The 121,896-nt window shown below is 38.2% G+C and overlaps 2 protein-coding genes and 1 long non-coding RNA gene across 4 annotated transcripts; 1 reads left to right on the forward strand and 2 right to left on the reverse strand.

Moving 5' to 3' along the window:
* Positions 1–58,266: 58,266 nt before the first annotated feature.
* Positions 58,267–76,578, reverse strand: LOC139314690 (carbonic anhydrase 2-like). The gene is made up of 7 exons (XM_070940467.1): positions 76,418–76,578; positions 74,067–74,264; positions 65,266–65,384; positions 62,526–62,618; positions 61,441–61,503; positions 60,845–61,000; positions 58,267–59,225 (listed from the first exon to the last, which is right to left on the reverse strand). The coding sequence occupies exons 1-7, from the start codon at positions 76,443–76,445 to the stop codon at positions 59,106–59,108; spliced, it is 777 nt and encodes a 258-aa protein (XP_070796568.1). The 5' UTR covers positions 76,446–76,578; the 3' UTR covers positions 58,267–59,105.
* An 81-nt stretch (positions 76,579–76,659) lies between these two features.
* LOC139314691 (uncharacterized) lies at positions 76,660–80,514 on the forward strand. The gene is made up of 2 exons (XR_011600207.1): positions 76,660–77,361; positions 77,684–80,514. It is a non-coding gene; the product is annotated as an uncharacterized lncRNA (long non-coding RNA).
* A 15,202-nt stretch (positions 80,515–95,716) lies between these two features.
* LOC139315726 (carbonic anhydrase 3-like) lies at positions 95,717–120,636 on the reverse strand. Of its 2 annotated transcripts, XM_070942153.1 has the most exons (7): positions 120,486–120,636; positions 116,759–116,956; positions 106,521–106,639; positions 105,504–105,596; positions 102,273–102,338; positions 101,211–101,366; positions 95,717–97,553 (listed from the first exon to the last, which is right to left on the reverse strand). In XM_070942153.1, the coding sequence occupies exons 1-7, from the start codon at positions 120,538–120,540 to the stop codon at positions 97,434–97,436; spliced, it is 807 nt and encodes a 268-aa protein (XP_070798254.1). In that variant the 5' UTR covers positions 120,541–120,636; the 3' UTR covers positions 95,717–97,433. The 2 variants fall into 2 exon arrangements, with proteins under 2 accessions (XP_070798254.1, XP_070798255.1); XM_070942154.1 differs by lacking the exon at positions 102,273–102,338.
* Between the last annotated feature and the right edge of the window lie 1,260 nt (positions 120,637–121,896).

The raw sequence follows: 121,896 nt of genomic DNA on the forward strand, positions 1-121,896 counted from the left end.
AAATGTTTGTGGCAAATATAAAATTGCTTGCATCCTGTTTTGTACATAACTTCTCAACAGAGAAAATGGTTAAGCCAACAGGAAAGTTTATTTCCTCCTTGAAAGTGATCCATGTTTCACTTTTAATTTCAATGATTTTACTTTTAAAAGCTTTGCTTAATTCAAAGAAAGAGAATACTGCCAAAATTTGAAGCAATCAAAGATTAGCGGAAACTAAAATTTATCTGTCTGTATTTATGTAATGATTGTAAACTAAAATTTGACAACACAGCTTTCTGTAAGGTTAGATTCAGACCTCAACGCATTTGCAAGCAATTCAGGACGTGCTGGGATTTACAGGATGCAAGTTTAGTTGAATTTCTTGATATGTTGGGAGAGCACCTCCTATATTGCATTTTTATTTTGTGTGTGTGTGTGTGACAGCAGTTTGTCTGTTGAGCTATCTTTTGGTGCAGGTTTAATGCTGAGGTGTGCTAGACCCATTTCTAGAAGTAGCCTGGCAGTCATAGGAGTGGGAGATTGCATACCTGTGACTTATTCCAGTGGCCAAACTTTCCATCTCAAGCACCAGCTGCTCTTGCCCAACCCTCACCCACATTAGGGAGGGTTTGTTTTTCTGCCAACATGAAACGTTGCATGGAAAAAGAAATTAAGCTGGGGAATTCCACCAATCACTTTCTCAAACTGTAAGCACAGCCCATTTGCTAATCCCTTGATTGAGATAGAAGAGGGTTTGGTGATAGGTACAGTGCAAAGCACTATTTTTTTAAATGGCTCCTAGCCTGGAAGAAATCAGTCTGATTTGTCTTTAGAAATCTATGGGCAGCTATAGTCAACAAGAACAAAAAAAGGTTGGTTTTTTTTCAGCTAAGCAGCAAGGCTGGTGTTTGCAAGCTGGCAAATCAAAAGTTTTTTTTTTTTATAGCTTGCTGATTAGAACAAATTGTCGCGCACTAAAATTTATAAACCAAAACTTTAAAAGGACTTATTAAAGCTTAATAAGCTTAATGGGGCTTATTTCTCTTCATGATTCTTCCCAGAGATCTGCTATGTTCATGGAAGGTGTGAAATACTTCTGAATCATTGCTGAAGCACTCACAGCCCTATTTTGGCCCTTGTTGCACATCTAGGGAATCAGCAAATCACAATTTGAAATTGCTAATCCTCAGCTGTTGCCTGACCACTTGAAAGCATTAAGATTGTACAACTGCTACAGATGCATCTTATTCATAGCATTAAACAGAATTCTATGGTTTCTCATTAACCTTCATGCTCTATAATTATCTGTCTTTTCTCAAGCTCAGGCTGTGGGAAACCTGCAAGCAGCCAATCAGCATTCATTTTGTGGCCCTGGGGTGAGCAGGGTGAAAGTATTACAGCCGTTTGAGGAGACTGAGGAGAATTCTACAGTGCAGTCTTATGACCATTTCAGAAATTGTACTGGGTTGGTAATGGGGCTAGGTTGATCTTCATTCTGGCCACTGCAAGACCTCACTAGTTATTCCCCAGCTTCTTATTCTTTCCATTTATGCAGAGAATGCAAGCCTCTTCAGTTGGCTCCTGTGTGGTCCAATTTACCAATGCTGGCCTTTTCCTCCTGGGATGTTGTTCTCCTCACCAATTTCCATGCCGTTACTTTGCTTTCCCATATTTACTCATGGATGCCTTCCAGCTCCCCCTCTTCCCATATTATCTCCTCTGACACTAATACAGACCCTTTTTCTCCTCTCTCTTAGGACACCAGTGTGACTCTAAAGCTAAAATAAGAGAAAAAGTTATTCTTTTGAACCTACATTCTTGTGAACTTTGAAGCAAAGAACTGATAGTTCAGCTTTCTGACATTGTAAGGAAAGGGAAACTTTGCAATATCATGGAAAAAGAGTGGGAAAGCACCCTTTCTCAATCAGGTTGGGCAAAATGCATGTATGGATGGGCACTTGCAATCTGCAGATCCACTGTTAGGAGAAGGGCACAATTTGGCTCAATAACAACTTGGAATCATTTTTGAGAGCCAGTACTAGCCGGTTAAGGCTAGAAACCAGGAGATTGGGAATTCTTCTCTCACTTTAGGCATGAAAGCTAACTGGCTGACTTTGGGCTAGTAGTGCTCTCTCAGCCCAACCCTCCTCACAAGTTTGTTCTTGTGGGGGAAATAGGATGAGGAAAGAGTTTTGGGGATGTTTGCCACTCTGAGTTATTTATACAAATAATAAAGGCAATATAAAAAATATCAAATAAAACCAGAAGGGTACCCATTGGAAGATGTCAGAGTTGAATGGACCATGAGCTTCTGGAGCTAAGGATAGTCATTGTATCAATCCATTTCCTGTTGATCTTTTTCTAGTCTAAATAAATTTATTATTAGGATCTGCCATAATCCATCAGACAGATGAAAAAAGCAAACATGTAACCCCCTCATGGCTTCTGTCTCATTTTGCCAGAGTTTTCCCATGCATAAAATTGCAATAATAATGTGAGTACTTGTGCCCTGTGTAAGGAATGCAGGAAGGATTAACATTATTGAGAGGATTATTTAAAACATTATTTGGAGCATTTGCTGGTGCTGTTACCTTGTTACTGTCAATATTATTTTTTTAAATAAACTCTGAAAATGAAAGGTTCCTCCAATCTTTCCTTATGCGCTACATTCTCAAAACTGTTTCTTCCAAAATGTCTCTGACTTGTTACTTCCTTGAAAAATTGAGGCACTGTTCACATTGTGGGTAAATGCTTTGGCTGGATTCAGAGGTTGTGCCCAGTCATATTCTGATTAACTGTAATTGTTGACACTTCCACAGTTGGCTGGATTCACATTTGCAAAGACTTTCACTACTTGGTTCAACAAGCAGCATACAAATATTGGGAATTAATAAATGGTGCTGAGCTTGTTGATCAGAAGGTTGACAGTTCAGTGGTTCGAATCCGTAGTGCCGCATAACGGAGTGAGCTCCCATTACTTGTCCCAGCGTCTGCCAACCTAGCAGTTCAAAAGCACATAAAAATGCAAGTAGAAAAATAGGGACCCACTTTGGTGGGAAGGTAATGGCACTCGGTGCACCTTCAACATTTAGTCATGCCAGCCACATGACCACGGAGATGTCTTCGGACAGCGCTGGCTCTTTGGCTTAGAAACGGAGATGAGCACTGCCCCTAGAGCCGGAAATGACTAGCACACATGTGCGGGGGAACCTTTACCATTTATACACTGGAATAAACAATAAATTGTGTTAAGCTATAAACTGGAGTAAATAAGATGTTGCTGTGTCTTAGCTCCTAGCATTTTTCATCTAACTCATTTCAACATCTAAATCAGGGGTGTCAAACTCGATTTTATTGAGGGCTGTATCAGGATTGTGTTTGACTTTGGGGTTCAGGGTGGGCGTAGCCAGCTTGACATCACTCATGTCAGGAGTGCCTGTGGCAGCCTGAGCGTTCTGCCAGTGAAAAGAGACTCCTGATCTCTGTTTCAAGTTGGGACAGCCTCCTACAATCCTCTCCCAGCAAAAACAGAGCTCGGGAGGGCCGTATCTCTGTTTTCACTGGCAGAGGGTTGCAGGAGGCCATCCCATCCAAAAACAGATATCGGGAGCCCATTTTCACTGGCAGAGGCACCACGGGCTGGTCCTTTGCTGTTTCCAAAGCGGCCCTATGGGCCAGATCTAAGCACCCCAGGGCCGGATCTAGCCTTGAGTTTGAAACCCCTGATCTAGACTAATCCAGGGACTGGACATGATTTAGAAAGCAAAAGGCTAAAATCTGTATGACTTGGTAAGGGTAAATAGCTAGTTTATGTGTCTTGGTTCTGGGGGGGGGAGAAATTGTCCCCCTCAGAATGGGCTCGCAATTTGTGTGTCCTCCTAGACTCACAGCTAAGATTAGAGCAACATCTGTCAGCTGTGGCTAGGGGGACCTTTGCACAGGTTTGCCTGGTGCACCAATTGCAACCCTACTTGGATCAGGAGGCTCTCCTCACAGTCACTCATGCCCTTGTCACCTCATGATTAGATTATTGCAACATGCTCTACATGGGGCCACCCTTGAAAAGTGTTCGGAGACTACAGTTGGTCCAGAACGCAGCCGCGCGAGCTGTCGTGGGTGCACCTAGGTACACCCAAATTACACCAATTCTCCACGAGCTGCACTGGCTCCCTATTGGTCTCCGGTCACAATTCAAGGTGTTGGTTATTACCTTTAAAGCCCTACATGGCTCAGGGCCAGGCTATCTTCAAGACCGCCTTCTACCACATAGCTCCCAGCGACCGATAAGATCCCACAGAGTTGGTCTCCTCCAGGTCCCGTCAGCTAAACAATGCCGGCTGGTGGTCCTGCGGGGGAGGGCCTTCTCTGTGGCTGCCCCAGTTCTCTGGAACCATTTACCTCCTGAGATCCGGACCATCCCCACCCTATTGGCCTTTCGAAAAGCAGTGAAGACCTGGCTTTTCCGGCAGTCCTGGGGCCGTTGATCTCGCTGTTGCGATCTGGCGAGATCTGGCCATGAATGGTGTGAATGGGTTTTAATTGTTTTTAATGTTTTAATTTTTAATGTTTTTATATAATGTTTTTAAATGCATTGTAAGCCGCCTTGAGTCTTTGGAGAAAGGCGGCATACAAGTTGAACAAACAAATAAATAAATAAATATATGCTTAGTTAGATTAGATTAGATTAGATTTATTAAATTTGTATACCGCCCTTCTCCCGAAGGACTCAGGGCGGTGAACAGCCAAGATTAAAATACATACAATATAAAAAATAAAATAAATTAAAACAGAATTAGATCAGTTTGGCTTCCCCAAGTTTTAAAACCCTTTACCCATAAAATAACTCATTACAATTTTAAGCCAGCCCGGCTTGCTGAAATAAGAAGGTCTTCAAAGCTCGGCGGAAAGTACGGAGGTCCGGGATCAGTCGTATTCCTGGGGGTAGCTCGTTCCAGAGGGCGGGTGCCCCCACAGAGAAGGCTCTCCTCCTGGGAGTTGTCAGTCGACATTGCTTGACCAACGGCACCCTGAGGAGACCCTCTCTGTGGGAGCGGATTGGCCAGTGGGATGTTATCGGTGGCAGAAGGTGGTCTCGTAAATACCTGGGCCCTAAGCCATGGAGCGCTTTAAAGATGAGAACCAATACCTTGAAGTGCAATTAAGTTGGCTTAATTTCTTCATATTTCTTTATCTACTTCATAAAAGTGAATGGCTTATATATTAATTTAATTACATAACCATACAAATATATTTGTAAGGCTTTCTGCTTAATGTACAAGGGGTATATATTTGCAGGAGCTTTTTATCTTGGATTTTTGTATTTCATATAAAAATAATACAATTCAAAACAGACATGGAATTGGCCAGGAAAATTGTACACTTTGCCATAACTTAGTTTACTCTTTCAACTTTCTCACTGGGTCTTTCAAAAGGCTGGTTCTACATTATAATCTTTTACCATCACAGAAAAACTCTTCTGAATGGTTCCTCATAGTTGTGACAGAGCAAAGAAAAACATTTCTATAATTATTTTTCTAGTCCTGACAGGTTTATAAATGGACTTGGACAACTAGGTCACATTTCAGAAATAACACTAAATGCTGGCTACATAGTCACTTGACATTTCTTCCTTTCGCATTAATAGAATATACTTCACACAAGATGCTATTTGCAGGTGAAGAGGACAATTTTCCTCAGAAAAGAATTGCTTACAGAATAAAGGTTAGGCAGCAGCTATACAGATTAAAATAGAGCTATAAAGGCCAGCTTTAACACAAATAAGTGAATTGAGGAAGGAAATAACCTTGTGGACTTTGATCAGGAAGAGACATAATATATGCTTAAATTCAACATTTCATGTTTACTATCTATGACAGGAATCTATGCAAACTGAGAATACTTGCTTTAAATAATAAGTGCTGTAAAAGGTAAACTTGATATTAAATCATAAAAAGGAGATTTATAGGAAGTGGCCAACAGGACTATATTATATTGGTGGGATTTGTGATGGCATTTAACAAATAAAATGTCAGTTTAACTGTACAGAATTAAAGGGACCCATTGACATTCTGATCAAGGACACAGATTTTACTGCACCCTTCATCATCTCTGAAAACTCATATAGCTAAAAAAATTTCCCAGATGCTTGCCTAGAGAAGGCTCTGGTAAAAGCAGGAACAGAAAAAAGAAGAATGTTGGGAAGAGAGCAATAGACAAAGATCCACATGCCACAAATAAAAACATGTGAACAAAAGATAACTCTTTTTTAGAATCCCTTTAATTTATGAGCCTTGCAGTATTCCAACAATAAGATGCACATACAAATGAAAATGGCTTCAGCTGGGTGGTTGTAGATGCTGTTTTGCCTTTCTTCCACTACTTATCTGATGGATGGGTTTTTGAGAGACTGTCACAAAGAAGTGGATGTCAATCTATTTTCCAAGGCAAGATAAGAAACAATGGATGGAAACTAATCAAAGAGCACTAAGGAGAATTTTTCTGACAGAGAGAACATTCCACCAGTGGAACAGTTTGCTTCAGAAGTTGTGGGTGCTCCATCACTGGATGCTTTTAAGAAGAGCGAGTTATTTTTTTAATCCAACCTACCTCCACTGAGTTGTGTGGGACATGAAAGAACATGGGGGAACCCATGTATATGAGCTCTCAGAATACAGAGTCAAAAGGAAATAAAATACATAAGAAGATAAGAATGACCCTGGTTATCACCATACATTATGAGAGGACTGTTGCTGATGCTAGAACAAAACATATGTATGTGTTTTACTGTAGTCAGTAAAATTCTGCTCCAAAGGGAAAAAAAATTGCAGTTCTGATTTACTCGTTTTAGGAATAATGGGCCCAAAATTGCATCTAATACTTTACAGGTAGTCTTTGTCCTACAACAATTCATTTAGTGACCGTTTGAAGTTACAGCAGAACTGAAAAAAAGTAATTTAGGACCATTTTTTTATACTTATGATGGCTGCAGCATCCCTATGGTCATGTTAGAAGAAATATCCTTCTGGGTTCAGCTCCAAGTGGGGAAAAACTGGAGTCTCCACTGGAAACATGGAGACTGCTTGGAAAGATGGTTTAATGGTGGACAGGATCACATGGTTTGAGTTCCTGAACAGAAAAAGGGTCGAGATGCTGCGAGTCCCTGGGTTTTTATGCCCTGTCTGGGTTTTGAACTTCCTGGGGCACAGGAAGAGTATCCTGATTGGTTGTCAGACTCCTAGGGGGTCTTAGCTAGCCTTGTTAGCTAATGTAATCTTCCCAGGTGCCATGTGGTGAGTTTCTGTTACTAGATGGGTCCTGTGGTGTTAGTTTCTGTTGCTAGATGGGTCCTATTGTGTTGCAGATGATGGTCCATTGACAAAGATGGGAGAGAATTGAGTTTCTGCCTCTGGCCCATTGACAAAGGGTGGGGAAGGCAAGAAGGTGGGAGCTGCTTCGTCTTTAAAACATGCTTCTCCATTTCTCATCCAGGGAAACATAATATTCTGCCTTTTTAATATTTCCTAAAATATTTCATTCTTCTAGGAAAGGGGTGGGTGCTAACTTCCTACAGTCACATGCTCAAAATTCAAATGCCTGGCAACTGACTCATATTTACAACAGCTAGTGTCCAGGTGTCATGTGATAAACTTTTAGTGATCTTCTGACAAGCAAAGTTAATGGGAAGTCAGATTCATTTAATAATTGCGTTACTAACTTAAAAATTGTAGTGATTCATTTAACAACTGTGGCAAGAAAGATCATTACATGGGGCAAAATTCACTTAACTTTCTCACAAAGCAACAGAAATTTCAGGCTCAGTTGTGATCATAAGTCAAGGGCTATATTTTTATAATGTATCATATCGTATTGTAAGTGGTTGGTGCAGAATGAATACTAGAACAGGATGTTATGCTGGAGGACTTTAAACTTTATAGCTTTGCAGCAGATAATTGTAGTAATAAATAGCACTGATGAAATGATAGACAGATTTTGGGGAAAAGCACTAACTAGACCATGGGTGTCCAGCTTTTGGGCTTGCCTGGGTCATATTGAGTGAAGATGAATTATCTTCCGCTACATATAAAATATGTAATATAGTTAATGTATATAAAAATCACAATCACATTCAAAATTTCCAATCTTGTGGGGCCACATTATTAGCTGTCCAAGGCTGCATAGATTCTTACACCTCTCCTTATCAGGGAGCAAACAGAAATAATCCAAATCATTTTATGGCTTGGGGTGCTGCCAGTATAATCTATCCATCTATCCATCTATCCATCTATCCATCTTTCTATCTTTCTTTCTTTCTTTCTTTCTTTCTTTCTTTCTTTCTTTCTTTCTTTCTTTTCTTTTCTTTTCTTTTCTTCCTCCCTCCCTCCCTCCTTCCTTCCTTCCTTCCTTCCTTCCTTCCTTCCTTCCTTCCTTCCTTCCTTCCCAGCCTTCTGATATCTGTGACTAGGCATCAAATGACTTGGAAATAGTATACTTATTTGTGTTGAGGAAGTAACATATTTGAAAAAAAAAAAAAAAACACCGCAGTATGATGTAGTTGTTTTTAAGAAACTAGAGAAGGTTTCTTTTATAAGGGACAATTACTATTAGAAAGAATCAAGTCTTTAGTTACAGAAAGTGATTTGTTGTAAAATTATGTAGGAAGTTAGCACCCACCCCTTTCCTGGAAGAGTGAAATATTTTAGGAAATATGAAAAAGGCAGAATATTATATTTCCCTGGATGAGAAATATGAGAAGCACATTTTACAGACAAAGCAGCTCCCACCTTCCTGCCCCCACCCTTTGTCAATGGGCCATTAAGGCCTGGGCCAGTCTATTCTACATAACAAAGATCTGCCTCCTTCAGGCAGAGCCATAGTAGGAATTGCCAAAGATGGGATTAGCCCTCTACACAATAGCAGCAGAAGCTCACCACATGTGACCTGGGAAGCACATGTGACCATCAGCCAGCAAGGCCCCCACCCCCTGGGAGTCTGACAACCAATCAGGATACTCTTTCGGGGCCCCAAGAAATGCAGAGCCAGAGAGAGCATAAAAACCCGAGGATTTACTGTATCTGCCCCTTTTCTGTTCAGGAACTCAAGCCATGTGATCCTGTCCATCATTAAACCATCTTTCCAAGCAGTCTCCATGTTTCCAGTGTCTGTTTTCCCCACTTGGAGCAGAACCTAGAAGGATGTTTCTTCCAACAATTATATACAAAGTATACTTGATATTTAAATATTAAGGCATGATTTCTTATCTAGGTTGTTTTTAAACATTTTTCCTTTTGTATTTCTAAGGTTTTGTTCCTTTTTCTATGTAATTTTTTTTTTAGTCAGGGTTTGGTTTTTAATTTTGGCATTTTCTCTGTGCTCAATAACTTTTTTTTTTTTTTTGCACTTCTACATATGGTAACTCTTCATCTTTCCTATTCACACGTTTTCTCGATTATATATCTCTTTTAATACCTAACTCCTTTATTACTTTACAGCTTATCTGTTACATGTTTATTGCTTTTACTATCTCTCTTCTCTTCCTTTCTCTTTCCCAAGTTTTGCTTCTTCCCAGTCTTTCCTTCTGGGTCTGAGGTCAGTTGCTCACATCAGGAGAGCGGTTAAACCTATTCTGTTGACACAATGTCATTCCTCTCTCGCAGCCTTCACCCATCTGCCACTGGCCTCTGTGGGAATTTTCCTCTAATCGAGATGAACCCAGGAATCTCTTTTGTCAGCATCAAAATGATAAACTGCTGGATAAGGAAAGGGGACCATTGTCCTGAAGACTGGTTAGGCACAGAAATCCTGTATGAAAAAGCCAATGTCCACACAGGATCAAGGACATTAAAAAAAAACACCCTCTTTTAGTTCTGTGTAGAAACAGAAGAGGATGCTTCTGGGTTTTTACCCAAGGAGCACACAAAAAATGAGGCAAGGTCATTTCTATACAAATTAATACAGAAAACAAAAGAAAGAGAATCACTAATTGGTTATAAAGTTATACAACAGTCACAATGTGCACAAAGCTAACCCATCCCATAATACTACATTAATTATTTAATTCCACTTCATTATCATACAAGTTGGTTACCTCTGGGTGTGTTTTTTACTATGATAAAATTTGCTTACCCCCAGACCCTGGTCCAGACACCTCTAACCACAGCTTAAGCCAGGGGTGGGTTCTACTTACCCTGGTCCAGACACCTCTAACCACAGCTTAAGCCAGGGGTGGGTTCTACTTACCTTTACTACCAGTTTGTAATGGGAGCGCGCACATGCGCAGATCGCCAAATATGATGTCAGGATGGGTGGGCGGAGCCTCCCTCCGCTTTTACTACCGGTTTTCAAGAACCGGACAGAACCAGGAGCAATCTACCACTGGCTTAAGCTACACATCCCATAACCTTCCTTGATTTGAATAATGGGTTCACTTGCAAGGAATTTGAGCTGAATGTCAAAGTCACAACCTGACAATTAGTCTATATAAGACACCTTATATAGATATTTTACTAGAAGAGTACTCAAATCCTCTGCTCGAAATAAAATTCCCTATACCACTAGGCTTGAAATTTTAGGCCTGGATAGCCTTGAACTATGCTGTCTACATTCCGACCTAAGCTTAGTACACAAGATTATTTACAATAACGTCCTACTTGTTAATGAGTACTTTAACTTCAACCGTAATAACACAAGGGCTATCAGTAGATTCAAACTCAATGTAATTCGCTCAAATCTTGATTGTAGGAAATATGACTTCTGCAATAGAGTAGTAAATGTCTGGAACACTCTACCTAATCCTGTTGTTAGTCTCTCTAACCCCCATACCTTTTACCTTAAACTGTCTACCGTGGACCTTTCACGTTTCTTAAGAGGTCCCTAAGGGGGCAGGCATAAGCGCACCAGCGTGCCTACCGTCTCTGTCCTACTGTTCCCATTTATCTGTACTTATTTTATGTGTTTATGGCTATGTTTTGCTTATTTATTTCCTTTTATTTGTGCCAACTTTTTTTCATGTGTCCATGTCTATTTCTACTGTTACTTTTTTCCTTGTACTTATTGACAAATAATAAATAAATAAATAAATAAATAAATAAATAAATAAATAAATAAATAAATAATAAATAAATAAATAAATAAATAAACCTTTGTTGTCATCCCAGGGAGTGTTTGGGATGGATTCTTCTAGATCTTACCAAATTGTTAGAGAAGTTGTTCCTTCTGGTAGACAAAGACACAAATAGGCTAATAGGTCTGGATAAAGTCAATTCACATATTACAAACTGTCTAATTACTTATTAATAAGATAATAAATTACCAGGCCCTCAAGTAGGAGGTGTGTCACAGTTATAAGTAAGAACCAGGCAACCACTTATCCTTCAGGACAACCAGAATAAAAGGAGAAGTCACGAAGCCCAAAGAGCAGCAGGAAAGAAAATAAGAGAAAATGCTATTGATCTTGTGAAATTTCTAGTACTTACTATATCTCTAGACCAGGGGTAGGTTCTACTTACCTTTACTATCGGTTCACGATGGGGCTGCGCGCTCCTCTGCACATGCACAGAAGCATTCTGATGACGTTGGGGTCGGTGGGCGGAGCCCCCCACCAGTTTTACTACCAGTTCTATAGAATCGGGGGCAACCCACTACTGCTCTAGACATAGAGTTTAAAAATCAGAATTCATGGAGCATTCAGAATATAATCATAACAGTTTCCAATTCTCTTTTGTACACAACCTAGGGTAAACATCTATTTGCACTAACAAAATCTGTCTAAAGAAAATTGTACTAAAGCCATCTTGGGGCTTCAGTGTTGCCACTTGGTCTACTTCCTATAGTGCAGGGGTCCCCAAATCCTGGTCCATGGACTGGCACCGGGGCACGGCATCCCAGCATCCGGGCCAAGTGAAACCCCATCCATGGGATGCAGGCAGCATGCGAAACCATACCTCCTCTGGTCCACGGAAAAACTTCTCTCCGCAGAACCAGTCCCTGATGCCTGAAAGGCTGGCAGCCACTGCTGTAGTGGATGAAATTGCTTTCCCTAACAATAATTAAGTATAGGAAGAATTTTTGAAAAAATTACAACTTATAATCATACTATCTATAGTTATTGAAGGCAAGCAATTTGATGAAATTCTGTTGCTAACATTAATTTAATTAAAATACAATTAAAAAGATAAAAATATCAAGAAATATATAAGAAAATAAAAGAATAATAAATAGAAAAAGAAAACTATAATAAAAAGAAAAGAAATATATAAAGAAATGATTTTCCCCTTCATTATAGGTAAAGGTAAAGGTTTCCCTCACACATATGTGCTAGTCGTTCCTGACTCTAGGGGGCGGTGCTTATATCCATTTCAAAACCAAAGAGCCAGCGCTGTCCAAAGACATCTCCAGGGTCATGTGGCTGGCATGACTAAACACCAAAGCTGCACGGAATGCTGTTACCTTCCCACCAAAGGTGGTCCCTATTTTTGTTCTTGCATTTTTTACCTGCTTTCAAACTGCTAGGTTAGCAGAAGCTGGGACAATTAACAGGAGCTCACCCCATTATGCGGCACTAGGGATTCGAACCGCTGAACAGCCAACCTTTCGATCGACAAGCTCAGCGTCTTAGCCACTGAGCCACTGCATCCCTTCCTTCATCATAAATATAAACAATTTTAGAAATGTATCACTTTCTCTTAAAATAAAACAAATTATCTCTTCTTCCCATATATCATCTCTTCTTTATAAACAAATCTTTAAAGCCAAGCAAAAGTCTATTAAAGGTTACCAAAGTCAACAACGTATCTATTTTAATCTTGATCAAACCAACCAACCTCATATTCCTTCCTTTTAAGAAACTTAATCTTTAGTCCCTCCAGCTTGGTTTCGTTACATTTTTTTCTTTGTCCTTCTCATCATATTCTTTAAAGCTTTAACAAGCCTCTTTTTTAAATTCAATATGAGAAAATTATCGAGGTCGCCCACTTGGTTTCTTATTTGTAGATCTCTTTTAATAATTAAGATGTCAGCTAACTTCCTTTAAATGTCTAATGAAGCAAATTTTTCTGTATCATTCTTGTGGCCTATTATAACGCATTTTCAGTTCAGTCTCAGTCTTGTCAAATATGACTTGTTCCTCTTTCATAACATCTTTTGCACACAGTCTATCTATAAAGACAGATGCTCTTGAAATTAATTTCTGAATCCATTGTTCAAAAATATCCTTCAATATGTCCAGTGTTAAAATAAAGATGTGATGAATTTCTTTATTTAATGAGGCCAGAGAAATCCTGTATCTTCTGCAGAGATCTCGAATCATTTTCACGTGGAACTGAATAAAAAAAAATTGGAATCTTTGAAAATGCTGTTATTTCATTATCTGAAGCCATGTTCATCATATTGATTTGTTACACACACACACTTCACCCATTCTATTACATTATACTCAGTGTAAAATAATATTTTGACCCAATGAAAAAACAAGCAAGACATCATGTATATAGCACCATTCCATATTGTAAAATGCTTTTCATCTGCATTTTGGCATGGGGTCTATTATCCCCCTCATTTCTTTGAATTATAATAGATGTGGTGTTAATGATAGAAAACAAAATGGTGATAAAGAAAAAGTAGCAATGCAGTAATTAAATGTTGCAAAAATTAGCAAGGTGATAAAAAGACAAAAAGTGAATACATTCTGTAATGTTTTCATAGGTATAGATACTGTCTTTAAAGTGCATAATATTTCCTGGTCTTTTTTATATGATAAAAAAATTTCAGAGACTTAGTCTCAGCTGCTATTAGAAATGAAAGGAAAAGATTACATTGCAATAATTGCAATTAAATATTTATGATGCTATATTTCTGCCCTTCATTTAAGAGAATTCCTTCCCTACTATGAAATAAGATTAAGGTGAGAAGAAGTGACTGCATTCACGCATAAAACAAGGCCAGAAAAATGTTTACCTATGATTTGCTGAATAAACCAGTAATAGAATGCACTCTTACAATGTATGGGTTGGCTTATACATGATAATTGAAAACCCAAGATATTGTGATATAATATTATATTATAATTATAATATTATAATATTAATGCTAGTAATAAAGTCAAGCCACTGAGTTGTTGACAACAATTTAGGCTGAAATTCTGCACTTACTTCCACAAGAGTCGTTCTATAGAAACTAATATTGCTTACTTCTGAGTAGATATGCATATGATGGCAGCAAATATTAGCTTAAAATTATTAATGATAATACTAATTTATTATTCCATTATAAAGAATACTAAAATCAGAAAATTATCCATAACAGTATTGTGTTGTGTTGCACTGCACCTCACTTCTTTTCATTCCTGTTCACAAAATATAGAAAGGTGTATTTGAAAACTTCCTACTTTTTAACAAAAACGGAGGTTGTGGTTCAATGCTGACAGACATCTAGAACAGTTCTTTCCAATTGACCAAGAAACAGTTTTATTTTTGTAAAACTAAAATAAAGGTGAAATGTGGAGCATTAGAAACTCTAGTAGCTAGTATGCATTATAAACCTGTCTTTTCTGGTTTTAAATGTATGCCACAATCATCTATTGCTTATATCTAAGTACTGAAGGGTGCAATTATACGGGGACAGTTTAGCACACAGACTCTTATATTAAAGACAAGGCATAAGTTTTGAAATGAACCACAATCCATCAATCAGTAACTTGTTGAGGGCAAAAGAGATAGTGATACATATCTAGAACTCTCATACACTACAGGTTTCTATTAATTCCATTGGAGAAAACACCTTACCCTGTTTTTCAATGTTGCTACAGTCTAATATTACAGCAAAAGTCAGTGAAATGATTGCGGAATTTATTTTTGCTAGATCATTTTGTTTGACCAGTTAAGGCGTTTCAGTTTAAGAGAGAAGATCTTGCAAAACATACAATTATGATGAAGAGCAGGACTCAGCTAATTATTCTGAGCCAGACTAATGGATGGTTCTTTTTGAAAAAGAATACAATTACCTATCCAATGAAAGAGGAGAAGTGAAGATCTTAATAATACACTCCTACACACTCGCAATTATGAAACATGCCGGTCTTTGAAAAGATTGCTCCGAAATCATCTTTGCAAACCTTTTGATTTCACTTTTACATTTAGTGTTTCAAAGGGGAAGAAGAAGGACTGGCATGATACACAACTCAGTTGAAGGAGGTCATAGGTTCACATCACAAAGGGATGTATTTCAGTGTTCAGTGGCTAAAGAGAATGAAGTGCACATTTCCTCAGCCATTTCATCTCAAGGGTTTTAAATGGGTCCTTCTTTTCTTTCATTACTTTTGATAGATGTTTTAATTGCAATAAACATATTGGTCTATTTCTCTTTTTGTTGCTGTTTTTAATGCACCTTATCAAAGGATGTGGCTCCATATTTAGCAGCTCATGTATTTTGCATATAAATGGATTGGGGAGGGGATTTCCATATTTTCTATCAATTTTTCTTTCACATTTTTCTTTCACATTTCCATCCATTTGTATATGTGTCTATTATCTGTTACTCACTGGAGAAGAGCCTAATGCTGGGAAAGATTGAGGGCAAAAGAAGAATGGGACGACAGAGAATGAGGTGGCTGAATGGAGTCACTGAAGCAGTAGGAGTGAGCTTAAATGGACTCCAGAGGATGGTAGAGGACAGGAAGGCCTGGAGGAAAATTGTCCATGGGGTTGCGATGGGTCGGACACGACTTCGCAACTAACAACAACAACTATTATCAGTTAAAGGCTACATTTCAGAAGATACTAAAAAAAGCTGTGATAAGGTTAGTGATATGCCTGTGCCTTTTTCTTCCTATAAATTAACTTGAAGTCCTGTGGAACCACACAATTACCTTTCACTGTGTTTCTGACGCAATACACAAGAAAATGTATCATGCTGCTTTCAATTTATTTGCTGGGTTTGCGTAACTGTGGCAGAGATAATAAGTGAAACAGTTTGCAGAATATTCAAGATACTGGTTTTGTTATATGATTATACCAATCTAAGTATGGGGCAATGGACAAGAGGTAATGTTCAACACTTGGAATACAGAAGCTTTTATTGATGTTATTATAATCATTACCTGATCATTCTGAGCTGTTGGAATCTTTGAGATAATATAATGCGCTGGTTTCTTTTGAACTCTGAGTTGTTATAGAATAATGAGACCATCTATTTCCATTTTTTCTTATCTTCAAAATCTTAATATAAATCTGAGCACACAATAAAACAGTTGCATATTACCTATTTCACGTGATCAACTAAGTTACAGAATTCTGTGAGAGAAATCTCCTGGTGTTCTAATCACCATTAAAGGAAGTCTCTACACCAGTGTTTCTCAACCTTGGAAGCTTGAAGATGGGTGGACTTCAGAATCCTCCAGTGCTGGCTTCAAGCTTCCAAGGTTGAGAAACACTGCTCTACACATTCAATTTTGACTTACATTTTCCATATTTGATTTGTCTGTTCATACTACAAAGTAATCAGTCCTCTTGCCATTTCCTTTGAGCATTTTATAATCCTCTGAGTTGGTTTTTAAAAGATATGACCATCTGGGTTTTTTGCTTGCAAAATTCTTATTGTCTGTAGCTAAAAAATATAACAAAAGTATTGAAGTACTTCTGAGATGACTCAAACATTGATATTTAAAGTCCATATGGAAAGGAACTGAGACAAGTGAATTTAACTTTTTATCAGATGTTTCGAGCAGCATCTGAAAGTACTGTAGTTTGATTTATTTATTAAACAATAAGATAATTTGTTTACAATATAGATAAAAATAATGCCCTATACAATTCCATGTATATAATTTCATAATTGTTTTACCTTATAAGGATGAAACTCAGATACTAATGTAAGTTTCAGAACAGAGGTTCCTAATATTTTTATTATAATAGCAAAGATGGATATTTTTGACTCTGATGATAAATATATAATCCCTCCCAGCTTTCACAAGAAAGATCAAAAGTAAATAAACAGAACTTGTTCAAACAACAGATCAGCTACCACAAAAAATATGAGGTCCAAAGACCAAATTAAATAATAAATTTGGATATACATTTTAGATGGAACTGTGGCAAGCATTCATTTTTTATTCTGAAGTACAGAGAAAATTGTCCCGGAAACTGATGCAGACAGACAGACAGACAGACAGACAGAATATGGAAGTTTTCATTAATATCATCAGAATATGCCTCTTAGGATTCATTTTCACTGAATCATAGCTTGGGGAAGAATTACATTTTCTGCACTGTTACTACATTCAAAACTGCATTGCAGTAACATTCTTTCTTGTTTCTTCTTGTTCTTTTGCTGCTTATTAGAAGGATTTGTTTGATACAGTGATTTAATTTAATTTGACCTCTAGAGGTGAGTCATCTTTTCATTTGTGTGCATATACAAATGCCTGCCTACTCAAGAAACCTAGCAAAAAGATGCAGATCTTTACCAAGTCTTTCCTAAGCTTAGAGTTGTAATTATTTATCTCCTTTTTTATTATTTATAAACTGAGGACAAACTAATGCAGAAGATTAAACCTCAAAGATCTGTTGTTGTTTTTTGATATTTTAATTAAAAATAAGAGCAATCCTTTCATACAATAGACTACCTAATCTTCAGAGCTAGTGTTCTAGCAGGAGGAACCAGAAATTACCTTCATTTTATGTCATTTATAAATTTCTGTAGGTCGATTTCTTTTTCTAGAAGCACATGTGTAGGTAATGGTGTTTTTTAAAAACTCTGGGATATTATGGCTTGATCTGGACATTGAGGATGTCCTTATAATTCTAATTTTGCCTGAAACCTATTAAGATAAGACATGACTCATTTCTGTCATTGAAATTCTTTTCTACCATCTGAAAATACACTCTGCAGCTGCCAGCTGTCTTAAACTGAAATTTCCTAGCAGAACCAAAAGATTTAAAGGCAAATAAGGAACTAAACTGTATAACATCAGGCAGGCTAGACACCCAGTTTGATCTAATGGTTAAGGGCTAAAAATGGGACATCTGAGTTCCAGTTTTCTTATGCATGATGAAGTCCAGCTGGGTGATCTTGGCCAATCATTTTCTCTTAGCCCTAGGAAGAAGACAATGAGAAACCACTTATGAAAATCATCATCTCCCTTTAATGTCCCCATAAACCCTTGCGGGGTGGAGTCTGGGCAACTGAATGGAGCTCATATGTTTACTGGCCGGATGCTCTTCCTGTCGCCAATGTGGAGTTATATTCAGCAGATATATTGTCATCATGCCCAGAGAGAGAAACATCTGCCTCTTCCTAGGTTCAAACTCACAGCCTCCTGATTTTGAGGTGAGAGCTCCACCTCTAGGCCATGGCACCATTCTATGAAAGTGGTGCTAAGAAAATGATATGGACTTGTCCATATAAACATCAGGGATCAAGACTGATTCACAGGCAGTGTGGAAGCAAGGTAGGTAAGAGTAGCAATTCCAATACAAAATTAAGCCAAATTGAGGATAATCCTAAATAGATATAATAGTAAATGCAAAGGATCCTGAGAGACAGAGGAAGGGCCTCAGCCAAGAGAATGGTAGGATAAGAAACAGCTTCGGTCACATAAGGAATGGGGGCATGTTAAATGTCTCAGAAGGAACACTTTCTATTGCTGTAAAGGCAATGGGGAAGAAATGTATTTTCAGACTTGCAAGTTTCTGTTAACGTATTTTACAATAAAGTAGAATTAGTTCATCTAGGCATGCTTCCTATCTGGACTACCTCATAACGCTGACAGTAAGTTCCAACATATTGAATCCTATTGGCTACTCTCAAAAATCTAAAGATAGAAAAGATCAGATGTGGTTAGTAGTTGGCTGGGAGTGTATCAAAAAATTCTAACTACATAAACCAGAATGAGAGAGGGAGGGAGGGAGGGAGAGAGGGGGGGGGAGGGAGGGAGAGGGGGAGAGATTGATTTATACTCTCTGTTGGGCTTTGAATTTGAGCTTGCATTCTGATTGGTTCTCAGACTCCCATGGGGCCATGCAGAGGTAACTTTGTAGGTTGTCTTTTGAGTCCCAGGCTTGGTTGAGTCTTGCTGGGTGATGTAATCTCCCCAGGTGCCATGTGGTGAGTCCTGTTGCTAGATGGGTAGAGGGCTAATCCTATCTTTATTGGAATTTGGGTGAGGGCATTTGCTTATGAATAGACCTAGCTATCTCTTTATCTCTTAAGTGCTGACATCTGCTGTGGGCTATTGAGAGTGTGGGGTCTATTTAGAGTAAGTCTTCTTCCTGTCTAAAAAACATGTTTCTCCATTTCTCATCCAAGGAGGCATAATATTCTGCCTTTTTAATATTTCCTAGAATATTTCATTCTTCTAGGAGAGGGGAGGGTGCTAACTTCCTACAAGGCAATGGCAGATTATGGATCCCACAAAAACAGGGATAGCAGGAGCTGAACTTCCAGGAAACTTTCATCAATCTCACTCATTTTTCTTCTGAGCTTTGGATTCAGTAAGATTCAGCTAATTCAGCCAGGCCTTTCATTACTTAGAATGGGTTTATGTATCTGTACAGTTCATACAGTTCTCAGCTGAGCTGTTTGAACAAAAGACTAAATTAGCTCTGTTTTGGGTGTGCATAATGCAGTTCAAGCACAATGGTTTCAGCATGACCCACAGCACTAAGTTACATGAGTCAGGAACATGTTCATTGTAAATGCCAGGATATTAATATCATTTATGACACAAATTACCATTAATGGCAAGAATTCTATGGAAATGCCATAAGATCAGCTGTAACTGTCCACCTCCAATATTCTGACTTCCTCGCTAGTTTTGCTGCTAATTTTCCCTTTCATATCTACATAGCACTTTTTCTATTATTTATTTATTTATTTATTAGTTTGATTTATATGCTGCCCTTCTCCGGAGACTCAGGGCGGCTTACAATGCTTTTAAGCAATAGCCTTCATACTTTTGTATATACCTGCTTAGTAGGGCTTTTTGGGCCCCTCTAAGTGGTGTTCTATTTTATACAAAGTAAGCTTATTGCCCCCACAAACCGGGTCCTCATTTTACCTACCTCGGAAGGATGGAAGGCTGAGTCAACCTTGAGCCTGGTGAGAATTGAACTCACGGTAATTGCAGGCATCTGGCAGCTAAATACTACTTTAGCAGTAGTTTAGTCCACTGCACCACCAGGCTCTTAGAAAACCATTGCCTTGGAACAATCTTTTGAACAAAGTTGTGAGCAGGTAAAAGTATCTTGAGGTCATTCAGTCATATTACAATACAATACTTATGTAATATGCAAGAGCCGTGGTTAGAATGCAGTAGTGCAGACTACTTCTGCTGACTGCTGGCTGCCAGCCAGCTCAGCAGTTCTAGTCTCACCGGCTCAAGGTTGGCTCAGCCTTCCATCCTTCTGAGGTTGGTAAAATGAGGACCCAGATTATTGGGGGCAACATGCTGACACTTTAAACCGCTTAGAGAGGGCTGTAAAGCACTGAGAAATGGTATATAAATCTAAGAGCTATTGCTATTATTTAAACTATACAAAATATTGACTGGATCTCAAAAGATTATTGATCATTACTAGGATCTCAACAGATAAGCTTAGAAACAAACTTTTCTTTTCCATCAGTTTTCAAAGTTCACATAAGTGTCCAGAACAAGCCCAGGTGACATTGCATATCTCACACCAATCACTCAAACTACAAGATTGCATTATGAAATTATATCACTTATACCCATAGGCACTCATGAATACTTATGAAGTTTGGAAATTCCACTTAAACTCATTTCCAGTTTTAACTTAAGTCACTGGTGGTTTTCTAAGCAAAATACCTTTGATATTAATCCCTTATAACATTCTTCTCCAAGATGTGCATTGCAAACATTATTAGGACTGTAATTCCAGAATTCCTGGCCAGTTGGATGCCATGCCTTCACAATTATGGGAGTTGCTTGCAGCAATTAGAAATCTAGAAGGTCTCAGAGGGAAAAGATCTTTCTTTTTCAGTTCCTTCACACAAGTTATATTTGGGAGACTTTATTTCTCCACAAGAGACCTTGCACAGATTATGTTGTATGTGTGTGTATATGCCACATGTTATGTTATATATATTATTGATACATTATACCAATTGTGCAACAAATTGCTGAGACTAGATAGCGCTTTCTGCTAGCTGGTTGGCATTTACAAGGCATGCATCTTAGTGTACAGTCTGTACTTCAAGTGCTGGCTTTCGAACAGCTCTTATTGCCTAGCAACTGCTTGACCATAAAGCACCTTAATAAAATGATAGTATCTTATATTACAGTGTTCCTAATTAATACTTGTTTTAAGAGGCTTTGGGGCATATTAATCCACTAGTTCCATCTTAACTATGGAATTTGATACTTATAGTTGCTAACGCTTGAATTTTTAGCAAGCCAGCAATATGGGACATCTGTTATGCATTCATTGAAGATTATGGCCAGGATGTATTTCACAGGATTGAAGGCAAAATCTGCAGGTGACAAATGCAAAGTGTCACCTTTCTTCTAAAACTGAATATATATATATATATATATATATATATATATATATATATATATATATATATATATATATATTCCTTTTTCGTAGGCTTTTATGTGCATATTCTTTCTAGCCAGGTTTTACCTACGTAAACTTAGTTGTTCTACAGCCCTAGGTTCTGTGAAATCTCATTCACAAGTTTCTGGGCCTTTTTTTCTGCTGACAAACTGCAACTCTGTGTTGCTCTCTGGGAGTTTTCCAGATAGGAAGTAGTCCCAGATGAACTACTTCTGCTTTATTGTATGGTTACATTATCAGAATCTTGCAAATCAGAAAGTACATTTCTCCCCTTTGCCTTTACATCCCAAGAAACTAGGGAGGGTTCCTTCTGAGATGTTTGCCACAGTTATGTTCTTTCTGTAAACTAAGCCCCTCTTATCTAACCATCTCCTGACTGTGGCTCTTCCTGCTGACTCTCAAGGTCATTCCCACAAACCACTACAACTTCTTACCCCTTCTCATCATGCCCACTTTATCTTTGCTTTCCCTTTTTAAAGTTTTCCTAGACTCTAAGCTTAAGAACAAGAATAAATTACCTACCCATCCATCCTAAGGTCCATTTGTCTAGAATTCAGGATTTTGAAATGTAGAATAGAACAGAACAGAACAGAACAGAACAGAACAGAACAGAACAGAACAGAATAGAATAGAATTCTTTATTGGCCAAGTGTGATTGGACACACAAGGAATTTGTCTTGGTGCATACACTCTCAGTGTACATAAAAGAAAAGATACATTCATCAAGAATCATAAGGTACAACACTTAATGATAGTCATAGGGTACAAATAAGCAATCCAGAAACAATATCAATATAAATCGTAAGGATACAAGTAACAAAATTACAGTTATACAGTCGTAAGTGAAAGGAGATGGGTGGTGGGAATGATGAGAAGATTAATAGTAGTGCAGACTTAGTAAATAGTTTGACAGTGTTGAGGGAATTATTTGTTTAGCAGAGTGATGGCATTTGGGAAAAAACTGATATTGTGTCTAGTTGTTCTGGTATGCAGAACAACGCAGAACAACAAACAGAACAGTGCTCTATAGCATCGTTTTGAGGGTAGGAGTTGAAACAGTTTATGTCCAGGATGTGAGGGATCTATAAATATTTTCACAGCTTTCTTTAAATGAACAATACCATGTCCTTTTACTCCTCTTCTTATATTAACTGCCTTCTTTCACATTTTAATCCTGGTTTGGCATTAGCAATTTACAGTACATGGGTCCTTTCTGGAGATGGGTTTTAGAGATTAATAAGACCCCATTTGAATTTGAGATGAAAAGGTGGCATTCCATTCCACATTTAAAATTTGAGAATCAGTGGCAATAAAATTTGGTTTAATAGACTACTTGCTGCAATCACTTCCAATTCAGATATATTAAAAAAATTTTGGAATGTTTTAGCATAGAGTTTCACCAGTTTTATCACAGACTCATGTTTTGAACTTCATCTCTTCTAAGAAAGAGACAGCAAAGATAAAGAACAAGACAGTAACTCAGCAGCAGGGTGGATAAAAATCAATGATTTTTTTAAAAAAATCAAAAAAATCAGATTTTTTTTTATTTAAATCGGATTTTTTTTATTTTTATCGCATTTATTTTAATAAAAAACTTTTGGGGTAAAAATCTATCGTAAGATAGTTTTCTATTTAAGATACATAAATAATTTAGTTTATTCAGCATGAAATGGAGCTTAGTTATGTAGCATGAGGCTGTATATTCTGCAACACTGGGACTATCGGTGAGTCAACAGTGGGTCAAAGGAGTAGCAGAAATAACAGTTGCTCTTTAAAAATTATGATTTAAATCGAGTTGCTTTAAATCAAGCCTTTTTACTAGTGATTTAAATTTGTTTTTTGAGCCCAAATTATTTAATTTATTTTTAATAGTTTTTAACTTTTACATGTCCTTTGTATTTTTATCTTGGATGTTCACCGTCCTGAGTCCTCCGGGAGTAGGGCGGTATACAAATATGATAAAATAAAATAAATAAAATTTAAATCATGATTTAAATTGTGATTTAAATCAACTCAATTTAAATCAATTCCACCCTGCTCAGCAGCAAGCCATTTGAGAAGATAGGCCAAGACAATGCATAAAATATCCTAATTCAGCTTTTTAAAGAATATATGCATTTTAAATGTCCAAAGAATCTCACCCACTGACCCACTTGCTTTTCTGGGCTAAGAAAGTAAAGTAAGTTTCTTCTGCAAAAAAAAAAAACAAAAAAACAAAAAAAAAACATTTATGTGCTGCTTATGCAGGAGTTCTTTTTTAAGCCTCAAAGGTATGTTAACACTATTGCATGTAATATACTGAGGTATAAAAAACAGGGTGTGGTGTATTTAATAATCTAATGATAAAACATATATAATTTAGACCTACTGATATAGTGAAGACTCACACCCACAGCATGAGACAAGTGACAACAAAAAAAAAAATTAAAGTATTTGTGGAAATGATAAGAATGAAGGAGAAAACTGAACAAACTGAAGAACTGAAGAACTGCATACAAGGCCCATAAGAACTGTGTTACAAGTGAGACAGTGAAACTGTGAGTTAAGAAAAAAATACGCACAAGAAGGCACAGATTTGGGAGAAAATACAGAATCACCCCAGGAAAACCAAACTAAATTTAAAGCAGGAAAATAATCTCTCTTGTGTTCAGTCTCTTCCTCTTAGTTGTCTAAATAAATTCTGGTATAAGTATGGGAAACAAAAAAAAACCAAACAGCACTCCCCTCAAACTTTGAAAGACGTTAATATCATACCAGCAACAGAGACTATCAACACATCAATCAATGAACATGCCACCACACAATCAACTTCGTCTATGTACAGAAGGAAAGCTGCAACTATGGATTCATTCTCAGGTCTGTAACAAATACTTTCCCCTGGTTTTGAGTTGGGAAAAAAATATACTGACATAAAATGCCTTACCCCACAATCTGTCTTGTTCATCTCTTGTAATGGGGCCAGTCAGTATTGCTACCTGCCCACAGTGGTATTTTCAGAACAGGATTTCATGACTGTGTTTTGGCAGCTGCTGACTAGTTTACCATGGTTTTCCACTTTCAGCAACTCACCCTGTAGTCATTCAACTCCTCCATCACCTCATGTAGACTCCTACCCAATCCTGAAAGATAGGGCCACAGCTGCTCCCATCTCTCCAAACTTCTGGTCTTCACTTCCTCATTATAAATCAGGACTTATACTTATTTGAAGAGGGGAATTCCCATGTAAGTCTTTAGCATTTTTGGATACCAAAAGGAATATACACTTCCACAAGGTCTGAATTCCCATGTCTGAACAATAAAAATTTAGAAGCTGGTGAGATAATGGTGCACAGAAATTAGAAACCAAATAGGAGAGGGAATCTTGCAGTGAACCATTCATATTCTAAAATATTGTCAAACTCTGAGGTACTTTCTCCAGAAAGTCTGCATGATCTTTTCCATGAGATCGGAAATAATATTTTTAATGTAGAACACCTTTAGCCTGCTGCTGCATCCTGCCTCAGGAATGGGCTAACTACAAGATGGAGGCTCTGTTATAAGGATGTGTCCCCAGCAAACATTTAACTCCAACTGGTCCAGAATGCAGCAGCGCGGGTAGTGACGGGAGCAGCATGGCACTCCCATGTAACACCGCTCCTGCACAAGCTGCACTGGCTCCCAGTGGTCTTCCGGGTGCGCTTCGAGGTGCTGGTTATCACCTTTAAAGCGCTCCATGGCATCGGGCCTAGCTATCTTCGAGACCGCCTGCTGCTACCAACGACCTCCCAGTGACCCGTGCACTCCCACAGAGAGGGCCTCCTCAGGGTGCCATCAGCCAAACAATGTAGGCTGGTGACCCCCAGGGGGAGGGCCTTCTCTGTGGGGGCACCTACCCTCTGGAATCAGTTGCCCCCAGAGATAAGGAGAATCCAAGACCTTAGTGCCTTCCGCCGTGCCCTTAAAACCCACTTTTTCCAGCAAGCCGGGCTGGCTTAAGAAGAAATTTTAAATGTTTTAATTGGTTTGTGTTTTTAATTTTGGGCCAAATTTATATATATTTTAATTGTTTTTTAATATTTGTATTTTATGTTTTTTAATTCTGGCTGTACACCGCCCTGAGTCCTCAGGGAGAAGGGCAGTATATAAATTTTAAATAAATAAATAAATAAATAAATAAATAAATAAATAAATAAATAAATAAATAAATAAATAAATAAATAAATAATAGAATGTCTTCATGCTGTGAAGTTTTTAGTTTTTAATGGTTATTAATTGTTTAGTTTTAATTTGTTAATGGGTTTTAATTCGCACTGTTTTAATTCGGGCCAAAGTATATAATTCTTTTAATTAATTTTAAATTTTGTATTGTTATGTATTTTAGTTTTGGCTGTGCACTGCCCTGAGTCCACTAGGAGAAGGGCGGTATATAAATTGAATAAATAAATAAATAAATAAATGATGTAGATGAGCTCAAAGTGTGAGATTCTGCAAACTGTCCAATGTCTTAATTACCTTTCATCTTTCCGGAAAGCCTCAAAGCTATCTGGATTCAGTCCAAAACTCAAATCAATATGAATATTCAAGCTGACTAAACAATTTGGTTAAATATTATTTGAAAGGAATCATTCCCTTTGAAGCTTCATACTCCTATGTTTTTCCTCATAAATTGTAGACCATCTTCCATTTATTTATTTATTTGATCCTTTATTTGATTTATCAGCAATCATTTTCTAACATCTACCTTCCTTTAAGATATATGGAGTCTGTTAAATAGATGTTCTGGCAAGATAAATATCATAATGATTTTGCACAATATTATTTCACAACCTTGTGTTGAGATTTTTGTCGATTCTGCTTTCTGTTCGGCATGGCTTCATTTGTCACTGGAAGGTAAATGTGCATAATTTTTTTAAAAAGAAGATAATTTGAATTTGTCAAATTAAAGCCTGATCAAGCTAGTTCAACTATTTTAGGTTTAGCCTGGAAGAACAGTGTATGATGTGATAAGCAAACTAAAACAAAAAAGCAAGAAAGGTTCCTAAAGTAGATTCATACGGAGTCATTCTTTGGCCTTTTTTAAAAATGTCTGGACACAAAGCTTTTTAAGATGGAAGACCTTAAAACACTCTGAGTTACATACAGGAGAACTGGTCACAAACGCTTCTGACCACGACCAAATCGGGTTCTGACCAAAAAATTCACAATTTTTTTTCCCCGCAGCCAATTTCCCGTTCCGTGCCATTTTTTTTTTTTTTTTTTTGTAAGCGCCAGATTTCCAAAATTAGGTTCGGGTCATGACCAAATTGGTTTGCAACCAAAGTTATAGAATGAATTATGATTGTGACCAGAGCTTCTACTATAGCCCAGAAACTAAATTGGAGCACTAACAGTTTCCTCTGTCTGTCTTATCAGTTGCTGCAAACAGGGAGAAGCACCCAGTTGGTTAAGCTGATAAGAGGCCTATTTTGAGGGGCCTGAAATATGAAATGACTTGAGTTTTTCTACACCTATCAGAAAGTTACTATTTTTCCTCACTATATAATTTTTATTCATTAAAATGTGTGCCTGTTCTTTAAGAAAACCTACAAAAAAATTAAAGTTGATAAAAAATGAAAAACTCTGGGAGTTCTATGGGAGGTAGATTCTCCCATACAAAATCTTTTCTGGACTGTATTCCTGGCAATAATGGGTTAACTGTTTTATTAATTTTTTACAAATTTACAAATGGCTTGGGGCCATTAACGTAGGCAGAGAAGTCAACCAACCAAAGAACTAGCTAGATTGTGTTGGTTTTGAAATGACCCAGCTAAAGGGAAGGTCAATTAAGGACAGATTTCACATGAAAACATGCTGTGGCAACTGTCCTTGCAGACTTCAGACAGAGAAGTGTATTTCTCTGAAGTGTATATTGATGTGTTATTTCTTTCTCATTGCATTCTGGCCTTTCCAAAGGTGTCATAATTCCAATACACCTATGGAAATGCCATCCCAGTAAACTGAATGCAGGCAGTATATCAACAGGACTAGGTAGCAGGCATGGGAATCTGAAATTCCAGGGCCACAAACAGTCCCCACACCCCAGGGGTGAAATGCTTCTGGTTTGGACCAGTTTGGCCAAACCGGTAGCGATGGCAGCAGGTGGTTTGGAGAACCAGTAGCAGCGGCAGTGCGTTGCTCTGCCCACCTGCCTGGTTGTCATTACTTCCTGGTTTTATCAAGGAAGTAACCTGTTTTTTAACCTCTGCGCATGCTCAGAGGGTCCACGTGCACATGTAATGCCTGTGCGCATGCAAGCAGTGTGAGAAAGCATGCGCGGTGCGTGCACTTCCGAACCGGTAGGGAAGGTACCGGTAAGTAGATTTCACCCCTGCCACACCCCCTCCAACAATAATTGCTCTGAATTAACATCCTACTGATGCAGAAAATATGCAAAATTGTAACCTATATCTCCAAAATAGGGTGAACAGTGCAAAATTAACAAGGCAAAACCAACCACCACCATATTCCAAGCCCAATTTATCTCAAAAGCCCAGGGGGAAAAACAACAGCAAGAAGATTTTTTTTTAAAAAAAATAAGTTTCAAGTCCAGATGCTAAATTGCCTTGCCTGCTTTGTGCCACCACATTTCCCCTTTCCAAAAGTTCATCCTGCAATTAGGAAAGTTTACCATCTCTGTGATATAAGTAAAAAGTCATTCAGGTCAAGCTCAACTCCCAATGACTGTAGGAGCACATCTGTGTAATTTTCCTGGGAGAAATGTGGGAGCTGTTTTACACTATCTTCTTCCCGCGTGAGTTTTTTTTTACTTCCTAGTCTATCTGATATTTCCTGATGCTATCACATCCAAGTACTTACAATCGTTGACACACATTTTTAATTAACGGGGGGGGATAGTCTGCTTAAAAAGGAGAAGCTCTTACTTGCTTTTCTTGTTTGCTAAGCGTGAACCACAAACTAACAAGCTCCTTAGCCTGACCCCATTAGGCAATAACTTCCCCCTTTTGCATTAACCACAATTTAGCCACTGGTTCATCTCTGCTAATATGTAACCTTCCCATGCTGAGCCCTAAATTGTGCAACTCTTTTCTGACTTACTTTTAAGAAATTCCAGAGGGGAATTGGGTAGAAAAAGGAAGCAACAAGGGCTATAAAATCTGCCCAACAGAAGCAAATCAACTGGCAAAACTCTGGTTGCTGTTTATGCTCATTGCAGATAGCAATAGCACTTAGATTTATATATCGCTTCACAGTGTTTTTACAGCCCTCTCTAAAAGTAGTTTACAGAGTCAGCATGTTGCCCCCAACAATCTGGGTCCTCATTTTACCAACCTCAGAAGGATGGAAGGCTGAATCAGTCTTGAGCCTGGTGAGATTTGATCTGCCAAATTGCAGGTAGCCGGCAGGCAGCAGAAGTAGCCTGCTACACTCTAACCACTGCACCACCGCGGGTCTGGTTGAGGGCGATTTCTCTGACATTGTTAAGAATTGGGACTTAAATCAAATTTGACCTTAATTTATTTTAACCATCCTTTGGATACCAAAGAATGCACATATGATTGGTGTGTGTGTTTCTGCATGTATACACATCATTAATCTAAAAAATAAAATAAAAGTACAAACTAAAAACACAAATTAAGAAAGAGAAAAATCTATCTTATATTTTTTACTTCTCAACAGTCACTGGTTTACCCAGGGGTGAAATGCTCCTGGTTCGGACCGGATTGCCTGATCCGGTAGCGATGGCGGCGGGTGGTTCGGAGAACCGGTAGCAAAAATCCCTGTGCCCCCCGCCATGCCCAGCTGAGCCACATGATCATCAGAGGCTGTTTTTTTTACTTTTAAAAGCATTTTTTCTACAACCTCTTCAGCCGAAAAAATGCTTTTAAAAGTAAAAAAAACAGCCTCTGATGATCGCGCAGCTCAGCTGGGATCGTCAGAGGCTTTTCAAAGAATTTTTTCCTGCAATTCCTTTGGCCAAAGAGGTTGTAGAAAAAAAAAAGCCTTTAAAACCTCTGGTGATCCCAGCTGACTTGCCTGATCGTCAGAAGCTTCTAAAAGCATTTTTTCTGCAACCTCTTCAGCCGAAGAGGCTGTAGGAAAAAAAATGCCTATAAAAGCCTCTGGCGATCCCAGCTGACTTGCCTGATCGTCAAAAGCTTCTAAAAGCATTTTTTTTCTGCAACCTCTTAAGGTTGTAGAAAAAGTGCTTTTATAAGTAAAAAAAAAAAAGTTGGCCATGCCCACCCAGTCACATTACCCCCCCCCAAGCCACGCCCACAGAACCGGTAGTAACAAATTTTAGATTTCATCCCTGGGTTTACCAATGAATTCATTACTATAACATGACCACTGCATGATATTATTGTAAGAGATCACAGAATCTCTGCCATAGTAATATTTATTGCTGCATTCTTTGATTAGTAGAAAATGTGGCATTCCCAAAACAGATAGATCACACATTTCTGACAAATGTTCCTTGACATCGGCATAATGTCACTTTTCCAATTTCTAAATATAATTCTTTTTGTCATCCCCTGGACTCAATACAATCACAATTTCTGAAAACAGTCAGATTCCAAAGCTATGGTACTTTAGTCAACATTACACAAACATCTTTAACATTTAAGATTTCATATTCATGAATCTGCTTATGTACATTAATATACAATCTTCAAAGGATACTAAATGGTCATATAACCGTGTCATATGGATCAGTGAGTGAATCCTCAAATTTCCTATATCTCCAGCTTAAAAAAATCTGATGTCCATTTTTTCCAACACATTCAGTGCAGAAAACAATATATCAAAGTCAAATAGTGGCTGCCAAGCAGAGGGTTTTCTATAATCTAGGCATTTTCCCCCATCTTCTTAGAGCCTATATCCCTGCCAACCTATTTGCCTTATTGGGATGATTTTGCTCAAATACAAATATATGGAGAAATGTTTTAAAATTTCCATAATATTCATATCATTTCCTATTTGTTTTTTTTTTTTGTTTTTTGCTTTGCAAAGAGCTATTGGAAGGTAGAAGACTGAGAATGACTAATTGTGATACATCTGGTACTAATGGAAAGGAAAAGCAAAAATTGGATTGTTCTTATAAAAAGAACTGTAACAAATCCCAACTCTGCAACATGATCTTGAAGGAATTAAAAAAGTGTCATACTTGAAGTTATTTTTCAATATGGTTTATACAATTTTTAGATTGTGCTTAAAATTATATTTTCATTTTTTTTCATTTTGAAACATTTTATTAGATCATAGAATAAAATACAAAACTACAAAAGCTAATAGTAGGACACAGTGGGGAGGAGAAGGGGAAAGAAAAGTGAGGAGGGGAGAGAGAAAAGAAAAAAAGTGTTGAGTCAAAATTATATTTTCAAAATTATATTTTCTAAATTTCTGCTTTCAGAAATAGCAATAGCAATAGCATTTAGGCTTATATACCGCTTCACAGTGCTTTACAGCTCTTTCTAAGTGGTTTACAGAGTCAGCATATTGCCCCCAACAATCTGGGTCCTCATTTTACCGACCTCGGAAGGATGGAAGGCTGAGTCAACCTTGAGCCTGGTGAGATTTGAACTGCCAAATTGCAGGCAGCTGGCAGTCAGCAGAAGCAGCCTGCAATACTGCACTCTAACCACTGCACCACCGAGGCTCTTGAAATGTTGAATTACGTGTGCCTCCATCTCCATCTAGGCTTCACTTAGGATACTAGTCTTCTGATTGAATTACAAATTTCCATCCTTCCAGCAAGAGGATGTGAAATCCTGAGTGGGAGCTCAATCCTAGCAAGATGGGGTTGCTGTGAGTTTTAAGATCTCCAGGTTCCAAGGACTTTCCATCTTTAATTCTGCATGAAGGCAGACTGCCACAATCAGAGTTGGCACACAGGGGGCTTCCTGGACTCTGGGCTCCTGCTTGAAGAGAAGATGGCAGCCTTGGCCAGTGGGGAGGAGGGTTGCATCAGTTTGTCTTATATACCAACTGCCTCCATTTCCAAACCAGGAGAGGCCTCCGACTTGAATTAATGAATCGTAATGTACATAGGGCTGCTCTTGAAGAACACTTGGTCCAGAATGCAGTGTCATGGGCATTTTATTATGCCCTTGTAGCATTGCAGCCTCGCAAGCTGCACTAGGGGCCAGTAGGCTTCTAGATACAATTCAGAGTGCTGGTGATTACTTATAAAACCCTTCATAGCATAGGCCAGGTTACTTGTGAGACTGCCTCTCTCCTTTGCTTTTGCCCAACTCATCAGTTCTTATAGAGAAGACATGCTTCAGGTTTCCGCCATTAAACGATGGCATCTTATTGGATTCTGAAGTCATGCCTTCTCAGTGGCAACAGCTGCTCTACGGACAAGCTCCAACTCTGTTAGCCTTTCACACAGCATTGCAGGCATGGCTACTCTTCCAGGCATTTGAGTTGGGAGTGGATAAGATCTACTATTGTTGATGGTGAATAAGGTCAATGGATTCCTTGGACACCAGGAGCTGTTTTTGTGGAGTTGTTTGATTTAATTCTATAAGCCACCCAGAATCAATTGTGTGTGATGTGGCTCAGGTCTACCCGACACTTAGTGCTTTCTGTGTCATCTATATTTGATGACACTAGTGCAAAGTATGACAAAGTGTTATATCTTTATCAACCAAGAGACTTTACATCCCTGCATTCCAAATCAGAATGCAATTAGAGCCTAACCTAATCTTTGAATGCAAATTGATGGCCTTGTCATCAACCCATATTGGTATCTCTAATATATATAACATAGATGAAAAATTTGAAATCCAATCCTACCATCTCTGTCCTAATGTTTTCTTTTATTCGTATCCTTTTCATGTATTTATAATTATGTTTACACTTGTATCTGTCATAAAATACATGCTTGACGAAAAATAAAATAAATAAAAAAATAAAAATAAATTTTCTTTGAATTGTTTTTTGGATTGCTCATAATAGCTGTTCTGAACCAATGTGACACTTTCTGACAGTTCTAGTTACATAAATCGCATATGTTGCTCTAATATTGATTTCTCTCTGTTTCCAAGCCTATGAATCCTTGAGCCCAGATTAGTACTTCCAAAAACCGCAGTGAATCGACCATTCAATGTCATATTTTCATGAGTGAAATTACTTGAAGATAACTGCTGTTTCAAAGGATATGTCCTAAATGCTTTTCCTTTGAAGATACTGTTGTCTAAATTAGGAAGGGTCAGATAATGAACATAGAATTTTAAGTCTCAACAAGAACACAATATTATTTTAATCAAAAATAAAATTGTGTGGCCAAAAAAAGGGGGAATCAACATTGTTAAAAGTTCTCACTGGAGTTTTTTACATGTAATATTTTATCTCTAAAATCTACTGAGTTTGTTCCAAATATAGTATTCATTTGGCAATATTATAAAAGTCAGACTTCTGATTATGCCTACATGTCAGATTATATTTTAAAGGAAGTCCCACTGAACATGGTGAAACTGCTTTCTGATTAATTAAACTTTATATCCTGTTCTGCTTTATTGAGAAGCTAGTGTTGACTCTTTTCATCAGTTCAGAGTTAGATCCTAATTCAGTTGAAAATTGCAATGAAAGTTTAGGAAGAAGATAATGAAAAGCAGAAACCAAAGCTACTATTTGCTTGATCAAATGCATAAATAAAATTTAGGTTCCACTGATGGAACATGGACTGTATTGAGAAATGCCCTCTATCTCAGCTTCTCACCAGTGACAATCCACATTGTAACTTCTAGTGATATCTCTAATTTCGTTTATCTATCTTTTCCATTATTTTCTTTTTTCTATTTTTCTCAACTTTGGCAAGCATAAGTTTGATCCTGGATAATCATGTAGTCATATCAATTGCCTAAAGTATGTAAATTTCTGCTTACTATTAACCTCAGGGAAACAATCAAGTCATTGTTTCATTTAAGACTGATTGATCAATTTTTCTTGCATTCTAGGATATAACTTCTAAATCCATGATTCCATGGAATCTTTTTTCTCTTTATCAATGCTTGTCACAGTCTTCCTTATTATTGGAAACATTTGTTTTAACTCTTCTAATTTTTATTGGCATATGGCTATCCCTATTCCTTGTAGTTGTACATCCTTTTTTGCAAATATTTTTATCATTCTATAATCCATTTGTAAAGGATTTTTGTATAGTTTTATTTTCATTTGCCTCTATTGTATCTTCTCTTTGATTATTCTTAAATAATCATACCTTGGTGCTCAATCTTCCTGTGATTTACCTCATCTCCTTAAAAGCATCTCCATTTTCTTGTTATTTTCCTCCTTTTGTTGACACTCTTGGCTGAGGTAATTTCTGTGTCCTGTATTGCTTGATGCTGAAAGTCGGCATTCATCATTGTGCATCCATGTTGCTCAAAGCTTTCATCCTGTCTCTCCTGTCTATCATTATGGATAATTCTAAAAGCCACTTGGTCTCCTTTGAAACTTTTGTATGTTTTTTCCAGTTAGACTTTTGCAATGTCTCTTATCTCTTTTTGTAACTTTAATATTTTATTTTTCATAACTCAAGTGTACTGAATCTGTTCCATATGATGATTTTACATTCTGACCACCATTTCCTCAAAAATCTTGCTGCCTACTCTCTTTAAGTTTTTATATTAATTCACATATTTTATTTCAATAATTTATCATCTGTTCTGTCTTCACCTAGAAGCATCCTGATTGACTGTATCTCATATCTCTCTCCTAGGGCAAATCTGATTTAATTCCAATGTTCAATTCAGGTGTTGAGTTTCCATATGTTGTTTGAAGGAAGTATCACCAGTGTGCAAAGATTTCTCTTTACAAAATTCTAATTAATCTATCTCTGTCTTGTGCCTTTATTCATACAAATCTTCTTAAATTCCTCTATTTTTCTATTCCTCTAACTTTGGTTTTCCAATCATGCAGTAGTACTATTATATCATTTATTAGGTTATACTGTATATTTAGAAAAAAAAATTGAGTATATCTACTATTCTATTCCCTTAGGGCCTTGTGAACTTAATAATGTGTCACACAGTTGTCAGACATAAAGTAGTCCATTCTAATCCACCTAATTTCATTTATTCCTAAAATGGCATAATTTAGCACACTTTCTTTCACATTCAGAACTGTTTAGTCATATTCAGTGTTCTCTGAAGAGGTTTTTCCAAACTGTCTTACTAGCTATAATGATTTGTGGGAATGATCTTGGGACACTTTCTTTTACACCCCAGTTGTCCAGTCTGTGACTCTCCCTTTGGTCTGCCAAGGTCATTCCCACATACTATTACACTAATAGCCCCTAAACCTCTCTAAACACTATAACTATATCTGTTTAGTTTTCTTAGTAATAATAAAAAAATTGGTTTTGATTTTATATTTTCAAGGTTTTATTTTAGGGTACTTTATTCTATTTTAGTTACTCTTCTCACATCAGCAAAATCCATCAATGCTCACATCTGTTACTCTTCTCTTTGGTAAGGTCAAAGAGAAGTTTTCTCTTTGACCTTACCAACAAAATTTAATCTAGCAGGAGTTGACACTCCTACCAACATTAGATATAGTGAGCTCTGGACATTATTGGAAGGGTAATTAAAACTCGTTCTTAATAAACCATGCAATGGTGATGATTCCTACTTTAGTATTGCTCTTTAAAAGCCTGTGAATTCCAAATAAATTACTAGCAGATTCACTAACCTGTTATTATACTGTCTTAATCCAAGTTAACATCAGCAACATTTCTGTGTTTACTTAGCAAACTGTGTTCAAAGAAACAAACCTTAACAAGACTTAATGTTGACCTGATTCACACAACAGAATACAAAAATTGCTTGATTCCTACAGTAAACTAAACCACAAAATAATCCCATTTTAATCTTTATGTTTTGTTAAAAGAAGCCATAAGTGACCTAATCCAAAGGAGTTGAATTATTGATTCTTTTGCTGCGTGAAGAGAAGAAAGCACCGATTTGAGAAAGGTGAATTTATAAAGACAGATCTAAAAATAAATTACCTGCAGTGCTTCATTCAATTACTAGATCCCATCTCCTGCTGTTCGGGTTGAGAGATTTTTTCATATCTTCAGATCCATTTGAGTACTTTCTCATCCTTTTTCTACATATAATTTAATAAATCAATTTTTAATGTATCAATGGGGTAATTATTTGAGTTAAACATGCTTTGTTTTCTGCAATATATGGAAACTTCTTTGCTGTTTATGGCGATGACTGGCTTGCATACAGCTCTCTTCAGTTGTGTAAATTGCTACATAGCCAGATGGATTCTCATCAGTAGCACATCATAGTTTATACATATGTCTTGTTTATAATGTCAAGTGTTTGGAGACACATTGAACTATCTTCCTGGTTTAAAATACCCACTAGTTAGTCTTTTGGAGATATTACTGGTATAAAATTTAAGCTGCACATGAATTAATAGAACAAATCTCATATATTGTAGAAGCACCTTGAGATTAACAAGAAATATAGTGGGGGAACTTAATTACCTGATCAAAACAATACATATTTAATACCTTTGTCCAGTTTCATTACTCTTCACCTTCCAGATTAAATTTTATGCACTTCTGTTTGTCATAGCCATGAGGCCCAAAAAGGACTCTTTGGCCGCATCTAGTCGTTGTCACCCATTTAGCACTGTCCAGGGACTACATGTAGCTTAGGGAATGCTATGGACGTGTCTGATTCCATAGAAGATCTGCACAAACCAATTCCAGAGGCAATCGCCTGGATAGCTGAATAGGTCATCCAGTTATAAGGCTACCGCCATACCCCATAGAAGTTTTGTATATAATTATGTGTGGATTGTGTGTTTATGTTTACTTCGCTTCTGTCATGTTATCATATGACATGGCTTAGGGCCAGGGTATTTACGAGACCGCCTTCTGCTACCGATAACCTCCCACCGGCCAATACGCTCTCACAGAGAGGGCCTCCTCAGTGTGCCGTCAGTCAAGCAATGTCGGCTGGTGGCCCCCAGGGGGAAAGCCTTCTCTGTGGGAGCACCCGCCCTCAGGAACGAGCTACCTCCCTGAATACGGCTGATTCCAGATCTCCACAATTTCCGTAAGGCCCTGAAGACGTTTTTATTTCAGCAAGCCGGCCTGGCCTGAATAAGTTTTATGGGTTAGTTTTTTTAATTGTATTGCTAGGAGTTTTAAATTGGGGCGGCCGTTTAATTTAATTTATTTTTAATTATTTTAACTTTTATATTGTATGTTATTTTAATTCTCGGCTGTTCACCGCCCTGAGTCCCTTTGGGGAGAAGGGCGGGATATAAATTTAAAAAATAAATAAATAAATAAATAAATAAATAAATAAATAAATAAATAAATAAGCTAAATAAATAATAACCTTCCAGATTTTTCTAACCAAACTCAGAGGGTGTCTCAATCTAATTTAATTATCAATGTTATTTAGCAAATTAATTTATGCTGTTCAGAAAAACAATATACAATTGAAATGAATTAATTATTATCAGTTGTTATTTAATATGGCCGAAACAAATACTCCAAACTTACCTGAATAGCTTCTCCTCCTCCTCCTTAGAGTTTTGGAATACCAGATTAACATCACTCTTTTGCTGAAAAATACACTACCTATGTAGCATGATAATGTTTGAAATCCTACCATTCTTACATTTCAATGCTATATGCATTGGGAATAAATTGCATGGAAAACAGTGAGATTTATTCCTAATTGGCATGTGCAGGATTGTATTTTAATGTACTGAAGAACTAGCGTTGTTTGGCTTTGTGGTAATTAGATGAGGGCAATAGTCTAATATTTTATTGGACTATTCTCCCCAGTATATTTTACATTCATATTTAATTCAATGACCAGCAGAGATAGTCTTCTATTTATCTCCTTAATCTCTCCCCACTCATTGGTACAGGAGCCAGTTGCAGAAAATTTCTGGGCATGAGAATTTCATGGCAATGAGGTCTGCTGAAATTTTATCTACATAGCAATTAAGAGCAAGATGCACCAGCATGGTATAATGGTTAAGGAGTTGGTTTAAGGGACTATGGGAAAAAGCCAAGGAATGAGTTTTTTGGCTTTGGGGAGAAGAGAGACTTCAGCTATGGGGGTCTATGGGAAGGAATGCTTTAAAGGGATTCTACCTTAATTGTAATAGGGACGTGGTGGCTCAGTGGCTAAGATGCTGAACTTGTCGATCGAAAGGTTGGCAGTTCAGCAGTTCGAATCTCTAGTGCCGCGTAACGGGGTGAGCTCCCATTACTTGTCCCAGCTTCTGCCAATCTAGTAGTTCAAAAGCACGTAAAAAATGCAAGTAGAAAAATAGGGACCACCTTTGGTGGGAAGGTAACAGCATTCCGTGCACCTTTGGCGTTTAGTCATGCCGGCCACATGACCACGGAGACATCTTTGGACAGTGTTGGCTCTTCTGCTTTGAAACAGAGATGAGCACTGCCCCTAGAGTCAGGAACGACTAGCACATATGTGCGAGGGGAACCTTTACCTTTACCTTAATTTGCTTGCTATATATTTCTACCTAGGGGTTTACTTGTGCAGTTTTCAATATTAGTTTTTTAGCCTTGATTAACATTAAATATGACTTGCTGAAAGGCATATGGATTTCATTTCTTTGGTTTGCCAGCTATATGGCAATTGGACCCAGGTTAAAGTCTACTCTCAGACATAGAAGTGTGCTAGGTGACTTTGTCTCCATCCCCCCCCCACTTTTTTTTTTTTTTTTTAGGATTAGGGATCTGTATCTAAACAATAAGCAAACTATAAAACCAGAAGATGATTGTGTTAGCACTCTTTAGATAACTATATACAATATTTTACAGAATTATTACTTGTATTTCTTCCATTTGTATTATAATTATATGACCTATATGTAGTGAAGTTGTATTTTATAAGTTGATGTTTATAGTAGTGATAGTGTTGGATTAATAATGGGGAAGGGGCAAATTTACTCCATCCCTAGTCCTAGACATTTCTTGGGTGACTTTGGGCCTGCCATTCTCTTTTAATCCAACCTACCTCTCAGTGTTGGTATTATGATGCCAAGAAGGACAAGGCAGGTACATATTCACTGCTCCTGAAAGAAAGGCAAGATATACATCTAATGTTAGTGATGATAGATAGATGACAGATGGACAGATAGACAGACAGACAGACAGACAGACAGACAGACACAAACATCTTATGACTCTAGGCAGTGCATTCAATTAAAAACACAAACCATCCAAGCAATTAAAACAAAAACATTAAAATACAGTTAAAACAGTTAAAACAGTTAAAACAATAATAACCAAAAAACATGACAGTGCATTCTGAACTTACACACAATATAGCAGACTCTATATTTCCATTAGATCCTCAGGTCTGATGACAAAACCTAGTTTTGAGGACCTTCCAGAATGCCAATCTTAGCAATGGAAAAGAATTAGCTACGATGGTGGGATAATGTATTTCAATAACCAAAGCACTGTGTCTAACATTGAACGGTGAAAAGAATGACTCAATATGCAGGTAAGTCATTTTCCTTGCCCAATCTATTGCTGAAAATATTGTAGAACTTCTACTGTAATTGTACATTATAGACAAAAACCACACTGTCACTGTATCCTTTGTGGTCTGCAGCCTGCAAGTCCCTAGGGAGATCTAATTGCTCCAATTTTAGCTCAAAAATGTTTTCTGAGAGAGACACTCATAAATTCTAATATTTTATCTGTATAAATGCTTTTTTCAGCTTTTGGGGACATATTGTATGGACATATTGAACTACTAGCTTGCTTATTTATTTGTTTCTGCATTCAAGTCAGTTTTTCACTGCCTGGACAAGACCCTGTACGTTACTTGGCAAGGTTTTCCAAAAGAGATTGGCTCTTTCACAGAGCTGAGAGAGTGACTGGCTCAAGGTCATCCAGCTAACCTCATACCTAAAATGCGATTAGAACTCACAGCCTCTAGTCCAGAGCCTTATCTCAACTGGCTCTCTTTCAAACTGTATTGACCTTGAATTCTGTAGTGATGTGTTTGTGTTTTAGAGGCTACTGATGCTTATCCTCTTCCTGCTTGGCCCTTTCCACACTTCATTACTTGCACTTGTCTGTTGGGTGGTTCCTATATTGACTGTAGTAGGGTGATTTCTCCCATGCTTCAGTTCTGCATAAGTGAGAGAAAGCTGTAAAAATTTCCTAACTATGGAAGCAATCATCATAAATTATTACGAGAACAGAAAGGTAATTCTTGCACAGGAAGAGTTTGTTTACATTTAACAAATATTTTCATCCTAAACAAAAGAAAGGTTAATGATCAACTAAAGTCACAGTTCTTAGGGCTGTCTTTGAATGGAGGACACCTATTAAAAAGTAAAAGGGTGCTGCCTACGTGATACATCAGGTGATTATTATGGAAGCCTCGATTCATAGGTAACTAATATATGTGGTTAAGATAAGTAACCGCTGTATCCAGATAAGCCTTTTTATCTGCTTTTCTAATTGGGACTGCCTGTTTGCAGTTCTAACAAGGGAAAGATCAAATATAGGACTTTTGTAATCAAAGGTGAGTCGCTGTGATAAATTTTAGGTTGCTTTGCCAATACAAAAGTCACATAGCATCAAGCAGAAATTGCACACCTGTTGAACTTTTACCTGCCAAATGCTTTAGTCAAGGAAAGCTTGAGAAAGCATTAGGGAAATACATCAAGCATGTATTCCTCAAGAACAAATCTAACAAGGATTGGGGAAATAAAACTGCTAAATATATTTTTGGATGCATCTCTGCGCAACCCAAAATTGAGCTGAATGATTAAGGCAAATTAGAAGTACACGAACTTTTGTAAAAGCCTTATAGCATTTGAGATGAAACAAAATATTTATATATATAACATGCATTATTTCAGGCAAAATAATCCAGTTTCCCATGCTTTGGAAACATAAATGGAAAGTGGAAACATCTTCTAAAGTTGCTTTAAATCGAAGGCTTTTTAAAATTATGGATTAATCATACCTTAGTATTTTGGAAACACCAATAAGAGGAATATATCAGACATCTTGGCAGTTACGGAATTATATGTGAAATTTATTATAAAAGTTTATCAAATATAATAAAACATAATAGTACCTACTTAACAGAAAAATTGAAAACTGTTTTCAATTTGAATTGAAATATAAACAAGTGGCAAATGCATATTCAAAACTAATGTAAATAATAATGGCAAATACAAAAAATGTGGGTATATTTTTGCCCAAAAGCAGTATTTGTGATAGAAAAAAACATTCTATTCAAATATGCTTCATTTAGAATAAATCCAATTAAACAGAATCCTTGTCTCTAAATAGTATGCTTATATAATGATCAGTTCTTGAAACTGATTGTAAAAAAGGCTGCTCTGGATATGGAACGTGTTTGTGTCCTCCAGCAGCTTTTCTTCCATTTGTACATATATTCAAAAGCATTGAAGCAAATACAAATACCCTATAATCCTGCCTGTAGCATCTTCAACAGCCCTAAGGGAAGAGGCGTAATAAAGCATTAACATTCTTTCTATTCTCTGTATTCTCTGAGTTAGCACATAAATCTGCTGATCTGTGGATACTAGTGCAAAAGAAAGCCTACTGAATTATTTGGGATCTGTTTCTGTGTAAACATGAATAGAATGACTTGTGTATTAGTATTCTGAAGGTTTAATAAGGTTGAACATTGCATTTAGTGTAGTTTCCTCCTAGGTTCAGTGACCTATAATAGTATAGCCCAGGGCTGTCTAACTCCCAGCCCACAGGCCGGATGTGTCACACACTGGCCATGCCCACACCCAGTTTAGGGAAGGGGGAAAAACTCCCAATAAGTCACATGACCCCACCATGATGACGTAAATTTGACACCACTGGTATAGCCCAATGACCTGTTTCTAGTTAAGAATATTTGGAATAACTTCAGATATTGTAATATACATTGGTACACCAAATCCTTTTCTTAGTAATGTAATTATTGTTGATAAGGTAACAGATGATTATGTTCCACATAAAATAGAATAGTGTTTCTACTTCACTCAACCCAATGACCAACAGTGTGCCAGAGAAAACAGGAATAGATATCTCTATTCAAACTTCTTTTACATACTTTTGATATATTGAGGACATGGAAAATGATAACCCATTTTGAAAATGTGATTTTCATTCTTTGCTTAGTTAAATAGATTTATCAATTTTACATACCCATTCATTATCAATCTTTCTGGAAAGATTTACTCAGGTGTTCAGCCAAGTACAGTATTTGAAAAGTTGATGATAACTAAGTACAAAAAATCAAGTTTGCACCCAGTTCATTTTTTTAAAACACAAAGAATCATGGTATTGATTCTTGTGTAAAATATGTGCAATTTCTGAAGATAATTTTCTAAAGTAGGCCCATTAATTTCAGAACAAATTTCCATTGTGTTAGAACTAAGGTTGCTATAACTACAAGTAAGAATGAATCATCTATTTTGCACTATAAAGGAAGCCAGTACATGTAAAAAATCAGTAACAATGACCAGTCATGCATGGGTTCACAGAGAGTGCTTCTAGATATTTTTTCTTTCATAACTGATTTTTTTAACCTAAAATAGGGTAGACGGAAGAGTGATGATGTACAGAATGGATAGAAATGAAAGATTCCAGTAGAAGAGAATATCTATACCCCAGGGCTGAATTGGTGCTGCCATTAATGATGTTGCTACCTAATTGGGTAATGAAATTTCTACAAGCAAGCAATCTCAGAGATCACCAAGGACTCCACAAGTGAAAGATTGTTTGTATTTTCTGAAAAAAATCCTGCATGAGACAATGTAGTCCAATGAAAACTTGCTCAAAAATGAAAAAAAAACTCAATGAAAACATAACATGGAAGGTTTTATAACAATATGTTCATTTGCATTAGGGTATGGTCCAGTAAGACCAAAGCAGCTGAATTATTTCATCTTGTTTCTTTTAGATCCCCAGAAAATATCCCACTGAAAATGTACTGGTTATCTCTATATAACCACTATGGAGTACACCAGAGTTCCCAGTGGAAAACAGCCAAATGAGAATCCTCTAGAGAAGTCAAATATGTAAATCTATGTCTCCAGTGGGGATTATACAATGTATAATATACATAGGAGTACAGTTGTTTTATGTACTCATAGGTTTTTAAAATAAGGTTTATAATCATGCAGTAAGGCCTATACTGTGTATTATTGTCTTAGTATAATCGTGTCTCTACATTTTATCCCTATGATTTTCTCTATCTCTAAGCATAATACTCAGTAAAACACTGAACTAAAATCTGTTGTTTGAAATGGGAACATCACAAAAATCTGAAAAAAATCCTCTATGAATTATTCAAAATAAAATATAGAAACAAATCACAAAAAGTAAAATCTAATAATAAGGTAATATTTAACTTCAACATAAACAAACCATTTTCTTTAAGAAGGATGAGGACGAGGAGGATATATTTGTCTAGAGAGATGTTGAAGTTAAATAATGTTGCGTCCATCTTGTTACATTATCAGAATATAGCGTAAGAGAAACACAGCAGATTCTAGCTTAGATGTTATTTGTGGAATGCTTTGTAGAACAGACGATGTCATCAAGATGTTGATTGTATCTGATTTCTGGGGATTCTATGTGTATTTTCTGTCACATCATCATCATTGCACATTCATATTGAAGGGCAGCAGAACTGTTTGGGACACACTGACATGTTGTGTATTATGTGCAGATTCTTTATGCAAGGAGAGGGAAAGGGGGAGCTTCACCCACTCCAATATTTTATTTATTTGTTTGTTTGTTTTATCAAACATGTATAAGATAACAGACATAAGTATAAACATAATTATGAATACAGGAAATGGATATGAACAAATGGGGACAGTAGGACAGGGACGGAAGGTACGTTGGTGCGCTTATGCACACCCCTTACAAACCTCTTAGGAATGGGGTGAGGTCAACAGTAGACAGTCTAATGTTAAAGTTATGGGCGTTTGGGGATGAAACCACAGAGTCTGGTAGTGCATTCCAGGCATTGACCACCCTGTTGCTGAAGTTGTATGTTCTGCAACCAAGTTTGGAATGGTTTACCTTGAGTTTGTATCTATTGTGTGTTCCTGTATTGTTGCGGTTGAAGCTGAAGTAGTCATTGACAGGTAGGACATTGTAGCAGATAATTTTGTGTGCTAGGCTTAGGTCAGACTGAAGGCGGCGTAGTTCTAAATTGTCTAGGCCCAAAATTTCAAGCCTGGTGGCATAAGGTATTCTGTTGCAAGCAGAGGAGTGGAGCACTCTTCTCATGAAATATCTCTGGACTCGCTCAATTGTATTAATGTCCGATATACAGTGCGGATTCTAGGCAGATGAGCTATATTCGATGAACTATGTAACAACTTTTGAGAGATTATGGTCAATTAAAATAATTATTTTCTCCTTCAAATTGAATGTAATTCAGGTAGTCCTCAATTTACAAGCACAATTAAGCCCCAAATGTAAGTGAGAAATTTGTTAAATCAGTTTTGGCTCATTTCATGATTTTTCTTGTGACATTTGTTAAGTGAATCACTGCAGTTGTTAAATTAGTAATACGGTTGTTAAGTGAATCTGGTTTCCCTACTGACTTTTCTTGTCAGAAGATCACAAAAGGTGATCACATGACCCCGGGATACTGCAACTGCCATAAATGTGAGTCAGCTGTCAAGCATCCGAATGTAATCACATGATGCTGCAATGGTCATAAGTGTGAAAAATGGTCATAAATTACTTTTTTCAGTGCCATTGTAACTTCAAGAGTCACTAAGTGAACTGTTGTAAGTTGAGGACTACCTGTAATTTGTTTGTTTGTTTGTTTGTTTGTTTGTTTGTTTGTTTGTTTGTTTGTCAAACATGTACAGATAACAAGTAGAGGTATGAACATAAACATAAACAAAGGAAGTAAATACAAATAAATGGGGACAGTAAGACAGGGATGGTAGGCACGCTGGTGCGCTTATGCACGCCCCCTTTACGGACCTCTTAAGAAGGGAGTGAGGTCCATGGTAAACAGTTTAAAGTTGAAACTGTGAGGGTTTGAGGCTGTAACAATGGAGTCGGGTAGAGCCAGGGGTGAAATCCAGCAGGTTCTAACATGTTCTGGAGAACGGGTAGCGGAAATTTTGAGCACTTTGGAGAACCGGTAGTGGAAATTTTGAGTAGTTCTGAGAACCAGCAAATACCATCTCTGGCTGCTCCCAGAGTGGGGTGGGAATGGAGATTTTGCAATATCCTTCCCCCAGGAGTGGGGAAGGAATGGGAATTTTGCAGTATCCTTCCTCTGGAATGGGGTGGGAATGGAGATTTTGCAATATCCTTCCCCCAGGAGTGGGGAAGGAATGGGAATTTTGCAGTATCCTTCCCCTGGAATGGGGTGGGAATGGAGATTTTGCAGAATCCTTCCCCTGCCATGCCCACCAAGACACACCACACCCACCAAGACACACCATACCCACCAAGCCATGCCCACAGAACCGGTAGTAAAATAATTTGGATTTCACCACTGGGTAGAGCATTCCAGGCATTGACCACTCTGTTGGTGAAATCATATTTCCTGCAATCGAGTTTAGAGTGGTTTACTTTGAGTTTGTGTCGATTGTTTGCTCATGTACTATTGTGGTTAAAACTGAAGAAGTCGTTGATAGGCAAGACATTGTAGCAGACAATTTAATGTCTGCTTTTTATTTTATTCCTTCTCAAATGGTGCCAGTTAAGCCACCATGCTAGAAGCCAAGAGGCTGTCAGTTCTAGTCCCTCCTTAGGCATGAAAGCTATCTGGGTGACTTTGAACCAATCACTCTGTATCAACCCATGACATCAGCTTGGTTAGACAAGCTGGTTAGTCAATTCCTATTGCAACCAATGGATCAACTAAGTGTTGAAAAAAGCAAACCCTGCACTTGTGGAAAAACGCTAGGAAGAAAATATACAGTATATATATATATATATATATAGTGGTTACTATTACTTTGGTACATTTATTTTCATTTTGGCTCCAATGATGATTCCTAGTATACAAATTTAAATTGCATTTTTAAAGTTATAAATACCGCACAGAATAGATAATCAGTTGCTTTAGTTTTCATGAGGGCTTCTGTCCTGCATCTTATCTGCTCCTTTTTCATTCACTCATATATCTTGCTTTCTCCTTTTGACCCTTTCCTATATGAAATGTTGCCCTTGAACAGCACTGCTTGTTAACTGTTCCACCATCTCTTCCTTGACACTTTTACACATTTCAGTACATAGTCAAGGTCAGACTCTCATTTAAGAGCGACATTATGTACTGCTGAATCAGTGACAAAATAAAGCGTGGCAGCTTTGAATGAGCCTGCTACTTGTTTGCAAAAATTGGAGGCCTTTTCTTTGTTTCCTATGCATGTAGGGCACTTGAGAAAAAGCCTACCAACATCAAACAAATGTATTCCTGCCCTGAATCTAATCAGCATCTTAGTGTGTAATGTAATTACACACATTATTTTCTACTTTAGGTAATTTCTGGCTTACTATTGGAAATAGTAATTCATCTGGGAAAGAGATTCATGTCTAAAGAAACATTACTTTTGAGAAAGGGTATTTAACAAAGTGAGACATGTGTTTCCAAAAATCACTTTGTAATTTAAAAAGTGCATGGATGAGAATCAAACTGTATGTGAATGAGGATAAGATTGTGTATGCATGACACAACAAAGTACCATATTAATTATTGGCTTTATGAGAGCTGTTCCTTGGATGTTCTTGGAATGGAGAAGGCATTTGGGGATGCATAAGGGGTCAGTCAATGTCATTCAAAGCAACTACCAACATCTATCCTTCTGAAACACTGGATAGAACTGCATTAGTTCCAGAGTAATGCAGTGGCAGAGACTAGCTATCAATCCTGATTGCCAAAGTAATCTGATACAGAAGAAAAGAAATGCACTAAACCGAACTAACAACTTATTGTGCACAGTGGACAAGAGCTAGCATGCCTCAACACCTCTTATTTCCTATATGGAAACTGACTTGGAAATTAGTATTTTAACTCTAGTAACAACAATGGATCCTCCACTGAAACTTAGTACAGCAGCCTAATTTGAATGGTTCAAGACAAGAATAATAGGTATTGTCCTCTAATCCTTTTCTCCTGCTACTCCTGTTCCTTTACTTTACCTTATGCATATGCAAGACCTATAGGATGGCCTAGAAATAGCTCATAGTGCCAGCTTTGCCACGTGCCATATAACCTACCCTGTACGTATAAGTTTTCTCAATAAAAGCTGCCTAGGCACATTTTAAGGGAAAGTCAAAGATAGCTCCTTTGGCTGATTTAACTGGCAAAAATTTTCTTGTTCTGCAGCAGTTATGTGCCAGATTAGGATAGCATTTACTGGTGTCATTGATAGTTTTGCTCATCAATATCTGCATCAAGGTCATCCCAGTAAATAAAGAAATGGGCAGAAAATATCAAACACATATCAGGGCTATGTACGGATTACATGATGTTCATCTGGAAATCCCCGTGAGAAAAGGCAAAATAAGCCTTCTTGTTCATGATTACATTGTTAAATGGCTCTATTAAACACATTGAATTGGTCCTTTCAAGAATAAATAGTGTTTTTAACTGGCAATCACTTTTGTTTTATTGCAATAGTTAGCAATCTAATGAAAGAAGAGAGTATTTATATCTCAGGGTTGCACTGAGCCAAAATGGGACAACTCGCCATGGCTAACTTGCAGTAACCAACTCACTACTGCCAATTCACCATGGCCAAATCACTGTAGTCAGCTCATCACAGCTGACTTGCCAGGGGACAACTCACCGAGGCCAATATGCCTTAGGACAGTTCACCACGGGACAATTCAACAATTTTATTTAATTATTCATTTACATTAAATGTCATTCACATTTCATTTTGTTCCTCCTTTTGCATCCTTTCTTTAATGATTCTGTTCCACCATTTCTTCAATATATTATGTAACTTTTCTCCTGCAGCAAGTTGTCCGGTGGTGAGTTGGCTGCAGCGAGTTGTCCTAGACCTAGACCCAAACTGAGCTTGGTCCTTGGTGCTTTCTGAGCATGATGGTTTCTTGCAGATGTTTCATTATCAAAATAGATAACATCATCAGCCCTGTTCTGTCCCCGTCTCACACATGCACACAAACAGATATCCAGGGGTTAAATAAAACTGGCAGACAACAAATTCTTTCGATAAGAGGATTGGCAGCAACCCAGTAGCTGCTTGCCAAGAACTTTACCCATAAAGGGAGGGGTTGTTCCTCCGACAGATAAAGCCAAACAAGATACACACAGTTTAAGAATTGTCAAGTCCAGTCCGTATTAAATCCAAGGCAGATATCGTTGTTGCAAAGATACAATGTGACTCGCTAGTAATTAGTTTTGTCCGTCACAGAGTCTGAACGCCCACCTCACCCCCTTATATCCCCTGTGGGGTGTGGTCCAGTGACTCAGCTTAATCTCTGGCACGCCTCCTTTAGTGCTGCATGCGCTTGTCTCTCCGACGCTGGCGTGGATCCAGCCAAGACTTATCTCCGTCACTGTCCGACTGTGAGGAGATACCTGGCTCCTGGCCAATCTCTTCTCTCTCGGGAGACACCTGAGGCATTGCCAGAGAGGAGGGTCCTGGAGAGGGAGGCCTGGCCAACTCCTCTCCTTCATGTTCGGAGCCTTCTCCCTCCGATAAGTCGGCCTCGGGGGTTGGAGTCACAACAAGCCCTAGCATTGAGGATATTACCTAGTTTAGTTATGAAACATCTGCAAGAAAACCAATAAGCTCAGACAGCAACAAGGACCCCACAACTTAACTTACATTCGATGCCTATTCTAAAAGTACAGATGTTACTTTCCAACATGGTGACTCATAAATAGGAACAAAGAGAAGGGGCTAGATGGTAAAGGAAGAAGTCATCAATAGCATATCTCAGGGATGGCTAACCTTTTAGCCATCGTGTGCCAGGAGTAGGGGGGTCGCACGCATGCATGCCCACACCCATAATTTTATGCCCCCACGCATGCCTGCGAAACCCCCTTCCCCCACTCCCCACTCCAGCTCCTGGCATGTGATGGCACGGTGGGCCTGGTAGGCCCGTTTTTCTCTCTCCCCAGGCTCCAGAGCCTATCTAGGAGTTTGGGCAGGGCAAAAACAGCCTCCCCCCCCCCCAGGAGGCCCTCCAAAGGTCGGAAATAGCCATTTGCCAACTTCCGGTGGACCGGAAGGCCTGTTTTATGCTCTTCCCCAGGTTCCAGGGCCTTTCTAGGAGCCCGTGGAGGGCGAAAATGGCCTTCCCCACCCCCGGAGGCCCTCTGGAGGCCGGAAATGGCATGTTTCCCTACTTCTGGTGGGTCCAGAAGGCCCGAAAATTAGCTGGCCAGCACGCATGTGTGCCAAAGCTGAGCTCACATGCCCACCGATATGGCTACATGTGCCATCTGTGGGCTGTTTCCTGCCTCCAGAGGGCCTCCGGGGGGGTGAGGAAGGCCGTTTTTGCCCTCCCCAAGCTCCTAGAAAGGCTCTGGAGCCTGGGAAGAGAGAAAAACAGGCCTTCTCCACCACCACCCGAGGCCCTCTGGAGGCAGGAAACGACCTGTTTCCCTACTTCAGGTGGGCCCAAAAGGCCCAAAAATCAACTGGCTGGCATGCATGCGCACCAGAGCTGAGCTCACGTGCTCACCAATATGGCTACATGTGCCACCTGTGGCATGCATGCGCACCAGAGCTGAGCTCACGTGCTCACCAATATGACTACATGTGCCACCTGTGGCACGCGTGCCATAGGTTCGCCATCACGGGCATATGTCAAAGCCTTCAGCAACTAGATTACCATCTTCATATGATGAGGTGGCACTAACAACCTTGTAGATGAAACCAGAAAAAGAGATTTAGAAAGCTCTAGAACAGTATTTTCAAACTGGACAAGCTTAGGACTTAAGTGTGGATTTCAGCTGCCAGAATTCCTCAGTCAGCATGCTCCCAGAATTCTAGAGGTTCTCAATATCTCAAACTTGCCAAGTTTGAAAAACACTATCCTGGAATCTATTCCAGCTAGGGTCATCTTCTTGTAGAAATCACTATCAGGTTTGGGAGTCTGATGTATAATGGGCCATAGCCATACATAACATAAAGGCAACATTTTTAATGATGATTTGTTGAAGAAGCCATAATTATCATATATTAGTAGCTGTGCTAGCATTTCTTGCTAAATCAAAACCAAACCATATCAGATTTATTACTATATTTTTATTTTACTTGTTAAGCCACAATCTAGAACATGTGTGTCAAACATTGCGGTGTCACATTGCTGTCACATGATGTATCATGATGTTTTTCCCCTTTGTGGAGCTGGAGTAGGTGTGGCCTGTGCGTGATCCATCTGGTCTGTGGACTGCCAGTTCGACACCCCTGATCTAGAAGGACATGAATGTTTAAATAATTCATGAAATAATTATAATAGACTCTTTACTCATATTCCTATGTGCATTACAAACAATTGCTTCCTTGGGGGGCTAGCCATATGATCTCTTCCATAGTCTGCCCATTTAAGAGCTAAGCATGTATAAATCCCATTTATTTTATTGGAAATCAGTATGTTTATTTGATGAAAAATATCATTTGACTCTTCCTTGTCAAACCGCTTCTGCACATTGTTAATACCTCCATATATGTTGGAATTGCTGTGTATCTGAGCAGCAGAGAGGTATGCTTGTCTTACCTTGATTGTGAATTTGTTTTAAACTAATTGCAATTATTATTGTGACAGTCATGCAATAGAGACCTTTGAGCAATGAATTCTGTGTGTGACACTGCCCTCGAAAAGCCTCTGGAAGTTTTAGCATTGTCATCCAGAATGCTAACTTAGAAGTGTCTCAGGAACTGGCAGAATTGAGCAAATCTCTTCAGAGTAGTTTTTCCCCAATTATCATTGTTTGTTTGCTCCTGGGAACAATTCAAAAGCCGTAAAAAGCAGAGTGCTGCATGTTTTATCTACTCCATTTCTTCATATCCCAATCAATTTCACAGATCCCAGTTTCCTTGCTGTCTAAAGGCATATACAGATACAAAAGGCTGGCCCTTTTCTCAACTGTAGTATAAAATGTATTACTCTAAAAAAATGCTTTAAATATTTTCATTTTAATGACAAAGGAGGAGGTAGCTTTTCTGAGATCTCATTTATCTTATCTTTCTGCTTCTGTATCTTGTCTTTTTATGTTCACTGAGAGCATATGCACCAAAGACAAATTCTTTGTGTGTCCAATCACACTTGGCCAATAAAGAATTCTATTCTATTCTATTCTATTCTATTCTATTCTATTCTATTCTATTCTATTCTATTCTATTCTATTCTATTCTATTCTATTGACCCCTTTCTAATGACCTGGAGTTTTAGGGCCAACCAAAAGCAGGTGCCAGCACAAAGAAGGCACATCTCCTGGGTCCACAAAGGTGACATTGTTTCCAGAAGGTGGACCCAGATTGTGCCCTTCTTAGAGCATGTGACATGAGTAGATACCACTGGGAAAAATGATCCTGCCATAATTGTCAAGTTGTCAGCTGTTTTGGGTTGTAATCTGGAATATCAAGCAGTATCAGATTTGTGATATCAGGCAATATACATTTTTTCCCCTTTTAATTCTGCATTTCCTTTGAGATATGACAAAAATTGCCGACTGTTCCTGTCCAAGAGTCTCCCCAATGCTCCAAAGAACTTAATAAAAAATAGATGGCAACATGCAGTGTTGGCAACTGTCCCTGTTGTTTAATAGTGGGTGCTTAAAGCAACAAATTAAATATTTTGTTACCATCAGCATTTCCATTTCATCTTCTGTCCTATAAATTGTATTGCCAGTTCAGAAAGAGCAGCTCAATAAAATCCCTTTTATTTTCAGAATGGTTTTCAAATTTCTGGACAATTGCCATTTTGACCTGGTGTCTATATAGTCATTTACCTCCAAAATGCATCTCCAATTGGCCCACCATTGGCTTCTAGTGTTCTATCAAGATCATTTTTTTACAGCAAAGAATTTCCTTCCAAACTGTCACTTGTGCTTCCTCAACTACTTTATTTTGATTCTTTGGTTGTCATGAGTGTATATCAAAGTTTATTAAGGAATGAATATCTGCTGGCCCTGCAAGTTTTCTTTAGTGGGTACTGGCATTGTTGAGTAAAGGAGGCTAGCTACGGGCATAAATCTATCACACGAAGAATAATTTGATGGAATAGCTATAATACACACAAACACACACATTATATTTTTCAAATTCAGGAGCCTTTATATGTTTTTACTTGTTCTTATGCAATAATATTGATGTTATAATAAAAAAAAACCTTATCAATACTTCCCTTACATATATGCCATTATTTTAAATTTATTTTTCAAGAAATGATGCATATTGAGGATTGTCTGTTATTCCAGCAGACAGCAAGAATCACTGCAATTCTTCTACATAGTGTTCCTTTAGATCAGGTGGGTTGCATCAGAATTTACTTGAGTTATGTTTTCCTGTAACATTTTAAGTCCTAGAAATCTTGAGTTGAGAAAACTCAAATCTTGAGGGAAAAAATAAAATAAAAATTGCCACCTAAGCTATTATGCACAAAAATAATTTTGCAAAATGAATTCCTAATTCAAAAATGTTTGTTACTATTCTTTCTTCACAGGTTCAACAACATGCAAATTAAAAACAAAAATTTGCTGCAGTTCCGGATAGTTTTCGTGAGGAAGAAATTGAGAGGAACCATCCTCTTCCTTTAAGCAGGGCCTTGGGGTGACACTGTCAAGGGAGTTATTTTGCCTGACTGTTTACATAGCAGTCTCAAGTGAGAAATAAGCATCTAAATCTGGTGGCCAACCTTTTTCTGCTTAGAAGCTACACTTAACATTTTTTGTTGGGGGCGGATGGGGGAAGGTAGAAGATTCCCAATGCAAAATGGGCAGGAAATGTATGGCTAGATTTTTCCCTTTCTTCTTGAACTTCCTTTGTTATTTTAATTAAACCTGTTTGAGGGCTTATATTGCAATCATCAAAACAGCTGGAAAACACCTCACTTTATTTATTTATTTATTTATTTATTTATTTATTTATTTATTTATTTAGTCAAACATGTATGAGATAACAGGAATAGGTATTATTCGTGGACACGGCATGGATATTAATACAGGAAATGGGTACGAATAAATGGGGACAATAGGACAGGGACGGAAGGCACGCTGGTGCGCTTATGCACACCCTTTACAGACCTCTTAGGAATGGGGTGAGTTCAACAGTAGACAGTTTAAGGTTAAAGTTAGGGGAGGGGTTTGAGGTTGTAACAACAGAGTCAGGTAGTGCATTCCAGGCATTGACCACTCTGTTGCTGAAGTGGTATTTTCTGCAATCAAGTTTGGAGCGGTTTACGTTGAATTTGTGTCTATTGTGTGCTTACAGCCAAAAAGACTTCAAGGGAGCAGGGTCGATGGAGCCTTTGAGTCTCAGGCTGCTCATTCCTGTTTTAAGATGGGCAATGGACTCGCTGGATTGGAGATACACAAGTTCAGATTTGTGCTCAACCAGAAATACATTTCAATTGTCAATTTATTCTGTCTCAGAGGATTGTTATTAATTGGAAGCCTTAAAAAATGGTCACAGTGCCTTGCATATTTTTATTTTCAATTCCAATGTTAACCAAATCAATTTCTGATTCTCACTTTAGAGCTTAGGTATACAGTATTTGTTGTCTCCCTTCTCTTCACAGGGTCTCATGTCTCTTTCCACATTGTCAATACAGAAACAGCAAGCCTTGAAAACAGCCTGAATGTTGTATTCTCAGTCTTACTATTCGGGTCACAGAATAAAAATAGTTTATAGAGTGCTGTAGAAAAAGGAAAAAAAGTCCTATTTCCAGGCCATTTTGAAATTCATTGAAATAAAATGCAACCATGCTTCTGTTCATTGCAAAAAAAAAAATGCCTCTTCTTTCTAATCACACTGTACATAGGAACCAAAGGGTACGTTAGTAGTGAGACCAACTATTAATTCATCCATATCTTTTTTTCAAATTAATATCCATGGGATTTGTTAATCATGATTAAATCCTACTGACTTTTAAATAGCTAAATTTAAATCATAGCATCCTTAAAACAGGTAATTATGAGGTCTTGAGAATGTTATCTGGGATGAGTTTGATCCTGTGACCCCTGAGGACGTGGACAGGATTCTGGGTAGACTGAACGTGACCACTTTTTTTTTTTTAATTTGATTTATATGCCGCCCTTCTCCGAAGACTCAGGGCGGCTTACAATGTGCTCAGCAATACCACTTGTTTATTGGGCCCGTGTCCTTCCTGGTTAGTACTGGCTTCCCGGGAAGTGACACGAGGCTGGCTCCAGGGGATTATAAACACTTCGCTGGGTGAGGGTGACTTTTCCGCCGCCTTGAAAGAGGCAGTGGTGAGGCCTCTCCTCAAGAAGCCTTCCCTGGACCCGGCAATGTTGGTAAATTATCGTCCGGTCTCCAACCTTCGCTTTGTGGCAAAGGTTGTTGAGAGTGTGGTCGCGCAACAGCTCCCCCAGCATCTGGATGAAACGACATATCTGGATCTGTTCCAGTCGGGCTTCAGGCCCGGGTACAGCACGGAAACGGCATTGGTCGTGTTGGTTGATGATCTCTGTAGGGCTCGGGACAGGGGGTGCTCCTCTGTCCTGGTCCTGTTAGATCTCTCAGCGGCTTTTGATACCATCGACCATGGTATCATGCTGCACCGGTTGGAAGAGTTAGGGGTGGGAGGCACTGTGTTGCGGTGGTTCTCCTCCTTTCTCTCTGACCAGTCGCAGTCTGTGTTGACAGGGGGACAGAGGTCGACCCCGAGGCCCCTCATATGCGGGGTGCTGCAAGGGTGGGTCCTCTCGCCTCTCCTGTTCAACATTTATGTGAAGCCGCTGGGCGAGATCATCCGTGGTTTCGGGGTGGAGTACCAACAGTACGCTGACGACACCCAGCTGTACATCTCCACCCCGGATCACCCCAACGATGCCCTTGAAGTGATGTCCCGGTGCCTGGAGGCTGTACGGATCTGGATGGGGAGGAACAGGCTCAGGCTCAACCCATCCAAGACTGAGTGGCTGTGGTTTCCGACGTCCCGATATAGTCAGTTGATGCCATCACTGACTATTGGGGGCGAATCATTGGCCCCCACGGAGAGGGCTCGCAACTTGGGCGTCCTCCTGGATTCACGGTTGTCTTTAGAAGATCACTTGACAGCCGTGACCAGGAAGATTTTTCATCAGGTTCGCCTGATTCGCCAGTTGCGTCCCTTTCTGGATCGGGACTCGTTATGCACGGTCACTCATGCCCTTGTCACCTCCCACCTGGACTATTGCAACACTCTCTACATGGGGCTCCCCTTGAGGAGCACCCGGAGACTCCAGCTGGCGCAGAGTGCGGCCGCGCGGGTGATAATGGGAGCGACATGGCGTTCCCATGTAACACCCCTCCTGCACGAGCTGCACTGGCTCCCGGTGGTCTTCCGGGTGCGTTTCAAGGTTTTGGTTACCACCTTTAAAGCGCTCCATGGCTTAGGACCTGGGTACTTGCAGGACCGCCTACTACCACCAATAGCCTCCCACCGGCCGGTACACTTCCATAGAGAGGGGCTCCTCCGGGTGCCATCAGCCAAACAATGCCGACTGGCGGCCCCCAGGGGGAGAGCCTTCTCTGTGGGGGCACCTACTATCTGGAACGAGCTCCCCCCAGAGATACGGAGGATCTCAGATTTGCGCACCTTCCGCCGCGCTTTAAAGACCTTACTATTTCACCAGGCGGGCCTGGCCTAATTTTCTCCCTCTTTTATAAAAGATTTTTAATTTTTAAATATCTTTTAGTATTTTATACATTCAATTTTAAATTCGTTTTAAAAGTCTGGGGTTTTAAATTTGTCGGGGCCAAAATTATTTAATTTGATTTTATTCTACTTTTAAATTTTGTATGTATGTGTTTTATTGTTTGGCTGTGCACCGCCCTGAGTCCTTCGGGAGTAGGGCAGTATAGAAATCAAAAAAATAAATAAATAAAAATAAATGGTCCTTTTATGGATGGAGAGTAGGAAGAAAGACAGATGTTTAATTATCTCCTAAATGATTTCAAGAATCCTTTCATTAACAAATTTACTTGGAATACGTCTAGTAAATGTAGTGTTGGAAGAAGCATCCTTCTGGGTTCTGCTCCAAGTGGGGAAAAAGACGCTGGAGACATGGAGACTGCTTGGAAAGATGGTTTAATGGTGGACAGGATCACATGGCTTGAGTTCCTGAACAGAAAAAGGCAGATACAGCGAGTTTTTCAGGTTTTATGCTCTCTCTGGCTTTGAACTTCCTGGGGCCCAGAAAGAGTACTCTGATTGGTTGTCAGACTCCCAGGGGGTGGGGGTCTTGCTGGCTGATGGTCACATGTGCTTCCCAGGTCACATGTGGTGAGTTTCTGCTGCTATTGTGTAGAGGGTTAATCCTATCTTTGTTGGATCTTTGGCAATTCCTACTATGGCTCTGTCTGAAGGAGATAGATCTTTGTTATGTAGAATAGACTGGCCCAGGCCTTAATGGCCCATTGACAAAGGGTGGGGGCAGGAAGATGGGAGCTGCTTCAAAACATGCTTATCCCAGGGAAATATAATATTCTGCCTTTTTCATATTTCCTAAAATATTTCACTCTTCCAGGAAAGGGGTGGGTGCTAACTTCCTACAGTAGTAATTCACTTCCCATTTATGTACCACATGGCAAATACTAAACTCTCAATCATTCCCAAAAGGAGCTTGCCATCTGTTTGTTTTGTACATCAAAGCCATTTTAACTCTCAAAAGGTGCCATGCAGTGGAGCTCCATTAGTGTACTTGTCCCACATCGTTGCAAAATAGTTAGCAGACTGCTGTGACCACTCCAGGAAACTAAGCAGCAAAGAAAGTTGCCAAAGGAACATTCCTTAATGAACCAAATGTGACAATCAAGAACCATCCTTTAATAGCAAGAGAATAATTAGAATTATATTGGTATTTTAATAACACAATATTTTCTGAATCAGAAAGATTTTTCACAGTATGTCAATGTCCACTGCCAGAAATGGCTATGGATTCTAAGTTTGTTCATTACATTTTTCTCTTCCAGATATAATAAGACATTGCCAATAGATTCATAGTGCATTGATGTACTTAGGAGGGTGCAAACTAACCATGTTAGCTAAGGGTTATCTACGTTTCTTGGTAAAGTACATGGGAAAATCTCATTGCAGGGCAAATCCATTTAGGGTTATGATTAGGTCTCCATGAATTCAGATGGTAAAATGGATATCACTAACAACTTCGTAGCCCATCGTTATGCTTAGGAGGGCCCTGAGTTTTCAAGCTGGCCTTATCTACTTTCCCTCTTAAAATACTTGTGAAAATCTCTTTTCGGGGTCCAGGAGTAGGAATCCACTTAGGGTATGTATTAGATCTCCATGAATTTGTAGGAAAAAAATGGACATCAGCATCATATTTGTAGTATATTCTTATGCTTAGGAAGGCACTGACTTATCTCTGTTTGCTTCAGTGGTGGGATTCAAAAAAATTTACTACCGGTTCTGCAGGCGTGGTGTGGCTTGGTGGGCGTGGCAGAAGGATACTGTAAAATCTCCATTCCCACCCCACTCCAGGGGAAGGATACTGTAAAATCCCCATTCCCTCTACACTCCAGGGGAAGGTTACTGCAAAATCCCCATTTCCTCCTGATCAGCTGGGACTCAGGAGGCAGAGAATAGATGGGGGCACGGCCAGTCAGAGGTGGTATTTACCAGTTCTCCAAACTCCTCAAAATTTCTGCTACCAGTCTCCAGAACTGGTCAGAACCTGATGAATACCACCTCTGTTGTGTTTGTAAAATACATGTGGAAATGCCTGTCTTCCTAGGGAATGTGTCTTATTTATGATCCACAAAATATTAATATTATTCCAATAGTAAAGCAGGCTCTGCAACATCACTGTGTAATTCATGGATAACCAAGCTAGTGTGACCTAGTTATGCATTCCATTCTGCTTAATCAATGGCTTCCTGCTACAAATTAGAATTACTTCCTTACACCCCCACTTTGGGAGTATCAAGTTCATTTGGAGGGTAGATCTAATGCTGAATTTTCTCTTCAAGTTCAGAGATCTTCCTCCTCATTCAGAGAAGGAAAAAGGAACAGCGGTGTGTCTTAGATGCTATTCAGTTACCGGGACTTGGGCAGTACAAGGTTTTAATAGATGAATGAATAAAAAATGCTCAAGGATCTATAGAATTCAAAAGCATTATTTTGTTTTAATGTGTTATGTGGATAGCTGTTCATTTTTAAAAATGAGAAAAGAAATTTAAATATTGTCAAGAGTAAAACATTGGCAGCTACGTGCCTCTTCATTTCAATTTGTCATTAGAGTAAAGTGGAGAGAGGTGTAGATTACAAATGGGTTAGTTGAAGAAACAAAACTTCTATAGTTCCACTGAAACTTGTGAGAGTCTGGAAACTTTTCAAGGACATAAATAGGTATGAAGAAGAAGGTAGATAGTTCCCATAACACAGAGAACTTGTTTACATGGTCCACATGGATTCTGGAGGTTGGGCTGGGAACTTCATTGTTTAATATTGTGAACTACTGCCTGAGAAATTCAGAATTAGTTTTACTTCACCATTGCCATGCTATGTATTCAATAAACAGTAAGCTTTTCAGAACAGAAATAATCCTGGACTTTTATTTGGATACTCAAGTTGGATGCTGACAAATATTTTTATACCGAAGTAAAATATATAGTTACCATATGTCCAATTGTAACTTTTATCTGTATTGCAGTTTAGAGACCATAAATAACTTTATTGATTTGAGAAATATCTAAAATACAATGTTTTTATTTAAATTATGACATTATTTTTAAATGTTGCCTTCATTCTTTTCTTTACACATAATAGCATTTCATTTATATTCGTTAACATCTGTGATTAGAAAAATAAAAGCATACTAACATTAAGTTATGGTTCAGATTCATGATTAAAATGCAAAACAATATTTATACATCAAACTATTTAAAAGCTAAGACATTTATTCTTCAGTACCCATAGCTGCATTTGAATGACTAGGTTGAGTCAAAATGTCCTAAATCAGATGAAGAATGTCTACTTCAGAATGCATTCATGTGCTTCCATTAAAGATTCAAGTTATTTAGTGCATGTAAGATTTTATTCTATTCAGTTATGTTCTGTAAGAAATGGCTTTATTTTTGTGGCTTATCATCCAGCCCCTTAGCAAACTGCAAAAGATGATGTCATGTTGCAGTACCAACATGAACATCACAGCAATTCTTATCAAGTATCAGATCCTGCAGATACACATCCACACTGCTATAACTATGCTTTTCCTTTTTACTGATGGCCTTTTCCTTTTCACTACAAACAAAGATGAGAGAGAAGAAGAAAAAGATCAGTAGGAAAAGAGAGGGGGAGGAATGAGGCAAGTGCATGTATCGCATTTCGATTTGTGCTCAGCAGGAAGAACTATTAGCAATAACTTATTGGAATGAGGCTCTAACTTCTCTGCTCTTCAGAGGCTGACAAGGACGCCAGTTGTCAACCATGCTGCATTGAGGTTCATTTTCCTTATTGAAGCAAAGGCAGCGGATTTTGTTGATCTGGAGGAAAGAAAAGATATTAGTAATCGTCTATTTCAAGTAGAATTCTTAGGGTTGTGACGTAAGACTTATTAGGAACACAATCTTTCCTGTGTGTATGTTGGCACAAATAAAAAATAGCAAATAGTCTCCCATCCTATCCTTTCCAGTCTGGCATTGGCTTCAGTTGTTTTGGGCTAGTGTAGAAGTTGAAATGAAACATGTCATGAATGTTCTAGATCAGGGGTGTCAAACTCAAAAGGCCTGGGGCTGGATCCGTCCCATGGGATGCTTAGATCTGGCCTGTGAGGCCACTCTAGAAACAACAAAAGACTCTGTGCTCTGCCAGCGAAAATGGAGCTCAGGAAGACCGCACATGGCCTCCCTGAGCTCTGTTTTCACTGGCAGAGGGGGGCAGGAAGCCATCACACTGAAAACGGAGCTTGGGAGCCCATTTTCGCTGGCAGAGCACTCGGGCCACCACAGATGCTCTTGACACAAATGACATCAAGCTGGCCAGGCATACCCTGGTCATGCCCACCCTGGCCCCCGAGGTCAAACACAACCCTGATGAAGTCCTCAATGAAATCGAGTTTGACACCCCTGTTCTAGATTGAGTAAATCTGGAGCATAAAATAAAGGGTTGGGCCTCAGTGGTTCCATGTGATATGAGACAGATATGTGGGTTTCAATTATAGAAAAATGTACTTAAGAATATCCTGGATTCCTATGTTCTTTACATATAACGTAACAGCTCTTCCATAATCATGTTGGATCTTTGTGGTATTTTAATATTTGTGCATGTGCCTGAATTATACAGACCAATAAATGATAAAGGGAAGAATTCATGTCTAATTTTAATTTGCCAGAGCATAGATGTGTATGTAGATGTTATTCTGTACATTCATCCATATCAAAGCACTCACACATGTGACATGATTGATGCCCACACAATGAAGTGAACTATGCTGGTCCCATCCCACTGATACAGTGACTCTGAGTAACTTCCAATATAATAAAAGATTACAAAATAATACAAAGCAGTTAAAATAAAGTTCCTTAATTCAGGACTAGTCAGGGTAGTCTGGGGGCAACTCGGTGGAACTGAGTGATTACTGGCTAGATGCCCTTCCTGATTCCTATATAGAGTTCACAGCTGTTATTTTCTTTGTGCCCTGAGAGAAATATCTACCATTACCTAGGATTGAACTCTCAACCTTGCAAATGGGAGGCGAGCATCTCAATCACAATATGACTGTCTAAATCCCACTCTGCATTTTTTGGTAACCTTGACACATTTCAGCAATTAAAAGTGCTTAATATCCATGCCATCATGCAAAATCACACTGAGCCAACTACACCTGAAGGCATGTCTAACATAAATACACAAGATTGAAAGCCTACATAGCCATACACTGTGTGTTTGTATGTTTGCATGTGTGTGTTTACATGTGTGTGTCCGTGTGTCCATATACATGTGGTGTAGGAGCGAAAGCAGCTTCATGTTGCTAAGTCTAGCACTGTGAAATTCAATCAGAAAAGCCATTTGCCCATGCTCTCTATTTAGATATTAGAGGGGAGATTAGTAACGCCTAGTGGCAAAAGGTGGGGAGTACAATGTTTGAAGCAAATGAATTTACCTGTTCTTTGCTCACAGATACAGGCTCCTTCAGAACAATCCAGATGACACATTCAAGCAAAGGTGGTGTGGTCAATGATCCTGGGTAAGTCCAATAGTCACGAGAGGCAGGTAGGAGGACAGTGGGATCAAAGCTGGTAAAGTTAGCCTCTTTCTCCTAGAAGAGAGAAATTTGATAAAACAATCCAGTTTAGTGTTTCTCAACCTTGCCAACTTTAAGATGTATAGATTTCAACTCAATTCCCAGAATTTCCCAGACAGAAATTCTAGGAGTTGAAGTCCATGATAAAATGTATGCTAAGATATTGTTTTGTAAATATGATTTAATGCAACTCTAGTAATTTTACCTCCACCCTGAGGGATACCAAGTGAACAAAAGCTTTTAATATATGTAGGTAGAAATGGAAAGTAAACATGTCTGCTATGATTAAATATAGCATTTTCAAACAAGACATAGTTAAACAACCATTGCCATTTAAAATACAGATTAAAAGCAATTTTATTTCAACACTCCCCACCCCCCAGTACTGTTTTTTCAAAGAATAATAAAATTCACAGCTCCGATATTCCTGGCTATCAAGAAAAAGAAGCACTTACTTTGTGTTTAATGGAATCTAGTGCATCAACAACTTTCTGTAGTCCAGGACAGGGACTTCCTACCTGTGAAATCAAAGGATAAAGAGAAACTTAAGTTATGCCTTGTGCCCATGTGCATGTGTTTATGTAATTTATGTAATTTATCAACTGAAGAAGCCTTTTAAATTTGGCCCACTGACCTCCTTCCAATAAGTTAATATTAATTCAAAAATAAAATCAATACACAGCTTCAAAACAATATTGACTCAGTTTATCCTCTATTACCATTTTTCTGAAATACATTTGGAAAAGCAAATTTGCCAATTGCAATGGAATGTAACTCTGCATAGAGTGACATAAAAATATAGAATATATATACAATGAAGTATAACAAAAATATGCATAATCACAGTTCAAATATATATAATTTTTGTTGTTTATTATTTTACACAGATGAATACGCATATGAATTTTGTACTTGTACCTTATATTTGATTACAATATGTTGCAAGAATCTGTTAAACATGGTTAAGACTGGATCTTTGTGATTTTTAGGTAAGAAGCTTTATTGGTAAGTATCTGTTTTTCTGAAATGTATTTGTTCACTCACTTGTATCATAAAGGCTTATTTTCTCTGCAAACTGTGTTTGGAGCAGTGGTGGGTTGCCCCAGTTCGCACCGGTTCTATAGAACCAGTAGTAAAACCAGCAGGAGGCTCCGCTCACTGACCCTGACATCATGAAAACGCTTCTGTGCATGCGCGCGGCCCCATTGTGAACCGGTAGTAAAGGTAAGTAGAACCCACCCCTGGTTTGGAATCATGCTGCATATAAATTAAGTCAATTTCTGATAATCCTGCAGCGGACCAGAAAATGTGACACCTGACTTTTAGACCCTTTTCAAACTTAAGATTGTTTTTTTTTTTTTTAATTTAACTGACGTCTTCGGTTTTCAGTAGAAATTAATATAAAGGGAACAATGTTATCATTGAAACATCTGGAATGACTGTAGGCAGTTAATTCACTTCTGAGTAAAGCACAAGTCAACTTGCTCGATAAATATTCTGAAAATGCAAAAATTGCAGAAGGAAATAGAAAGATACTAACCTTCAAAAACACTCCCACAACTGCCAGGCCATCAGGATACTTCACAGCTTCTTCAAAAGTTCCATATTTTGTATTCCAATGCACTAAGTGGAGCTGGAATCAAGAAAAATACAGAAGACAGAGAACATCCATTAATAGTCTTTCCTTTAAACAGAGGAACTCAATAAATTATATATTAATCTTTAGCCTGAAAAAAGTATCTTGATTTCAGAGACATTAAAAGAAAGCACTGGCTTGTTAGTTCCTTTTCCCATGCAATAAAATATTCAAATACAACTATATTTCTCACACTGTCTTCTCATGCCATTCAGACCATTACTAATATGTGAGCAGACTGCCAAGCCTTTTATGGAGATATTTCTATGAAAGCAAGAGCTATACTTTATATAAATTTGAGAAGGATCAGGTAGATTGAAAAAGAAATGCCAACAGCTATGAAAAAACAGTGCAAAATGCAGTAGCAAAAATGATCTCTGAAAGCTTTTACTACACACTGGTTTTCTACCATGTCCATTGGCTGCTAATTTCCTTCTGGACTCAATTCAAACTAATAGTTACTGCATTTAGTGTCCTACAGCAACTTTTCCCACCTGTTGACCTTCTAGTTGTTACTCTGCATTGGGATCTCATCCTAACTAGGAGTATCAGAGTACCAGACAGGAGAAGGCAGACCTAAAGAGTCTAAGCCAGGGTACTTCCTCTTAGAAGTGGTAATGTATCCTTTGCATTTATCATCAAAGTGATAGATCTGTATCATTTTTTTAGTAGTGACTGACAGGCCTGTAAAATAAGTATATCTTAGACTGTAAGTATGAATTACATACAGTAAGTATGAATATAAAACAACTATGTTAGCTAGATCAAATATGGGCAAATTTATGAGAATCAGAAATGACAACTTGTTGCATCATCTAGAGAGTTACCAGTGGCACTGGTGAAATGGTGGTGATATCATACGAAAAGGCACAAATTATTTGGAGAGCTGATTTTTCAGTGCTTTTAAAAATGGTTCAAAACTTGCCAAATGGTCCAAAATTGTGCTTCCAAAATTTGGCTGGAAAATGGCTAAATTTTGACAGTGCAACTTTTTGTTAACTTGAAAAAAAACTTGTATTTTTAATAAACACATTAAAAAAATGTTGCATCACTAATGATTGCTCATTTTGCCACCAAATTTTAGCAGCAAAAATCTGGGCACATATTCATGAAGGCTACAAATAGCCTAGATTTTCTCAGTTACTTTCTGAAAGGTTTTCTTTTTATTTATTTCACTTTAATCCTCCTAAACATTCACAATTTATGTGTTATTTTATTTTCAATTCCTTCAGTTGGACTTGATAATTTAAATGTTCCTTCCAATTGCACAATTCTAAGTCTCCAAAAACTGAAAATATTTTTAGCTTTCAATACTAATTGCATTTTATTTTATTGGATTTGATTGACATAATTCTTTATTCCATTTCTAATTTGGTTTTAGAATAAAAAGTAATATAAGTATAAGTATTATACATAAATTTGGAAAGACCCTTTTCAAAAATGTATCAACTGGCCTGTAATCAGTACAATATTTGTGCATATGGCATTTATAAATTCTGTTAGGCCAAACAATTATAGTGAAGCTTGAAAGTTCCTGAAATCTGATTCTTTACTTTTACAAGTAGGAATAAGTACTTTTGAACTAATTGGAACTTGTTTCAGAATAGACATATCTAGATTATAAAATATGAAAATACATATTGCAATATATTAGGTAACATGTTTCACTGGTAACAGTCTCAGTTTTGTCTATTGAATCTTACTGCAGAAACTAAATCACTAGTTTTAAAATATTTCATCAAGAATATTTGTTCCCCTCTTTTACCTGGGACACAATGCTTTTATTTTTATTTTTATTTTTATTTTTTATTATTAGATTTATATACCGCCCTACTCCTGATGAACTCAGGGCATTGAACAGGCAAGAGATAAAACACACAGATTACAAAATTTAAAAACAGTATAAAAACCTAATTAAATAAATTTGGCCCAGAACAGATTAAAACACCCCTAAAGTTTTAGACAAATTTAAAATTTACAATTAAAAAGGGAGGTTAGGCCAGGCCAGCCTGTTGGAATAAAAAGGTCTTGAGGGCACGGCGGAAGGTGCATAAGTCCGGGATCCTCCGTATCTCCGGGGGGAACTCATTCCAGATAGCAGGTGCCCCCACAGAGAAGGCTCTTCCCCTGGGGGCCACCAGTCAACATTGTTTGGCCAACGGCACCCGTCGGCCAAACATTTTAATGATCAAATACAGATTCCGAATGAGATATAGTTTTGATAATGATAAAGAACTTGAATCAGCGTAAATTAGAGGAACCCCTTTTTAAGAATCCTTAGTTGTAATGAGATTCAATTATTTTCATTTCAATGCCTCTCGTGTTGTTGCTATAAAAAGAAAGGGATGGGTGGTTTTTATCCTATCTTGGCAGGTCAGTATTAAAGTACTTGATAAATAAAAAAACCTAGGGCAGCATAAGACACTTCAGGATAATAATATTAGTTATATGTGGTCCATGTTACTGGATGAGTTGCTAAAGAAGTATTGATTAGAAATTAGCTGCCATCAAATATTAATTTGGCCCATCCCAACATCCATTTCTTATATATTTAATATCCAATTCTTATATATTTCTCAATAGTGAACACATACATATATACACACACAAAAATAAACACTTGGAAATAAATGAATTTCCTTACCTCTGCATCATATTTCACCCCATCAACAGTGTGTTCAGAACCTTGGCCTTCACAGGATCCCCAATGAATATGGAACTGCTTTAATTTGTAAATTCCTTCAACTGGGCCACCTTTCAGCACTGAAATAAAAAATAGTTGTTGTAAACTTTGCCCATAAACTGGTTCCTATGCCTTGTAACAAAAAGTCTGAATTGCTTTCTTACATTGAGTCAATTTTTAGTGACATTGAGTCAGTTTCACTAATGTCTTTGCCAGATTAAGCAATGTGATAAGGACAAAGAGTTGAAAATTATGAAGATACAATAATTTGCCCCCATAGCAAATTTCCCACTGACTTTAAGATAGCACATTAACCAAATATGATCTTGCTGTGATAAATTGAATTTCTCCTGCATATCAGTTGAGGAGACATTTAAAAGGCTGATAAAAAATCTCTTAAAGATCATAATCTGCACATGCAAAACACGTTGTGATCCTGAATCTTAATATGAGCTAATTTCATAGGAACATCTGCATGCTAAGAAAGCAATTACATTTTTGACATTTGTCGAGTCTAATTCTCAGCTGGCCCTGCATACCTACAAGATTTGGAGCATTTCAGTGCTTTCAAAAACATAATTTTCCCTCAAATGGCTACTACTAATAGAACTTGATTTGCTATCTGGTGTTCTTCAATCATGGAGTAAGAAAAGAGACAGAATTCTACAAAAATACAAGCCAAATTATTTCTGTACAACACAGTTCATCTACAGTTTCTCAAAAATTAGGGCAGATGGCCTGGATATATATGTGGATTATGCTAAAAAATTATTATACAGGAGTAGAAATTTCCCCCAAATATTTCATGTTTAAAAATTCTGTATTACGGCTGACCTGAGTTAAACTAGTAAGGATTATAAAGGATTAGGCTGTTTTGTCATTCACTTACCCACAGACCATTATTGAGTTCAATTAGGGTGAACTCTAATCATTATCCAACAGCCTACCAACAGGGCAAATTGACATTTTGGGAGAGGATTTTTTTTTTTAAATGCTATCTCTCACAAGCACACTTTCTATATTTGGTAATATTTGGTTCTGAATTAGCACAAGCAGAAATTTACAGGCAGGATAGTTATCTTACCTTCCTAGTTTAGAACCTCTAGAACTGTTCACATGTTTAAAAATGTACTTTTAGTAATTTCTTCTGATAAACAGCAGCTGGTTATCTAAGAGAAGTCAGCAGGAGACTGATAGCAGCACAAGGTTTAACTTTAAGAGATAATTTATGGGGAAAAACCGTTTCCTAAATGGCCCGTATTTATAGATATTACTTACTGGCTGTTTGTCAACAATTACCCTAAATGTACCTTGGGGAAATTCTATTTAAAGACACAAAAATACCCGTATCTCAAGTCCTCATATGACATAGGAGAGCTAGGCTAATTTCATATAGGACTATCTCCTAGAATGGTATCGCTTGCAGGTAGAAACAACCTCCCATAAACCTGTAAATAATTATTTGGCTGCTTGAGTACGAATTAAAGTCATACTGAACCACAGTTTTTGATTCCATGCATAAAAAAGGATAGCTGTTATATAAATAAGCTATGATGGTATTCACACAACATACTTAAACTGTTTATTGAATAGTTAGCCACTCATTGGGTGTCTTTAGTTATTATTATTAAAGAGTCCCTCTTTCAATGCAGCCTGTCTCACATATATTACATGTGGAAAAGAAATTATTACTACTACATTACATTTAGGATAAAAATCAGACAATTCAAATGATGAATTAGTGTTATTTCACCCAATAAAAACCTATGATGAAGAAATTGAAGAAAAATGTCTGGTGCAAGGATTGCCTTGTCCTTGGGTGGACAAGGATGGGTCTTCTCCTTCTGGACAATTATGTCTTAATAGCCTTAAAACTCTACAGATACTCTATGCCAGGGGTCTCCAACCTTGGCAACTTTACGACTTGTGGATTTCAACTCCCAGAATTTCTCAGCCAGCATATGCTGGCTGAGGAATTCTGGGAGTTGAAGTCCACAAGTCGTAAAGTTGCCAAGGTTGAAGACCCCTGTTCTATGCCTATGTTACTTATGGCATGAGGAGAACTTCCAAAATCATGCTGAAAAAGGGTCTTATAAAGGAGTAGGCTGTCCTTGGTTGATAGCCATTGACTATATCACAAAGTTCAGCCTGGGTGAGGTTTAACTGTTATGTGTGGTTCTATTGGATATTTTGGGAGTAGTTTTATAAGGGAGTTGCATGAGTAATCCCTCCAAAACATCTGTTTTATCGAAGCTTACAAAACTGCCAAAGTAAAAGAGGTATCTTCAGTAAGTTATTTTTTTCTGCATCCTTGTATGTTTCAGCTTTGCACTGAATTATTAATAAAAATATATTATAAAAACATGCTTCAAAAAGTATTAATTATGTAGAGAGTAATTTACCTAGAACAATACAAGTTAAAATCAATTAGATAATTAAGTACTAATTGGACCTTAATTACCCATGTATATAAGACTGAAGTGATCCCAATAGCCATATGTGAACTTTTGATCTTTTCCATGATATATGTGTGTGTGTGTGTGTGTGTGTGTGTGTATAATTGAAAAGCTTTTGGTTAATTTTATTGACTTTATCTACAATGGATTATGGACTAATATTGCAATCAGCTTGCCCTTATTTAATCACTGATTTACTATTCATATACACAAATAAACCAGTTTTATCATAATCTCAAGAAAGCAGAATTCACACTGTGTGATCATAGGAGCAAATGTAGACCACCCATCAAACAACATAGGATAATAAAGTACAGCTTGGGACACAAAGCTGATTCTAACAATGCTTGGATTTTTAAAATTACTTAGATGAATAGCAATAGCACTTAGACTTATATACTGCTTTACAATGGTTTACATTGTAAACCATTGTAAAGCAGTATATTTACATAGCCCTCTTTATATTTACATTTAGCCCTCTCTAAGCCGTTTACAGATCCAGCATATTGCCCCCAACAGTCTGGGTCCTCATTTTACTGACCTCAGAAGGATGGAAGGCTGAGTCAACCTTGAGCCAGTGAGAATCAAACAGCTGAATTGCTGGCAGACAGCAGTCAGCAAAAGTAGCTTGCAGTACTGCATTCTAACCATTACGCCACCATGGCAGTATGGTATAGTAGTATAGAATTACAGAATGGTATAGTATACAATTACAAACTTCCATAAAATTTAAAATTTCTTTCCCTGAAAATAAAAGTAGGAGGGGCTAGCTATGTTGGTTGAGAATTCTGGAGGTTTAAAGCCAACATAAACTGAATGGCACCAACTTGGTTAAATTGCTTGTGCAATGCAGGGGTTATTGTCTTGGCACTTTGGTCAAAACCAAGCATCAGAAAAAAAAAAAAACAGGTGCCACCTTGCAGCTTCAAGGCAGAGCCAGTCCAGCTCTGGCTTCTGCATGTGCACAAAATGGTTTATTCATTAAAGGGTCAGAGAAGCAACTAAAGGAAAGAGGTTTATATGCTCTGATCCATTCCATACAATGTCGGATCACTATGACGATCTGTTCCAGTGGATCTCAAACTGGATTTTGAGGATCTGCTTTAAACATTTTCAAATCAAATAAAAAAATAAATATTAACATTATGTAAACACAATGCTTAAGCAGTGTAATATAACATATTACATATTACACTGCAAAGGATTACACTTAAACAGTGCAATATAACATAGCAAAGGATTCTTTAATTTCTGATGCAGTTTATTATCTAGCAATTACCAGATATAGTTAAAGAGACTACAGCAAAGTTGGGGGGAAGGGGGAGAGAGAGAAACTGAAGAAGCATTAAACATTATTACAAATGTTACCTTGCATACACATTTTGCAAAAACAACAGACCAATCAAAATATTGGCAAAATTAACCCCAGGAAGACAGTGAAACTTATCAGCATTCTGTAAGGTGACTGTTTAATTAATGAATAATCTATATCCATTATTTTACCATTTGAGGATTTGCAATGTTTCTGATACTGCAAAGAAGAGATCGCTAAATGTTATACATGGACTTTAAAGGACTCTGTGCCAAGCCCTCTCTATCATCAGGCTAATTGTAAAAGAATTACAAAGTCAACATCTGTAACAAAGCAGCACAGATAAAAATTTCTAAATTTCATTATATTATCCTTCACTAGTTTCTTGATTCCTACAACAGTTATAAACTTTGGTAGTCAGGATAAAAAATATAAACATTATCAACATATGTTCTAGTATAAATAATAGAATAGTCACAGAATGTTCTCTCGTCTTTCAAAGTAATGCATTACAGTCTTAAATTTGTAATGCGTAGCATCTTGGTGTTTCAAGAAGAAAATGGACTTTAAATTAGTCATTTTGAGAACCGAACAGTCTAATTCCAATACATGTGGGATCTATGTACAAGATATGGGAGACTGAAAAAACATTGATATACTTATTTTCTTCTCCTTCCCATATTTATAGTTTTTTTAAAAAAAATCTGCAGAAAAGAGAAAGTGGGCCATGAGACAGGATTGGCTTGAAAAAAATCTTTGTCACATTGTTACTCTCTCCAGCTAGCTGACTTGAGTCTCAGTCTGAAGGATAACAACAGAGATCCCTCTGTCCTCTTAGAATACTGAATTTCTGAATTTTCAGCAGTTTTCTGGCTATCACTGGCCCTATTGCTTTTCTAGGAGGGAAGGAACAGTTATAAAATTGTGCCACATGCATGCTGTAGATTATTTCCTACATATCTCCTAATGCAAAATATAGTAATTCTTGCAGAAATATGAGCCTTGCCTCTGTTTTTTAAGGATTAGCTGCAAGTCCATACAGGGGTGGGGTTCAAAAATTTTAGCATGGGTTTCTCTGCCTGGTTGCTGGGTGGGCGTGTCTATGGTGGACGTGTCCTAGTCATCGTCCTGCACCATGGTGGGGGGGGATGTTTTTGCCCTCCCCGGACTCCACACGCTCCCTGCACCTACCTGCATCCAAAAGGGATCGCGTGGGGACTCCTGGGAGGGGAGGGGTGGGGTAGGTGGGGCCAGCCAGGAATGGGATTTGGGGGTTCTCCGAACTGCACAGAATCTTAGCTAGAGGTTCTCTCGCACCCCTGCGAACTCCCAGCAGCCCACCCCGAGTCCATATGGATAGTATAGACTTCCTCTCTTTCCCTCAAAATTGTGAACAAAAATCTCAAATTCCTGCCCATTCCTCAAGAATCATAGCTTATACCTACATTTCCACTGCTACCTTTTCCTTTCTCTCTCTGTTTTTCTGCCCAAAACAACCAAAGTTAAAATCTTTCTAAATAATCACCAATTTTACAAGCAGAACAAAATATGTAAATATATACATTTTATACTATGACTACTCATGCATGCAAACACACTAGAGGCTGAGATAATAAAAAGGATGCAAAAAAATCTATTACATGAAGAAACATAAAATGGGCCTCCTTGCTATTTATATTTTACATGTAGTTTTCTTGTCGTATTTCAGACACTGAATTTCATTAAAAGGCCTGGATGCAAGTTAGTTGACTTCTGTCTGCAGTAACCACAGACCGGAGAAGGTAATTGTGAGTAAGAACCTAAAACCTATTCCAGTCAGAAAAGAGATACTGCAGTGAGGCCTGTATTTAGGGGTATTTTTATTTTTATTACAGGGAATGCTAAGAGTAAAAAGGATTGTACACACTTTGGCTACGATGCACAACATATTTTCTTCCAGAGTAGTCCATTTAAATATTAAAAGAAGCAAGCTAAAGCCTCTGCACAGCTATTTTCAATGCTGTTTGGAAAGCTTACAAATCCAAGCTGTTCCAGGTTCTTTGAAGGTGTCCCCTCAATGAAGCTGCCAACATGGGGAGAAAATACAGAACATTTGCTTAAACAAATCAAACCAAGTAGTGCTGAGACAAAGCAGTCCATTTGTTTCTAGCGTCATCGTGTCTCATATTAGAATGCTCATTCATGGATACTGAAAGGGGAAGAAGATTGCACTGGAAAATCAGGATGATTAAAAAGCAAACATTCCAACTTCTGTTCCTAAGATCAGCTTTGCACTGCCAGCAATTGCAGATTCATCATAAAGAACAGAGAACTTACAAAATGCTAAAAAGAGGGAGTTAATTTAGAATTATTGTGAATAGAACATCCTCCAGCAAAGAATGACTAACTGAAACATATGGAAATGTGGGGGAAATGTCATTTTTTTTCTTATTTTTTTTAAATTAAAAAAATTAAAGAATAGTAAATGGAGACAATTGAAACCTAATGGCAATTAGAATCACTTATCTTGGCATCATGACATACATGTTCCTGAATAATGGATGATCCTTGTCATAAAATGAGCTTCCACTTAATGTTGATTCAAAAAGAAATTATACTTATGGAAAATGTTATATATCAACATTCATAAAACTCCCCCAAAACAATACAAAAGTCTGTTGACTTTTAGTTTTAGTTCCACTGATCTGGAAACTATCAAATGAATATTTTATTTTTCCCTTTTATGCCCCTCCACTTTTTAAAATCCAAACCCTCAACTATACTTATTATCTATCTTAAATTTTTTTCCACAGGAAAAAATACAGGAATGTTACAGTACAAAAGATCCAAGTTTCATAAATGGCTTTTGTTCACAGAGATATCATCACACAACTTCTAAATTGCTTGGAAAACAATATATACCCATAGAATTCAGGCTGAATATAAGAAAGTCAACATGTATGATGAAATGCTGGTAATCCTCAATTTATGGCCACAATTTATGTTGCTAAGTGAAACATTAGTTAAGTGAATTTTGCCCCATTTTATGATCTTTCTTGAAACAGTTGTTAAGAGAATCATTGCAGTTGTTAAGTTAATAACTCTGTTTTTAACTGAATCTTGCTTCCCCATTGACTTTGCTTGTCAGAATGTCACATAAGATGATCATATGACCCCAGGACGCTGCAACCGTCATAAATATGAACCAGTGGCCAAGCATCCAATTTTGATCATGTGACCATGGGAATGCTGCAATGGTCGTAAGTGTGAAAAATGTTTGTAAGTTCCTTTTTTCAGTGCCGTTTTAACTCTGAACGGTTACTAAATGAATTGTTATAAGTTAAGGACTACCTGTATAGGCAGATGTAATTTATTTAGTTATTTTACACCTCACCTTTTAAAATAAATAAATAACTCAAGTTGGCGAACATATCTAATACTCCTTCCTCCTCCTATTTTCCTCCCAACAACCCTGTGAGAATTGAGCTGAGAGTGACTGGCCCAAAGTCACCCAGCTATTTTTCATATCTAAAGCAGGACCAGAATTGATGGCTGCCCAGTTTCTATCCTGTTACCTTAACCACTAGACCCGTGATGGTGAACCTATGGCACATGTGCCAGAGGTGGCACGCAGAACCCTCTCTGCTGGCACGCATGCCGTTGCCCAGGTCACATCTCCATGGCATTTCTTTCGTGAACTTCTGTTTCCCTGCAAACGATGAAACAGAAGCTCACAAAAGAAAAAGATCTTACCTCTTGCTGTAATGCAATGTTGGGATGCCCCCCACCAGCCAGCTGGTCTTTGGGTCTCTGCTGCATATGAGTGCATGTCCGTGCATGCATGCGTGCATTTCTGTGCATGTTCATGCATGTGCATATTTATCCATGTGCATGTGCATGCATGTGCATGTTGGTGCATGTGCATGTCCATGCACACCTTTCAGTTTGGGTATGTGCACACACACATTTTGGGCACTCAGTGTCTAAAAGTTTCACCATCACTGCACTAGACTAAATTGGTTCTAGATTCTTTGGATGTGAAGCTGAAAAGATGCTTTGGGGTATGCTATAACTCTCCACAGCTGTTTAAATACAATGCATCCTTTTCTGGGTTTGCAGAGTAATTGCATAATCCTAGGAAATTCCAGGAGTGTTTGAGTTAAAGAGGCAGTAATAGCACATCCAAGCCCTCTCTAAACCCCTTTCTTGTACATTGTCAGTGCCTTCTTAGCTCAAATGTGTATTTTGCTGGGACCACACATTATCAATGTGAAACCAAGAAAACAGAAATCTTCCTTAAGGAGGTACATGTGGCCATACTTATCCCAAAGCATCTTTTTGACTTCAGACCCACTGCATGGCATATCCCTAGTATATAAAACATATCTCTTGTTGGACTATAAAAATACAATATTTCAGATATGTTTGCAACACTGTACAAATGTATCTGGGAAAGAAGCCTGCTATGGATTATCTTTGGAATGAATATAGGATTGCAATGTTACACTGGTATTTGATTTCCAGATGGCAAGGACAATAGATTACAGGCAGAGCTAATAACTCCCAATGCCCCTTTCATCACTATTCACAGTGGCTAAGGGAAGTTATAGTCCAACATATCCAGAAAATGTTAAATGGGGAAAGGAATACTTGTTTCTCTAGACTTCTTCTCTAGTGATAACTTCTTGAACTTCTTAATATTACTGTATTTGAATCATCACTGAAGTGATATATAGCCTGCCCCCATTGCTGTTCTATTAGCACAACATGATTCACTGGTTTTAGAAGACCTACTGCTATTGAGAGTGGGGGGGGGAGAGAGAGAATCATCCATAAAAATTGACTTTTATCATTTTCTGGATATATGCAACTCTGGTTAAAATAAAGAAACAAAAAAATCCCTCTGCCATACATCAATTAAGTTCTCTCTAGTCAGCCCTTTGCCCTCCCCCTTTGCTGCTGCTTCCATCTCTCCCACAAAGCTTTAAGCCTAAGAAAACAGATCAAATACTAACCACACTTGTCTCCAGAGTCATCAAAGACCACATTGAAGGAGTGCCCGTTGTTGACTATCTTCTTTGCTGCAGATGCATCGTATGTGATGTTCAAGCTCTTCAGTGCAGGGTCGAATTTGGAAGATTTATGTTGGATCGCAATGGGTGACTGTCGTTCTCCATTGGCAAGAGGGAAGTTCTTATGCCAAAAAGTAGGTCCTAAAAAAAGAGAAAGAAAAGTGCAAGAATGAAATCCCTACAGCATGAAAGGGAAATAAAGAGGGTAAAAGGCTTAATGTCTTAAGGCAGTTGAAAATTAGGAAGATAGCAATAGCAATAGCACTTAGACTTATATATCGCTTCACAGTGCTTTTACAGCCCTCTCTAAGCGGTTTACAGAGTCAACATATTGCCCCCAACAATCTGGGTCCTGGATAAAGATAAAAGATCAGGAAGATAAAGATAAAAAGATCAGGAAGAAAAAGATAAAAGATTAAAGCACCTTTTATGACTAAGCTTTTATTAAAAGGCATAAGCTGCAGTTCACTTCATCAGTCTAGGTGTAGGAAGATGACCTTGGAGAAGTCAAGAAGCTGTTAAAGCAACAACAGGTGTATAAGCATGCATTAAGTCTAAGGAGCTGGGAAAATATTAGAAAAGACTCAGACTGGCTCCCCTGGGTTATAACAGAGAAATTTGAGGGTGGGGAGGGGGGGCAAGCAAACTTTTACTGTTACAGCCGAAATCAGAAAAGTATAGTTCTAAACTTCTTCTGGAGCCTGATTTGGTCTACCTCACAGGGCTGACATTAGTCCCTCTATGCATCTTAGGAAGTGAACTGAAGCTTTTGCGTTTTAATAAAATTTATTAGCTACAAAAGGTGCTACAGACTCCTGATTTTTGCTACTATTGACTAACCTGGCTCTTCTCCTAACATAAAGATACCTAAAAAGGTTTTTAACATTTTTGAAAGAATGAAGTTATTTTGGCCAGATAGAATTTGAAGCGCAAATTATAGAAAGATCACATAGAGAAGCAGATGGAAAATGAGGAAAAACCTAGTGGGGGTGGGGAAGAGATGGAGGGAGGGTTAAACTTGAATCTATTCTTGCACAGATGTAGCAAACTTGGGCACAGAGGGGTTTTTGAGATGAATGAAACAGCATCACTCAGATTTCTCCACTACGGTATTGTTGGGAATTAAAAGCTAAGGATGCTTATGATCTGAGCAGTGACAAACTGGAAGCCCACCTATCTTATTTAAATTGATGCATCAAGTTCAAGGAGATTTAACATACACCAACCAAAATTCACAGATCACCCCTTCTTTGCAAAGCAAAACACTGGATGGCACATTTACATTTTCCTTCCCATGATTTTGTTGTACAAATAAAAATAACAGCTTTCCATTTCCCAGTGTATTATAGAGAAAAAAACAGTTGCTTACCCAATTCTAGTCAAGCAAACTTGTTTCTCAATTTAGCGGGGAACAAAATTCCCATCTCAAACAATCACTGTGCTTGGAAATGGCAAAGCAAGTCTTGGAATGTTAAGTCCACATTCTAATGGAGTTCCTGATCATACCACAAAATCCTCTCCTGGGCATTTCAGTTACCAAACAGAAACTGGAAGAAGTGAGGTTCCTTTGCCTTACAAGTGTCATTGCAATTGCAACACAGTGTAGGTCCCAAAACTCTTTGTGAGTTCTGCTTGGAAGGAGGAATACAGCAGGTGGAAGTTCAGGTGAGAAGAGTCTATAGCAGCCTTTCCCAACCTGTTGCCTTTCAGGTATCCACAGCTCCCATCATTCCTAGTAGACACAGCCCCATCTTCTGTAATTGGGTCCCTCTGAAGGTCCAATGGCTGGAGAAGGATAGCCTACCAAGCTCCTCATCTATTGCACCTGATACCTTTGATGGGATTGTAGGATTACTTTCATCTACTCAGAACTCTCCTACTTGGCAATCTTATTAGTTCCTATCTTCATTCTCAGTCCAGCTCAAAGGCTAAAAAGACCAAGCACCCCCCCCCCAATCTCACCACCATTCGCTCCATAATCCCATGTTTTACTTCGCTGCAATTAATATGGAGCAGAACTAGCGCGGGGCAGAAGCTCCGTTTTCTCCCAGGTCTCTTGAAGGTCAGGCTTCCTTTGAGCTCTGACAAGGAGCACGCACCTATCCGGAACAAGCAGCCAGCTCAGGTACTGCAAGCGGCAGCGGGGTTAGCGCTCTCCTTTGGCTTTAGCCCCAGAAGCACCAGCCCGCTCCCAGAGCCCCGAGCGCCTGGGGGATCGGGGGGTCCTCCGCAATCCGAGATCGTGCCCGGACCGAGGATGATGACCCTCACCTTCCGCAGAGGACCTCACTCACCGTTCTCTTTGCCGTAGCCCCAGGACATGGTGGTGATGGGTCAGCTCTGCCGGGTACCGCCGTCGCCTGCTCTGCCTTGCCCGAGGGTGACAGACCCGGGGTTCTTTCTCAGGGGCTTTTATAGGTCCCGATCAACTTCATGACCCTCGCGGACCTCGCCGACGGGAGGGGGAGCGAAGGGGAGGAGAAGGGGGCGGCTCCCAAGCGAGCGCCACCGGCCCGGGGGGCGGGGAGAGCAGGACGGGTTGCAAGGCGGCGGTACGTACGGTTGGTTATGTCTTCTGCGCTTCCCGGAGCAGCTTTCGTCGCTGGGCTGCTGTTCCGTCACTGTAGTGGGAACCGCCGCCGTTGCTGCACCGCGTCACTTCAAGCCGGAGCCTGGCACAGCCAAGCGCTCCAGCCTGGCGCTGCTGCCGCCGCCTCGGGAGGGGCGCCACGTAAAGGAGCTCCTTGGCTGAGGGCCGCCGAGAAGATGGAGCAGTTTCAGTTCTCTCTACCGGGCGGGCGGGCGGGCGCGCAGGCGGTTGTGAGGGGTGGGGGTGGGGGTTGGGTTGGCGGCAGGGAAGCTGTTGCTTAAGTCCGGCTCTTCAGGGCCTCGGCGCCGGCTCTGGCCGCCAGCCCCGCCGCGCACTTCCCCATCCCACGCGCTGGAGTCTCCTTCCTCCGGGAGGCGGGAAAAAAAGAAAAAAACCCCACTCGCGGGAGTGACCTTGAGACGACGTGTGCTTGCGCGCAAGCGGAGCCGGCCCGGCGGGTTTTTTTTTTTGCGGGCAATGTCGTGATGCGGTGGCGGCTTTTGCGCTTCGGGTTGGGACGTGACGGGAAGCGCGGGCGCTCTGGGGATTACGAGAGTGCCGGAGGCTTCCCGGGGATCAGGGAGGATCATTTGTGGTCCAGAATCGGCGCCTTGGAGTTGTCTGGACGATCGCAATGAGAGAAGAGAGGTTGGTTAAAGAAAAAAAAAATTCCCGCGGTCTTTGAATCACACGACGTGCCTTGTAGTCATGCAGTGGGGGTGAGTGTGGGGGTGTGGAAACATACAGACATACCATCCCCGGGCGAATACTTGCATAGGAAACTGCGGTGTCTTCTGAAGCTAGTTAATTCTTGCAAAAGTGCAAAAGGGAAATACAGTTCTAACCGGTTTCCCGCTCATAAAAGCTTTTAACACAATAATAGTAATGATGACTTCAAAATATGGGACTTTTTTTTCCTTAGTTTTGCATTTATAGTAATGTAGTCTCTTTTTTTCTGTTTTGGAGGCAGGAATGAATCCCAGTTGCTGAAGAACATTGCAAGAGGATTTTATTATGCTCATGTCCCGCCTTTAGGCTAGTTGTATTCTGCAAACATTCCGCTGGGAGACCAAATGCCTTACTTAATTTGGCCTTTGAACTGGTCCAGCGAGAATCTTGTACAGTATTGTAACCTACAATGTAGAAACAAACAAAAAAAAATCAATGTCCTATCCCCTTAATGCAGCTAAGTGTAGTGGAGATACTTTGGACTGCTTGAGGAAAAAACGCAGGCAGCTAAAATGTGTGTGTGTCTGTGTGTGTGAGAAAGTGTGTGGTTGAGCCATTAATGAAAAAGGAAAGATAAGCCAGACTTGTTGGTTGAGGCACTGGATGGCTGCCAGTATTGCGAAGTAGTTTAGGAACTGTTTCAGGTAGGTATTAGTAATACAAACTCTCAGCATTATTTCCTGTTCTACTTTTTCACTCCAGCTTATTAAAAACGTATCTGCATTCTTGTTTAACTCCACAGGAAGGTGTTTATGTGTCATAACAACACAGTTCGACCATGTTTGACACTACTCAAACTAGGTGTTGGTTATTACCTTTAAAGCCCTACATGGCTCAGGGCCAGGCTATCTTAGAGATCGCCTTCTACCGCATAGCTCCCAACGACCGGTAAGATCCCACAGAGTCGGTCTCCTCTGGATCCCATCAGCTAAACAATGTTGGCTGGCGGGCCCATGGGGGAGGGCCTTCTCTGTGGCTGCCCCGGCTCTCTCTGGAATCAATTACCCCCTGGGGTCTGGACTGCCCCCACCCTACTGGCCTTCCGGAAAGCGGTGAAGACCTGGCTCTTCCAGCAGGCCTGGGGCCGTTGATCTCGCTACAGTGATCTTGCGAGACCCGGCCACGAATTGGAATGTATAGGTTTTAATGTTTTTTTTAAACTTTTGTATTGGATATTGTTCACGTTGTCTTATTCTTTGTTGTTAGCCACCCAGAGTCTCTCGGGAGTTGGGCGGCATAAAAATGCAACTAATAAATAAATAATAAAAATAAATAGTCCATGTGCCTCATCAAAACTGTGTGACAGTAGACAATGTCTCTAAGCATTCATGGCTTAATAAAGTTTATTCTGGGAGTCCTATGGAAGGGGTTAAACAGGATATGACCAGTTCCTTGGTTCATCTCTATGCTTGAGTTGTTCTTGTTTGACCTAAACATTAAAGTATTAATATTTTGCATATATACACCCACTCACCCACATACATTCTTGATAGAAGTGAGATATTTATGTTAGTAGCTCAGTAGGATTACTAGTGTAACCATGTATAATACTGTACTTGTAGATTCTCAATTTCAGTTCTTTTGTTTCTAATAAACAAATTGTGTGCAAAAAGGATAAAAGAATTGACTCTATCTTAAGAGCAAACTACACAGAGACATGTATAAGGAAGATTCATTCAGTATTTTTAATTGCAAGGCAGTATTAACACACTGCTGTGAGAAGTACATGCTCACACAGGCACCTTTTGACACTCACTCTACATTGTTCTGAATCATGTATATTTGAAAGGCAGCTAAAACCCCTAAATTGTTCTTTTAAATGTTCTAAAATTTTGTCTTAGCTGAAATGGGTTTTTAATTTTATCTTAAGAGAACAGAATGAAAAATTAAAAGAGAAATAACTAGAACAAAAGAACATGGAGCTATGAGCTCTCTACCTTTGTGCTTTATTGCAATAGATAATAAAGATAAACAACCCTTAGGTCCTGAAAATGCAGAAGGAAATATATTCCTGTTGATGAATCTACTACAAATTGAAACCAACAGAGTGTTTACTTGATCAAATTAAATAAATCATATCATCTGTATTTACAGGTCTAATAATGTCAGCAGTTTAAATAAGTAACTGTGCTTCACAGGAACTTATATCTACTGAAAGTAAGATTATATCATTTGTTTATTAATCCCAATAGCAAAAAATGCAAATGAATTCACTGGAAACTACTGGAAAAGAAGTTCCTTGAGGATTTCCAGAAAATGCTTCAAAGGTTATGATTAACCTAGTTAGCTGAGTTCTTTCACAATTCAATTATGCCATTCGGAAATGTAGTAATGACCTTAATGCACAGTTGGAAAGTTGACACAGGTGGCAATGAGTATAAGAGTTGACTAACATATGAATTAACTTTAATCTACCTGTGCGGGACTTCCATATATTCAAATAATGAAGCTCCAGATGTGTCATCATTGGGTTCTCTGGGCGTAATGATTATGAGAATCAGGAACTTTCCTCTGATGTGTTACTGTTTGTCCATTCAACACTTTCCTTAATATCCTTGTTCTTTAAAGAATCTTTCTTCTTTAAAGAACAAGGATATGGCAGATCTGGAAGATATTTAGACTACAGTTCCCATGAAGGCTTCATCAAGTTCTTAAGTATCAATCACTTTGGGAACATACACTAAATTGGAAGCTAAATTTCTGAATTGGCTTTGCATGATGATTTTCATTTAATATTCTTGCATTGACTGTTGAAATGTGCGAGCACTGATGTAAATGTAGAAGATGAGTCTTATAAACAAGCAGACAAATGGTTGATTATTCATTATTTAGTAAATTCCAGAATGATGCGTTAGGTGCTTTCAGAGGAAAAGTGATGAAATAATTTTGCTAGCAAAGGCAGCTGATAGAGCACAATCTACAAAACAATTAAAATCCAACTCTAAAAACTAGTTCTTTCAGTGAAATTTATGTTCAGAAGATGTATTTATGGTGTTATTGTATTTGAGAATATTATGTTAAATACAGTATTTCTGTCTGACACACACATAATAAAGTTGCATATTAAATAAATTTCTTTTTGTGTTGTCTTAAGAAGATTATATATAACTCTAAAATAAAAAAAAATAAGCCTTATAAACTTTATCAGGATAAATGTTTCAGAGAATCACATTTGATAAGCAACTGACTGTAATTCACAAACTGAAGTATAATTAGAGAAGTCATTCAAGTCTGCATTGCAGTCCAAGAGCAAACGATTATCAGGTATTGCTACTGCAGTCTGTTCGTTTAAAGGTGCATTTAGTTTGATGGAGAACGTAAGAAAATTCCATCAAAATATGTGAGCTGTAGATGGTGCAGCCGATAGCGTTGGGAGATTGTACCTTATAGCCTTTCAGTAGATTAACTGAAAATATTATTACCCTAATTAATGTGTACTGCGCTCCTGGAATTACCTGAGGGCTGAAATTAAATGCTGCCAGGTTTAAGTATACATAAATAGCCACAAGGCTTTGCTTTGTGTTCCTCTTTTCGCTACTTTCAAGCATGCCACATCTAAGGGCTTTTTCTTTTCTTGTGAACATTCTCAGGTACTGATAAAGTTACAGCTTAGTAAATATTCATAAACACAAACATAAATAGAAGGCCTATCATGGCAGTGTGTAAAGAGGCTTTATTTGAGTTGAAATCAAAATGAATGAGCTTGCAAGATCAAGTTTATTATATAACAGCATTCTATTCAATTGCATACTGTTCAGGTTTTTAAAAAGTTTTACTTGTTCTAATAGCATTCCATATTTCACTGTCATATGGCTTTTCGAGTGTATTTGTTATTAATCAGCTCAGGTGAGGCTGGGCCAGTGGTGGGTTCCTCCCGGTTTGGTCCGGTTCGGCCGAGCCGGTAGCGGTGACGATATGACGTCACCAAACCAGTTCTCCACCCCCCCCACCCACGTTATTCTTACCTTTTATTTGGTCCCACCCCCCAATCTATTGCTGCCTCCTGAGTCCCAGCTGATGACTAAAGGGGAAAAAACTGTTTAAGCTCTTGCCGCGGGGCTTCAAAGGGCCGTCCTACAGCTGATCAGTGGTAAAAGAAAACAAATGAGTTGGGTCGTAAGTGCGAGGACTGGTTGTAAGTGCGAGGACCTTCCAGAAATGACTGACCAGCCACGCCCACCTAGTCACATGACCTCCAAGCCACACCCACAAAATAAGCCACGCCCACAGATCCGGTAGTAAAAAAATTTAGAACCCACCCCTGGGCTGGGCTGCTAGGAAGGTTGGGCCTGATTACTACTTGGGAAAAAGATTTCCAAGGAATAAACTAATCAGGGAAGCTGAAACAAAAATCCAGAAGGTTGTAACAAGTATTTCTACACTATGGCCAAGGAAATTCCATGAATGCATCTATAATGTCACCAGCAGTTGAGCTTGATTTAAAAAAAAAAAAGTTTGATTTAGAATTCCCACCACTTAGTGTCTTTTTTAGCATTCTCCTCTTCTTCCACACATACAAGTCCTGGCCTCCAGAGAGGTGATTTAACTTTCTTTGAATACTCCATTTAATTTCCTTAAAGCTTTTGCAGGAAATCAAAAGAGTTTTGCATCATAAGCAGAGCCATAAAGGTACAGAATGGACAAATAAATATGGCAGTCTTTTGTTCTTTAAATAAAGACTCCAAGGTAATTGTAGGAAATGTTTTGTGATGCCTATTACAGTTCACCACAAGCATATCATATATATTTTAAGACAACACAGGGATGTTAATTTTGCAAGGTTAATTTTGGTACTTGCAGCTACTATTAGTCTGGCAGCCCCCTCTACTGATGTAGCAGTGCAACAGCACTAGGGTTCTAGTGCTGGCCCATTGGGTCTTTTGCTTTTATTATACACTTTTAGTGCTACTGCGCAGGTGACTTGTTTAAAATGCATGCTGTTTTAAAATATTTCAGACATTAGCTTGAACCCTAATGCAGCAGTCCCCAACCTTTTGGGCACCAGGGACCGGTTCCATGGAAAATAATTTTTCCACGAACTGGGAGTGGGGGGAGAGATGGTTTCGCACAATACCTAGGTCCCACACATGTGCAGATGAAGCTTTGCTTGCTTGCACAGGCCAGTTCCTAATGGGCCACTGACCAGTACCAGTCCACAGCCCAAGAGTTGGAGACCCCTACCATAATGCATGGATGCCATAGCTCCCATTGTATAGAAATATACAGTAACTTGAAAACTCTTCGGAGTGTTCTATGAATATTGGGGGGGGATAGATCATGCAGTACAGCAAGTGGAATCTCATGTATGTTAGATGTAAGCAAGCAATGCAAATGTGCTACCTCACAAGGAGAAATGTTTGGGATTTATGGCTGGGACTAGGAAAAAAAACATTAAATATAATGGTCATGTAATATGTGTGCTTGATTATTAACTAAGTAATATATGAGGCTCAAGGTTGACTCAGCCTTCCATCCTTTCTATGGTAGGTAAACTGAGGACCCAGTTTGTGGGGGCAATAAGCTGACTTTGTATAAATATACAAAAGTATGAAGGCTATTGCTTAACGCATTGTAAGCCGCCCTGAGTCTTCGGAGAAAGGCGGCATATAAATCAAATTAAAAAAAAAAAGTCAACAGCCAAATTTTTGCTGAAGATAAAGAGTAGAATAAACCATAAAGAAACGTTAGATAACTTGACTTCTCTATAGTATTTGTTGGAATTACTGTGAGAGCTGGTTGTACAATCAAAACATTTCAAAGCCACACAAGGCAGCTATTTGAGCAGAGTGCTGCTCAATCCTGTTATCTATTGCTTAGTGTGAATATTTATTTGCCACACTGAACCACACTTAGCACAGAGAAATATTCTAAGCAAGGGTAAAGGAAGAAACTGATGCTGACCTACTCTAAGCAACTGGCAGGAACACCCCAGTTTAGTTCTACTTTGTGATATAAAAAGTGCAGCATGACCTCAAATCTATGTAATTGGGTCGGTCCTTCAAGGTAGGTCAGGTCAAGAACAGGAAACTCCTCCATTAATTATTGTTCCTTCTTTCCCAATTCCCAGGATCCGTTCTACGTTCCATCACAAACTAGGAAAGTATTCTAGGAGCTGATCCATCATCCAAGCACTTCCCATAAACAACACAGGGGTTCATGATGGCTCTATGAGGGCAATAGGATTAGAACAGTGGTGAAACCCACATTTTTTTACTACCAGTTCTGTGGGCATGGCTTGGTGGCCGTGGCTTGGTGGGCATGGCAGGGGAAAGATACAGTAAAATCTCCATTCCCACCCCACTCTGGGACCAGCCAGAGGTGGTATTTGCCAGTTCTCCAAACTGCTCAAAATTTCCGCTACCGGTTCTCCAGAACCTGTCAGAACCTGATGGATTTCACTCCTGGATTAGAAGTAGCTATTCAATAACCCACAAAACCTTCTTCATTGGTTGCCATTGTTGTGACAAAAAATAATTCACAAATCCACTACGATGTTTCTCAATGTTTTGCCACCTCAAACTGTCTACTTAGACAGCTTTAAAAAAAAGACATGACAAATTTAGTAAGGAGATAGCTACAAAAGGTATGTGAAAGCTTTGCATTTTTTAAATCTTTCTTAATCTTTAGATTAAGATAAATTTGTGGAAATCATTTTATATAATAATAATCCAGACTCTATCCACTGCAGGTTGAAAGTCCCTTCATTGAAGGTTATGACCAATATACTATGCTTGGTCCAGCACAGTTTGATAGATATGTGTCCTTCAACTTCCTGCTTAGGACAGAGTGATTGGGCCAAGTCATCTAGCTGACTAGCATCTTAGTTCTATACCATATTGGCACATGTTGGTTGGTTGGTTGGTTGGTTGGTTGGTTGGTTGGTTGGTGTGCATATGTATGTATACCAAACTCTATGACACAGTCATCTGAGTTCCCTCAAAATGATACCTCCCACTATTATTGCTCCTTATTGTTTATACATTTTAAAATTCTCTACTCAAAAGAACATTCAGAAGCAATATGAGTCTCAGTTCCAATGCATATAAAACATAAGCAGCAAAAATTGTTGTGATCATGCTTTCCTTGAGAAACTAGTATGCTGGACAAAATATGTTTTTGGTTTGAATCCAACAGGAAATCATCCGATTTTCATGCCATTATAATAAATCAGTATTGTGCTGCAGTTAAGTGTCAGACTAGAACCAGGACGTATCAGATTCAGGTCTATCTTCATTTGTGGAAGTTCATCATGGGAATTTGGACCATCATTTTTCCAACTTAGCCTAACTGGTGGGATTGTTGTGGAAATAAAACTAAGAGGAGAGTAAAACTGTGTATTTTTAATCACCTGTACAAAAGTAGCTTCATTTTTCAGAAAGTAATACAGGATTTGTAGGAAAATAACCTAAGAAATTTCACACCACCACCATTCCATATTAAAAGTTAAGTCCTTGGTCTTGACAAGAGAGGAAGTGGAGTAAGGCTATAGCCTCCCCATTGCAACATATAAAAATTCACCTATATAAAATGCACTCTATTACAGTTTTCTGGTTTCTATAAAAAGAAGCTCCCACAGACCTGTTTGAGCTGTTCAGTTCTTCTATTGAACTTTGAAGGCAGCCACTTCCAGCTTTTGTAGTCACCAGATTTATAAAAAAATATAATTAAAACTGATGTGCAAGGATAACATTACAATAAAGTACTCCAATGAGACACAATATTTTTTTATTTTTTTATTTTAAAAATAGCAATTATCTGTATTGATCTTGAGGCCCAGATTACATTGGTCCTTCAGGTCCCAATTCTGACCAGGGGAGCACCAGTTCACCAAGATTTGGCATTTATAAAATTACAGTCAAGTTGATTTTCACCACAACATTGCATCTTTTTTAGAAGTGTGGGTGGTAAGGAAACACCTTGGATCTTCAGCTGAAGATTACAACTTGATTGCAGTGGTGGTGGTGGTAGTGGTAGTGGGAAATTCTTAAGGTTATTTTTGCTGCATTGTAATGCATTTTTTACAATTTTATTGTAATACTTTTCTCTTTTTTAATTTACATGAGTGCAATGCAACCAGAGGGAGTTTGCATGGCCCAGGGGATACATTAGGCATGGAAAGAATCTCACCAACTTTCCAGATATTACAAAAGTGACAGTCACACCAAAAGGAAATGGCACAATTCAAAGAGCTGCTGATATTTGTTAACCTTTATTTAGCCTCTCACAAATGAAGGCATTTTATTTAGCCTCTGGGCATTTCTCTGTATTGCTGCCAATGATGACTTTATTATTCCCCATGAAAATGAGCACTTCCTGCCTTCTCTCTTGTTTGTATCAGTTATAAAGTGGTTTTCCCAGTCCCCACAGAAATCTGGCTAAAAATCAGAATAAAACTTTTTATTGGCTCAGCCAACTTCTCAAGAGGGATTGGAATGGATAACACTATTGAACATGCTTCTCTGCATAAAACTTTGGCTAGTTTTATGATATTGCTAACAGTATTTTCTGAATGATTTATATCTTTCATATCTTGTATGATGCTCTAAGCCAGCGGTCACCAACTGGTGGTCCATGGACCACTGGTGGTCCGCGAGAAAATTTTGGTGGTCCGCAAAAAAATAATTTGCATTTTTTTATATTGCATTAAATCAGGGGGCCTCAAACTATGGCATCTGGGACGGATACGTGCAGTGAACGTTTGTGTTGCTGCAGAGAGATTCCCCCTTTGGGGTCTTTTTGTGTGGGTTGGAGGGGGGCAGAAATTCCAACTTGGGGTCTGCTTCAGCCTCCTGGTGCAAGGCTTTGGGTGAAGGCTGGAGGGAAGTGCTGCTGGTTGCAAGGAGCCAGAGGACCTTGTTCCAGTGGGACTGCATCATGGCCTTGAACTGGCTGACCATCTCAGCCCGCTGAGCCTCCAGGCGCCGGTACCTGGCCTTGTACTCCCGCAGGTCTTCCCTTTACTTGGAAAGCCTATGCTTCTAGTTCTCAGTGAGGTGCTTCTACTGAACCTCCTTCTTGGGTCAGATTCAATTTGAACTGAGCTAGCTGTTTTGCCAACTCTTTCTCATGGTGGCTGCTTAGCTCCAGCAACTGCTTCCTGTTGGGACCCTAAGGAGCCCAGGCGGGCAAGCAAGGAGTTGGCCACGCCCACCCAATCACATGACCACCTAGCCACGCCCAACCAGCCGGTCATTAGGCAGATCATATTAGTGGTCCGCGGGATTTAAAATTATGAATTTTGTGGTCTCTGAGGTTCGAAAGGTTGGGGACCCCTGCTTTAAGCAACTCACCATATCAGTAAAATACATAAATATTAAAATCACTAAACAGCACAGAAACACCCCAACAATTATTTTAAAAGACTACAAAGTTTGCAAAACACCCCATAAAAGTAAGGCTCATATCGGAGGTGCTTCTGAAACTGAAGGCCTACACCAACTTCTGGAAAGCTGTTAGTGAAAAAGTAAGATCTGTCTTTCTTGAGAAGGCTTGCCCCATCCCTGATCATGGCCACATATATCTTAAAGGTTGCTGCAACACAGAAAAGGACTTCCATACTTGATTGCGGCCAAAGGCCGATGTATATGAGAAAAGATTAATCTTTATTATCTTGTTCCTAAACCATTGTGGGCATTAGAGGTCAACACTGGTAAAGTAGGACGTAAAGTGAGATTTGGATATAAGAGTGAAATGATATGGGATTGGCTTGGATGATCTATAAAGGTCCCTCGACCTAGTTATTGTAAGATACAGTTTCTGAGTTCAAAATGTCAAACCGCAGAGTTAGTGAACTTTCTCACTTCCATGTCAAAATGCAGAACTAAAAACCACATGGGTCAATACTTCCTGCATGACACCTGCGTGTCAGACACAAGATATAATCAGCTTTTCTGCCCAGCAATAAGGGGCCTAGCCAATAGGAATGATTTAACATATTTCTGTGTTTTGCTGCTTTTGGAGACTATAAGAATGCGTGTTTTGATCAGATCGTTGTTCAGATGTTAGATGGTTATCTTTTCTGTCTGAACCTTTAGCCAAAATAAAGCTTCTCTTGATCTCGAAGTCCGAGTCCTTTGATTTTCTGCAACACTGATACATCCATTTCTGTATCAAAATAAACTGGAAACCAATGTAATTGTTTTAGTACAGACATGATGTGTTTCCTATATGCAGCTCAGGTTAAGAAAAGACCTACAGGTAGTCCTTGACCTATGATCACAATTGTGCCCAGAATTTAAGTGAGTCACTATATGATCTGATTTTATTTTATGACCATTTTTAAGATGGTTGTTAAACATTTAAGGGACTCACATATTTAAATGAACCCCATGGTCATTAAGCAAATCCAGCACATCCAATAGGCAAGCTGGAACATGGCAAAAAAAAAAAATACCGCAAATTGTGGTCAATGACCATAGGATGCTGCAACTGCACATAAATGCAAGCTGGTTGTCAAGCACCCAAAATGCCACCCCATGACCATGGGTGTGTATGTAGCAATCATAACTTTGAGTAGCTTTCTTTAAAATTCATCATCACTTCAAAGAGTCATTGTGAGGACAATGTGTGTAGCATTTTGAACCAAGTATAGCCTCCTACTAATCAGCATCTTTCCATAGAACAAGGTGCAATAACCTAGTTGTGATGCAACTCAGTGTCTTTTCCAACTGCTGAACTGAAGTTCTATGTACCCATCCTTGAGCTGGCAGAAAACTAGCCCAAAATATGCAAACACCTTTATCAATCCCTGCTCTCTTTCTGTTACTCATGTTTCAAGTTTCAGTTGAATTCATTCTCAGGTAATGGATGCCCTTGGAAAATATTGGAAAAAGAAGGAAAATACTGTTTTAAAATGAGTATCTTAAGAACAAGCCTATCTTACTGATGGGCCAACATCAATAAGGCAAGGGGGAAATAAGATGTTGCCAGGGCATATTTGTGCAGTAGTTATGTGCAAATTAAGGGGACACGGTGGCTCAGTGACTAAGATGCTGAACTTGTCAATCGAAAGGTCAGCAGTTCAGATGTTCGAATCCCTAGTGCTGCATAATGGGGTGAGCTCCCATTACTTGTCCCAGCTTCTGCCAACCTAGCAATTCGAAAGCACATAAAAAATGCAAGTAGAAAAATAGGGACCACCTTTGGTGGGAAGGTAACAGCATTCCGTGCTCCTTTGCCATTTAGTCATGCTGGCCACATGACCATGGAGACAGCGCTGGCTCTTCGGCTTTGAAACGGAGACGAGCACCGTCCCCTAGAGTCGGGAACAACTAGCACATATGTGCGAGGGGAACCTTTACCTTTATGTACAAATTACAAAATATATGTGTCCTCTTTGCCATTCCTGCATTTTCTAGTAAAGATACAGCCAAATCAATCCCACCCAGACAAAGGCACTTTCTGCTACTTTTGCAGAGATGAGAGTCAACTACTAAGATTTATTAGATTCAGTCCCTGATCCCGTTTGCTACTTTATATTAAAAGTTTCCTACTTCCCTTTTACCTACTGTATCTGCTGCTCTCTTCCTCTACTGTGACCTCTACAGTGTGTCTGATTTTCCTATCCTCTAGCCAAGACTTTTATTCTTCCTGCCCGGATCTAACTTCACTAACTTCCTCTGCATGCACATGTGTTTCATTCATGCATGCAATCTGCACTGGAAAACAATTATGTGAGTCCTTTAATATATGGCAGTCCTGATCTTTCTTATACTGTACATCCTGCCCTTGGAAGAACGATCTTGTTTCTTGCATCTATTCGTTATAAAGGAAAGTAGAAGTTCTGAAGCACCATATAAGAAATAGTCATTTATCCTTCATGTTACTGGAGCACTTTGCTGTCCAAATCAGTTTATTATCCTTCACTCAGCCTTTAATATCACAAAGACTTCCTGTAGCTCATACTTGAGCAAAGATTGCCCCCAGAGATACGAATGCACATATCCCTTCTCTCTTGGCTTTTAGTGAGTCCATTAAAACTGATTTTGCATCAGCCAAAGGAACTCAAAGAAGCCAGAGGGGGGGAAAGGGTTTTAATTTGGAACGGATTGATTGGAGTATATCTGATTAGTCACTTATTTTTTCTTCCCCGCTCTGTGGCTTTTCAGGATCATAATTGTTTATATGTTATTTATTTGTTATTTTAATGGTTTTTAATCTGAAGTCTGAATATGGGAATTGTAGGCTGCTCAGAGTCACTTGCCATTATAGTGACTTATGATCACTATAGATTGCCCTAGAAGAGACTCAGTGCTCTCCATATTATGAACAATATTATTGTCAGGACCAAAAGAAGGCACTTTAGAGGAATCAATGTTGTCATCATCATCCATGAAGAAATATTTCCCCTAGTTGCATTTCATTTTTCATCACATGCATTTTCAGTTATTGTATATGTATGGTATGGTATGGTATGGTATGGTATGGTATGGTATGGTATGGTAAAGGTAAAGGTAAAGGTAAAGGTAAGGGTTCCCCTCACACAAATGTGCTAGTCGTTCCCAACTCTAGGGGGCGGTGCTCATCTCCATTTCAAAGCTGAAGAGCCAGCACTGTCCGAAGACATCTCCGCAGTCATGTGGCCGGCATGACTAAATGCTGAAGGCACACGGAACACTGTTACCTTCCCACCAAAGGTGGTCCCTATTTTTCTACTTGCATTTTTTACATGCTTTCGAACTGCTAGGTTGGCAGAAGGGAGCTTTACTCCATTTTGCGGCACTAGGGAATCAAACCGCTGAACTGCCAACCTTTCCATCAACAAGCTCGGTGTCTTAGCCACTAATCCACTGCATCCCTATGGTATGGTAGGGTATATCATATCATATCATATATCATATCATATTTAGTATTATATATTTTCACACACAGGTACAGAGAAAATAAGGGGAGGTTAAGAATAAAAGTTTTTAAAAATTATCTATCACATATCTATTTCAAGTTGGTAACCTGGAATTGTCAAAAATTGCCATGTTTTGCATTTCATTGTCATTTAGATCTGTTTCTTTCTCTCTATACCCATACGTGATTACGAATGCTGGCAATTGAAGGCCATCTTGCATCCCTGCACAATCTATAAAAACTTCTGCCACTATAAATGTATTAATCTTGAAAGTTACAGGACATTTTCATTTTCTTTTTGCCATCAAGAGAACAACCCAGCTAACTGTCAGCAGGAAATCTGGGTTTTTTTCCCTTCCACATCAGTGCGTATTGTTTTCAGTATTCTAAGATGAATAAGTCATACCAATTCAAGAGACAAATAGGGTAGGGCAGGGTATCATTTACTCTCAGTCCTTCGGTAAACAATGTCTAAATGAGATTAAGCTCAAATTCAGACCATGCATGTTTGATTTTTTGGAGACTTGTGTTTTGGTAGCTGACACTTTCTGAAAGATCCAACTTGACAAAGGAGTGCCTTCATCAATATCTCTTTCCATTATAGTTAAGTGAGAAATTGTTTTCTGAACCCTTAAGCAAGATCTATTGCTGGGAGATCACTTAAGGAACTGCTAGCAAAAATAAAGCGAACTCTTTTACATTTTTACTTTAGTTTTTCCTGCCTTAATGATTAGTCATCCTAATTTGGGCCAATCAACTTTCAGGAACAAGAAAGAGGGACATAGACAGAGAAGGGGGGAATGCTGCATATTCATGTAGGAAATACTGTTTCAGCTGAGCACTTCTTTGTTCCAGGGAGAAGTATGTAACTTACAGTGTTTTTAAACATGGCATTATTTTGTAATGGCTATGCCCATAAAAGTAATTTTCCCAATGCTGGAAAATTTTGTCTGGATAGACAAAAAATAACAATATCCAATTTATGAGCTTCCAGAAGCATCTGAATCCTGTTTGAAATAGACTGTAGATCTGGATCTGATCCAGGATAGTAAATCTTATATATGTATACTTATTTTATAGTAGATTTGCTTTTTGCAACAAAGTATATAGATATAGATTTGCTTATGGCACTGTTGAATGTATAGATGCAGAAACATTTTTCCATAATTTGTTAATTGAATCTTAACTTCCATAAAATCTAAATCGTATTCTATTATTCAAAACCACATTGGATTGGCGTTTACTATTGGACTATCCTAAGTGTCTTAGATCCACAATCTCTTGTGCTACCCACTCCAGTGCTTTTCCTATAAACTATTTCTGCTTTCAACTTAGACATAGCAAAGGTACTGTTCAAACCCCTGTCATTTGCTGCCACCTACTGGCCATGGTACAAAGTACACCTTAACAGCTGTGCAACTGAATTGCTTTTCTAATTGTTTGATGGATACTGAACTGTTCTAGCCTCCACATTACCTCCACGTTATCTTTAGTATAAGGACTGCTAAATGACACAGCAACTTTCACTTCCTACAGCACCTTATAATTTTGTTAAAAATACCTATCCTTTTAAGGAAAACTCGGAACTTAAAATGAATGTCAAAAAAATCAATGCATTTCAGTGTGTGGTACAGAAATTTAGTACTTGAATGTATAATTCACATGTCTATCAAAGGCAATTATAAAATGCATTTATTAAGATTGGGTGACTAAATCTAGGCTAAATTCAGATTCCATGCTTCACTACAAAAAGGGTTTTTTAAAACACATTTCATTGGTCCAATTAAAGATATTTAAGCCAAGATATCATTAACCAAATCTAAGAAGCTTTCTATTATTGTAGACATGGTGAAAATGTAAAAGTTGGAAAGGTCACAACTGAATGAAGGTGAGGTTTTATTTCTTCCAGCTAATGTGGCTGCAATAATACTAACACTCTTATTATTGAAATTATACAGTAGAATAAACGTTCCATGATGAATGGTTGCCAGAAATATGACAAATTCTCATTCTCATGTAAGTACTAAACTACTTTTGTACTGATATAAATGGGCCTGTTTCCAAATGTTAATTTAAAAAAGCATTTTACATATAGCTGTTTCAGATATTGTTCAAATGTCTATTATTTCTTCTTTCCAAAAGCAAGAACATTCAGCAAAGCATAATTCAGTTGCAGAATGCAGAATGACTAAAATCCTATTTAAGTTTTAGGGGTGGGCACATCATATTCCTCAAATGCTTTTCTTGATTCATAGCTCTTGCTTTCTGTGGCTTAATTTAAATGGAGAGTTGATAAATAAATACATGACAATTAGTTTTTTAAATGTTTTCTATTTGAGAAGAGGATAATAGATTTACACCTTGCTTTTTGGGCAACAGGCTTTGGGGAAAAAAACACCTTGTAAACCAAATATCAAAACTTCTAATCTCGTGGAATTGGTTGGTTTTGTCTTACAAAAGTATACTGTAGTCCCACGGCACTCCAATCTGATTTAATTTCCAATAGCCATATGTAGCATAAAATATACAGAAATCTTTGCAAGAAAAAGATATTTCCAAGTAGTAGTTTTAATTACAAAGGAATGTGTTTATCATCCTATCTGTTTTTTCCTTGAGTGCATTAAGATGCTTGAGGAAATGTACTCTCTCCAGAATACAGAATATCTTCTGGAAGATTCTCTCCAGAATATCTCTGAAAGAAAATGTTACTATCACTCTGACTTAGCTAAGAGAAGGAGGTTCAACAGATTCCTGGTCTTTCTGGTGATAAATTTGTTTTTCAGAAGGCAGAAGAAGAAACATGAAAGTCATCTATCTTGGATGTAATCCTGACCGAGAGAACTGATTTCAAAGTTTAGTGATATATCTTAGACTAAAAATGGACAGTTTAAAGAATACAGGCAAAAAAGGCCAGCATACCCTAGGTCAGTAGTGTCAAACTTGATTTCTTTGAGGGCCACATCAGGGTTGTGTTTGACCTCGGGGAGCTGGGTCAAATGTCACTCAACGTCACTCATGTTGGGGGCACGTCTGGTGGCCCAAGCACTCTGTCAGCAAAAACAGAGCTCGGGAGGCCAGATCTAAGCACCCTGTGATCCAGTTCTGGCCCGCGGGCCTTGAGTTTTAGCTGTTTTAGAAGAAAAAAATTAAATTAATGGAAGAAATTATCTTTATGGAAGGAAAAATGGGAAATGCTTTAGAATGCCTATATTATGATAATAATAATGTTATAATAATTCATTTCTCCAAGACGCTATGAAGCAAAAAACAAAATGTATAGAAAACATTATGGATGAATGCAAACTGATAACTTACACTTGTAGAATGGAGCCAGAAGGACTAAAGCTCAAAATGCAACCTAGAAGAAAATGTTTTGTTTTGTTTTGTTTTGTTTTGTTTTGTTTTGTTTTGTTTTGTTTTGTGTATTGTATTGTATTGTATTGTATTGTATTGTATTGTATTGTATTGTATTGTATTGTATTGTATTGTATTGTATTGTATTGGCATTTGAAGATAGCATGTCTCCCTTTGGTTATCCAGTTATCTTGTTTATCAGTTGCAAAGCAATTTTTTCTCTATTTAATATCTTCTATAGTGTGTATACATGCTCAGACTACATTCCTTATAAGATCTATGTAACCTTGTGGGCAGGGGTGGGTTCTACTTACCTTTACTACTGGTTCGCAAAGGGAGCACACACGCAGAAGCTTCTGCGCGTGCGCAGGTCATCCATTATGACATCCGGGCGGGTGGGTACCGCTTTTACTACCAGTTCGCAAGAACCGGACAGAACCAGGAGCAATCCACCACTGCTTGTGGGTCTTGCTCTTGACCAAGTCCAAGTGACTTAGTAATTCACTATAACATGCTAGCTTTAGGCTAATAAACAATCATTTGGACCAGCTCCAGTTGTTTGTTTCTTTAGTAGTTATTTTGCCAAAACATGGGCTTATCAAACTGGTAGATGGAACCAAGGTAGGGAGATGGAGGATAATATCTCAATTCAAAATGTCATTGAAAAGACATGAGCATTCAATCATATCCAAAGGATGATAGTCCACTCTGACAAGGCTAAGGTCCTACATCAAATATATAAGCATAGAAATAGGGAGACCTACAGTATAATAACTGTGTATGTACGAATGATCTAAGGCTTAGATTAGATTAGATTCTAAGCATACTAATGTGCCACTGTCAGGTGCAAGTTACCACATACCAGATATGTAGAATTCAGACTAAGTACTTTACTGTATTCTGCCCATAATACAGGAATCTTCTGTATTGCTTTCCTTTGGGAACAGATAGATAAGATTCCATGGAGCTTGGGGTGAGAGGAGGTGAGTCCTGCATCTCTTGTGGTTACACAATGACTCAAGACTAATTCTTCACTTGATCCCTCTTCCCTGTCTGGCTACGTGTTTCTCAACACCACAAGAGCCATCTGATGGCCTGTGAGATGCAGCAGCTTAAAGGCCAATGAAAAATGGGTCTGTATTAAGTTTGGAATCCACATTGCATATTGTTCCAATGTACTGTGCCCTGATTACTCTGGAATAGAAGTATAGAGTGGGACCACATTTTAAAAAGGACATGAAGAAGTTGTCAAGATGATAATAGGTCTGGAAATCAAGTCCTATGAGGAAAATTTAAAGGACTAAGGCAGTGGTGAAATCTAAAATTTGTTACCACCGGTTCTGTGGGCATGGATTGGTGTTGGGGGGGGGGTAATGTGACTGGATGGGTATGGCAGCCCCACAAAATCCTCCCCTATCCTATCCCCTTCTCTCCCTCAGCCTTGCCCCCGAGAAGTCTCCCCTATTGTATCCCCTTCTCTCCTTCAGGCTTTCTAGCTCCTTTTCTCCCTCAGGCTTGCCCCACAGAAGCCTGTCCTATGTTATCCCATTCTTTCCAGAGTTATTTTCAATTGGGAGGGGGAGTAGAACATCTAACTAATTAGCATCAGAGCCTGTTATAATAATATAGGAAATACTAATGCTCTGATGGTCATTTCGAAAAATCCTTTCTTAGTGAGCACCTAGAAGCCAAGAGGAACATACGTAGCAAATTTCAAGTTTGTAGGCTTTACGGTTTTGGAGAGTTCGTGATTACGACATCAGTGGTTTTTGCTTTTACATATATAGAGAGATAAATGTATTTTTCCTCATCTGTGGGGGGAATCTGACAGGCAGTATTTAGAAGACAATTTCTTAAAGATTTAACTTACTAAAAAAGATGAATTTTTCCTATAGAGTAAAATGAAGTAAACAAGTTTGAATAATTTTTGTGACCTTGTAATTTTGGGGGAGAGTTTTTTTTTTGTTGTTTGTTTTTAGAATAGTCCATGTGCATTGTCTATTGATGAAGGACACTAAAATTATATTTCAAAACCAAGCATTCTTTTTGTATGTGGTCAGAAAAAAAAAATCTGAAAATGTTGGTTCTGAAAGGTAGATTTATTTTTGTTGTTTTACAAAAGCAAGTATATTGCCATCATACAGTACAGTTTGAAATGCTTTTCTTGAAAAGCAAAACCCAAAGCAAGAAAAGAAAAACAACTCAGGCCAATATTTTATTAATAATTCTCAGAAGTTTAGACATTTTCCCCAAACACTGTTGTTTTCCTAGTAGCTTTAAAAACATGTTTTAATGTATGTTTTAGATTTTAATGTATGTTTTAGAAATGTTAAGTAATACAATGCAAATACAAATTGATTTTTTTTTTAATTTGGAAGGAAACAATCCATTAACCAATTTTTAAAATTGGAAGAAAATACTCTGATGCTTATAATTTACTAATTATATATACATGGGAGATATAAAAGTTTATTTGAAAAAAATGTAATACTGACATTGAAAAGTCTGGATTTATTATATTTTCCATTTCATAATTGGTTTCAAATCTAAAATGAGATGCCTGTGAAAATCTCATTGCATTATGAAATTTCTTCCCATTTATAACAGAGATTCTGAATATAATACATACTATCTGCATTGCCAGAAAATGAATGACTAAATAATCAAATCAGGATACGGTCAGAATATTACTTTTTGGGATGCTACAAAATACAGCACAACTAAAAACTGAATACATCATATTTTCTTTCCCTTTCAAGAAAAAAGTTTGCTTTCAATTCTCTGAGATTAGCTTCCTATTAAACAAATCTAAGGTGTTCAAAATATTCATAATTAGCATGAAATAAAGTTACACAATTATAGAATAAAATATGAATTCTATAGCTCATTCTATCTTCTATTTGAACATTTTAATTTATATTTCAAGAAAGATAAATTAATGCTGTAAATATATGCTGGGGTGATTTTCTTTTTTTATTATTTAACAGCATATATTTTCTCAATATCAAATTCCCTAAAATCAACAGGCTTTTCAAGGAAATTTGGTGTAAGAATAGAATGTGGATGTTACTTTTTTCCCTATGACCTTTAGAATTTCAACTGGTATAAATGGTAGTGGAATTTGACCAGTTTTAAATTAGGAACATTTTAATAAATTGTGAAAGGGGAAAAGAAAAAAATATTTCAAGATTACATACAGCTGGTTTGGTTATTACTATAATATGAGGCAATTATAGCAACTCAGCAAGCAAGTACATAGAGATATGGATTGATGGCTTCTCCTTCCAGTGGGAATGGCTAAACAAATCACAGAACTTTTATCAGTATATCAGATAAAAGGCTTTTTGCAATACTCACAAGCCAGAATCTGAAGCTAAGAACAAGCCTTGACACATTATAACTGCAATTCTCAGATGTCTGTTAGCTGCAAACCCACACATGGAAAAGACATCTGGTTGCAGAAAACAGTTTAGCCAGTTCAGTTGGCAGGAACAGCCAAATGAGTAAGGCTGAGCAAGGAAGCATTTGATACACGCTACTCAGTCTCTGTAACATCATGGCATATGGTATATGACATCTGAAGAGAGAGTCCACAGCATATGAATAGACAAGTTAAAGTTTTACTATAATTACTTTTTCCCTCCTCCCAAAGTTATATTCATTTAATAACTTGTCCTGCTTCATTGCTTAAAATTTTTGGCTCAACAGCATAGATCCAGAGGAAGAACCACCTATATACAACATGAGTGTAAAACCTTAGATCTTCATGACTCAAGATGGCAACTGTAGTAGAGAATCTATTGACATGTTGATCGTATCATCCTGTTATTGAGAGGCTGAAGAGGCCGCCAGTTGTCCTGTAAAGGACAATGAGGATCTTCTGCGCTATTGCTGGAAAGGCTACGCAGCTTTAACATCTATGGAGGAAAAAGAAAGATATTTCTAAGCCCAATTTAGTTACAAATGATCTAAAAAAAAACATTCAAAAGATATTAGAATGATAATTTCCTTTAAAAAGCTGCCAGAGTTTGTTCAAGGAAAAAAATGCAATACAACCAGTGGTGAAATCCAATTTTTTTTACTACCGATTCTGTGGGCATGGCTTGGTGGGCGTGGTGTGGCTTGGTGGGTGTGACTTGGTGGGCATGGCAGGGGAAGGATACTGCAAAATCTCCATTCCCACCCACCTCCAGAGGAAGGGTATTGCAAAATCTCCATACACACCCCACTATGGGGCCAGACAGAGGTGGTATTTGCCGGTTCTCCGAACTACTCAAAATTTCCGCTACTGGTTCTCCAAACTGCTCAAAATTTCTGCTCCCAGTTCTCCAGAACCTGTCAGAACCTGCTGGATTTCACCCCTGAATACAACCATTGTTATTCATTTGTTCTGTAAAGTTCTGCTTGGCTTATTTTCTAGAGAACCTTGCACCCAAGTAGAAATGAACTCTTACTTGTTGGATTCAATTGTTGTTTATGTATTTGATTCAATTTTTAAACATTCTTTAGCTATCTAATGGTTTGTTCTAGATTATACTCTTCTAAGGTAGAGAAAGCTACCTGGGTTTCAGAACCTATCACAGTTCAAATAGCAATTCTTCCCAAACACCGAAACAAACTTATGCCTAATTTAGATAACTATCTTGCTAACTGATTTTCCTTTCCTGGAGATCTATAAAAGCCTTTCTGCTTTGGTAAGAAATTGCCTGAATATCAAGATATTCCTAATTACAAATAAACCTCTTATCTTTATTTCTCTGATAGGTGCTTCTCAAATTGCTACTCTAAATATCTTATCCCATTTTGTTTCACGACATTTAGAAAGTCTTAGAAGAATAAAGATAACATATAAGCAGATTTTGATTATTACAACTGATCAAAGAGCTTCCTGCAATAATATAAAGATCTGCTTCCTTTGCCCAACTTTTTACTAGATTGTTGCAAATCAAGAAAAACAAGTTTAGCAGTCTTTATTTATGAATGACCCACTACTCTGGACTTCGCCCTTTTTGGAAGTGACTTCCATTAAAGCCATTTAATTCTACATAAATAGCATAAGGACTGGAGCGTGAGGCCTTATTAAGGGTTTGATTCCTGGCCCAAGAAACCAAAGCAAAGCACACTAATATTTTTTATTTCCAGGAAAAGTTTAACTAGGAAATGGGAAATTAAGAAATGAAATAAAGTTTAAACAAGACACTACAAAAAAGGAATATGCTTCCTTCTTCTGAGTGCTTCTTTCTCCAATAGAATTGATAAAGAATAGTGTCATTGTCTAAATAAAAAACTCTATCTGTTGGAAATAATAAAATTTCCAACCACTTTTATGAGACTAAATTAAAATTTGAGATTCAAGATATGCAAGTTTTATTAAGTCCATAAAAAAAAAAAAAGATTGTACTTTGAAAAAAAACATTGTTGTACTGATTTAAGGTAAGGTTGTACTTTATGTTTATAAGATAGCTGAGGGGTCTTAGAGCACCATTATTTTTTTTAACATGGAAATAGTATAGAGTTTTTCCCTCTAGGGCTTATGGGCATGCCAGAAAGGTAACACTGATCAGGTGATCTCCCGTTGCTGCAAGAAAGGAGCTTGTGATCTGCTGATACAAATCTCCTCATGGTAGCACTGCTTCCTGGAATGTCCATGTGAGTTTTAAAGCCCTGTGTTCACTTTGGACACTTTGATAAGCACCACTATAATGGAGCCTCTTGGAGTTTAGATCTACCCCAGGGGTGTCAAACTGAAGGCTTATGGGCTAGATCTGGCCTACAGGGATCTGGCCCATGGGGAAACAGCGAGGGACCAGCCTGTGGTCCTTGTGCCACTGAAAACAGCCTCCCGAGCTCCGTTTTTACTGGCAGAGGGTTGTAGGAAACCGTGGCAGCCAAAAATATAACTCAAGAGCCTGTTTTTGCTGGCAGAGCGCTCAGGCCACCACAGGCGCCCCTGACAGAAGTGATGTCAAGTTGGCCATGCCCACCCTGGCCATGCCCATCCCATCTCCCCAAGGTCAAACATAACCCAGATACAGCCCTCAATGAAATCGAGTTTGACATCTCTGCTCTACCCCATTTACTTGAAAAATAAAATTCCCTCCCCTAATTTTCTTTATAGCACACAAAGTAAGTGTAATTCCCTTCCTCTTGGCAGATATTTTTTATTGAACAAAAAGGGTTTTAGCTAGAATTCATTTAGTGCTGTAAAGTCCATTAGGAGCAAATCACTCCTAGTTCACTCCTGCCAGACTTAGTGGAATTCTTCTACATCCCTGCTTGAAAGATATAAAAGCACTGTATACATTTGTGGTGTGTCCCTTCCTTGGAAAAGAATCTTCACAGAATATTCCATGTATTAGAAGGAAACTCTGAATACTATGGTGGACTTTTTCCTCAAGCTTAATTAGAAATTAGAAAGATAAGACAGTATACTCAGTCCATTAGTATGGCATATGATGGGAGAGTAGAGGAAGGTGTCTGCATTCTGTAGGTTAAGGTCCATAGTAGCACAAAAAGGATGATGTGGTGGATGGAGAAAAAAGTCTTCTACATCCTTGATGTAGATATAAAAGATATAAAAGTTAAGGCAGTTTTGGACTGCATCATAAAAAGGGTTCAAAAACTTTTGAAGTCCTTATTCTACACCCCTCTGTGCTGCTGAAGCCACACTGGGAATTCTCTGTACAAGACTGAATGTTGCATTTTCAGAAGGAAATTGTCAAATTAAAATTGAGGCCCTCAAAGGTGACAGAGGAACTTGAGCTAAAGGAACTTAAGTGTTAAATCTGGCAAAAAGAAGATTAAGGGGAGACATGTTATCAGTGTTCAGGTACACATAAAAAGATGGTATAGAAAAGAAAATATCAGGAATTATTTTCCATACAAATTGGATCAGAAATACTGAATACAAGTTGTAGCTTCCTAGATTTCACAATTATAAAAAATTACTTTCTGATGCTAAGATCCATACCACAGTGAAATAAGTCTACTTACCGAAGGCACAAATTTGTTTAAAAAGTGGTGTCCACCTCCAAGATGGTTTAATTGGTTTTCTTACCACTTGCAGAAGAATGGATTAACTTCTAACTCCACAATTCTATGATGCTATACACATAATCCTTGAGTTATGACAATTGAGCCCAACATTTCTACTGCTAAGTGAGACAGTGGTTGAGTGAATTTTGCCCTATTTTACAATGTTTCCTGCCACAGTTATTAAATGAAATGCATCAGCTGTTTTGTCACACTTATTAAGTGAATCTGGCTTCCCCATTGACTTTGCTTGTCAGAGGGTCTTTTTTCAGTGCTGTTGTATCTTTGAATGGTCACTAAATGAACTGTTATAACTCAAGGACTACCTGTAAAATGCTCTTAGGTCCTCACTTGTCACTCTGATTCATTTGCTTTAGAAATTGCCCAATATTTTTCATGAATACAGAAGCACAATATACCTGAATCATATATATAATTTATGGTAAAGCAAGATTATACTTATTAATGAACACATGAGATGCATTTAAACTTACACGAAATATATACAAAAAAAGAAATAACTGTGCAGATTTCTAATTTACCTGCTGCTCATCAACACTTATAGGCTCTTTCATAACAATCCAGGTAACACACTCTTCACACGGAGGCGTTGTAAAAGAGCCTTGATAAGTATAGTAACTTCGATTTTGAGGGAAGAGGATAGATGGATCAAAGTTTAGAAAAGGAGCCTCTTTTCCCTTAAATAAATCAGAAATAATATAATTAAATTCAGTGGTAGAGACAGGAACGCTCTCTACAGTCAAAATTTATTATGGGTGGATGATGATAATCATTTGTATAGATAGCCTCAAGGTGTAGTTGAGATCACAGAATACTAATAAACTAATAAATACTAATAAACATTTTCTTCTAACATCTATCATCAGTCAAAAGCTATTCCAGATTTACCTAACATGAGATATCCTGATTTTATTAAGTCTGCATTGATTTTAGTAAGTGCCCCAAGTAGTTTGAAATCTGGATCCATAATGAAATATTAGTTCAAATTGCTTTTCTGAGGTGGAATGACCAAAAAAAAAAAAAATCCCAACTTTCAATTTAAAAGTGATAAAGAGAATCTCATGAGCAAAATCAATTGAGAAGGTTTACTTCTGAATCAAGACTACTGTGTCTGGAAAACCTTCCTTTAAATAATCTCTTATTTGTTCCACCTCTCATTAAACTTCCCATGGGAAGTTGTCAGCTATTCATTTTTTAAAAAGATTTGTTACAAGATCCAGATGTTCCTATTGTCTACATGTTTCATGCTAGTTCTCAGTACTAGTTGTTAGTTGTCACAGCGAAGATTCACATATCATTCATGACCATAGTGGTTTTCATTTCGTACTGCTTGGCATGTTATGTAAATACAGTCATTAAGCTTCATAAGCATGACTTATGGCTTAGTATGACATCTGAAGGCATTTGTTGAATAAGGCACTAACTGTGCCTTATTCAACAAATTAAATATACTGTAGTTTGTTGTGTGTTAATAATATCATACTTTTTATGCAATATCTAAGTATGTTAGCTCCCTTTATTGAAACATATTAGATTAACCATGTTAGAAAACTTGGTATTAACTAGAATATTATTTTACATACCTTTGTTTTAATAGCGTCTATTTCTTCAATAATTCTTTTCATTTCTGGCTTAGGGTTTTTTCCTACCTGTCATTCAGAAGTCAGCAAGTGAGCAGCCATGAAAGGTGATTATCTCCCAAATTGCAACAGTATTAATTGTTAACTATCCCATATGTCCATTTAATTAATAACATTTGCGGAATATCTTACAACCCCTACCAATAATATTAAGTATAAAAACTAAAAGAGAATAACATTTGCCTGATTGGTTGGTGTTATTTAATGATGCTCTATTTTGCACAACTACAGTATGATTTTAATTTCAGTGAGTGTTTCTGGACTTCAGGAAACATTTTGGTAGTGGTGCTGAAAGTGACAATAATTGAAAATATTCACAAACTGAACTTTCACTAACTGGTACTCTCCAACTGTGTTTGACTACAGATCCTGCTATCTTCATCCATTACGGTTCTTTATATTTTCAGCCATATTGGCTGAGAATAATGAGAGATAGCAATATCATTTAGATTTATATACCTCTTCACTGTGTTTACAGCCCTCTCTAAGCAGTTTGTAAACTGTTTAGCATATTGCCTCCAACAATCTGGGTCCTCATTTTACCAACCTCGGAAGGATGGAATGTTAAGTCAACCTTGAGCCGATCAGGATCGAACTGCTGGCAGTCAGCAGAGTGAGCCTGAAATACTGCATTCTAAATCCCTCACCATGAGATGTACTTCAACACTTTTTAATGATATCAGGTTAGGAAAAGCTGACTGAATAGTATCCAAACCAACTTCCTAGGTCTTAAACCAGCTTTCTTGCTGCCTTACAGATATGTTGAATGAATTTCCATAAACCCCAGTCAGTGTGGCTCTTTTTCATGCTAGCTGGGGATGTCAAATTTAACATGCAGAGGTCACCAGCTTGGAAGAGGCCTCTCTAATGTATTAAACATTCTGACCAAGTTTTGTACAGATTTTCTTCAGAATCCCAAATATTGGTGTTGTTAAGTTCAATTGGTGGGGTCCTGTATCAAGTATGAATTTTGTATCATGTTTCTAAAGTACAAATGTTAATTATTAATAATAGTATATATACATATATTTTGCCTTAAATTGTAACAAAACTGAATACGGTTGATAAACTGTTTCCACTATTTATAAAACAATAAGTCACAGCTAGTACAAAGACATGAAAAAAGTGCATAACCCCACCAACTGAACTCAACAATCCCAATTCTCTTTTCAGGAAGTGAGCTTAAAGCAGGACTGTTCCAGTAAATTTTGAGTCTACAGTATTGTTTGGATAGTCATTATAGCAGAATATTACTAAAGATTATTATTTTTTAATTAGTTCAACCATTAAACAGCCCGAACAGTGTATATGGAATGAAACAACCTACAAATACTATTGAATTAAAATAAATAAACAATTCTAGAAGAAGGGGAGAGTAAGAGATATAGGAGAAAGAAAATTTCTGAGATTTGAGACAGATGTGCAGTTCTAGGTGTATAATGCAGTATAATGCAATACAATCTATCCCTATCCAGTTAGTAATTTAATTCCGTTCCGCCAAGTTTTCATTCAAAGAAAAAGTTACAAGACTTCTCAACATGTAAATATAGCAACATGACTATAATTGTGTTTTAATGGTATATATAACAATAATGAATTGTAATTATTAGTGTGATGATAATTATAATTAATGAGGGAGTGGAATTAAAATGCTACAGTTGATCTTAGCCAAAAGGCTGAGAAATGATTAAGTTGAAACAACTAGCTACAGCCAGACACAAATGCTTTTTCGCTCCTTTTCCCTCATACACTCAATCATACACTCAATCTAGTATCAATCTTTATTTATTGATTAGCCCTTGAGCCATATCAAAGTGCAGCGCTCCAGAAACAATTATTACAAAAGTTTGGTAGAAACAATTTAAAATGAAATTGGAATAGGAATAAAACACGATTTAAAATGAAATTAGAGTAAAATTCGATCTAGAATGAAATCAGAATAGAATACAATAATTTGAGATACAAATTAAATATGATTAAAATTATATTACAATGTCACCCCTGCATCTACCCAATCAGTCTTAAAACTACTATTAGAATTACATTATTAAATCAATAATGCAATCTACCACATTCTGCTGCATCAACTTTGTCCTTTTTTCCAACAATTTTACAGCAAATCTGGCAATCCATTTCACCAGCTGCAAGTTAGAACCTAACAAACAATGTTGCAAGAAGCGCTCTTTAGTCATTAACTCACAGCTTTATTCACAAACATCCATATTGGTGTTTCAGCTGCCTGTAATACTTGAGCCATACCATGGCATTTTCAAGAGTTCAAGAGGCAGCTTCAACCACCCAAATTCTTAGTTTACCAAAGCAAATTCTAAGAATGTGGATATATAAGAGAAAAGGAGATAGGAAAACAGCAAGCAGGTGAGGGAGTGGAAAGTGATGTCTGAAGACTGATAGCTGTCACAGGCAGGCCAAAAGATTAACATTCAACTGCCAGAACCACAAGCTATGATAAGCAGCATATCCTTATCGGATTCCAGGAACGTGGCTTGGGAGTTCAGCTAGAGTGCTCAAAAACAATAATGCTTTAAGAGCAGAACTTGGAACTTGGCCTGGGCTCAGCAGCAACTAGAAAAGGAGCATCCACACCGAGGCAACATCTCATCTCATCACTACTACAAAAGACAAATATTGTATACCACTTTACAGACTTCTATTCCAATTAAATATTAACAGGACTGAATACAAAGGACTTAGTGTTAAATACACATTTATGTGATGACATCACCTTGCAAAGCCAAGAAAACTGGAGTTAACCCAGATTAAAAGACATGTTATTGGGAAAGGTGTTGGCTGCCACAAAGCACTCTATACATTTGTGATGTGTCCCTTCCTTGAAAAGAATCTTCACACAGTATTCCATGTATTAGAAGAAAACTCTGAATACTATGGTGGACATTTTCCTCAAGCTTAATTAGAAATTAGAAAGATAAGACAGTACACTCAGTCCATTAGTGTAGCATATAATAGGAGAGTAGAGGAAGATAGAGGGTAGGTGTCAGCATTCTGTATGTTAAGGTCCCTAGTAGCACAAAAAGGATGATGTGGTGGATGGAGAAAAAACAGAAAGCATCATTGTCCAAAACAGATGCAATCTTTGGAGCCACAGCTGAAGATTATCATGAAAATATGCCTAAGAAAATAGCAATCAGAACTTACTTCCATTAGAATGGCTATGGTAGCCACACCATCAGTTTTTCTCAAAGCATCAGCATAATTACTATAGGAGGAATTCCAGTGTACCAAATGAATCTAAAAACAAGGAAAACATTATAGTTAGATATCAAAGAATGTTATGGTGACATTCATAAAATTCTCTTCATTTCCCAATAGCCATCTGACTCTCACTACCAGGTAAAAATTTAAACATTTTAAAAATATTAAAAATCAGAAACATGCAAGCAGTGTTAAGCATTATCTAAGTATTTTTGTTCTTTTAGAAAAATGTTTAAAACAAAAGGGTCAAAAGGTAAGATTTCACAACATTGCCAAATTTACATCAAATGGTTTTCATACTACTATTTTTCTCCAACTGAGCATCCTCCAGACTATAATACTTATTCTCAGACAATATGAGTAGTGGCCAAGCAGATGTGAAGTTATGAAGAGTCATCACACACCTTTGGAAGCATGTAAAATATATTGAACACCCATGGTTTAATTATTTTCAGGATAAGATCAAAATACTATAAAAATTTCTATAAGTCAGGGGTGTCAAACTGGCGGCCCACAGGCCGGATACGTCACATGCAGGCCACGCCCACCCTAGCTCCACAAAGGAGAAAAACGTCACGAAACATCATGCGGCGGCAACATGACATGGCGAATTTGACACCCATGCTATAAGTGGTGCTTTCAACGTATCAATTTGTAATGACTGGCAAACAAGTGTATAGTATATAATAGACATTTTACAAGTTACATATTCTGAGCCAGGACAACTTTTATGAATAAATGCATATGCATCTACATGCATATATATAATTAGCACCTGTGTTCCTAAATATGCCCACTCAATTTCCATTTTCATTTTAAAAAAGAAAAATGATGCATCAACCAGTATGTATCCTGGTTACATAGATATCCTCATCTAAGCCTTTATTAGACTATCTGCACCTGGTTTTCTCCCCTCTGGCAAGGGGAGATCTTCCAGTGTTTCTTGCAGAACCTACTCACCTCTCCTGCATGCCTTTTTGCATCCACCACATGCTCTGAGCCTTTGTCACTGGTAGAACCCCAGTGGATGTGAAGCTGACGGAGCCTGTAAATCCCAGGAAGTGGTCCTCCCCTAAGTACTGCAAAGAATAGTCTAGATTTAACAGAAGATTTTGCTGTGCCATAACAAATAGTATAACCATGAAATAAGATGAGTATTTATGAGCATCTCTTGCCAATATGACTCAATATGGCAAAGGGAGCATCTCATCTTCCACTGCATTTCCAAACCAATGTTCATAAGACAGTGCATCCTTGGCCAGCCAACTCTCTAGCACGTTGGCAAGTATGTTGTGACACTTAGTATCCCTTTTTTCTGTCTTAGGATTCCAAGCAGTATCAAGTGATTGAAAATATTGTAGGAAATATTTTGACAGAGAAGAACAATTGATGATCAGATTGAGTCTTATAGTGTTTTGCCATAATATTTTTCCAGTATTAGGAACAATGCATGTACAAGATACAAAATGTCATCTAACAGTAGATGACAATTATAAACAGGCAGTATGATTGAACTCACACATTTGTCACTTCTGACTTAATTAACTTTATGCGCATCAAGTTAGATTGGCCTTAGGCCAAAATTCATATCTTTCCTAACTATAAATAAATCTTGTCTTTCCACTTAATGAAGAACTAGACGTAGCAACAAGAAAGCACCTGAAATGTATCACAACTTTTCATATCACAGAAACGTGTTTGAAAGTTTCCTATATGCAGCACTTTATTTAGGCAATGAATTGCAAAAAAAATTACCTAATACAACATGAAAGGTAAATCAAATAGAGCCAGTTTGGTTTAGTTGTTAAGGCACCAGGCTAAAAACTTGAAGAGTGTAGTTCTAATTTTACCTTAGGCGTGAAAGCCAGATGGGTGATTTTGGACCAGTCACTCTCTCTCAGCCCAACTTACCTCCCAATGTTGTTGCAGGGAAAATAGGAGGAGAAAGGTGTATTAGGGTTAGGATTAGGATTAGGAAGGCAGAGGGACATATTTCCATTGTAAAGCTGTACTAACTAGGGTTGAAATGTTTCCCTTGGATTTTCCTCCCACCTTACTTGTGATAACCAAGATTGAATTTGCCCATTCACTGTCTACTGCACCTCTGCCCAGGTTTCCTGTAAAAAAAAGTATCAAATCACAATACGTAATCAAAGGAAGGATGGTCTTTTAATAGTTCTGACCAGCCTGCAATATTCCAAATTAATAGGGAGATCACATGAGCATCTGGTAAGAGTCATATTAGCAGGTTTTGGCAAGCCAATGTTGTAAGAGCACAATGTTGGAATGGTGAACCAGAGAAGGTCAGCAGGATCTCTGCCAAGCAAATCCTGTGGCTGCTCATGGAAATCCAATTCTCTGGTGACAAAGTTGGCACCATCCAATAGTACTTGCATTGCGGCAGCTTTGTTCGGTGTTCCTGGATGTGGAGTTAAGGGATTATGATGATTCTGCACAGAATATACTAAGGCGGGTTTATTTATAATAGTTGAGGAATACGTCAGTAAGTTTCCATACAAGTCATATGCTGGTATGATATGGAAATGCTTTAGGGGCAAATGTGTAGCTTTCTTCCTCGTCACCAAGGGCACTTAGACTCAAACTGATCTGCACAGATGATTCTATAGGGGATTTTTCTGATTTGCAGTTATGGACCTTGTAGGTATCTCAATATAGAGAATATCTCTATATTTTAAATATGTTTTAAATACATAAAACCAATTATCATTATTCATTATAAAAACATTTAAAATTTTTATTTAAAAATTTAATTATAAAAACATTATAACAAAAGTTAACATTATAAAAAACAGAACAAACAAGGAAATAACAGCAAAGGGATGTTAATAATGGAGCCACCTCACATGTTCACCTGTCCCCTGGGGTCCCAGGCTTGCTGGCATAATCAGGTCTTAAGGGACTGTGAAACTCAAAAGCGATGAGGCCAGTGTCACCTCATAGTAGATTCTACAATGTGGGCACCACCATAGAAAAGGCCCTAGGGCCCCTAGCGGGCAGAATCTGTAACATACTCCCTCCGTTAGATCTGATGCGACAGGCAGGTAAAGAGATGGGCGATCCTCACGAAACCCAGCCCCATACAATGAAAGGCTTTAAAGGTCAATAAAATACTGTGAATTGGAAGAGACAGGTAATCAATGCAGCTCGCAAAGAAACACACATAATTGCTCATGTCACCACATTTTGCATCAGCTGAAGTTTCCAGTTACATCATCCGACCTCAGGTTGGATTGCTGCAATCCAACCTGAGGTCATCAGGGCATGAATGACCATGAGTAAGGGACCTTTGATCCAGAAAAAGGAGTAACTGGCACACAAAACAAAGTTGTGCAAAGGTCCTTCTAGTCAAGACTGCCACCTGCTCACTGAACTGGAGTGATGACTCCAAGAGGACTCCCAGATTGTGCAGAAGGTCTGTTTGGGGCCGTGCAATCCCATCCTGCACGAAAGATGGTACAGTTTCATCACCCGGGAGGGAAGGGAGGTGTCTCAAAACCCAAAGCCACTCAGCCTTGCCAGGATTCAGTTGAAGCCTGTTGTTCCCCATCCAGACCCTCACAGCCTCAAGACACTGGGATAAAACCCACAGCATCAATAAGCTTGTCAGGAGCAGAGATGTACAACTGAATGTCATCTGCATATTGATCATATATCCCCCTATGACAATGGATGAAATCAAGTGTCTCATGCAAATGTTAAATAGGAGAAAAATGAACACCATCCCCTGGAGCACGCCACATATAGGAGTCAAGGGCAGGATCTTTGTTCCCCAATCATCACCAATTGGAATTAACCCTGAATATCAGCGAAACACCATGCCACTCTCTCCCAGTCTTTTGAGTCAATCCAGAAGGATACCATAGTCCAGTGATGGCTAACCTTTTTGCAGTCGTGTGCCAAAAGCGGGGGTCGCGTGCGTGCGTGCCCACATTCATAATTCAATGCACATTCCCCCGTGCATGCACGCACGACACCCCCCCTTCTTTTGGCATGTGATGGGACAGTGGGCCTGGTAGGCTTTCTTGGAGCCTCAAGAGGGTGAAAACGGCCTTCCCCACCCCCCTGGAGGCCCTCTGGAGGCTGGAAACAGCCCATTTCCCCACTTCCAGTGGACCCAGAAGACCTGAAAATCAGCTGGCCGGCACACGCATGCATGCTGAAGCTGAGCTAGGGCAACGCTCGGATGCCCACAGATATGGCTCCGCGGGCCACCCTTGACATGCGTGCCATAGGTTTGCCATCACGGCATAGTCGATGGTACTGAAAACTGCTTGAGAGGTCAAGTAAGGTAAGAATGGATGCACATCCACCATCACACCCACACCAGAGATCATCCAAAATCGCGACCAATGCTGTTTCCATTCCATTCCCAAGCCTGAATCCTGATTGAAAAGGGTCCAGGTAATTAAAATATACCATTATAAAGGAACATGAAACTGAAAGGCAAGAGCTCAGAAAAGCATGTGTTGCTGGGCTGATGCCATCACTCTTTCCTTCTGAAATTTTTCTCCTACATTTTTTAAAAAAAGATTCGTCGTATAAAACATAAGCCAAGATAATGACAATGTAATTCTACACCGTGTCCACTTATGTAGTCAGATGAGGCTGTCTAATTTATTAAGATTACATTTCCCTATCTCAATGTCAATGTCAATTAAGAGAAATGCAACCAGTGCATGAATTTATAGGCAGAACTGTACAAAAGCATTGTGCACTTTATCCCCAAGGCAAGCACCAGGCAGGACAGAAGTCATGTGATATGGATTGACCTATTACTATGGCCTTCTAGCTATGGAAACAAAAAATATTTGCATGAAAAAAATCAGTATCAAACTATTTCTAACATATCAATAAAACCCTTCTCTCTATTTGCACTCAACTGAACTGCCAAGAGCTGCCATTTCACACAACTGCTTCCTGCACAATTGGGTCTCTATTATTGTATTTAGTTTTAGATACAGTTGTGAGTTCTGAAATACTCATAACTTCTCTTAGTACTTGTGTCTAATTTTTCACATTTTGATGCCATCATTAGCAACCTATATGTCGTTGCAATTATGGTTCACTGTGGACTACTTGCCACCAAATTTCCAAGGAGTCAGTGACTATCCTTTTTGCTGACTTACTTAAATCTCCCAGTTATATGGGAGATTTCTTTTCTTTTTGTTGTTTGCTTGCTGCTTCTTTAACAGAGAAGAAAGATAAAGAGGCAGCCTTGTGACTTTGTGCTGCCTGAATAGAAAAATGGCATGGTATCTTCTATATGTCTACTAATTCCAATAGCATACATCATCTATTAAATCTGAAGGAAGCAGGCAGTAGTGGGTTGCTACCAGTTCGCCCCGGATCAGGGAAACTGGTAGCAGCAGGCTCCGGCCATCCGCCTGGACATCTCTGCTCATGCACAGAAGCTTCTGCGCATGCGCAGAAGTGTCACACACGCACGTGCTCACAAGCGAACCGGTAGCGATGGAATTTGAATCCCACTACTGGAAACAGGCTATTTTTCAGGGTGTATGCAATTACTTTATCATGCATCTTGTTGTCACCGAAAGCAAGTGCCCCATCTTGCTCACCAATAGGGCCAGCCTTGGAGAGAACAGGTGTAGAAGGGCAATTTTGCTCCAACGGTTTCTTTACCAAGAATATGGAGTTGTGTGATCTGTTTCTTCCTCAATTTTACAACTTTCACAAGTAAAATAAACCATCCAAATATGCAACAAGCATATAGGGATAGTCCTTGCAAACTCAGCCAATGATCATTTCAGGCTTTTATAAAATTATCCTTTGAATAAAGGTGAGCATGTTTTCGGGAGGTCCAGTCCTAGATTTCCCTTTCTTGTGTTATTATTTTTAAGAGAGTATAAAAGTATCCTTTAATGCATCATTAAAGAAAAAAAAATGTGAATTATATTACATGCACATTTGAATTTATAGTGTATAAGTCTAGATTCAAATACAGTTGTAATTTGAACAATTTACAGACAAATATATTCAGAATATTGAGTAATGCTGAACCAAGTGAATGATATGCCTGTACCACATTTAGTTTAGTTTAGTTTATTTTGGATTTATATACCGCCCTTCTCCCGAAGGACTCAGGGCGGTGAACAGCCAAAGATAAAACACATACAATATTAAATTTAAAAAACAATTAAAAACATATTAAACAAATTTGGCCCATACTAATTAAATAGTTAAATATAATAATAATTATTAATATATAATTATTATTATTATTAATTATATAATTATTAATTATTATTATAATAATTAAATATAATCAACATATGCTATCCATATGTTGATTATAATAGTAATTGTCAAGGTCCATCCATTCCATCTGCTTATAGGACTTAAGATAAATAGTCTTTCATACAGCAGATGTCTTCAAACAGCAGATTATTCTCTATAAAAAATAAAATAGAGAAATACTCCACTACAATGGTTTGTCAAAGCTAAGCCAATTTGATCAAAATCACAGTAAACCCAATGTCATACTGTAAGCAACAACTCTATTATTCAACTTCCTCATTAACTCACTCCACCCAGTTTTAAATCCTATTCAGTTCAATTCAGATCTGCAGAATTAGCTGCTATCCAATATGGTAATATTTATTTATTATTTTATTTATTGGTTCGATTTATATGCCGCCCTTCTCCGGAGACTCAGGGCGGCTTACAATGCATAAGCCACCAATTTAGACATTTTTAAAGGAATAAAGAAGATAGGAGTATAAATGGGTATTCTATTTTCTGATTCATATGCAGCATACTTGTAAGCTAGCTACAAAGGAGAAATGGTGAAAAAGTTACTCTTCTGTCCATCCTGTAGAGTTGTTTAATATACTTGGTTGGCTACTATTTATTTGTATAAAAATAAAGGCCAATGCTCCATTCTTCAGGCATGGAAGAATGCTATTCAAGCATGCTATTAATTACTTGCTAATAAAAATCTTCAAATGCTCATCTATTGTCCTCACAGCAAAAGAGAGGAATTCAAACACATGCATTTTTCTTTACTGCAACATTCTTGTGACAATAGTCTAGGTCAGTGGTCCTCAACCTTTTTGGCACCAGGGACCAGTTTTGTGGAAGACCGTTTTTCCATGGACCAGGGGGAGGTGGATAGGAGGAGTGTGCAACCTAGATCCCTCATGTGCAGTTTACAGTAGGGTTCATCCTCCTATGAAAATCTTATGCCTGATGATTTTAGGTGGAGCTGAGGTGGTGATGCTAGCATGGGGGAGTGGCTGTAAATACAGATGAAGCTTCGCTCGCTTACCTGCCACTCACCTCCAGCTGTACAAGTCCATTCCTAACAACCCATGGACTGGTACTGGCTTGGGGGTTGGGGAACTCCTGGTTTAGGTCATATAAAAAAACAACTTTTTTAAACCCATGTTTTTTAAAACTATAATACTCTAGTTCAGTCAGTTCCTAACAAAAAATTACAACACCAAATAGTATTGTGTATGAAGTACCTTGAAAATTCATTATTAAAAAAATCTTTAGTACATTGTGTTTTCAGTGAATGGCACAATATTTAGATCAGGAAAAACAGTCTTCAACCTTAGAGATCTGCAATCTTTAGTAAAACAATGAAAGACTTTATGATCAGCCTATAGAGTAGTATCCTACTGCAAATATAATTTGAGTTTTCTTACAAATGGGATATTCATCAATACATAATTGATCAAGCCAGATATGTTATCCCTCTTCACATAAAGTCATGGGAAGACCACACTATATTGATACAAAGGTTTGAAAAGCTTCATATATTGTCAGGTTTGCAGAGACAGGTGACAATCACAAGTGAAAACAAAGGAAGCTCAGCCTTCCCCTAGGTACAAGTGAGGGCTTTGCAGTTTTGTTTTATGATTAAAAAAATAATAACAGTATAACACAGTTGGCCATGTCAATTACAATGCAATTAACAGGTCCAAGAATAAATAGACAGTTGGTATGTTCTTTGAAATAACGGTCAATAAAGTCAGCTATGAACATTTGACAACGATATGATGGACTTTTCTGAGATGAAAATGTCTATCTAAAATACTGCTCATTTTCATAATGGCCAGGAGTGCCATTTATTTCATGAATTCAGGTCACATTGAATTCAAAGAGAAGAAAGTATTCTAGCAAAGCATTCTGGAAGCAATCTCAGTTTTGACCTAAAATGCCCCTGCCCCTGAGTTTTAACTCTAGGCCTCCAGAGATACTAACCGCACATTCTTTTGCAGCCTAAAAAGGAGAAAGCACCCGACTCCTGTGGGCAGAAAGCCGATCACTGCCGCAATCCCAGAGGGCCTTTGATTGAAGCAACGTTCAAGTCTTTTAACTGCCAGCAATAGCATGGAATTCCAGAGTTAATGCTACCGCAGAGCTCAACCTTTTGTGTCAGAGTATTGCTGATCTCTCATCAGTGATTAATATCTATGTACTTGAATACCCAAGGACAAAAGATATGTTAAGCATAGGGCAAAAGGCTTAGCTTTGTCTTTTCTTTAGCTGGCATTGTGATGTTGGCCAGCCCAGAAAAACACCACCTCTCCCTTTCGCTTTGGAATTCTGTTCATTTTGATTAGGGTTACTGAAGCACCCATACAAAAGGACATCATAATCAATTAAATGTAACAATGCAAAAAAAAAAAAAAGAAAAAAAAATCCAAGGATTATAATACATGAAAAATGGATGCATTCTGTTGCAGCCATACAATGCAAGGAGACAAGGGAACAAAAGAGCACATGATGTGTTCCTTCTCACAACAGCACGAAGAATAGACACTCCAATGAAACAATGCGACCTTATCACCAAGAACTACTCCAACAAGGGAGTAGATAAGAACCTCCATAGAGGATCATCAGAAAATACAAATATTACATTGACACTTCAGCAACACACAGAGACAAACACACAAAAGCAAGTAAATATATTTCTGTACTGTACATGAATGTGTGGAGGTTCTAATCCTTAAACACTTGAAAGTAATTACAGTCCAGGAGGACTGTGCTGTTAAAACAAACCTTAAAATTGTATCGCTACTCCAAGTATGGTCAGTGTGCCTATATTTCTTTTAAAAGCAAAAAGCTGCTGTTCTGCAACTCCTTTTCCATTTTCTGAGAAAAGACTATTGTTCTCACCCTACGCCAGAAAATCAAAATCAACTTCATGGAAAATGCCACCGGCTAATGAGAACATTTTGATATTTAACCACAGATGCATATGGAAAGAATCGTGCTGATCACAGTCATCTTGCAATCTTGTAATTCTTGCAATCTGTTTTCATGTGAATTGCAAGTTTAATCCAATCAAAGGCTGTGGCAGCAAAGACCAACATTCCCAATCATCTTAAAGGCTTTTAAATAGTTGAATGAATCCGTACATAACAGAAACTATTGGAAATATAGAGAAGGATTCATTTCAAAGCAAGCAGAACCTGAACTTCCCTACAAGTGATGTACAATTTGGCTGCTTGGAATTTTTGCTGACTAGAATTGTTTCTTGCATTTACCTCCTGTAACCATTCATTATAAAACTTACTTTATGCTTCTTATTTTTAAATTTCTTTCTGCCCTTGTGACTTGTTTCTTGTTTTATGATTGCTTTACCCTTTTTGTTGGAAAGGCAGATTTATTTATTTTTTTGTATAAACAAATTATACACATTTCCATGAGGAGAAAAAGAAGAAGAAGGAGGTAGAGACTAGAAAAAAATATAGGAAAATTATAATTAACAAGGTTCTAATTGAAAAGGCTGGAAAAGGAAAAAGGAAAAAGAAGAATAAGATGACAACCAGTAAGGTGAATGGACTCAGTTACAACAGCAATGAATGCACCCCCCCTTGGAGGAGCTGAAGGATCTGATTAGGAAGAGACCATCATCAAGGAAACTGAACTATGGCGTTGCTAAGAGTCAACAATGACTTAATGGCATATAATCAATCAATCTGACTTGGTAGTATAACAATCAAGTACAGCAATGCTTATAGAATAGAAGAATTACAATTTTTAATAAAATGGATGGCTAATAGCTTCCTATGGAAGAATAGAATAGAATAGAATAGAATAGAATAGAATAGAATAGAATAGAATAGAATAGAATAGAATAGAATAGAATAGAATAGAATAGAATAGAATAGAAAGGTTGGAAGGGACCTTGGAGGTCTTCTAATCCAACCCCCTGCTTAGACAGGAAACTCTACACCACTTCAGACCAGTGGTGGGTTGCCCCCGGTTTGAACCGGTTCTATAGAATCAGTAGTAAAACCAGCGGTAGACTCCGTCCACTGACCCTGACGTCATGAGGAAGCTTCTGTGCATGCGCGCGCAGCCCTGTTGTGAACTGGTAGTAAGGTAAGTAGAACCACCCCTGCTTCAGACAAATGGTTATCCAACATCTTAAAAACTTCCAGTGTTGGAACATTTACAACTTCTGGAGGCAAGTTGTTCCACTGATTAATTGTTCTAACTGTCAGGAAATTTCTCCTTAGTTCTAAGTTGCTTCTCTCCTTGATTAGTTTCCACCCATTGCCTCTTGTCCTTTGAGCCATTTTTTTTTTTTATTCCTGGAAACTGTCTGAGTTTTCTCCACAAGAGTTTGGAAGGGGTTTCCCATTGCTTCCTTCCTAGAGAGGAGAACTGGCTCAAAGTCACTCAGCTGGTTTTGTGCCTAAGAACTCATAGTCTTACGGTTTCTAACCTGATGCCTTAACTACTACACCATACTGGCTCTTTACTTTAATGCACTTCAATTCTTAAATTACACGACTGACAAATACTTTCCAGCATGAACTACCCTTCATGTGACCAGATTGGGATGCAAAACCAGGACCACACCTATCCTTCTACAACACAGAATAAAGACTGAAGAGCAGAATAGGAACAAAATCCCAACTTTGCTGAAAATGATTGCAGACTTACTGCAAATTGGCTGTTGACATGGATGGCATATCTCTCGAAATTGGGAGAATATCCCAAGGGGTAGAGGAAAGTAAATAATCCAATCAGCTCAATAAGCAACAAATCACTCATCTCCCACCAGCTGTTTCTGTGTTTGGGAGATGAACTTGAAGCCTTCCTTAGAAGATCATTTCACACCAAGGCTTTTGTAGGCTTAACCCTGATTACTTTAGGCTTACAAGTACATTTGCAAACATTTACCAAAGTAAACTTACCTGAGCGATCAAAAGTATCATCAAATGCAATCCGCAATGTTTTCCCAGTGTTTCTTATGTTCTTAGCTGCACCTGGATCATAGCCAGTAAACCAAGGCAAAAGAGCAGGGTCTTTGAAGACATCTTTGCTAAGAATTGCAACAGGTGACTGATTGTTCCCTTTGGCTATTGGGTAAGATGTATGCCAGCTATCAGGTCCTGGGAGGAAAACATGCCAAGGCAAAGGTGTGTCATATTCTGTACCATATGGCAGCCATTCCCAACAAGTTGCCCTTCAGCTATTTTGGTATCCTAACCCCACATTGCTATATTGCCTGTTCCAACACCTGAAGGACATGAAACGTGAAAAGTCAAATGAACAATGTTAAGCACTACCTGATCACAGGATGATTTAGTCTTTTTAAATTACTTTTTAAAGTTTTAAATCTTGGAGGCAAAATTGTTGCCTCCAAGAGGCATTGTTACTGTTACAGTTTCAACCACTCTTTCTATTCCTTATTAGAAAACAAGAAATTAAAACTAGATTTGAATTTAAAACATAGCCCACAGTCCTGCATAATCTAATAGGAACTCTCACCAAATACAATGAGGTTACCTTCATATATAAACTCATGTAGAAAAAAATGTAAAAGCATGCAAGGCTATTGATAATTTTCACACTGTATAAACTTTTGCTAATTAGAAGCAAAATGGATAAAGTTGCTAAATATATTCCACCAACTTTCTGCTGTAGGAAAACTTTCATTTATTTAAACTTCAAAGAAAATTGTTAAGGCTGTATGATCCTCATAGGAATGACAGATAATAAGGATTCATCAAGCCCATTTTTTAGAGTGAAGTAAAAAAAAAAAAATCTATTTGGAAATCAGTTCTGCATGTATGCAACATAAAGTTCCAATGTGAATCCCTGGAAATCTTAACACAACAATCTTTTGCATGTCTACTATAAATAGGCCATATTAAAGTCAAAGAGGCTTTTATCCAAGTGCATTTCAAATTACCTATTTAGAACAGGTAGGATAGCAAAACTATATATTTCTAAGAACTGGTAGCGTTACTATAGCACCACTTAATTGTAGGCAGAGGCACAGTGTTATACAAAACTGTCAGTCATGTTTTTTATTCCTATATATCGCTAGCCTGGGATCTAAGTGTAAAACATTCTGGGATGTCATTCTGAGTGCGCAGACTAATTCCATCTCCTCCCATGGGGTAACCTTCAGAGATTTTTTCCTGCTGATTGAGAATGACCAGAGTGCTACTAGAGTAGAGAAAGGTGTTGTATATTCACTTTCAGTGAAGACTTATTATTAGGCAGGGAATGATTAACTGGGGAGAACAGGCATTCTGGCATGGAAGATTTTCTGCCTCTTTTTTAGTTTTAACATACTGACATCTCTTACCTACCTAAAGCCACTTGCAACCCCTTCTCTCAAGAACAATGTTATAGCAAGGAAGAAAACCTGATCTCACCCATCAGGCAGTTATCATAACAGGCCGCCCGAAAGCCTTTTCTATTTGAATTGCATATATTGAATTGTAGACTCATAAGCAAAAAAAAAAAAAAAAAAATCCCCTTGAATTTCTCCTATTTTTCTTTATTTTTCTTTCTCTTCCAGTTTTACTGCATTATTATAAAACATAAATAAAATTATTTGAGTCCATGGAAATTTGTACAATATTTACTGGAGATTATTCATACTCTCTTATTTAGATAATTTAAACTTTTTAAAAATAAAGCTGTTTATATCAGTATTAATTATCATTTCTAAAATGCCAATACTGATACCGATACTGTCATAAAGTTGTTTAAATTAAAGCTGAACATCATATTAAGAACAAATGCAAAATACACAAAACTATTTGTTATACATAGTATTATGTATGTTATGTATGTATGTATGTTTCTTATACATAGCAATAAGTATTACGCTTCAATCTTAAGGTTAATACTTAAATATTACAGTCTCCACTGTGTTGTTACATAAGATTATTTGAGCAAGACTGTTTTCTTCAGTACTATTCAGATTTTGAAATGTTAAAGCACTCTACGTTATTCTCATTAATTTACACTAATCATTGTTAGTATAGAACGTTTTTCACATTTCAGGCATATTATTATTAATAGTAATATTCTACTAACAAAAAGAATAAAAGCAACAGTAGTGGGATATACGCCCTTATTTGCACATGCACCCAACAGAGATAGGCAAGTTGAACCCTCCAGATATTTTAGTCTTTAAACGGCCATCAGTCTCAGCCTGCAAGGGCAACAGCAGGGAGCCATGGAAATCATAATCCAACATGTTTGCAACCATTTGGTGAAAAAAATGGTGTGTCACACTATATATTTTTAAAAAGGGCAGAGGCCATTCATTAAAAAATATGATCTGCTCTTAGATTTCAGACCTTTAACAGAAATTACAGCCTTTTTTTCCTGAAGACTCTCCTTCCACAGGGAAGGAGTCAGAAGATCAAGATGGAAGCCGTATCACACGATCAAAAGCCCATCTTTTTTTACATGGGTCATGGTGCACATACAAAAGGGGGAAAGATTTGATTGCATGTTTATGGTCACTATCTTGTCTTTTTCAAGACACACGCATGTGTGCACCCCAGATACCCTGTCTGGAAAGTATCACATTGCTATAGTGAATCTACTGCTATAGGATACAGCAGTTGAATGACAGGAAATCTCCAGTCAAGCACTAGAAGAAAGCTGTGATAAGCACATTCATCTTTTAAGAAGCTAGAGTGTTCTATGCTTTAAATAAATAAAAATAAATAAATAAATAAATAAATAAAAATAAAAGTTGTTCTTCTTCCAGCCAAGAAAGGCAAGTAATTTTATAGTGCATGAAAAAAGGGGCTATTTTCAGTCTTTGGCATCCTCAGTTACTTATTTATTTCTTATTTGTTATTCATATTTCTATGCTGCCCACTCTCCGAGGACCCTGGGCGGCTTACACCAAAGACAGTATACTAAGTAGCATATTGCCCCCAACAATCTGGGTTCTCATTTTACCCACCTCGAAAGGATGGAAGGCTGAGTCAACCTTGAGCCATGAGATTTGATCCGCTGATCTGCTGAACTAGCAGTCAGCTGAAGTAGCTGCAGTACTGTACCCTAACCACTGCGCCACCTCAGCTCATTACTAACAAGAATGGCGCAATGAGCAATAACAGTCTTCCATCAAAAATCCAGAAAAGTCCAAAATTCAATCCTGAGATAGATAAGCAAACAATCTGGTTAATTTGGCTTCCCAAATATATTCAACCTACAAAAGAATCTCTTGGCCTTGCAAGTTGCTGTCAAGTTATCACTCCAAGCAACATTTCTTAAACATCCTTCACTGCAACCCTCCAGACGCATCGAACAAGAACAAGAAGTCCAATAAATCTACAGCCAGGTTTTCAGTGGGGATGATAGGAGTTGTGGCCCCAAAAAAGGAAAGCCTGATGGGGAGGGGAGGGGGGAAGTGCCTTTGAGAACTTATGCCCTATTTGATAGCATCAAAAAGTGTGGAGTGACCAGGTAAGGCGGCCACTCGGAGAGACATGAATCCCACGCCTGAGATTTTGGAAAAACGCTCCTTCTTCGGTCGGGTTGAATGCTGCGGCGGACCACGGAGCTGCGAGGGAGACTCCTGCCCTAGAGAGCCTCGCTCGGTTGGGGTGTGTGCGCGGTTCGAGGGGCGGGGCAGGATGGGGACTTCTTCCCACTCACCGTTTTCCTTGCTGTAGCCCCAGGTCAGGGCCTCGCCGGTGGACTGCTTGCGCATCGTTCTCTCGCGCGGGCTTTAGCACCGCTGGCCGCGAACTTCTGACGCCCGAGCCATTTATAGGGCTCAGCGGACTCCAGCCTTGGGACAGCCCGGCGTCGGAGGCGGAGGAGCGCAAAGATCATTTACAGTCGGAGGCCGGAGGGGGGAGCTTCGCACCAGCGCGGGTTTCCCCGAAATTTGGCTCGTTCGTTCAGCTGGACCGGTCGGCGGCAAGAAAAACGATCAGCTTAAAGAGAAGTCGAACTCACCCGGTTTCTCTGTATCTTCCTTATGATCCGGCTTGGGTGTTGATGGTTGTCAGATAGTGGTTCCCCATACTTTCCATATTCGGTGTCAGAATTAGTTGACATTTGCACGTTGTTGAAAGGAGTCTTCCTTCCTTCCTTCCTTCCTTCCTTCCTTCCTTCCTTCCTTCCTTCCTTCCTCCCTCCCTCCCTCCCTCCCTCCCTTCCTTCCTTCCTTCCTTCCTTCCTTCCTTCCTCCCCTTTATTTATTTATTTTATTTATTTCTTTCATCAGGCATGTATTTTATGACAGATACAAGTGTAAACATAATTATAAATACATGAGATGGATACAAATAAAAGGAAACATTAAGACAGGACTGTAGGCACGCTGGTGCGCTTATGCACGCCCCTTACAGACCTCTTAGAAATGGGGTGAGGTCTACAGTAGACGGTCTATAAGGTTTAAAGGATTTGGGGAAGAAACCACAGAGTTTGGTAGTGTATTCCAGGTGTTGACAGCTCTGTTACTGAAGTCGTATTTTCTGCAGTCTAGTTTGGATCGGTTTGCCATGAGTTTGTATTTATTGTGTGCTCTTGTATTGTTTTGGTTGAAGCTAAGTATTCATTGGCTGGTAGGACATTGTAGCAGATGATTTTATGTACTATGCTTAGGTCGGACCAAAGACAGCAAAGTTCTAAGTTGTCTAAACCCAAAATTTCAAGTCTCCTCTCCCCTCCCCTCCTTCATCATACATGTGTTAGTGAAGACAAAATTTTGTAGCTAATACACCTGATGAAGTTGATTTTATTTCAAGAGACTAACTCTACAACCTCTCTGGAAACAAAATTAACATTGGGATTGGTGATAAATAAGTCCTACTATGGACCGTACTGTTTGCTTATTTCAAATATGAAATTATACCTTCATGAAATATCTCTAGCACAGCTAGTACTAGATATTTATAAAATCTATGTGAAACACAAACTGAGAGCAGAACTTATTGCAAGATAAAAAAGATTGTTGTAATGATGATATCGCCTCATAAACATTACTGTAATACAAAGAAACCAAACAAGCCTTGATGTACAGCATTAATATTAGTTTATCACTTTTTCAGCTTTTGAT

This window comes from Pituophis catenifer, unplaced genomic scaffold (assembly GCF_029215685.1).
Source record: "Pituophis catenifer annectens isolate HBS135680 unplaced genomic scaffold, rPitCat1.0.hap2 SCAF_3, whole genome shotgun sequence".
NCBI classification, from domain to species: Eukaryota; Metazoa; Chordata; class Lepidosauria; order Squamata; family Colubridae; genus Pituophis; species Pituophis catenifer.

What these genes read in the sequence shown, in the direction of transcription:
- LOC139315726 (XM_070942153.1), bottom strand. Translation starts at nt 120,540, where the DNA reads ATGCGCAAGCAGTCCACCGGCGAGGCCCTGACCTGGGGCTACAGCAAG. An exon ending in CCATAGCCATTCTAATGGAA is followed by an intron (nt 102,339 to 105,503) that starts GTAAGTTCTGAT and finishes TCTGAATGACAG; the next exon opens with GTAGGAAAAAACCCTAAGCC. An exon ending in TAAGTGTTGATGAGCAGCAG is followed by an intron (nt 97,554 to 101,210) that starts GTAAATTAGAAA and finishes TTTCCTCCATAG; the next exon opens with ATGTTAAAGCTGCGTAGCCT.
- LOC139314690 (XM_070940467.1), bottom strand. Translation starts at nt 76,445, where the DNA reads ATGTCCTGGGGCTACGGCAAAGAGAACG. An exon ending in TTGTGGGAGTGTTTTTGAAG is followed by an intron (nt 61,504 to 62,525) that starts GTTAGTATCTTT and finishes TTGATTTCACAG; the next exon opens with GTAGGAAGTCCCTGTCCTGG. An exon ending in TATCTGTGAGCAAAGAACAG is followed by an intron (nt 59,226 to 60,844) that starts GTAAATTCATTT and finishes TCTTTCCTCCAG; the next exon opens with ATCAACAAAATCCGCTGCCT.